General features: G+C 36.4%; 6 protein-coding genes across 18 annotated transcripts; 4 read left to right on the top strand and 2 right to left on the bottom strand.

The window, feature by feature from the left end:
* Positions 1-24,195: 24,195 nt before the first annotated feature.
* On the top strand, positions 24,196-37,905 carry slc6a4b (solute carrier family 6 member 4b). Its single transcript, XM_067406067.1, has 13 exons — positions 24,196-24,562; positions 25,697-25,831; positions 26,015-26,234; positions 28,299-28,437; positions 28,539-28,673; positions 29,390-29,493; positions 30,710-30,837; positions 31,001-31,113; positions 31,754-31,885; positions 32,143-32,242; positions 32,989-33,089; positions 37,442-37,609; positions 37,749-37,905. Exons 1-13 carry the CDS (start codon positions 24,343-24,345, stop codon positions 37,827-37,829), a joined length of 1,776 nt encoding a protein of 591 aa, XP_067262168.1. The 5' UTR covers positions 24,196-24,342; the 3' UTR covers positions 37,830-37,905.
* A 7,705-nt stretch (positions 37,906-45,610) lies between these two features.
* On the bottom strand, positions 45,611-58,774 carry ankrd13a (ankyrin repeat domain 13A). Its single transcript, XM_067406066.1, has 15 exons — positions 58,037-58,774; positions 57,107-57,242; positions 56,633-56,757; positions 55,239-55,284; positions 54,990-55,133; positions 54,582-54,771; positions 53,998-54,064; positions 53,728-53,809; positions 53,025-53,086; positions 51,062-51,192; positions 50,357-50,514; positions 49,511-49,651; positions 48,390-48,565; positions 48,242-48,303; positions 45,611-47,616 (listed from the first exon to the last, which is right to left on the bottom strand). Exons 1-15 carry the CDS (start codon positions 58,142-58,144, stop codon positions 47,421-47,423), a joined length of 1,824 nt encoding a protein of 607 aa, XP_067262167.1. The 5' UTR covers positions 58,145-58,774; the 3' UTR covers positions 45,611-47,420.
* Positions 58,775-59,116: 342 nt separating this feature from the next.
* On the top strand, positions 59,117-85,710 carry git2a (G protein-coupled receptor kinase interacting ArfGAP 2a). 10 transcript variants are annotated; one of them, XM_067405584.1, is made up of 22 exons: positions 59,117-59,519; positions 62,964-63,097; positions 63,589-63,701; positions 64,320-64,425; positions 64,635-64,721; positions 64,807-64,937; positions 66,772-66,866; positions 67,151-67,196; positions 67,572-67,623; positions 70,584-70,656; positions 70,767-70,864; positions 71,888-71,999; positions 72,095-72,237; positions 72,708-72,857; positions 74,997-75,269; positions 75,936-75,950; positions 77,517-77,606; positions 80,262-80,344; positions 80,549-80,740; positions 82,352-82,507; positions 83,296-83,359; positions 85,019-85,710. In XM_067405584.1, the coding sequence occupies exons 1-22, from the start codon at positions 59,438-59,440 to the stop codon at positions 85,229-85,231; spliced, it is 2,508 nt and encodes an 835-aa protein (XP_067261685.1). In that variant the 5' UTR covers positions 59,117-59,437; the 3' UTR covers positions 85,232-85,710. The 10 variants fall into 10 exon arrangements, with proteins under 10 accessions (XP_067261685.1, XP_067261693.1, XP_067261686.1 ...); XM_067405592.1 differs by having other exon boundaries at positions 82,352-82,536; positions 85,019-85,153; XM_067405593.1 differs by lacking the exon at positions 59,117-59,519 and adding an exon at positions 59,526-59,891.
* A 2,169-nt stretch (positions 85,711-87,879) lies between these two features.
* On the bottom strand, positions 87,880-97,241 carry tchp (trichoplein, keratin filament binding). 2 transcript variants are annotated; one of them, XM_067407523.1, is made up of 12 exons: positions 96,649-97,241; positions 92,658-92,868; positions 92,492-92,548; positions 91,894-91,986; positions 91,535-91,708; positions 90,886-90,998; positions 89,740-89,806; positions 89,467-89,639; positions 89,294-89,375; positions 88,536-88,721; positions 88,316-88,459; positions 87,880-88,212 (listed from the first exon to the last, which is right to left on the bottom strand). In XM_067407523.1, exons 1-12 carry the CDS (start codon positions 96,837-96,839, stop codon positions 88,180-88,182), a joined length of 1,524 nt encoding a protein of 507 aa, XP_067263624.1. In that variant the 5' UTR covers positions 96,840-97,241; the 3' UTR covers positions 87,880-88,179. The 2 variants fall into 2 exon arrangements, with proteins under 2 accessions (XP_067263624.1, XP_067263625.1); XM_067407524.1 differs by having other exon boundaries at positions 91,894-91,962.
* Positions 97,242-98,851: 1,610 nt separating this feature from the next.
* gltpa (glycolipid transfer protein a) lies at positions 98,852-106,134 on the top strand. Its single transcript, XM_067406290.1, has 5 exons — positions 98,852-99,119; positions 102,310-102,368; positions 102,463-102,596; positions 104,274-104,424; positions 104,633-106,134. The coding sequence occupies exons 1-5, from the start codon at positions 99,017-99,019 to the stop codon at positions 104,813-104,815; spliced, it is 630 nt and encodes a 209-aa protein (XP_067262391.1). The 5' UTR covers positions 98,852-99,016; the 3' UTR covers positions 104,816-106,134.
* Positions 106,135-107,176: 1,042 nt separating this feature from the next.
* On the top strand, positions 107,177-131,604 carry trpv4 (transient receptor potential cation channel, subfamily V, member 4). 3 transcript variants are annotated; one of them, XM_067405516.1, is made up of 17 exons: positions 107,177-107,383; positions 110,965-111,068; positions 113,814-114,253; positions 116,068-116,243; positions 116,978-117,130; positions 119,034-119,174; positions 123,942-124,240; positions 124,339-124,518; positions 124,812-124,970; positions 126,004-126,096; positions 126,333-126,406; positions 126,869-127,034; positions 128,300-128,366; positions 128,461-128,765; positions 129,268-129,395; positions 129,493-129,605; positions 129,891-131,604. In XM_067405516.1, exons 2-17 carry the CDS (start codon positions 111,060-111,062, stop codon positions 130,001-130,003), a joined length of 2,616 nt encoding a protein of 871 aa, XP_067261617.1. In that variant the 5' UTR covers positions 107,177-107,383; positions 110,965-111,059; the 3' UTR covers positions 130,004-131,604. The 3 variants fall into 3 exon arrangements, with proteins under 3 accessions (XP_067261617.1, XP_067261618.1, XP_067261616.1); XM_067405517.1 differs by having other exon boundaries at positions 107,177-107,389; positions 113,817-114,253; XM_067405515.1 differs by having other exon boundaries at positions 107,177-107,389.
* Positions 131,605-144,179: the final 12,575 nt, after the last annotated feature.

The following is a 144,179-nucleotide window of genomic DNA, read 5'->3' as shown; positions in this document are numbered from 1 at the left end:
TAATCATAGCTTAACGATCAAAGCCTGAGTTGACAGAGAAAGTTGATGATCAGCATCATGGTACCAACAAAGCCGGATTGGAGTGGTTTGGTTTTGTCTACTCGAAACTAATCCTATAACCCTGAGTTTGTTCAACTACCATCATGGTACAGGCCCCAGGAGTCATAGGGATTCATGCATGAAAACAGAAGCCTTAACTATGCGTTAATACATGTTTGATAATTAATGCATTAATTAACATTTAGGGTAAACTAAATCAAACATCTCTATAAGAAGGAGTAATACATATTTGGACTTTGAAATAAATTTAAACAATTTATTATTGTCAGAATTTAAACTACTGACATCAGCAGCTTCATTATAAACATCACTGAAAGGCACAGGATTAGTTTGCCATTATTTTCACTTATCCTCCTTAACAAACATATAAAATACTAAATACACTATTTATCTTAAAAGGTCTTAATCTGTTTTGTGATATTCTTTCCTATCAAACAAAACTACTGTGACTTACATCAGTTCCTGAGGAATCGGTTCCCAAAAAAATAACCAAACAGGAAACATGAACTAAGGTAAGGGAGCGTTTGCTGGTATCAGATTCAGAAGATCACTCTCCATCCAGACGCAGGCCGTGATCATACTGTACCTCCATTCTGACTTTTTGAAAAGTCACACAACATCACTTAACTGGGCTGAATACTGTTAGTACATGTGTGTTTGATAGTAAGTTAATGATAATCATGAGCTGAATTTGGTAAGTAGTTAACAGTGAATTAATTATGATTGTGCCCCCTCAAGTAAAGTCATGACATAAGTATACATTAACCAACCATTAGTTGATGTTAGTATATGCTTAGTTAATAATTAGTTAATTATGATTGTGCCCCCTCAAGTAAAGTCATGACATGATGCACATATCACACATCATTAACTAATATATGAATAAATACTATAGAGTGCCATCCTTATTCCTTTACATCCTAAACAGTTTCTGTTTCTGTACAAAAAAACTAAAATAAAAAGTATTTGTATTTTATTTTTATTTATATAATTAAACATATATGGACTTGAAAGCAAGCCATAAACATACCTGTAAAGACACACATAAGGCACATTTACATGTAAAATAGCACGCGACCACAAGCTAATGCTAATCAAAGCATATACATTTAAATGACAAAAATACAAATACAGTTAATAACTGCACATAACCTCCTGAAAATCCCAATGAAACATACATGTAAATATGTCTTTAATTATTAATTCGGCTTACCAAAGCAGTCAACATTTATTAGTTTAAAATGCCAGCAGCACAACAAACGCGGCAAGAGAACACCTAGTGTGCGCCACTAATGAGTGTCCCGCCAGAAACAAACCCTACATACTTTAGTTCCGGGAATAAACTATGACTATATATCTATGACTAAATATAAATGAACTGTAAAAATCAGGAAACAGTTTAGATCAAATTAAATTTATTAGTGGTAGTTAGTCTATTTTCCACATTTGATTAGACAGATCTATGTAATTAATGGCTAAATAATCATGTGCCATTGCAATTATTTGACACAAAGCTGCAGATGGCAGATTATGATATTACAGTGTAAATTATGACAGTATTAAATCACGTTTAATTCAAATTCAGAGTACTTCTTGTTTACTCTTATGGAGGCTGATTTATTTAGTTTACCCCTAAATGTTAATTAATGCATTAATTATCAAACATGTATTAACGCGTAGTTAAGGATGCTGTTTTCATGCATGAATCCTTATGACTCCTGTCGTAGTTAAGGATCATTTTTCATTAGTTCATGATTAGTTCATATCTTATCTAATCATGAGTTCATGTGGAAGTAACTATTAATTTAGGCATTAGTTCATGGTTATTAATGTACTGTTATTGTAAAGTGTTACCCATTTTTCCCATAGACTTTTGGAAAATCGCAGAAAATAAGCTCTGTGTTTAACAAAGGGTTATGACACTTACACGTTTTGTCTATCAAGATAATCTTTACAAGTGAACACAACATTTATAGATTTTGAAGCCTAAATAAAGTCGTCAGATATAAAAGGCTAACAGTAGGCTATAAACAGACTACAGCACACCATGGTCGCGGATCAACCACCTGACAGCTGTAGATTCATTTAGGCGTTGACAGTGCTGCCATGGAAACGCATAATTCCCAGTTCAAGGACCAAAAGGACGTGAACAGCTCCGAATATAACGTCTGCATTACGTCACCTCGTATTTCCCGGAATCTTGAAATGACAACACTTGACGTTATATTCGGAGCTGTTCAGGTCCTTTTGGTCCTTGGACTGGGAATTATGCGTTTCCATGGCACCACTATCAACGCCTAAATCAATCTACAGTGGTCAGGTGGTACATCTGGGAGCTTTCAGAAAACTCCCAGCTTACAAGCTGTAATTACGAGCTCTACGAGGACGTGAACGCTTTTTACAAGCTAGAATCTTGTAACTACAGGAATTACGAGGCCACGTGAACGCACCTAAAGTGTAACGCGCAATATGGCGGAGTAAGTCCCGCCTTCTAAATAAGAGCCAATCGCTGACTGGTAAAGTCATCGCGTCACCGCAGCAGCAGTTAGAAGCATAGACATATAATTGACCATTTCAACTGCTATTCGTCGAAATAAGGAAGTGACGTCTTTGGTCCTCGGAAGTTTCCGGTTAGTTAGCGCGCACATTCTAAACATTGGCGGGAGGCGCTTCAGTTCGGTGATACTGCGACAATTTACAGAGAATAAAATGTCCAAATTAAAATTAGGACCGTGTTGTTCGGTGGTTGGATGCTCTCTCAGGCCGGGAACTAACTTGCTTTCTGAAATTAAAGCGTTTAGATTTCCGAAAAACAAAACGCAACGCGACGCCTGGATTGCAGCAGTTAAGAGAGAAGGCTGGATACCAACTTGCAACTCTAGGATATGTAGCACACATTTTATCTCTGGTAAGTAAACATTTATTTCACTGAATTATTTGTATTTCTATACGTTCACTATAGACTATAGTATGATGAATCATAATTTGAGTTAGCATTGTGGCTCCGTCATTGTTTTCATATAGCATGTAACTCAACGAGATAGCTAACGTTAGCGTTTTGATACGTTTAGTGAAAAAGCCAGGTTTTTATTTCCATTCCATTTCTAAATGTTCTGTGGGCTGTAATTAGGAAAGTAGCAGTTTACAATCATTGTCTAACTAGCTGTCAGATGCAATGTGTAACACTTAACAATAATGTTTTATTGTGTAAATAACAATAACGGCGTTATTTCACAAAAGAACGATAAACAACATTTTTACAACACTTATTTTGTTAAATGTTAATTACGAAATGCACGACTGTTATTTGTGTTAAACAATAAGTCTTTTTTAATATTGCACATTAACCTGGTTAAGTTAAATATTAATTAAATGAATATTAATGTTGGTTAGTTGTTAATTATTGAACATTTTAATCTTGTCAAACCACAAAAACAGCGTTGTGCTTTATGAACTTGTGAAAAATAGTAATGTTATAAATTAGAATAATTAAACACTGTAAAATGTTAATTGTTCATGATACCTAAAATATTTACTTTTTTTTTTTTTTTTTTTTTTACAGGGTAGTATACAGTGGTCATACTGATAGCTAGCTAGTTTATTTTTAGATTACATAATTAAAAATTCACTGCTAGAATGAAATTGTGTTAACACAATTAATGTTTTGTTCACCATTCTTGGTCTTTGTCATCATCGATCTTCAACCAGTGATGTGTGAAATCTATAGCCTATCCCAATTATGTTGTTCTACTTTTGTCTTTAGGCAAGCCATCAGATGACCCTCTAAGTCCAGACTACATTCCATCAAAACTTCCTCACAGACCTGACAACTCCAGAAAGATGGACCGATATCAGAGGTCTCTAAGACGAGCATCGGAGGTCTCTGAGACAAGCATTAGAGTTCAGCCCACTGAGGAAGTTGAGGACATGGACATAGATGTGACAGAAGTTAAGTCCTACAATGACATGTGTGTTGGAACTGATCTCACTATGAGGGATATAGAAGAAATGCAGAACCTGAATTCATCTTATAAAGACCAAGTGACAAGCCTACAGTCAAAAGTACAAACACTCACCTGTGAAAGAAAACAACTAAAATCTGACGTGGATTTAAAAGATGATCAAACCATTCACTTCTACACTGGCCTTCGCTCATCCAAAGTGTTCTTCGCACTTCTGACTTATCTCACCACTGCTTGGAGTCCGAGAACGCTGAGTCCTCCAACACCTCTCCAGTTTTACTTGGTCTTGATGAAACTGAGACTTGGCCTCACGCATAAAGATCTTGCCTACAGGTTTCATTGCAGTTGTGCAACAATCTCTGCAATATTTCATGACTGGTTAGACGTAATGTCACAGCGTTTCAGCTCTCTAGTACATTGGCCTTCCAGGGAAGAGATTAAAAAGAGTCTTCCTGGCCTGTTCAAAAGCCCCCATTCAGTTCAGTGAGGTGTATCATAGACTGCAGCGAAATTTTTATTGACCGACCAACATCACTAAGTGCAAGAGCGGTGACATACTCCAACTATAAGTCCCACAACACCATCAAATTCCTGGTTGGCATCAGTCCAACAGGGTCAGTCACTTTTCTTTCTAAGTCTTGGGGTGGGAGAGCCAGTGACAAAACGATCACCAAATCATCTGGTTTAATTGATCTTTTGGAAGAGGGAGACATTGTCATGGCTGACCGAGGGTTCAGTTTCCCTGAGTATTTTGCTGCGAAAGGAGTCCAGCTACTTATACCAGCTTCAACCCGTGGAAAGACGCAGCTTTTAGGACAGGAAGTGTCTGTGTCACGTCACATGTCAAGGATGAGAATTCATGTGGAAAGAGCTATCGGCCGCATTAAAAAGTACAGCATTTTGCGACAAACACTCCCCATAAACTTGGTCAAACGAAGACGCAAAGACACGGTGGCAACTGTTGATAAAATACTACTGGTATGTTCTGCATTATCTAATTTGGACAAGTCATTAGTTCAGTAGAAAAAGACACATTAGACACTAACAAGTGATTAGAAACCTTTTATTTTTTATTAATTGAATGATTGTGTACAGTATTAACATTGGTGGCACATTTAAAACATGAAATGTGTCATTGTATATATTGTGTATATAAATTTGTTCTTTAATTCTTTTTTCTAACTATCTGCAATTATTAAACATTTGTTAATTACAACATTTGCTGTACTGCATTTGATTGAATTTTTGATTGCATTTGATATTTCACAACAATTAAATTAACTTTTAACAGATCACTAAGAAGGCTGTGTGTGATTTCACATTTATGTAGATTATGGTGAACATGCTGAACAAAACCATTGCTCACCTGGATGCCTTTTTAAGCCTACACATTTCAGATGAAACACCTTGTGACAGACAGAGCACTGTGTGACAGAGGTTTCAGACCTACATTTACACAAACAGGAAGTCTCTGCGATCAGAAATAGTTTCTTCAATTTGTGTGTGCAAATTTCTGTGAGAATGTGCTGTCTGTAGAAGAGATCCAGTTTTGGCCTGATCTGAGCCCAGTACTCTTCAGAGAACTCTACCTTCTGAGTGTGGCAGTCCTCGGTTGTCCAAATGACAAAGTAAGAAGTTTTGAGTTCACACACTGCCATTTGCCCCTGAACTTGTGCATAGTATGCATGGTTCTTTTTAAGCTCAAAGTTTTTCCCTAGACAGAAATCTTTGCTCTTAATAGCATCAGTTATGGACATATTTGAATATTTTAAGGGGCATTTTATTTCAAGTGTAGAAGGTGGGCAGCATTTGCAATGAACTATTCCATCTGGGCTGGCACCTAAATGAGGAAACTTTGGATTTACTACCAATCCAACTTCTTCCACTGATAAGCTGTCATGACAAGTCATCTGGTTTGAAGTAAAGGCTTCTCTAGCTAGTTTTTCACTGTTCTTACCCCAAGCTAAGGCTGGTGTATTTCTGCTTGATGTGTAACCCATGATTTTAGATGTCACGCTAACATGACTTGTCTTGCATTTTAACACTTCATTAAAGTGACTTGCAGTGATTCGGCCCTGTCTCTGCTCAAACCATTGTTTACAAGAGGACTGACCCAGTGTACTCTTTTGGAGATGGTTACAATTCAGTTCACTAAAGTAAGCAGGGATGGTTTGCATGATTTTATCCAACTCCTTTTGTAATTCAGCTTGTGACAGCAAACTATGCTTCTCATCAAACAGATGTGTAAGGGGTTTTGGCATGTTAGTTGCATCTACAATGCTGTCAGTACAAGGTGTGTCACTCTGAACCATCACTTGTGCTTCCATATTAGAATCTGCCTCAGCTGCAGTCAGACTATCAACCCTGCCTGTGCTCTCCTGCTCTCCCTCAGATGCAGTGTCTGTGTCACTACCAAAAGTTATAGTGGTGAACAGTGCACAGTCTGGGATCTCATTCTGAAATGGGAATAATATTTACGTCATAGTCCATATTTTTTGAGTAGCACATGACACTACAGATATTTTCCAAAAACACAACTTTGCACGTTAAGAGTAAATGTACATATGCTGATGACTATCTAGTTACATATTGTGTTAAACATTGTGTATATATAATAGGGATGTGCGATTTAAACTGCAGTTACAACTGCATAAATCATATTTTAAATAAAACGCTGAATATTTATATTTTGAAACTTAAAAAAAATATATAAAAATACTGAACAGATACTAAAATTAATACCGCCAATAGGTGGCAGCAAGTCACTGTCAATGAGTGAGTCATTGCGTTTCAGCTGATTCATTCAGGAACAAAGCTTAAAGTGCGAGTCATTAAATCATTCATTCAAACGATTCGTTCATTCAACGCCGTGTGTTGCTCAGACAAAAATCAGTCCTGTCTCCTGCTGCTTTCTTTGGCGAAATGGAGCGAAAATAGGGAATACTGTATCTAAAATGTAAGTCACTAAATATTAACTTCTTGTTTTTGAACTTGCATACAATTAATATCACATTTGCAATCATGTTATTTTTTGGAGAAAACGGCATTCATGTGATATTAATTCTATAAATATAAAAGACATACAGATGTACTATTACCCCCTTATCTTGAATATTGGGGTGCATTATAAATGTTTAAATGGACTATATCACACAGTGAAAGCGTGCAGTCTAAAGACAATTTTCAATAAAGATATATACAACAATATACAATAAAAGCGCACTAGTCTAACCTACTAGACTAACGTTACATCACGTAGTGTGTGTGTGTGATTTTTTTTAATACTCGATAATTTCAGATCGCATATGATAAACATCAATTAACGCAGACGGTACTAGTGTCGTGTGTTTTGCACATATTGTAATTTGTCAGGTTTCTGCAAATGTTTCCTTACCTTCAAGGACCTAAAAAGCATGCTTGGTGAGACTGGTGTGACTATGGTAGATGTGACGGGCTCCCTACTCTGAACCGGCCTTTGTCTGACAGGCTTGGAAAAGTCAATGTCTGCCACTGGTTTTGGATCAATCTAAAACAAAGTGGGATTATATTGTTTGCTGTTGTAGTAAAACCATAGTTAATTTTCGCAAAGGATGTGATGAATTAGAATTTAATAAAAAATAGAATAAAAAACACGTTAGCCAGCATTGAATTGCATGCACCTTCTTGTTTATTCGTGACCACATGCAGGGCTCAGATGTCACAGATGGAGCATTGAACCCCTCTCTCACACACTGTTCCACAGCAACGAGAATCGCAGCAACATGGCTACACACTTCACCTAACCTAACCACAAACATTTCGAAACGTATGAAATAATTACGTATGTAATAGGTAATAATGGAACACAACAATTAGTTTACTACTAGAATTCAGTACGTCTTGTTTGCATAGACGTACAAACTTACCCGGCCATGCAAGTGCAATGCCCACTAATAACCTCCCCGGTCACCTTAGCAACGAACCACGCAGAGTATGTTTTAGACAACGTTTGACTTGCCCCGACTTCACCAAACACAAGACAAAAATCGTCCACATTGTAGGAACAAATGTTTCCAACTTTTCCGCTAAGGAAGTAATTGTAAGCATCCAGACTACGATATGCCTTTACTGCTTCTTTCGTGTAGACGCACTCTGTCTCAACTAGATAATGATACACGTCTGGATAAGTTACTTCAGGTAAACGTTTAGCGTTCTGAGTGAAAAGTTGTCGCCTCAGTGTTTGATTTAAAGGGTCCGGTAATTCCACGTTATCATCTATTTTTAGTTTTTGTAAATATCTTAACTGTTCTGTTTTAGCTAGACTTAAAAAATATGCACTAGTCATTTTGTTTTGACAGCTTTGTGATTTAAAAATGGCGCCACCGGAAATGCTTAAGGACCAGACATGCGCAGTAGCATTGCAGCGCGTTTGTTTTTGTTTACTTCCTTGAAATGGTCTATAAACATGTTTATTATATGTCTATGGTTAGAAGCACCTGTTTCTATAGAAACAGTCAGACTCGCGCCTCTGAAACATGGCAGGAGAGACGTGCATTTAGGTCTGCGCATGCGCATTAGCTTGATCCAGCCTAAAAAATAGTTTTTTGACATGATTCGATCGTTTGGATAAAACATTTGACAGCTGTTGTCAGATTTCATTGGTGATTTCAAATATGAAATGTAATCGTAAGGTTGGCGAACAGTTTTGGAGAATTTGATGTTTCCCCATTCAAAGAGATAATGCAGGATGCCCGAGAGGCGTTTCAAAGATGGCCGCCGAGTGAAATGACTTGTCTTAAAGGGACTTTGACCACAGTCATGTTAAAAAACACGAATCCATAACCATTATTTCACCATAAACATTATTAGATCCATCGACATGACGACATGTTCCATGATTCCGCACTCATTCACTGCGTCATCAATCTACGCCTTTGTTATTGTTTTGAAGAGTTTAGCGACCCCTAGCGGCGAAAAAAACACTGGCTGTTTCTCAATTCCAAGAACGCAGAGAACGGAACTTGCGTTCTCGTGGAGTCCGGTCTTGCCAGGCGACCTTGAAAGAACGATCTCGGAAGGACGCGAGGACAGAGAACGCATCATTTGAGAATTGAGATGTGCTGCGATCTTGTTGCTCAACTGACCAACTGACCGTCCCAGCATATTATAAGTGGCTAATGCACAGTAAATACAACATAACATCACAAACAAATGTCATAACCTGTTCAAAAAATATATTTCATATAACTATAGACATTGTTTTCATATAATTATCTTTTTATTTCACCGTGTGTATTTATGAAAATGAGTAGCCTTTGGCTGTTATGCTTTGTCAATGTTAAGATTATTTTTTATATGTCAATAAAAATACTGCAGGCTTTCTTCAGGTTATCATTTTATTAAAATTAAGCAAAACGGTTTACTTTCACGAGCCGTCACGTATTTGCGAGCTTGTAGCTGGAATCTCTCGAGAACTTCAAAGCTTCAAGGCTTCCGTACGTCGACCACCGCAGCGTCTTCTGGGATTTTTAACGGTTCGATTCCCTTAAGTTTGCATTTGATGCATCCTCGATATCAAGAACACATCCGGGTACTTTCATGCGTCCTCCGTTCTTGCGTTCTTGAGTATTGGAATGAACTTCGACGGTTGATGATGACGTAAAGCAAGAACACAAGGACGCAAGATCGCTGAAGAACGCATATTGAGAAACAGCCACTGTGCCTTTAAGTGAATGTTTACTTAGGATCAATTTAAACAAAACCTGCAAATACATTTTATAGTATAGTTTGAGAATGACTCAACAAAGAGTATCAAAACACTAAAAGCACACAAAAGCACGCAGATACTAAAAAACACCAATGACTATAGCCTGATGATTTTCTGCGATTTATATGTGGCTTGCAAAAAAATTTCATAACACGCATTTCGATGGGCTTTTTACGGAAGAGGATTAGGGCCAAGCAATAATAAAAAAATAAAACCATCTCGAGATTAAAGTTGTTAAATTTCGAGAAAAAACTCGTTAAATTTTGAGAAAAAAGTTGAGATAAAAAGTTGAGAATAAAGTCATTAAATTATGAGAAAAAAGTCATTAAATTATGAGAACAAATTTGTTAAATTATGTGAAAAATTTTGTTAAATTTCAAGAAAAAAGTTGAGATAAAATGTTGAGAATAAAGTCATTAAATTATGAGAAAAAAGTCGTTAAATTATGAGAACAAATTCGTTAAATTATGAGAAAAATGTTGTTAAATTTCGAGAAAAAAGTCGAGATAAAATGTTGAGAATAAAGTCATTAAATTATGAGAAAAAAGTTGTTAAATTACGAGAACAAATTAACGACTTTCGGCAAGGTTCCAATCTCCTATTGACATGCTACTGACATTATTGACGAGCAGCAAGCTATTGACATTGGTCTCTACAGCACATGAAAGCTGGAAAAAAAACAAAAGGCATGTTTGCAATTTAAATCCACATTGAAAGTGCATCCTGCTCCCTATAGGTCCGCTGTTTTCTCTCTCCTTCTCTTGCTGCACAAAGACAATGTTCTCACTTTCGAAAGAAATTTAATTGAGAAATAGTTAAGAGAAAAATTTGGAAAAAGCTTACAGGACCAAATCTTCAGCAGCTACATGTGTTGCTAAGCAACACTGTAGGGCCCCATTAACAGCACTAATTGAGTAAAGTCAGGGGAAACTGATCTTTTCACCATCTCTCAGGGGGAAATGCCACCTCATTTTTGAGGTAAGAAGACTGTTTTATAATTACATTTTATCGAGACAACCAATACAGTAAAAAAAAGGGTAAAAACAGAGAAGATGTGTGAAAACAGTTATACTTTTTATATTGATTACAAATATATAGAGACTGTAGTATAAAACAGTGGACACTAAGGTAAAAAGTGGAACCAAACGTGCTTGCATTGAACAGTTAACTAAATACATTGTCCTTTATTATCTTAAAAATAGCAAATTTATCTTTGTTAAATTATGGTTTTAAATTCTGCATGAAACAAAATTTGCGAGTCTTTTCTTCCCTATTGTGATATCCGAGTGAAACGGCTTCTTGAGCAAGAAAAAATTTGCGCCAGTAAACACGTCTTCAAAGAAGAGAAGAGATGTCGAGCCACGAATATATGTTTTCCTAGCTTTAGTCCCGCTCATTTGCAGGGTCTGCTTCATCGGAATTATCCGCACACACAATGGATTTGGCACAGGTTTTATGCCAGATGCCCTTCCTGACGCAACACAGCACTGAAGAGTGCTCACTCATACTCACTCCTACAGCCAATTCGACATATCCAATCCACCAAACCGGAGGAAACTCACAATGACATGGGGAGAACATGCAAACTCCACACAGAAAGGACTCCTGGCTCAAACCATGGACTTTCATGCTGTGAGGCGACAGTGCTACCCACCGAGCCACCATGCCACCATGTCAAGCAAGGAATAACAGCCGCAAAAAAAAAGTCATTCAAAAAAATCATTAAAAAAAAAAGTAATTGAATACATAATTAATTCAAGGCTCTTGTGCGTGACAGCACTTATCCTATTTGTGTGGGCTTTTTGAGGAAAACCTTAGCACATTTTTTTTTTCTTTTCCAACTTTGCTCCACTAGGGGATGGAAGCCATTTTAATAGCAGTAAACAAATACCTGTCCCCAGCTTCTACATGATGACCAGCCTAACAAGAATCTCAGGGTCTTGGCAAATATGAAAGTGACCTGAGGGGGCTTCGGGCAAGAGTGCTGTCTCGACCCCCAAGCTAGTTGGGAGGGGTGTCAACTGGGTATGGCAGGGTGAGGCGACTGCCATACCTTGGCTGCCTGGTCAAGTCAATGCAACTTATATAATTTTATTAATTGCATGCAGGATAAATTGAGTTATATTACTATGTGAAACATACAATTTGTTTTTGTAAAGTGACTTTTAATATCATTTAGTGCTCCCAGCTTTGTAGCCGTAGTAAAAGCTAATTCACCTCAGATCTTGAAATTAAACAAATGAAAGCAAGAACTGTGAACAAACAAGTGTATTCTATTCTAAAGATTGTTTTAGGATGTGTTTTAAATAATGTTTAAATGGTGTAATATTTGTGAATTTGATTATGTACTTATCCATTTCTTTTCAAGTGCCGTGCAAATGCAACAAGAACCCTCCCGCACTCTGTTCTGATTGGCTGTGGTTTTTGATTGACTGGCTTTTAGTTTTACAAATGAGGACAATCTTTTTTTGTTTTGGGTAATCATATAAAAAGTTTTGAGCTTTGGAATCAGCCTTCTGAAACCTCTCAACGACTGAAATGACAGGGTTTGCCGAAAAGGCCAGGAGGAGACAGCAGGGCATCCAGGATAAACAATTTATCTTTTTCTTTAATCCCTGAAAGGTTCAACCATAGATGTCTCTCCATAGCCACCAGAGCTGACATGAAGCGGCCGATGGTGCAAGCCATCTCCTTGGTGGCCCAGTGAGACTGTGACATGCTGTGGCCCAACACAGCTCTTTAAATCATCTCGGGCCCGACCCACTCGCCTTCATCCAGGTCCCTAATCAGGTCAGCCTGGTATGCTTGGGGTATAGCCATAGTGTGCAGGCATGCACCAGCCTGACCCACTACCATATATGCCTTGCCTACTAAAGATGATGTTGTACTACAGGGTTTGGTGGGCAGGGTCGGGGCTTTGAGGGATAGCCATGCCCCTTCATTCTCACAATCGTAGCGTTGTTGGAGATCAAGGGGCATATTCCAGGACCTCAACAAATCGGTGTGGAGGTTGTGTGTTACTGGACAGGAAGTGCATGTCTAGCTTGCTTTTACTACGCGCCTCCTGTTTCTCGGCTGGCCAATCGATATTCAACTTGGCGATGACACAAGTGAAACTCCACCAGTTCCTCATAAGCAGGGGACAGAGGTGGTGAATCCTCAAGATCCTCTGCCTCGATGCTCACTATATCCCCTTCCTCAGAGCTGGATAATGCTAACATCAGACTCTCACTCGGGGCAGAAGGAGCTGCAGAGTGGGCTTCCAGATCCTGTGTGAAAGCACTGGAGCCGGCAGGTGAGAGCTGAGAAAGGGCTGTGACCATCTCAAACTTCTCTGCGAGCTACATCTGTGACCTCCATGATCTGAGCCACCAGAACCACGAGAGGTGCGAACCTGTCCACTCTCATCAAAGGGGCCAGGTGGGAGCAGAGTGTTCTAAGAGGGAGACGCTCACAGTGAGCAGTCAGCCCCCTCGAGATGCAGCTCACATATGATCTGAACTGCTTATACACCATATCTAAAGTATATGAGGCCCTACAGGACAAACAAACGCCAAATAAGATGAACAGTAACACAGAGCGCTCACTGAAAACACAGAAGCTAACACTGGTTTGTTAGCTTCTGCGGTAGGCAGTCACTCGTCACGGGGTGACATTGCACCAATCAGGATTGGAATTAGTGCCCACATGCTTCAGAAGCTACATGCATCAAGCTGAGCCATTCCCCTAGCGTCGTTATTAGATGCTGCGTGGAGTTTTATCAAAAGGGAACTTCAACACGCATAATGCACTGGGCATGTTGCCATCCAAGGTCACTATGGATATGCTCACCAGAGTCGAATACTGCCTTGCTTTAGTAGGAAATACTTAGCAAACTTCAGATGACGCATTTTGCGGCAGACATTTGCTGAAAAATAAACATGAATTTCTCGCTCCAGGTAACATGGAGAATGAGTAAACACTGTTCATTTACATCTACTACCAATATTGTAACAATACAAAGCGGGTTGAAAGTCGACGATTAGGCTAATAACCACACTGAACATTAGCTGCATTGTAAATTTTTTGTACTGAGGTGTTTCAAATGTCATGAAAATCTCTGGATGCTGGAAGGACTTTTCAGAAGGCTTGGTAAAGAGGAATATACATAAGACATCAAAGATATCGACAGTAGAGAGATAAATTGAAGAGATTAATCAGGTATGGATTTGTTGAATAAGCTTTCCTAAATTTGTGGAATCTGAGATCCTGTACTGTACACAAGCTTAAACGGGTATCACCTCATTAGGGATTAACATACGTAGTTCATATTCTAAGGGAATCACTTGTGCCACATACTGATATAGGCCTATATATGATTCAGATGACTGTGCTGAACATTTACTTATCTAAACAATATTGCATTTCAGTATCAAGTGAATAATGATGCATAATATTACATTTTACTAGTGTTTTTGTTGTTGTTGTGAAAATAAAAAGTGTAGTTAATTTACACATCTATCATTATTTTATTTTTGCAATGGCATGAAAAGAAATGGCACATTTTGCTGGACTTATAACCATTTGACCATCTGTGATATTTCTATGAGACCAGAGCATGATTTGATCCTGTAAAAGAGGTATTTATACAGAACAAAAATGAAATAAAATTGAAGTTGTTTAGCACAGAGGACATAAAATAATTTCATGAAATATAATGCAATACAAGGCAGTGTCCACTAGGTGGTGACCTTAAAACACCAATAGGAGAGCAGATGTAACAGTATGTCTTAGTATGCCTCAAAATAGTAAAACCAATGATAAATATTAGACAGAGTAATGTAAATGTAAAAAAAAATGTAAAAAAAAAATGAACATTAAAAAGTTAGGTATATTTCTCCATAATGTAGAAATATACAAAATAAAAGGTAAAACAAACTACTATTTCCATGACAACACAATAAAAGGTTCAAAAAGCAGGAATGAAGATCATGCTGCTGTGTTCCCACAGGCTAATATTGTATATCAGAAAGGTTGATTGACACAGTGATGATGATCAGACAGGTGAGGGCAGACCTAAAGGAGAAAGCTGTCATGTAGATTGAGCTGGCAAGAGGAGATATGGTCGATTTAGGTGGACAGGAGGCCAGACAAATCCTGTTTTCAGTTCGGTGCACATGACTTATGGACTGGAAGAGCAAAATCAACAGGCAAAAAGTTTTAATCCATGTAAAATAAATAAGTAGATAGACGGACGGATAGATGGATAGATGGATGGATAGATAGATAGATAGATAGATAGATAGATAGATAGATAGATAGATAGATAGATAGATAGATAGATAGATAGATAGATAGATAGATAGATAGATAGATAGATAGATAGATAGATAGATAGATAGATAGATAGATAGATAGATAGATAGATAGAGGAGATGCATAGAGCCTCTTTGATATGAAAGTCTGAATGAAGACACCATGCCTCACTTGGCAGCCCAAGATGATCACATGATTCTAACTGGACTGGCTATATGTAGTAGTGTGCATTTCCTTCTCCAGAGGCCTACACAGTCTCCTATTGAAAACACAATTGCATTGTCTGCACTGACAAATGCAATGGGCAGAGAAGAGCTATCATACATATCATAACTCTTATATCTCTTACATAACTCTTATTCCTCATAACAATAAAACCCTTCTGCCTAAGAATGGTCCATTATGATGTTATATAGGCTAGGCAAAATGGACTTTTTTTTTTTTTTTTTTAGAAAAGTGGAAAGTAAGGGTGAGAAAGAGGCCAAGGGATCTATCGGGATATGACCCAGGTCAGACTTAAATCTACCCATGAGCCAGTAGTTTTTGTCCTGAGCGTGTGCACTGCACCAAAGCTCATGAACCTCGTTTCAAAAAGGACAATATTTCAGACGTCAAATAGCTTTTTACAGTACTCCAACTTGTGCTTATTGAGAAAGATGGCAATCAATTACACCTGCATGGTGTATAATTGTAAATGACAATGCTACAATGACTGTTAACTTGGCTTTGTGTATGGACACATGTATTTTCCAAGTGAGTATACCAACCTGATATCACACAATAAATGACAGCTGGCAGCCTGATGCTGCAAAAGAGTCAAATAGAAATGGCACATCACTTATGTCAACAATTCACCTTTCCATGACAAAAAAAGTTTATCAGGAGATTACTTATTCCATTAATGCTGAGCTGCTTCTTTGTTGGCTGATGAAAATCTATCACGCTTTCCTATTCTAGATCCCATGTATAAATGAAAGGATCAACAGACGAGTCATACAATTATTTTACCCGAGTTAGTTAATTAATATCAATTTCATAAAAAAGTATACATGATGCATATACTCATAAGTCACCATGAAATCATAATTGACTATTCTTATTTTTTTATGGAATACTGCAGTATCATGATTTATAATGATTTATCTATGCACATCATTTAAAATAATTTAAATTCAAGTGCCCGCATAAACTTTAATCAAAATAACTTCTCCCTTTTTCAATGATATATCTTCTCTGATGATGTGTTTACTGGCACAAGGGTGGGACAACCTGTCACTCACATGAGATCACAGCAATAACAAAACATAACCATCAACTATCCAGTCAATTTCTGATGGAAATCAAATCCTGTCCTACATTTTTTTTTTTTTCTTGTTCGAGAAGCCATTTCACTTGGATATATGTCACAATAGGGAAGAAAGGGTATCGCAACTTCTGTTTTATGCCAACTTTAAGAAAAACAGTTTAGCTTGTAGCAACAGCAGAACCAAACGCAAAAAGTTCCCACAAAGAACCATGCTTTGAATGTGCTATACAGAACCTAATTGTTATGAAGAACCTTTTTAAGTAAGCAATAAGGTATGAGAGGCTAGTGCTGTATCATGAATAAATCATGCCGTAAATAAGCTAAGACTTATTCACGATACAGCACTTGCCTTGAGTAGCTTATTGCTTTTATATAACAGTTACCACACAATACAAATATTAAAGCCAAAAATACATATCAATGCAACTTTCATGAAGTAAACTTTCAAGTCTTCGTTGCGCCAGAAAAAAATAGTTCCTGACTGTGAACAGCAACAAAACTTACATTATTACGCCATTAGATGGCGGCGTCTTTATGAGTGTGTCAGTCAGTAGTGAAGACTTTTACATTGAAAAGAATGAATTGTTGTGAACACGGAACAAGATGCAACTGACATGCTTTGACTAGTGCTGTCAGTAACGGGAAAACACCTTAACTGTTAAAAGGACAAGATATCGCAGTGGACATTTAAACTTATTTTTTTATTATGAACATAGGACTGACCTGAAGGAAAATGCTAAATCTGAATGCAGGTAAAAAAACTCGATGTCTTTTTCACAGTACTCTTCTACATAATACAGTAAGCTTCGATGAACAATATTAAATGAGAACATACAGTTTACGTAGCTAAGAGTGGTTGTTAAGGTTGTTGTGTAGTGATACACAGAACCGTTGGGTGAAGCAGTCATCGCCATGTTTTATCATGAATAAAACACATCTATTGACCAATCAGAATCAAGGACAGGAATTTACCATTTCATAATAACATATATTATTATATTATTTATTATGATCTTTTTTTCCCTCTATCTGCCTGGTTTTATAATACCTTACAGCCTCTATTAGGGTTTTAAAAAATCTGACAGCAGGTACTGAAATATCTTCACGATCCTCTATTATGTCTTTACTTCCTTCATTATGAGTGCATTGTGATGTAATTTGGTGGCAGTTTCTCTCTGCTGATGATGAGGTTGTGGGGTGTGAAAGCATCTGTCTGGCTAGAAGTACACAAGTTTACAGTTACAATGTGTCTCTTCCATTTATTTATGAAGGTCAAAAGTAGCCATTGTAAATATATGTGTGCTCTTCACAATGTATAAGGAAAAAGTAATAAAAAAAATCATGGGATGGCTTTAATGTTTTTGTGACTGGGCATGTGTATGTATAAACCCAAGTAATAATTGAAAACACTAACAAAATGGATCATAAATTCACTTGCTTAGCGGAGAAGTATCCTCAACTGACCAGAGCTGGTCACACTTCTGTTAAAAAAACTAAAAGAAGAAAAAGGACTGTGTGATTAGGAAACCATTTTACAATTTTAAAGCTTATAAAAATGTATAAACAATTTCATATCATGTTGAAAGTATATTAACAGTCTGTGTGGTTGGATGGTTGAGCTCCAGAAAAACAATAACAAAATGGCTTTGAAAGATTTTTGTTGACAGTTACAGATTTAAAAAACCGAAGGGCGGGAATTAAGAACCCTAAACCCAAACACAAACCATTCTAGCATAAAAGGGTTCTTCAGTGCGATATTGTTCTAAATAGAACTATAAGGGAACCTTTGAAGAACCTTTTTTAATACATTTTGTTCATTTTTATTTTTAAAGAAATCTTATTTTTGAGTTCATCATACATTCACTTCAAAGCAATTACTGTTATGTTACATTATGGATTCAGGCTTATTTTCTAAAGATACTAGGTCACATTATGTCAGAGGTGGCTGTGAATAATCCTCTGTGGGGCAGTGCACAAAATGCAGATGAAAGGGTTGTGCTCTTTTAAATGAATTGATCAGCAGCTCCTGTGTGTGTAAGTGTGCTAAGAATGGATTACTCTCTCACGAAGGGCTTAAAGCAGTGGGAGGAGGGTACTTAAGTAGTGATGATGTTTTTTTGTTATGAGAGCAGTAAAACTATTGACAAGATCCTGGCTGAATGAGTTGACGAGGACTTCGGCATGACTTAGCATCTCACGATCACTTGCTCATTTAATGACTAAGAGAAAGCCTTGTTACTTCATCAAGCAAATCATCATTTGCTTTTAGCAGAAATTATTGGGAGAATAAAAGCATAATTTGTTTGAAGATACTGACCACTGCAGACCGGGAACACCCCACAAGAGCTGCAGTTTTGGAGATGCTCTGACCCAGCCGTCAAGCCATCACAATTTGGCCCTTGTCAAACACGCTCAAATCCTTAAGCTTGCCCATTTTTTCTACTTCTAACACATCAACTTTGAGGACAAAATGTTCACTTGCTGCCTAATATATCCCACCCACTAACAGGTGCTATGATGAAGAGATCATCAGTGTTATTCTCTTCACCTGTCAGTGCTCATAATGTTATGCCTGATCGGTGTGTGTGTGTGTGTATATATATATATATATATATATATATATATATATATATATATATATATATGGTTATGAAAAAAAAAAGAATTCCAATGAATCCCATTATTATCAAAAGCAACAAAGAAATCCATTATGATTATCATCATGCAGGTAGAATATAGTGAAAAAGACATGAACTAATATATAATATGCTGCTACAATAAGCAACAGCTGGTTCTGGACTTCAGCCTTGTATTCACACAATAAAGCAGCTGTCAGTCTGCCGCTCAGCAGCACTCTGCTTACGGCCCTGTGTGATCCAAGTAGACATTCACTGATGGGCAGCAAGGCATGTTGAGGGAGTCCCTGTCAGCCTGATGTTCTTTTAACCGCACACATAAACTCCCCCTGACAGGAGCACCCAGCAACTTGCCTAGGCTTCATTGTAGGGGGTCTGTTGCGCTCCGGGACTAATCTGCCCTTTTAACCTGATCTGATGCCTGTTCTTTCATTTTACCCTTAGTAATCACAGGAGAAACATCTAAACTATTTTCCGATCAGCTCCCTAGAACATATGAAAGGTTGAGTGTTATTATGTCACATTTGACATCGTGTAAATATATATCAGCTTACGCTTCCCAAGAATCAAGGTTCATGTAAGACGTATCAGGATCAGTTCAGGTTCTGGTGATCCATAATACTTTAAATCATTGCTTTGATGTACCTCTGGCACAACAGCAAGAGATCAATTCATGCATTAAACATGACTTCATTATTTGAATGACTCTGGAGTAAGTACTTGTATATTGACTATGAATAAATCTTAGCAAACTGGCAAGCCATCCTAAAGGTTCTGGTTTATTTTAGCTTTCAGAGATGTAGTTTGCACTGTAAAAGCCCTAGTACAGTGCCAAAATAACTTCATATTACACTGGCCTAATGCAGTTAGCTGCCTTTTAGCAGATACTTTTTATCCAAAGCAACTTCAATCACGCAATCCATTACTCGTGTAGAATTGTTTCGTTTTGAACACGACCCAAAAAGAACTCCATTCTTGGTTTATAAGTTATATTTATCCATTAAATAACTAGACCAAGACCTACTCAGCCAAGAAATAAACTCAATTGGCTGGAAAATCTTGCAAGTATTGGTTGGTGTCTCGTGTAAATAATATTTAAAAATGAGTGGTCTTGGTTTAAGGAGGGGCATCAATACCGGGCAGTGACATATTATTCTTTAAATAGCAGTGCAAGGCTGAAAATGAAGTCATTGTCGGATTTTGTTACAGGACTGCAGACAAATAAGGTCTTTTTTCCCATGACAAGTTCAAGTTACAGGTAAATAACCTCTCAGGTGGGAAAAGATATTCAATTGTCAAAGATCACAGGAAATGGTTTCAATATAGTTCCTGTAAGAATTATTCTAGAAGCTAGAAGCTGTAGTTAATTGTGAGTTTGCTTTCATATTAGGTGGTAATGGTGTCTTAATGTAAATTTAAATTTATATAAATATAAAAATTACTGGGTGACTGTACTTCATCCCTCTTATTACAGATACTCATAATTTTTAAACTTTCTCTAAGAAAATATAGTCTGTTACAATGTACAAAACAATCGGGCTAGCAACAAGAAGAGCGCTGCTGCAGTATTACAGTAATATTAATACTGAAGTCATCTGAGGTAATTTTCACTACAATCTGAGATGCAAGATACAGCAGTTGCGTTTGTATGAAAGAAGAGAGCGCAGGTCTGTGGTGTTACTGGCGTTCGCCAGACAAATGTCCTATGATAGCAGATTGTGAGCATCAGCCAAGTTCTTGGTTGTAGTGCGTTACTATACTGATGCCTGCTGTGTTGTACAACAAGTGATCTTTTATAATGTATATACTGAAATTTCATTGCCATTTTATTGGCATGTGCTTAGATTTTCAAAAATAATGTGAGGTTTAACAAGCTAGTGGTACCACACTGAGTGTTAAAGAGTCCAAAATATTCACAATCTATAGCTCCTATGTTTTATTTATCTGTATGATCTGTCTGACTTATACACCGATCAGGCATAACATTATGAGCACTGACAGGTGAAGAGAATAACACTGATGATCTCTTCATCACAACACCTGTTAGTGGGTGGATATTAGGCAGCAAGTCAGCATTTTGTCCTCAAAGTTTATGTGTTAGAAGCAGGAAAAATGAGTTTGACAAGGGCCAAATTGTGATGGCTAGATGACTGGGTCAGAGCATCTCCAAAATTGCAGCTCTTGTGGGGTGTTCCCGGTCTGCAGTGGTCAGTATCTATCAAAAGTGGCCAGGGAATAAACATTGCTGAACCAGCGACAGGGTCATGGGCGGCCAAGGCTCATTGATGCACGTGGGGAGTGAAGGCTGGCTCATGTCGTCCGATCTAACAGACGAGCTACTGTAGCTCAAATTGCTCAAGAAGTTAAAGCTGGTTCTGATAGAAAGGTGTCAGAATACACAGTGCATCGCAGTTTGTTGTGTATGGGGCTACATAGCCGCAGACCAGTCAGGGTGCCCATGCTGACCCCTGTCCACCGCCAACAGTGGGCACGTGAGCATCAGAACTGGACCACAGAACAATGGAAGAAGGTGACCTGATCTGATGAATCACGAAGGCAAGCCGGCGGAGGCTTTTTGACACGTACCACCTACCTAAGCATTGTTGCAGACCATGTACACCCTTTCATGGAAATGGTATTTCCTGGTGGCTGTGGCCTCTTTCAGCAGGATAATGCACCCTGCCACAAAGCAAAAAATGGTTCAGGAATGGTTTGAGGAGCACAACAATGAGTTTGAGGTGTTGACTTGGCCTCCAAATTCCCCAGATCTCAATCCAGTCAAGCATCTGAGGGATGTGCTGAACAAACAAGTCAGATCCATGGAGGCCCCACCTCGCAACTTACTTAAAGGATCTGCTGCTAACATTGACGACTGTGAAGGAAATATTAGACTATTAGGAAACATCTTACCGCTGGATGGCACGATTGACCAATCAGAATATGCAGCGTTCTCCTTCAGGGGTTTTCACTGGGGTCCGGGAACTCCCAGGGGGCCACACAGGAAGTGCTAGGGGATCCATGGAAAAGATTTGAGAAAATCAGTGAAAAAAATTAAAAATAAAACAATTAATAGAAAATATTGAAACAAATTAATTAAATAATAAACAAATTTTTATTAAAAAATAAATAAAAACATTTTGATTTAAATAAAAATAAATAAAAACATTAAAATAATTAGTAAAATATAAAAATAAATACATTTTGATTTAAATAATACAGTACAAAAAAAGAAAAAATAACATAATCGACTTTTCCACAGTATTAATTTGGTCTTTATACTTAAGACCAATATTAAGAACAATATAAATATATAACTGCCTTTTAAATTTTAGAATGGGGGTCCTTCTCATGAGGATGATCATATTTTGGGGGTCCTTGGCATATAAAAAATTGAAAACCTACAAAAATACAGATATGACATGATTATTTCTCCTGCAAGTGTAAATTTCTTAAATCAAGTGATTTCACTATATTTGCAGGATGGGTACGTTAATGAGTTGGACCGAGAAGAATACCGAACCAATTCTAACCCAGAATACCTACAAAGAAGTCAATAATGTATCACTACATTTAAAGTAGGTATTAATCATTTTCCTGCTATTACAACTCATGAAGCTGCAATTAATTGCAGTATATTTTCAGCATATTGTAATCAGAATGAATAGCAATAAATGTGCATATGCAGTCGCACCTGTCTTATGAATCTATGTGGACTTCAGTTATCTTCTCTTTCACTTGGGCATGATCCAGGCCTCACGGAGGCTTCCATTTTGAGACTCTAACTTTATTTGCTGCACTCTCTGGCCACTGGTCTACACGATTACTGCAGTCTCTATATCCAGTTAGGAGTTTTTCGATTAGCCCGTGCTAAAAGCTGTGGATTTGATTCTAACTCTTTTTATTAGGTTTACCTAACGAGGACAGTTAGACCACAGAGCAGATACACTCTCCTGGATCTCCAGTAAATAATATTACATCTGCCTGCTCAGGAAGCCAGAGAAACTCAAAATGTTATTCACACTGCTCTGCTGTCAAAATAACATGGGTCTGAAGCCTCACAATCCATTCTTCATCCAATACAATTGCCAAGGTATACAAAACAGGTGAAGACAATAAACATCTTGAGTAAACAAAAACAATCCTCAATCCCCCAGTTTCGACATTTAAAAAAACCCTGAAATTAGAGTATCTTTTATTACTTTGGTTGTCATTTTATCCCGCTATATAAAAAATAATATTTATTTCCAAAATATTCATGTCTAAATCCCATACATAAATGTATATTGTACTGTGGGTGCTTTAAAATGACTTTTTTGTATTTGTTTCTATAGCTCTGTTGCCATTGTCATCTATATGCCTCATGTAATTTTATTTTTTGACTATTTGATTCGAAGCGGGTGCCAAATGATGATGCAGGTTCAGTCAAAATCAATAAACGGTATGAAGGTTCTGCTGGAAAATTAATCTTTGTTTAACTTGTCACAATCATTACTGTCAGTTCTACTTGATAAGTTATCATAGTTTTCTTCATCAATAATTAAATTCAAATTTATCACTGCAGTTTATAATTTGAGACCAACATGAATTTTGTTTTAGTGTGTTTGGCTATTTACAGTACACTGCTTTCTATAGCTATATAAGGTGATTATTAGCTGGTTTTAGAATTGTGGGCTAACTATCTGATTGACCATCTACTATATTCTAATCATAGATTTATTACATTAAGTATGAACATTACCTGGTTTGTTACTGGTTCAACAAGTTCTATAGCTTTAATTCCAGTTGAGGGAAAATAAGAAAGTATTAAATTTACAAAATTTTATATATATTTATATTTTTATATATGGTATTTCTGAAACAACTGTAATATTTCCATTAAAAGTACACATTGACCATACTTTTATTTCCTCTTCTTCATAATATTGACGTTATTACGCTGACAAATAATTATAAAAAGCAATATTTCTTGAGGACTCAAGCGCGCTCTTGGAAAAGTCTATATTTGAGTGATAGCAGTGTTGGGTGCGCGGGATGTCAGGGGTGAGTGATGGTGTCGCGCGCATCTCCCGCGTGTAATCTTATTCGATCACAGCTCTCGCGCTCAGGTGGGGGACTCGTGGTTAATCCTGAAGCTCTTACTCCCACCAGCAGGGAAATCAACCACAGCAGCATGCTGCGGTCCCCCGCACAGACTCTTTTGACCGCACGTCGAGCATAATACAAAAAACTATTCTTACTACTTTTTACATTTAAAAAAAACTCACAAAAGCCATTTCCTACGTAGTCTGTTAGTACTTCTGCATTTTGCCAAGCCACCGGACCACCGAATCACCGAAGATGCCCCACCAAGAGCAAGTGATCGCTCACGGGAACCTCTGCGCCCCGGGTCCTCCAAACAACGCCGGGTACAACAGCAACCCGGGGCCCGTCATCATTCAGACAGAATCCCGCGATAAATGGAGCAAAAAAATGGATTTTCTTTTATCAGTTATTGGGTTTGCGGTAGACCTCGGTAACGTTTGGAGATTTCCATATATCTGTTATCAAAACGGCGGCGGTAAGAGTTTTTTTTTTTTTTTTTTTTTTTTTTTTACTTTTATGAACAGTTTGTATTACATTACGCAATACTAATCGGTAACAAACACTGTTAAATTGTGTCTTATTACTTTTAGAAGTGAAATTGATTTTAAGTGCAGGTGTCAGTCTTAGGCGGATGAACTGTCCACGGTGCTGAAATTATTAGTTTGTTCATTTTAAGCATTTAACAAACCTCTTAGCTACCAAATAAGCACAGAGCAAAAGTTTTCGGAACATTTTTTACATTAAACATTTTCAGCCTACTAAAATTGAAAAGCTAGGTGTGTAGAATTTAAGCTAAATCAACGTGATCAAAGTGCAGCCACAACCTTTTCATCCATTTTGAAAAAAAAAAAAAAAGATTTGAAACTCATTAAAAACGAGTAGAAATTAAATTTATTGAAAATGTTTCTATCCATCATCATCATAATATTTATTTTACAGTGTATATAATTTCAAATAATTATTTATCAAAGGGGAAAAATATACCCAATCAATGTTTTTATAAGCTAACTGAAAGAAACAATATAAGAATTGAATTCTAATATAAGAATTCTAATATATTTGTAATAATAATAATAAAAAAACTATTGATGTAACAAACCTAAAGTAGAAAGTTACTGAAATATAGGGGGAATGTTTTTGTTGTTGTTGTTGTTGTTGTTTTCATTCTCTTTCACACATGACATGGTTTCCCATGTTTCTACCAGATATCCATTCATACAGTGCATTCTGACCAGAAGTTTTTTTTCTGTTTGTATTCTCAAATGAAATAATGCTTATTATAATTCTGTTTATTTAAACTCCTGCCTCAGAACACCTGTCAAGCAGATGTCATGTGAACGTTATTCATGATTTTTAAACAGGGCAGATATTAAGATCAACAAGTGTCTGACTACAGATGTATAAACATATCTCTTCTCAAGAATCCTATTAATGATATGAATTGGAACATGCTTTATCAACTTACAGAACAACATTTAGTTAATGGAGGATTTAAGTACTTGTTTTTTAATAAACTTATTTAAAGTCTGCAAATTTTTCCTTGTTAATCTAACTTATTTTTGTGAGGGAAAAAAAAAACAGTTTGACCTGTTATAATTCTGTTCTTTAGGTGCATTTCTTATTCCTTATGTCCTGATGGCTGTATTCGGAGGGGTGCCACTTTTCTACATGGAGTTAGCTCTGGGACAGTTTCACAGAACAGGTGCCATATCCATATGGAAACATATTTGCCCTATTTTTAAAGGTAAGATTAATGTCATCTAATTCTGTCTCATAGTGTAATTTTCTGCATTAAATATTTGAAGTCTGGATTGATATAAAAAAGAAAGAAATGAAGAGAGAGATGGAAAAAGACACAAAAAAAGACTATATTAGACTGAGAGATTTCATTAACAAAACACTGACATCATTTCCCCTTCCCTGTCAGGTATTGGTTTCGCCATCTGCATCATTGCACTGTATGTGTCCTTCTACTATAACACCATCATCGCCTGGGCTCTGTTCTACTTCTACTCCTCGTTCAGCAGCACTCTGCCCTGGACCAGCTGTGATAATGAATGGAACACAGAAAACTGCACTAACTACTTTGGGAAAGATAACGTAACCTGGACAAACTATTCACGCTCACCTGCCGAGGAGTTTTACACGTAAGTGCACGTAAGTGTCTGCACTGAAAGGAGGCAAATATGGCAGACAAAGAAAGATGGAAGCAGGAGAGGAAAAGAAAATGAGGGCTAGATGTAGCAAAAAGAAATGATGGGGGTGGGCATTATAGTTGAACGTTGCAAATGTGTACTATATAGTGCTGGATAGTCAATTACTGAATACAGATTACATGATAACTACTAACTTTAGTTAGTGACAATCTATTCAATTACACATTTTAGGTAATGTAATCTGACTATATATAATTAGTGAGAATCAATAAATTATGAATAATTTAATGGCATTTTATGAATGTTAAAGAATGATGTAATCAATAAAAATGTAAAGATAGTCTGATTATGAGCAACATAATATAATCTAATTACAAGTATCTAATATTTGAAATCTGATTAAATAATCCAAAATACATACCCAGCACTGTCACCAGAGTGAATCTGAAAAGAGTTATGTAACATTATTTTCCTCATTTGGTTTAACATATCTGCTGCTCTGCAAACATAGATTTTAGCGAGTCGAGTTTAAAAGGATTGACTTAGCATAGTAAGTATATGCCCAGTTTCACAGACAAGATTTAAAGGGTTAGTTCACCCAAAAATGAAAATTACCCTATAATTTACTCACCCTCAAGCATCCTAGGTGTATATGACTTTCTTCTTTCAGTCAAACACAATCAGAGTTATGTTAAAATATATTCTGGCTTTTAATGGGAGTGAACATTAACCAAGATTTTGAAGCCCAAAAAAAGCACATGCATTCATCATAAAAGCAATCCAATACGGCTCTAGATGGATAATAAAGGCCTTCTGAAGCTAAGCAATCAGTTTTTGTAAAAAAAAAAATCCATATTTATAATTTTATAAACTAGAATCGCTTGCCTCCGAACGCTAGTCGATTCTTGTGAAAGAGTGAACTCTGACCTGACGCATGACATACTGATGAACACGGAAGCGCAGGATAGAGCAAAACAAAACACCGGTCTAAAACGAGTTTAAAAGAGAAATGTGGGAAGAGCTTGAGTTTGTTGCCCAGCTCTATTTGTTTGAAAAGCGAGAGGCGTCTACTACAAGCTTATGCTACTCCTGTGTCATACGCTGGAACTCGAATCTCTCGTGAATGCGCGGACGGATGTTACCGGAAGTTAGTGATTATAATCTATAAAGTTATAGATATGGATCTTTTTCTTAGAAAAATGCATCGCTTCGCTTCAGAAGGCCTTTATTAACCCCCTGAAGCCATATGGATTGTTTTTATGAGGATGGATGTGCTTCAAAATATCTGTTACTATGCACTCCCATTATAAAGCTTTGAAGAGCCAGAATATTTTTTAATATAACTCCGATTGTGTTTGACTGAAAGAAGAAAATCATATACACCTAGGATGGCTTGACGGTGAATAAATTGAAAATAACCCTTTAAGCCTAGTCCTAGACTAAAATGCATGTAACTTGCAACGACAAACCTTAAAATATATCAGTACCATTGTTTTGTCTCAAAATTAACACCAGTAATGGTTTCTCTAAGGCACATTTATGAAAGCTACTAAAGGCTGGTTTCATAGACAGGTATTAGATTAAGTCAGGATTAGGCCTTAATTCAATTAGGGCATTAAAGTAGCTTTTATAAATGTGCCTTAGAAAAAAACATTACTGGTGTTCATCTCGAGACAAAAAAATGGCACTGACATATTTTAAGATACATTTTGTTCTGGGACTAGGCTTAAGCCTTGTCTGTGAAACCGGAGGTAAATTAACTAAGGCCTACTCCTGGCTTAATCTAAGACCTCTCTGTGAAACTGGGCCAATATGGACTAAATTTAATCCAAAATAATTTATAAAACTATTCTATTTGGGGAGAACTGCTTTCATATTTTAAATTGTGCCAACATTTCTTTCTTACGTTTCAGAACCTTTTTTATAGTGCAGTATATATTCCTGTAAACTTGTGTACACTGAAGTATTACATGCATCTGCTTTGTAGTTCAGGTCACTGAGAGCATAATAATGAATATTTTCAGACTGCACCTTTGTAAATCCATCTTAAAACAGGAGGAATGTCTTGGCAGTTCATGAGTCATCTGGGCTTGGGAACGTGGGATACATTCGCTGGCAGCTCATGCTCTGCCTCTTCCTCATCTTCACCATTGTCTACTTCAGCCTGTGGAAAGGAGTCAAGACTTCAGGAAAGGTTACTTAGTCCTTAAAAACTAAACGAAACATGCTTTATTTTTCTGAGAAAAAAAAAAACCCAACCCATTCTAAACCCTCTCATCCTAATGTCTCTCTCAGGTAGTGTGGGTGACTGCCACCCTGCCGTACGTAGTGCTGTTGATTCTTATGATCCGTGGTGCCACTTTGCCAGGAGCGTGGAAAGGAGTGGTGTTCTACCTCAATCCCAAATGGGAAAAACTGCAGGAGACCAGCGTTAGTGCTTTTCTTTTATTGTCTCTCTTTTCCCTTTGACTGTCACTGATTTCTTGTTAAATTAGACATTCTTTACTGATCTGTTTCCCTTTTAAATCTGCTGCTGTAATCTTTTGAATGCAGTAATAAAAAAAGGACCTGAGGCATTTGGACATGAAACTCATGAATCACTAGTAGCTGAACTGACTACATAAAGAGCGTATTTCTTCATAAATTCTGAGATGATAAATGAATATTTTTATAGATATATAAATGGTCAAGGGAGGCAATATGTAAACTGCATATCCATATTTCTAGCCGTGTGATCTTTGCAGTATAAGCCCAGTACTCTTTGCAAGGTGATGCAGCGCTGCAGAGAACCGTGATGAGAAGCAAAAATAAAGCACTGGGGCTAATGAGATGCGTAATTGGTTTAGAATTTTTTTCCATCATGAAAGGCTCTCATACTCATTGACACACACGTTCATGCACACACACAAACGATTCTCTTCACACAAATCTTCAGATGTGAGCAAGCACCGCCTACTCCCTATATACTGTTATGTCAATGTCTTCACCATTTCCTAACTCATCCTAAATTTAAACTGAAATATAGGGAATTTTCAAAATTATTAGTATAAGATGATTCTAAGTTTTACTCATATACTGTTATCAACATTTCTTGTTTTTGTTTCTACAGTAGCAACACCTTATTTACAGTATCTAATGCTTTGTAGGTATGGGTAGACGCAGCTGCGCAGATCTTCTTCTCTCTTGGTCCTGGTTTTGGCGTTCTGCTTGCCCTGTCCAGCTATAATCCCTTCAACAATAACTGCTACAGGTACAGACAAAACCCTCATTTTCATTGCGTTGATCTACTGGAATTTTTTATATATTCTATTCATCAGAATTTGTAATGAGTTCTTCATGTTTGTTTTAAAGATATTAAGAATACTCCTTGTTGGAGTTAATACATGAATCATAAATGAATTTTTTGTCATTTTAACAACACACACTACTGTTCAAAATGTTATGTTTTTGAAAGACTCTAATGCTCACCTAGACTGTTTATTTGATCAAAAATACTGTTTACAAAACTGTTTATTATATTTTAAAATATCGTGTTTTTTTATTTATTTATTTATTTTTTTTAAATATATTTTAAAATGTAATTTGTTCCTGTGATGGCAAAGCTGAATTTTCAGCATCATTACTCCAGTCTTCAGTGTCTCATGATCCTTCAGAAATTATTTTAATATGCTGATTTGGTGCTCAAGAAACATTTCTTATTATTATCAATGCAAACAGTTGCACTGCTTAATATTTTGAGCAGCAAACAGTTTCTTTTTAAAAATTCTTTGATGCATAGAAAGTTCAAAAGAACAGCATTTATTTGAAATAGTAATCTTTTGTAACATTATAAATGTCTTTACTGTTACTTTTGTATCAGTTTAATGCATCCTTGCTGCATAAAGGTATTAATCTCTTCATATTGACCCCAAATGGTGGTGTATGTTGTAACTGAACAACAATGGTTAAGTGATACACTGTGGTGTATTGGTAACAAAACAGACCTGCCAATTCTGGCCAATGTGATTTCCACTCATTCTTAATTCTGATTCTATCTATAGCTGAGCCATTTATTTACATTTGGCTCTGTGTCCACTAACTGAGGAGAAATGCCATCAGAATGAACTGGGATCTGATGAATCATATGTTGAACTGAAACAAATGCCCTGCCCCATGGGTAAATTATATAAAAACAAAATTAGAACTGAGAATTATGGCCAGTTTGAAGAGATGAATGGGCAGCATAGTTGAGTCAGAGGAAATTGAATTGTGTACTACTCTAAGACTGTAGGCAGGCATATGGTCAATCTTAAGGGATCATATCTAAGGGCAAGAATATCACACAGACTTGGGCATGGGCTCTTTTAAATTGGGCGAGTAAGCAGCCACCCAGATCAACTGCATAGCAACTCCCTAGAAACCTACCACCCATGGCGAGTTTTGCATAATCAACTTTGTAAGTTACTTTTTGTTTGTGTTTTGTACAGAGATGCTATTGTAACCAGTCTGGTGAACTGCCTGACAAGTTTTGTGTCAGGATTTGTTATTTTCACTGTCCTGGGATATATGGCTGAACAGAGAAATGTAAACGTTGAGGACGTAGCCAAGGACAAAGGTGAGTTTTCCCTTTTGCTTATCTTAGTACTGTAGTTAAATTTTTTTGAGTTTTACTGTGAGTGTGCTAATTTAAACCTAATATACTGTATACTTACAGTCCTACAAATAAAGTATCACTACTTTTACTTCAAGTTTGTCTTTCGACTCCTCACCTCCTCTAGGTCCGAGTCTGCTCTTCATCACATATCCAGAAGCAATTGCAAACATGGTTGGGTCGACTTTCTTTGCCATCATCTTCTTTGTAATGATGATTACTCTTGGATTGGACAGCACTGTATGTATATACAACTATGCCTGTAAATGTGAATAAACAAACAAAAAAATATTTCTAAATATGCATGTGCAGTCAGCAAAAGTACTGTAATTTATGTGAAAAATGAATGACAGATAAAAATACCAGTGCTTACGAGGTTAAAAAAGAATAGTGTTAAAGTTTTAGGTAAAACCTACATTTTTAAGCTTTGGCTCTGTTTAAATTAAATATAGCATCAGAGCCACCTTAAGATTTGTAGTCATGACAATCAGCACACATCTTGTTTTTTGTTGCATGAGAATCAATACATAACACTGTCTTTGCTATAGATGGTTAAAAGAGACTTAAGAAAGAGAATACCAATTAAATTATGCAAATACATGCAAGAAAACGCTCAATTCAATATGCATTTAATACATTGACATCATTGCTGATGTAAGCCAGTGTGAGACTTTTAACTTGCCTATATTTCAAAAAGCAATAGAAAATGGACATCAAAGTCTGAAATGATGAAATGAATTGTAGAAAATTGTGAAGAAGTAGAATAAAAAAGAAAGAGACATTTCAATACAGTTCTGCCTTGCAAGCTGTAAACATGAATTTAAACATTTGCTCCAGTTTTCATAGGTTTTTTCTGTCTGTATGTGCTTTCCTACCTCAGTTTGGTGGGCTTGAGGCCATAATCACAGCTGTAATGGACGAGTACCCAGATGTCCTGTCCCATCGGAGAGAGCTGTTTGTTCTAGCACTGGTGGTTGTTTGCTTTCTGGGCTCTCTCAGCACCCTTACTAAAGTGAGTTTCAATGAACCTCTGGATTTTAGTTTGTCTATGTTCAATGACGTTTACCAATACAATAAGAATATTTTAGCATCTTAACACAAAATGATAATAGTAGAGTATATAATATAGAATTTTATTACATATCTTGCAGGACAGTTGGGATATAGTGTTTTCACCAAATAAATAATTGAAAATTGCTCCTTGTAATTTCCAATTGGGGTGTTTGAATCAGCACTTTATTTATTATGTAACTTTTTTTTCCTCGCAAGGGTGGTGCATATGTGGTAAAGTTACTTGAAGAATTTGGAGTTGGTTCTTCAATTATAGCTGTAGTATTTCTGGAGGCCACAGCAGTATCCTGGTTTTATGGTAAGAATTAATATTTCAAAAAACTCTCTTTCAAATAAATGCTATCAAAATATATAAAACTATGATATAAAAATGAATCATAGTTTCCACAAAAATATTAAAACATTAAGCTGGCTGTATTTACATTTTAAAATATATTAACATAGAAAACACTATTTTAAATTTGTAATAATATTTCACAACATGTATACTATATACCCAGCAAACAAAGTGTTCAAAATGTTTTAAAAATATTTTTCTTGGTTATGCGAACGTTAAGGGAACATTCTATTTTGGAAACATTATGGGAAAATTCTGTAAAAATATTCTGTGACATTTTGAAATAAGTAGTAACATTTAAAAAATGTAAGATCAACATACAACTAAAACGTTTCTGTGAAACTTTCCATAAATGATGTATAGATGTTTTTGTGCCAACATTATTATGAAGTTTGTTTCCACTACTAAACAATGTACAATGCGACAATGTATCTCGCAATTCTGACTTTTTTCCTCACAATTAGGAGTTTATATCTCACAATTCCGAGAAAAAAAGTCACAAGAATTGCGAAATGTAAACTTGCAATTGCAAGAAAAAAAGTCAGAATTGTGAGATAAAAAGTCGCAATTACTGTGGAAACAAGGTTTTATACATTATTAAAGACCAGATAACTATGGAAGAACATTCATGTTAGCTGGGTATAAACATCATGTCTAAGTGTGCATGAACAAAATTTACTATATAAATTAATTTAATTTTTTTCCAGGTATTAACAGGTTCAGCAATGATATCAAGTCAATGTTGGGATATACTCCAGGATTGTTCTGGAAAGTTTGCTGGGTAGCCATCAGCCCTGCATTTCTTGCTGTAAGTTTACACAAAGATGTTCTGATTTATCATCCCATACAGTATGTGTGAAGTGTCACTGCTGGTTAGAGTGTGACGACCGGTGAAATGTTAAAGTCATCTTTCATGCGCTCAAAACTATTTAAGCACCCACAACCTCCTTTCCACCCTTATTACCTTTATAATCTCATTCACTCACCTGTCCACACGGTCACAATTCCCAGTCTGCAAATGTCAAACTGCATGCACTCTTATAGCCTAATATTCCTCAGATACTTCTGCATGCATTATAGCTAATCCCAACAGGCCTGAGCTGGCACACATGCCTGACATTTCCACAATCATAATTTTCCTGTTCTACTTTTTTCATTCTTTAAAAAACATGATAAATGGCTGCCTGTCTCATCTCCTGAGACAGTGTTTGGGACATTATTTGAAATGCTGGAGAGAAGACATTTGTCACTGTTCCTTCAAGACACAAAGGCCACCACACTAAAATTTTCCAGTCTCCATAGACCCCATAGGGATGTGTAAGGTCTACAGGATAATATGGACCTTTTGAATATAAAATAATCCGATCAGAGCCTCAATTTAAGCATGTTCTCAAACATATCAATCCACATGAACTCACAAAGACTGCAGTGACCTACAGAGTATCCTAATCTGAATTCATTGTTAAAGACTCTCAAAATTATGGGATATTTTGAAGAAATTTTCAATGTTTTAAATTTTTTTCGTCATCAAATGACACACTGTTTTAAACAGGATCTATTATGCAAAATTCACTTTTGAACACAGATGTGTGTCCACAGTGTGTGTAAACAACTAGCCTATAATGGTAAAAGTCCACTTTTTTTTCTTTTTTTTTTTTAATAATCCCAATAAATCATAAACAGTCTCTCCAAACGCAGGGTTTCAGTTTTCCCCCTACTCTTACGTAAGCCCCGCCCATGACTGGTGATGATCTGCCCTATTTGTATACCACCCTGAGTGAGCCACATCAGTCCGCTGTTTCCTCGCTATAGCAGCTGGAGATATACAATGTCTTCGTCAAAAAAAAAAAAAAAAACATTACAAATGTTCTGTTATTTGATGTACGAACATCAGAGTCTCCATTGACTCCAGGCCTCTGAGCCGAGTATGTGGTCTCTGCGGAACAAAACTGGGCGTTTCTGTATTTGTGGGTGTTTATAAACTGGTGGGTGTTTATATATCATGCAATGAAAATTATCCCCTTCACCCGACCCGACCTGACCCCACCCCTAAACCCTACTCACACTCTGACGTGGGCAAATCGGGTAACGCTGTCAAAAACGCACCTCTGTTTATGGCCTCGCCCATCAATCATTAATGTCCTGCAGAGATCTGTACTTGTCTGAGCCACTGAGGACACCATGGTTGAATTTCTTTTTAAGAAGAAAATGTGCCAAAGAAAGTCGGTAAATTGGTGAAGCAAATCGTTTTACACCGGACTCCTTCACTAACAAGGGTCTGGATTTGTACAAAAGATGGTAACATGCTAGTCGATGAGTTGAATCAACTTAACTCCACAACAACTACATACATTTATCCACTAACCCAAAGACTATAGAATAACACAAGATGCGTCACTCATATTGTTTTGAATGGGAGAAAGTGCAATGCGGAATTATGGGGGAATAAGTCCCGCCTTCTAAATAAAAGTTATTGTGTCATAGAGTGCCCCAGGGATGACGCGTTTTTGTAGGCCAACCTGGAAGTTAGCGGTGCACGTGTTCCCTTGACTGAAAGCCTATGCATTTTTCCCATAGACTTTTGGAAAATCGCAGAAAATAAGCTCTGTGTTTAACAAGAGTTATGACACTTACACGTTTTGTCTATCAAGATAATCTTTACAAGTTAACACAACATTTATAGATTTTGAAGCCTAAATAAAGTAGTCAGATATAAAAAGCTAACAGTAGGCTATAAACAGACTACAGCACACCATGGTCGTGGATCAACATTGTCACCACCAAGCGTCCTCAAACTTTCTTTAGAAAACAACTCTATTTAAAAACATGCTTACTGATTATGATCTGTGCTGTTATGAATACTTATCCACTTTTAATGAGAAATGCTGTCCAAATTTCCTGTTTGTCATGATGATGTCTAAAGTCCCCGCCAAAGGAAGTAGTCCCTTTTAGCACTTTGTTAGCAACCGCCAATTTTAAGACAGTTTAAAAAGTTTAAAAAATCACAAGTGGGTTATAACTGGTGTGTTTTATGTCATATATCAAAACGTGAAATACGTGAATACTGTGCGTATTGCCACCTAGTGGTCTCTTCTTTCCTACTTGCGCATGCGCTGTGCACGCACACCGTCCGCGCGGTCTCAAAATTTGAGCCCCGGGTATACTTCAGCAGTCTTCGTGCATACTTCGTGCACCGTCCGCAATTTTACATAATTTACGTCATGCGGAGGGCTCACGGCCAGCCGCACACCCTGTCCGCGCGCAGCCCAAATTTTGAGACCATGCGGACGGTGCGCATGCCACAGCGCATGCGCAAGCAGGAAAGAAGAGTCCACTAGGTGGCAATACGCACAGTACTGAGCACAATGTGCAGTCGTCGAAGAAGAGTGTGTAAAGAACGATTCAAAAATAAGACGAGTAAACTCAAAAGCATGCCTTCTCCATCGTCTTTGATTCCTGTTCTCTTGGTATATCTCCTGAACTATGTTGCAATGGTGGCTGCACTATTTTTCTTCTCCGATCCTGCCAAGCGAATGTCCGGTTGTCTGGTAATAGTATAGAAAAAAACTGTACTGCGTATGTGTCGAACTCTGTCATCCGCGTGCATTCTTGGTTTAGTATACTTTGACGTGACTCGTCCGGACGCGGAAAGTGAAGTATACCCGGGGCTTTGGGCTGTGTGCAGACGTGGTGTGCGGCCAGCCGGAAAATACGTCATGCGGACGGTGCACAAATGCGGACGGCTGAAGTATACCCGGGGCTTTAGAAGCTCTGGTTTCTACAGAAACAGTCAGACGCGCCCCTCCAAAATGAGGCACAAGAGACGCACATTTGGGACTGCGCATGCGCATTAGCTTGATCCAGCCTGAAAAATACAGTTTTTGGTTATGATTCAAGCATTTAGAAACATAATTTATGAGACAGTTGTTGTCAGATTTCAAATATGAAATTTAATCGAAAGCTTGGAAAACAGCTTTGGAGAATTTCCCATTCAAAGAGATAGGAGCTGCACTTGCATGCCCGAGAGGCGTTTCAAAGATGGCCGCCAAGTCTTAAAGGGACTTTAACTAACCTTTCAAAAACGTCCAGTTGCATTCTAAAAGTTGTAACTTCTTCCTAAGTCTCTCCATCAGTGTCTGACTCTGGTTCGAACATGTAAGGCTCAACAGCGCTACTGACAATTTATGACATTTTGGCTGCGTGAGATTCTCCAGTTTTGTTGTTGTTGAGTAACCAAACAAAGCACAAGCTTTCGAAAGGGGGCCGGGAGCAGCAGCTCATTTGCATTTAATAGGGACACACACAAAAACAGTGTGTTTTTGCTCACACCCAAATAGGGAGATGGTCCTCATTGCAGAACACAAGATCCAGGGGGCGAGGTTGGATCCAGATCCAAGTCCTTCCACTTTACATGAGAAGCGTATCGCTGCAGCCTGCGGTGGACATCCAACCCGGCCCACATCCAAGTTTGACGTCAGAAGCAAAGCCAATGCCGCCCTGCAGCCAATTCTTAAGATATTATTGGTCATGTCAATCACAGTTCTGATTGCCTACACCAAACACTGATCCCTAAACCTATCCGTCTCCGCCCCCTGGATCTGGTGTACTGCAGTGAGGAGCTACTGCAAATATGACAAGCTATAATAAACGATCTGTGATGTAGTGATATAGTAAATGATGATGCTGAAACTTCACAGACACATTCTGGGGACACCAGAGACTTATATTACGTCTTGTGAAAAGCGGCATAATAGATCCCCTTTAATATTGTTTGTATGTACAAAATGCTACAGTCTTTTCTTCTCTGTTGTGACATATATGAGTGAAACGGCTTCTCAAACAAGAGAAAATGTAGGGTGGGACTTGATTTTGTCCATCAGGGAAGTAATTGGATGGATGTGGTTTGCTATTGCTGTGATGTCATGTGAGTGACAGGTTATCCCATCCTCGCACCAGTAAACAGAGGATAAGAGATTTCGCTGCAAAAGGGAGGGGAAGTTATTTTGGTTAAAGATAATGAGAGCACGTAAAGTTTTTAAACGATAAATCACTTATAATGAATACTGCAATATAAATATAAATTTCCCCCCAAAAATTAGAATTTGATTTCATGGGGACTTAAAGTCACTAAATATTTTTTCCCCCTGTTCATTTCTTCAGTACATTATTATCAGCTCACTGTTGAACCCTCAACCCCTCACGCTATTCGACTACAAGTTCCCAGACTGGAGCATCACGGTTGGTTTTGTCATTGGAGCTTCCTCCTTCATATGGATCCCCATATACATGGTGTACAAGCTTGTGTGGACCCCAGGCTCTCTTAAACAGGTGAGACATGCATGTGAGTCATTAGAGCTACTCCACTTGGTAGATTCCCCCTTGAAAATAATCCTTATAGATCTCAGGAGGAGTCTACTAAATTATAAAAATGCGTACAGTTCACACATTGTTTTCAATCCGATTTCAGCGCCTTGCTGTATGTCTGCGACCGGAGAGAACACTGCCAGATATCCACGCTGACAGTATGGGGTTAAGTCCGGTACCATAGACCACTGAGAGAAAAACACAACGTGCATAAAAAGGCCACAAATAGTGGGTTACATGTATCCACAGCAAACTAAGAGTTTATTATAAGGGTAAAGAGCAACTTTGGCATAGTTTCAGGGATTTGTCCATTTGAAATTACCAATCAAGAATGATCTATTTGAAAGTGATGTACAATTAGATTTTATATATATATATATATAAAAAAATGAAAACTTAAGTTAAAGTCCCTTATTTAACATGCTGTGCAATTTACAAATGATTGATGCTCTTTTTTTTTAATTTAAGGTGTACGTATAAAATGAAGAGTTCAGTGGTATTTTTTACATTGTAAGTCATATATACATTCCAGGTCACAGAACGCTTTTTGACATACATGCAAGTGAGATTACCTCATTGTGAGAAATTAAGCCAATGAGAAAATGAGAACAGAGAACTTGATACACATTTCTCGCTCATTTTTTATTATTATTATTTTTTAAATAACTATCGTCAAGATTTAATCATTATGGTGTTTTCTGCCTTAACTCTGCCTAAATATTGTAGCTACTTTGTCAAAACTTTGTTAAACCTGTATTGATATTGTGCCTCACCAAGAAATGGGAAAAATTACAAAAATAAGGGTTTCTTCTGTTCCTCAATTGGAACTAACACTATATGACTGTTTGAAATGTTCATTCTCTAACAGAACTTGAGCCCAAATCCTAGCTATGTGTAATGTGTTCATTTTCTTCCCACATTTTTTCCAAATAAAGAACTGAGGATGTTACTGAACTCTGGATGGGACCAAATACTAAATTGCTATGAATGTCTTATTATGGATAGTTGAAAATGTGGTTCTTATATTATGTCTGCGCTGTAGGTTGTGGCAGAGAGTTTTGCTTGTATATATGTCTGAAAAAAATGAATAAAGGTGTACTGAATATTCGTATCTATCCATCCAGTACTATGGATTTGTATGTGATTCCCACCTTCGTTCTCTTAGTGTGAACAGCCTTGCACTGTTGCGCCTTAATTAACATGTTGATTTGCATTGAGCTGCAGTATCCAGCATCTGTAAACACACAAGGGGTAAGAGAACACTATTGTGTCAGGCATTTAAATGAGATGTTTTATTAAAGACTAGATCTTCAATCGCCACCAATCGCAGCTCTGGGAAACGCGGCTCAGTTGTGCCAGTTTCAGGTATGGGGTGAGAGAATAGAGAAAAGATAATGCTATTCCACATTCAGCCACTTCTAGCAGAGGCCGCAGAATGGATCAAAGGCTTCAGTGCAGGCGACTGGAGTAGAGGTGGACCTCAGATTCAACTACAGAGGAGCCTAACAAAAGGGCTGCAGGCTCTGTGCTCCTCTGTTAATTACCAAAATGAAAGACCAAGAGTTGCATGGAAAAGGCTAGTGAGTGACAAACTGTATGTGACCTGCAATAACAGTGTTTCATGAGGTGAAGTTGAGGCCATAGTGAAATCTAACGCAGGATTTACCAAACTAAAGTTCATGAAGAGTTGATGAAAAGCTAATAATTAAATCATTGCAATGTATATATATTCATCAGACCAGGCCACCTTCTTCCATTGCTCTGGGGTCCAGCTCTGATGCTCACGTGCCCACTGTTGGCGCTTTCGGCGGTGGACAGGGGTCAGCATGGGCACCCTGACTGGTCTGCGGCTATGTAGCCCCATATGCAACAAACTGTGATGCACTGTGTATTCTGACACCTTTCTATCAGAACCAGTATTAACTTCTTAGAGCAATTTGAGCTACAGTAGCTCGTCTGTTGGATCGGACCACATAGGCCAGCCTTCGCTTCCCACGTGCATCAATGAGCCTTGGCCGCCCATGACCCTGTCGCCGGTTCACCACTGTTCCTTCCTTGGACCACAGTGTACCCATCTTATGATGGCTACTTACAGCAGGATAATGAGCCATGTCACAAAGCTCAAATAATCTCAATCTGGTTTCTTCGACATGACAATGAGTTCATTATACTCAAATGGCCTCAACAGTCACCATATCTCAATAGAGCAAATTTGGGATGTGGTGGAAAGGAAGATTCGAATCATGAATGTGCAACCGATAAATCTGCAGCAACTGAGTGATGCTATCATGTCAATATGGACCAAAATCTCTGAGGAATGTTTCCAGCACCTTGTTGAATCTACGCTATTAAGAATTAAGCCAGTTCTGAAGGCAAAAGGGGGTCCAACCCAGTACTAGCAATAATATATATATATGGAATTATTTTACTTGTTTTTTTCCCAGCATGTAATGTAATCATTAACTAACATCTGAGAACCATTAACATGCAAATATGTTATTAAATTATTGAAATATTAACTTACATTTCTAAAGTGGTACTTCAAATAAATATTTTAGGTCAATTAAAAGCATGTATGGACTTAGTTAAAGGAATAATGTAGATTAGCATAACAGTTCTTAGTATATATTATAAAAAACAACTAAATTACTATATAGGAAACAATGAATCTATCGACCAGAAAAACATGTAGTGCTTAAGTAAGTCCTCCAAGGCCATTTGACAACATTTTGAATCATAAGATGACAGCAATTAAAGGGTTAGTTTGCCCAAAAATGAAAATTGTGTCATTAATTACTCACTCTCATGCCGTTCCAAACCTGTAAGACCTTCGTTCATCTTCAGAACACAAATTAAGATATTTTTTGATGAAATCCGAGAGCTTTCCGACTCCCCCATACAGCAATTTAACCACCACTTTCAAGGTCCAGAAAGGTAGTAAAGACTAAATAGTCCACGTGACTACAGTGACTAATCTAACCTTAATTTTATTAAGCGACGAGAATACTTTTTGTGTGTAAAAACAAAACAAAAATAATGACTTTATTCAACAATATCTTCTCTTCTGTTCTCCTATTCTCCTATGCTGTTTATGTTCAGCGCTTCCAGGTTCTACGTCAGAATGCTGTATTGCAGATTGGCCAATTCTGTTCACGCCAGCAGCACGACGCATACATGTGATGCTGACGCAGGAGCCGGCCAATAATGAGTCACTTTCTGATGTAGAGCCTGGAACTTGAACAACGTAGGAGAATGACACAGAATAGAAGATATTGTTGAATAAAGTCATTATTTTTGTTTTGTTTTTGCACACAAAAAGTATTCTCGTACCCTTCTGGATCTTGCCAGTGGTGGTTACATTGCTGTCTATGGAGGAGTCAGACACCTCTCGGATTTCATCAAAAATATCTTCATTTGTGTTCCGAAGATGAACGAAAGTCTTACGGGTGTGGAACGACATGAGGGTGAGTAATAAATGACAGAATTTTCATTTTTGGGTGAACTAACCTTTTAAGTTTTTATATAAAAATATGCTGTATGAAAATAGACAGCTTATGAGAGACATAGTAGCTTGTAATTCATAATTATCTTGTAATTATATACAAATACTGACCAAACAAAAACAAAAATTGCAGAGTGACCTGCATTTTGTGCAAAGAAAAAAAAAATTGGATCATCATCATTGGATTTTTTTTTTTTTTAAATCTGCCCCAATAACATATTATTATGGATGGACAAATTATTTGATGCACAATCGTAGTTGAAACCAAAGGGCCTTCACCTGGATGTTGATGTTGGTTTAACCCGACGGCATTAGGACCTTCCAGCAGCGCCGTCGATCTGTGTGGATTGGGTTGCATCTATCTATCTAGCTGTTTTGCGACAATGTCAGCGCGCCTGATCTCTCTCATCGCTTGCTGCATAACGTTTTTTCATTATGGAAATGCACAACTGGGAGAGTCTAAAGTAAATAACAGACCTTATGAAGTCCTGCTGAGGCAAAATTTGGGTAAGAAATGAATACACGCACGCGACTGAACCCGTGTCAGGCCTGTCACATCCACAATGGGTGAACCTGCCAGTGTCGTTATACATGACATCACAGTTTATCATTGATTCAGTTTTATAAAGACTGACATTTGTACAATACTAAATTGGACTCGTAGTTAAAAACTTACATCACGTGGATGTAATCGTAATAGGCACTAGATATCAGCAGATTTATTTAATTTGTTTATTTTATCTCCTGCTGCAGTTCTTCTTTTAAGTGTTCTGTCCACACTGTTGGTGATCATGATTGGGATGGCAGTTTGTGTCTATAAACCTCTTCGACGCAGGTGAGGAGCCCTGTGGATGAAAGACACCAGGAACTCAACACTACTATGGCAAAGGCTTGCTTCTGAATATTAATGAGCCAATACTTAGCCATTGGACAAGAACTGCGCAACGTCAGCACGAACTACTTAATAGTCGGAATCCAACACTTCGCTATTGGAAGATTACAAATCAACGTCAGTATGACCTAATTAATATTAAACACTCCATATCAGTGCAATCGAGGCTAAATCTCCACGAGGATCGTTTAAGACAAAACCTTATAATTTACGTTGTTAAAACTGAACACTATGCCAAACATACATACTACAGCATATGTTTTTTTTTTCTTAACTTGAACAGTTTGTAAGCTGCTAAATTGTTTACTGTCTGAAATTATACGTATTTATTTTTTATTTAATTTTATTTTGGTGTATTTATTGTAAGATGTTTATTTGACAGTTTTTTGGCATGTCGGACCTCTTGAACAGGCCTACTGAATAAATTTCAAAACCCAAATCTGTATAAATGTGTTCAAAATAAAAGACTGAATGCCACAATGCCTAATCAACATGTTATTCATTTTTATTATGTTTTATTGCACTTATGTAAAGTTAATTAACATTTAAAAGTACTATGGATGTATTTGGTACCATGGTATTGTATATTATGGTACTGAATAATTAGCATATTTGCATCACATTTGCTCTAAACATCAGCATTTCTCTCTCTATCCTGCCTGCTTAAAGGTGCCCTAGAATTAAAAATTGAATTTACCTTGGCATAGTTGAATAACAAGAGACAAGAGTTCAGTACATGGAAATGACATACAAACTCATCTCAAACACCATTGTTTCCTCCTTATATAAATCTCATTTGTTTAAAAGACCTCCAGAAACTAAATGTGGTTAAAGTTACCATCGTTTATTACTGTATTCACAGAGACAAGAGCCGTCACTATTTTCATTTTTAAACACTTGTAGTCTGTATAATTCATAAACACAACTTCAACTACAAATTTTTTATAAATCTCTCCAACAGTGTGTAATGTTAGCTTTAGCCACGAAGCACAGCCTCAAACTCATTCAGAATCAAATGTAAACATCCAAATAAATACTGTACTTACATGATTAGACATGTTGCATGACGAACACTTTGTAAAGATCCATTTTGAGGGTTATATTAGCTGTGTGAACTTTGTTGATGCTGTTTAAGGCAGTCGTGAGCTCGGGGCGGGGAGCACGAGAATTTAAAGGGGCCGCAGCCTGAATCGGCGCATAATTAATGATGCCCCAAAACAGGCAGTTAAAAAAATGAATAAAAAAAAAATCTATGGGGTATTTTGAGCTGAAACTTCACAGACACATTCAGGGGACACCTTAGACTTATATTACATCTTTTGAAAACACGTTCTACGGCACCTTTAAGTGTTGTCTCCTCAATCCCACCAGTCCCTATGTGAATTTCTTCTTCTCATTAGGGAAGAGAGACAACTCATGCTCCTAATCCTGTCACATGCAACAAGATCAGCATCTGCTGAGCAGGTTATCTCTCCCTCACACAGATTAAATAGAGGAAAGATGGATACTTATTTGCATAATAGTTTTTCAACACATTTTTAGTGGGTGGCCCACAAGCCAAACACCTGCTGAGCTGAAGTCACGAGAATAGATAATAAAAAGTTGCTTCAGTTAATTTGCCAACATAGCAGCAAGACACTTGAGCTGATTAAGTCAAACTAAATGAGTGAAGAAAACAATTTCCTGTATAAATAATGAAAGGCTTTTAAAGCCAAAAATGAATACAAGCTGTAGCATTCAGGAGCCTTCTTTTGCATCAGATAACACAAGATTTATCTTTGTAGTAAACACGACTGATATGAATTCTTTACTCAGCAGACTGAAATTGTTACATTGTGTTTAGGAGGTACACAAATTGATCAACTTGCACCTACACTTAAGGATAATTTGTTTATAATTTATATAAAATTACATGATGGCCAACTAAGCTGCTGGTATACATTCACTTTGTACTAAATCAATCCCATTTTCCATATTTAAAAGGATAGTTCACCCAAAAATTAAAATTCTGTCATTTACTTGCCCTCAAGTTGTTCCAAACCTGAATCAATCTCTTTCTTCTGCTGAACACATAAAAAGATATTTGGGTGACCAAACAGTTGATGGGCCTCATTGACTTCCATAGTAGGAAAAAAATACTATGGAAGTCAATGGGACCCATCAACTGTCTGGTTTCTTCAAAATATCTTCTTTTGTGTTCAGCAGAAGAAAGAAATTCATACAGGTTTGGAACAACTTGAGGGTGAGTAAATGATGACATTTTTTTTTTTTTTTGGTTGGTTGAACTGTCCCTTTAAGAAAATATTTGCTTTGTCATAACTGTACAAACAGCCTTTCAGTTTATATTATGTAAAACCCTATCATCTTTCAGTAATCAGCCTTAAAGGGATAGTTCATCCCAAAATTGTGTCATCATTTACTCACCCTCAAGTTATCCCAAACCTGTAAGAGTTTCTTTCTTCTGCTGAACACAAAAGAAGATATTTTAAAGAATGTCAGTAACCAAACAGTTGATGGTAGTCATTGACTTCCATAGTAGGAAAAATATATAATTGAAATCAATAGCTACAATCAGCTCTTTTTCTTTAAAATGTCTTCTTTTGTGTTCAAGAAAGAAACTCATACAGGTATGGAACAACATGAGGGTGAGTAAATGATGACAAAAGTTTAATTTTTGGGTGAACTGTCACTTTAATGTAAAGTGTGATGCATTTGACACTACATAAATTCCTTTAAGTCAGCTTCTTTAAAACTGTTATTTCCTTCACTTTCACATGTGATCTCATTGAAATCATGATTTCATTCCCCGAGACAGTCAAGACTGACTGCACACTGCCTCAAACCACTGCTGACATACAGCTTTAATCTGCCAACACATGGCACTCGAAGCTCTGTTGAGATGCGAGTGCAAATGAGGTGCCAAGACAACCGTTCACATCTAAAGGAGGGACCTATTCAGAAAATGTCACATTACACAAGATTTCTCAATGCCAAACTCTCAAATTTGTATGAATAAACAACCTTCTTCATGCACTTTCCTCACAAAACCTGAGTGATGTACCCAAGTGTGCAAGGCTAATAAACTATCAAACCTCATTGTGCTACAAGGAAAATGCTTGTGATCTCAAATGCACTCTTTTTATAATAGTATTACTGTAATTGGGTACTCTAAATCGGTTGACTGTGGGAAGGAAAACAGAACCAGAAATACCATTAACACATTTTCCTTTAAGAATACTCCTTACATTTTTTTTGAAAAAGATATTATAATAAGCATTCAAGACAAATATTGGTACGCATCAGAACAGTGCCACCTGTTGGTTTGTTTAATAAAATTCATGAGGGACAGGAGAGATTATATATTATCAGATCCGTTGGGTAATGTGACAATGAATGGATAGACGTTCCTCAAATAAATGTTAAATAGATTTAAAATATTGTATTAAAAAACAAAAACAAAAAAAACAGCATGAATTTAAAGATGAATGAAAAAAAAAAGAAAAAAAAAGTATAAGAATATATCTTGCTATCAAATCCATAACTTCAAAGTTTCAGATATTTGTCACTAGTAAAAATAAATGTTTATATTTTGATTTTCATGATGAAATTGATCTGATCAACTTAATTGTTTTTATGCCTTTATTTGATTTGCCATGTCCATGCAGCTGTCATATAGTTAATGAAGCGCCATAAAGTCAATAAAGTGCTTTTATTAAAGTAAAAACATCTTTTTTTGTTTGTGTCAATCATACATCACAGTTTACAAATGCCTTCACGATTTCTTCAACATGCTCAAACAGGATACTTTAAACTCGCATTTTGCAGCAATGACAATTAACCGAGAATCAAACCAACACTAACCCTGATCCGGTAAAGACCATGAAACATTTTGGCAATTAGTTAAGACTTACACCCAAATACCAAAAGTTAAATTAGGTTTTAAATAAAGAATGAAACTAACTTCTGTGTCCAGGAATAATTGTGTGTGAATAATCGTAGTCAGAACATTTGATTTATTTCAATGCAGCATAAACTAAAATCAATGTCTTGTTATTACAACATCCCTATTATAAACGCAAACTCGTGGCCTCAGATCCTTGTTCGCTACAAGAAGAATAAAGCAATATAAATGTCTAAAAATTATGAGGTGACAGATACAGTTAAAATCGGTTCAAGCACACACTGGTTCATACAAAAAAAAAAAAGTAGTGAGAGAGATACTGCAAGCTGTAAGTCACTAGTCAACACTCAGACGTCTTTCGAGCCTCACAAGGCTATAAAAACACTTACAGGAAGAAGTCAACAAAAGAACATTCAAGACATCAAGAAAAAACAATTATGACAAAATAAATTAGCGCTGTCAGCTACAAGAGGAAGGAACAGCATGAGATTCCCAAACAGAGCAGGGCAGGTTCTTCCACATTTGCCACATCAGAACCTCAATCAGCAAACAATGCTGTCCATCCACAATTCAACGTCACCTTCCGAAACAAAAAAAGCTGGTTTTCTTGTCACACGTTCCCCTAGTCCTTTAGTGTAGCATGAGGTTTGGTTGGTGCCAGAAAAAGTGACCCAGTACTGCCACATTCTCGCCTTGCATTACGACATACTTATGGCGATCCAAGCGGTTTTATTGTATCATTTTACAAATTAGGCAGACTAAAAGCTTGAGGCGTATTGGCTTACATTGGACAGCCATTTTCAGAAATATTCCGGTCTGTATGAGTGCCTCTCACTCCAGCGAGGCACAGCGGTGTGTGGTTTATTGCCTTTATACCAGAGATGCTTCAGTCAGAAATTGTGTAATGACAAAAGCACACGGGTACTGTCCTACTGCTTTGTGTAAAACATTCATTTCTTTCACTTTCCTTGGCTGTGTATAAAATGGTTTTAAAAGGAACCGATAACCGGTGATCAGTTTAACCCTGAGATATATTATTAATATAAACCTAAAGCTAATGTTAATGCAAAAAACCTTCCTTTCTATCAAAAAAAAAAAAAAAAAAAAAAAAAAAATGTATCTAGTCACTACTGTCAAGATGTATAAACTTGCACAGGTTCATGTTTGGACTGTCAAGGACATCACAACCTGTCTACCACATAATCTTAAAAAAGCAGCACTGGATTTCTTATAAAATACATGCGTGATCACCTCTTTAAAGGAGGGAAAATGAAAAGCAGTAAAAATCAAGAAAACATTTTTTTTTGCTCATTTTTTTGGATAAGGAAGAACCTTTCAGATGTTGACTCCAAACTTAATAAGTAACTAAGTGTAGTCGTATGTCAGTGGCAACAGAGAGCTGTGTGAATCTGAAGAAAGTTTTAATGGTTATGGCAATAACAGGAGCTCCCTTTGTCTTTCCTTCCCTCATCTTACTCCGTCACTTTTCCAGTAAGGAGAGTTGTAAAATCCTCTCTAATTCCTCCTCTTCTTCTTTTCTTCTCCTTTCTTCCTCCTCCTGTGCCCGGGCCGAGAGCTCCATAGCCAATCGCAGGTCAGTGTCGGGGCTGGAGGTGGAACCAGAGCTTGAGGGTGTGGTGTCACTGAGGTCTACTAAAACTCCCTCAGACTCAGACCTGTGGTTATATAACAGAACATAATTTAAGAACACGTACACAGAAATGGACACTGGAAATGGCACTTTGAAAAATCATCCTACCCATACTTTGCTTCTGTTAACTAGACAACTGCTTAAAAGTTTGGGGTCGGTTAAATGTTTTTTTTTTTTGTTTGTTTTTTAAGTCTCTTATTCTCACCAAGGCTGCATTTGTTTAATTAAAAATACAGTAAAACAGCTATATTGTGAAATATCATTACAATTCAAAACTGTTTTCCCTTTTTAATATATTTTAAAATGTAATTTATTCCTGTGATGGCAAAGCTGCATTTTCAGCAGCCATTACTCCAGTCTTCAGTGTCACATGATCCTTCAGAAATCATTCTAATATGCTGATTTGGTGCAAGAAACATTTCTTATGTCTTATGTCGTGCTGCTTAACATTTTTGTGGAAACTGACACGTTTTAGGAAAAAGAACAGCAATTCTTTGAAATTAGAAATAAAATTCCAACATTATAAAAATGTAAATTTCTTTTCTTAAACAAACATACAAAAAAACCCTTAAAACTCTTGATAAGTATGTGTAACCATTTTCTCCAGAACAAAAAGCCTGGACAAATAATTATGGAAATGTAAAAATTACCCATCACTCAACCGGTTCGTCATGGACTGTGTCACCTGCCCATCAAAATCACTCAAAGTGTCCTACAAAAAAGACCCACCAGACTGCATATAAGACACAGACAACATCAAGAACTGCACAAAATACAGGTTACAGGATGCTTTCTGACCTGTGAATTAAGTGCACTGGACTCAAGCAGGCTCTGGTGAATGGCATACTGGAGCAGCTCTTCATCATGATGCACTGGGTTGTAATGGCGTGTGTTGGAGTGGCGGTAGCCTCCTCGGTGGTGATAGTGTGCGGGTGCCATGAACACAGACGGACACACTTGGAATTGAGCAGGTCCTGCAGAAGCCAGAAAACAACATTTAGTGAAAAACAGAAAATTTCCCTGCTGGATCAATCCAAATAACTAATTTCCAATATGAGTTGAAGTGCTTTGAGAAGGTTTGTCAGAGTTTGTGACTGGTATTGTTAAAGGGTTAGTTCACCCAAAAATGAAAATTCTGTCATTAATTACTCACCCTCATGTCGTTCCACACCTGTAAGACCTTGGTTCATCTTTGGAACACAAATTAAGATATTTTGATGAAATCTGAGAAGTATATGATTCGTCCATAGACAGCAATATAATCAACACTTTCAAGGTCCAGAAAGGTACTAAAGACATCATTAAAACAGTCCACACTGCAGTGGTTTGACCTTAATTTTATGAAGCGACAAGAATACTTTTTGTGCATGAAAAACAAAACAAAAATAACAAAAATAATAACTTTATTCAACAATATCTTCTCTTCTGTGTCATTTTCATATGCTTTTACGCCCAGCACCTCCAGGTTCTATGTCAAAACAAAGACTCATTATTGGCTGGCTCCTGCGTCAGCATCACACAAATACACGGGAAAGAAACAAAACAAAACAAAACAAAAAAAAACACAGAAGCCTTCACTGTGCTTACTGTGGCAATTACGCAAGGATAATAACAGGGAAGAGAAGAGATTTTTGAATAACATTATTTTTTTTTGTTTTTGCGCACAAAAAGTATTCTCGTCGCTTCATAAAGTTAAGGTTGAATCACTGTAGTCGGATGGAGGAGTCTATGGAGGACTCATATACCTCTCAGATTTCATAAAAAAGATCTTAATTTGTGTTCTGAAGATGAACAAAGTTCTTACAGGTGTAGAACGACATGAGGGTGAGTAATTAATGACAGAATTTTAATTTTGGGGTGAACTAACCCTATAAAAAGATATTCAAACAGATGAGGAATAAATTAATCTATTTCCAAACCTGAAGCCTGGTTGTCACACTTCTCTTCTGTAGGTGTGGGTGTAGAAGCTGATTGGTTGGGGTCCAGAGGCTCATCTGTACTGCACTTGTTGACGTTTCCAAATGTGATGCGGGCATTCAAGACATGGAACAACGGGATTTCTGTAGAAACACAAATGAAAAAGAATCAAATCTGTAAGAGCGTTAATTCTTTGTTATTTCTTATTGGTCATTCACAGCCACGTGGGCACAGGTGATCACTTCCGTTTCCGTTATTATTTCCCTTGTCGGATTGTTTGTTAGTGTTGGAAGGGGTGAGTAGCGGGAGCCAACTTTCTGTTGACCATATTGTGCTGGTCTAATCATGTTTTCATGTGCTTTAATAAGATCGAAAGCAAGTTAAATCGTCAGTCTTCCTTTGACGTCAAGATGACCGAGTGCGAACCAGTCACGAGCCCACTACCTAGCCTCTATGTGGCTATTGGATGCTGCTAATAAAATCCAGGATCTAGTTATATTAAAGCCATTCACAGATATATACAGAATTGATATACATACATCTACCTGAACAACATTTAAGCAGAAATGTTTTACAAAGTTTTCTTTAAAGACAACACCTAAGTTCAGGCTTGAAACATTAAAGCAGTCTTGAAGAACAGGAAAGTTAGATTAGTTAATACTAAACCATCTTCCATACATAATTTGCAAATGTTTAGTTGAATTTCATCAGTGTACTTGTGCCAGTTAGATGAGTTAATATTCAAGCTGATGCATAACATTACAAATGCAAATTTTATGTCGGACAGGGTTTGATTTAAGAACTGAGTAGTAGGCTGTTTGTTTCTCTCTTTTTATGCTTTCACTCACCAATCTTCACAGGAAAGCCAGGGGGAAACCTGAGGTTGATGAAGTCCTTGAGTCGGGCAAAATGAGTGCTGGTGCGAGCCATCAGATCAATGATGGGAGTGACCTGCTCCACCAGAGACAGAGGATGCTCCTCGCTCATCCACAGGGTGCCTTTAAACCTGAGAAGAGGTCACAAAATTTCAAACATTTCATCAATTCTTCAACACACACACACTTTTTTAAATGGTTTACGGGGACTCTAATTAATGGTTTTTATACTGTACAAACCATATATTCTATCCTCCTACACTAGCCCTACCCCTAAACATACCCATCACAGAAAACTTTAGGCATTTTTTTTATTAAAAAAATAATAAAATAAAATAAAACAGTTTAGCATGTTTTTTTTTTTTAAGTCATTTGTTTGTTTTTTTAGCCATGTTTACGTTGTAATACCCATGTCATTATACACGTGTCCTCATAAACGATGTATACCTGTACACACACACACACTCAAAAGTCTGAGGTCAAGATTCTAATAATACTTCACAACGTAACTTTTTTCTGTATTTTTCATCAAATAAATGCAGCCTTGGTGAGCATAAGAGACTTTTTTCTAAAACAAATTAACATATATGCTGAAATGTATACACAGAATTATATATATATATTTATTTATTTGTTTGAAAATAATTTTTGAGAGGCTGAGTGAATGTCCGGTCTTACTTCTGTGTTCTGATGGTGAGCTCAATGGGTCGACCGATATCTCTACCCTGCAGGTCGAAGTTGGGGTTAAAGTACTCCTCTGGAGTAATAGCTGTGGGGTTTGTGGCAGTGGCAAACTCCATAGTCATGTCCTGTAATTATACATGGAAACAATCAATACAGAATCCTTTCAGCTTTTTTAAAATACAGTGGTCCCAAAAAGCACTGGGACACTTAAAGTCACCACAAAATCCAAATCTAATTTCTTAATGGAATATTACAGTACTTTTAAATAATTTTGAAAATCATGTATCCACGTAATCTTTAATCAAAAGAACTTTTCTTCTTCACTTGCCGCATTATCTCTTCTCTGATGACGTTTAATGTCACGAGGGGCAGGATAACCTGTCACTCACATGAGATCTCCGCAAAAGCAAACCACAACCATCCAATCAATTCCTGATTGACAAGTCCTGCCCTACTATTTTTTTGTTCATACATCACAATAGGGAAGAAAAGACTACTGTGCAACTTCTGTTTCATGTTGACTTTAAGCCACATGTACAAATGTCACTGAATTAGATAAAGTATCAAACCAAGATTTTTTTTTTTTAAAGAAAGATGGCACAAGCACACTTTAAGCATAACAATCCACAAAAGGAAGTGTGTTAGGTTTCAAATTACAAACCAATAGATATACTATTTAAAATATACAAGTATTTGGTCACTTTATGGTTGTCAGACATTAACGGAACACGTTCATAATTAATGTGATGAACTACACCTGTGGTTACTCTGCTAGGACATCTGTGTGAACCTGAGGAGAAATGATTCACACACCCACTAAAAAAATTTTTGCTGTAAGACTTGTTGGTTGAAACTCATTTCTAAAATGGCTTATAAATATTAAAAGGTTAGTTCACCCAAAAATTCAGTCATTAATTACTCACCCTCATGTCGTTCCAAACCCGTTAGACTTTCGTTCATCTTTGGAACACAAAATAAGATCTTTTTTTGATGGAATCTGAGAGCTCTCTGTCCCTCCATAGACGGATACATAAATACCACTAACACTTCAAAAAGTTTCATAAGAGATTGTAAAACTAATCCATATGAATTGAGTGGTTTAGTCCAAATTTTCTGAAGAGACTCGATTGCTTTATATGATGAACAGTTTGAAATTTATTTTTGGCTTTTATTCACATATGAACATTCATTAACGCACACATCAGTGTTGGAAAACAGAAGCTCAAGCATGTTTGCTTAACACGTGCGAGAACCAATGAAGTTCATTCTTGTGTGTCACGCATCACTTTTGAATTTAGGTTTTTATTCACATATAAACATTGATCAGCGAACATAAACAGAAGCTCAACCAAAACTGCTCGAAGCGCGAGAACAAACCTTTTCCGGAAGCTCAAAAGTGATGTGTGACACACAAGTATGAACTTCATTGGTTCTCGCACGTGTTAAGCAAACATGCTTGAGCTTCTGTTTTCCAACACTGATGTGTGCGTTAATGAATGTTTATATGTGAATAAAAGCCAAAAATAAATTTCAATCTGTTCATCATATAAAGCAATAGAGTCTCTTCAGAAAATTTGGACTAACCCGCTCAATACATATGAATTAGTTTTACAATCTATTAATGAACTTTTTGAAGCGTCAAAGTGGTAGTTATGTTGCTGTCTATGGAGGGACAGAAAGCTCTCAGATTTCATCAAAAAGATCTTCATTTGTGTTCCGAAGATGAACGAAAGTCTTACGGGTTTGGAACAACATGAGGGTGAGTAATTAAAGTTAGAATTTTCATTTTTGGTTGAACTAACCCTCTAAGTTATTTCTGTGAAAAGATCTTTTTTTTTTTTTTGAGATGCCACTTGGTTTGATCCAATTTAATTACATTCATGCATTCTTAAGTGTGGCTGAAACAAACAGTTAATAAGTAAATAAATTGAGTGTCTGTTTCATGTGCTCATCTTACCCCTTGAGCACCGATCTGTTGTTCTACTGTGCCGAGCAAAGATTCCAGAACATTCCTTTCACCTGTGGAGATCAAAAGCATCAGTAATTGATATTAAACTGTTAACACAACAGAGAGCTGCAGGGAACAGCCTATTGACTCTTTACCACCGACAGGGTGCTGGAGCCCAATCTGGAACATTTCCATATGCTTTCATTGGCGGAAAAGCAATTATGGGCTTCAAACTTATCCCTACAACCTGAAACCGATAACATCAGAAGCCAGGGGACAACATAACATCTGCACTAAATAAAGTTTTCAAAACAACAACTTAATCTGGCAATCATGTTCAAATGACAGACATTTTGTTTGTCTCTATGCACAGCTGCTCCACTTAATTTTCTCTGTCCATCTATTCAATATATGTGAATTGATTGTTATAACTTTAGCCCATTCCATCAAAAGCAGCTTGTGATGGCATAAAGACACTAAATCAAAATACTTTGGATCTTAAACTGTTAAACAAAGACTGCGGTGTGCTAGATTGTTTGTGTGCAGGTTATGTACTGAAATAACATCAATTAAGTCACAATTCATCCCTCAAGTAAGTGGAAACATACGTCAGTTTTGAGAGAGATTCGCAGTTTCCCGGTTGAGCATCAGTACCATTTTGGTGGAAAAGGGGTATGATATATATAGTGTAATCGTAAAGTGGGTTAATTACTTTTTATCCTGGCCTTCTCCTCGTCTGTGAGGTGCTCCGTCCTGGTGCGAATCACAACGTTCACATTGTTCACTGAAAAAACCTGCCAAAAGCAGCATCATCACCCACAGGACAAAGACTGCCTTATTCTGAAGCTCACTGCTCTAAAAAGAAAGTCTGATGTTTCTGAAGATTAACTTTTCACTTTGGAGAATATAACTCTAAAAGAGCAAATTTCTCCTTCCAATGATTGTTAATGGAGTTATAGTTCATAAACGGTTGATGGCTCACCTTGGCTTCAAATCCATTTACTACTTCTGTTCTGTCTGACCTCCAACCCCAGATACCGGATTTAGACCTGAGCACAGAATGAATGTTTTAATAGCATCTCTGATTTAAACTTCAGCAGCAAAAATGGTGTTAAGAGTCTGTTTCAATTAATCAATTCAATTTGAGTCGATGTTCAAAAATCCATGAATCCATGTGTGACATTTTTCATATACAATATTGTTCAAAGGCTTGGGGTCAGTAAGATTTTTATTGAATGAATTTAATACTTTTTTTTTTTTAACAAGTAAGCATTCAATTGATCAGTGACAGTAAAGACATTAACAATGTTACAAAAAAAAAAAATGTATATTTCAAATAAAAACTGTTCTTCTGAACATTTTATTCACCCAAGTATCTTGAAAAACATGTACCAGGGCTTCACAAAAATATTAAGCAGCACAACGGTTTTCAACATTGATAATAATAAGAAATGTTTCTTGAGCATATTAGAATGATTTCTGAAGGATCATGTGACATCTAATTGACCCTAATCTTTTGAACTGTAGTATATTTATTAGAAATAAATCTTATATAGGTGGCCATACCTCTCAAACGCAATGTCCTTTGTGTCCAGATATGTGTTGACAATGGGTGTTGTCAGCCTCTTGGCAACTTCCTGTTCAGCGGGCTGCATGGAGTCCAGAGTGACATCCTCCATCTCGCGGGAGAGATCAAAGCGCTCAGTGTCCACCACCTCGTCCTCGTGATTAACTTCCATCAGCTCAGTGCAGTTGTCTGCGAGAACCCACATGATACTGATCAATCACAAATAAACTTCAGGCAATTCATTCATCCTCATGCAAAGTGCACTAGTAAACATACAAATGTGAACTTCGTGTAGGCTTCAGAAGAATTCGCAGCACATTTGCTAGAACCCCACCACCAAGTGAATGTGTAAACTACAGATGGGCGGAATGGTCGACTAGACTATACAGGCAGAGAGAATAACTAACTCTCTTCTCTGAAGATATAGCTTCTTCTTCCTCTGATCCAGGTCATGTTTTCAAAGCCCAGAAGGGTGGTGTCCACTCTCAGACAGGCCCCACTCTTCCAGATTCTGCACACGTCGCTGGGACACACGCGGGATACGAGTGGAACTGGAGTGAGAAAAGAAGAGGATCATCCTATGTCCTAAAAAAGTCATAAGAATTCATGCGCAGAAAATGTGAGAAAAAAAAAAAAAAAAAAAAAAGAGCACTTACTCCAGCTAGTAAACTCCCACTTCATCTCCATGTAGAAATCTGGAGACTGGGATAAAAGAGGTTTATTACACTTCAGGCCCTTTCACATGACTCACATCAAGGCTTCTAACAGTAGAGGCTCCTGACTGTAAATTTAGGTAGGGCAGATTCTGGGACTTAGCGCTAGTTTATGATAAACATTTTGTAAGCTTTATATTCTAATCGCTGAACACATGCAGCTCACTTTTGGCATTATTCAGCCTGAGGGTGGCACTCTAATGTTGATTGACAGGTGATTGACACGCATATAGCGCTACCTTAGAACTGCCTTAATGTAGCATTTATTGCTTCCAAATGATGTTTTAAAATATTACAAGTTGTGGAGGAATTCCAGTGAGGAATTTTGACCCAATCGCTCGTAATTAGATTGCAATGCAGTTCCATATTTCACCATGGATTTATATTGGAAAATTGTGGGACGCTGTAGAGCTGGGGAGGTCTCAGGCAATCTCTGCCCACTCATAATACCTGCCTGCCAAAGCCATGCATTAAATTTTAATATATCCTGCTCACTATATAACTTAATGTGGTCTAGAAAATCCAAAAATATTTGTTGCAGAATGCTAAACACATTTACAATCTATTATTAAGTCAATGTATATAGAGGTCTATGTTTTGAATGAATATTTTGACAAGCCTTCAACACAAGCGGCATGTGCCAAATTAACGTCCATATAAAACGTGTTGCAAGTAGCAACACAGAAGGGCAATTTTACGAGGTTGTTTGGTAGCAAGAAAGCAAATGCAGTAAACAGCGAATAGTGAAAGCAAAAGTAAAAAAAAAAAAAAAAACACATAATATCTAAACATTTACACACTACCATTCTACCAAACTTTGGGTCAGTGAGATTTTATTTTTAGGAAATGAATAATATTATTCAGCAAGAATGCATTAAATTGATCAAACATGACAGTTTATATTGTTAACATAACATTTATACTGTTATAACAGATTTCAAATAAATGCTGTTCTTTTGAACTTTATTCCTCACAGAATCCTGAAAAACATGTATCAGCTTCCATAAAAATATTAAGCAGCAGCACAGCTGTTTTCAACATTGATCATAAATAAGAAATGTTTCTTGAGCACCAAATCAGCATATTAGAATGATTCCTGAAGTAACAAATTACACTAATATTGTGAAATATTATTACAGTTTAATTAGTCCATTTTTTAATGTTTCCACTGTATTTTTAATCAAATAATTGCAGCCTGGGTGAGCATAAGAGACTTCTTCCAAAAACATTAACAAATCTTACCGCCCCACACTTTTGAACAGTAATGTATATTACACAACATAAACTCAAAATTCACAAAAATAAAATAAATAAACAGGATCAAATGACAGACGCACCTCTCGGATCTTGCACAGTAGCTCTGGGACGCCACCCAGCGCAGTGGAGGCTTTGATGTAATCTCGCCGCTGGAGCACCAGCTGCACCATCTCTGGATCTCCCGTGCTGACCGCTTCCTGCAGCACTGTACAGACAAGAAGATATATTAGATATTTATCCTTATCTAAGAATATGGACTTGTAATGGAAAGGCAAACATACTAGTCTAGCGCTATACTATATAGTGCACTATAAATCACATATGACCAAAAAAAAAAGACTAAGTGTCTTTGAGGAGGTGATTATTAGAGCATATGTAATGCTCGCTGCTTCTGGGAAAAGCTGAAACAGACGTACTAAACACTCACTGCTGGAAAAACCACTGATGACACAAGCCGAGGAAGTGGTGGTAATAGTTCTAATGGTATTCTTGTGAGAGCCAATGCGGTTTACTTTGAAGACTGCTATGGCGATATTGCACAGCTTCATTCTCACCTGTCCAATGTTTGTCATTTTCTTTGGAAACGTCCGCGCCGTGTCTGAGCAGCACCCTCACCGACTCCAAGTGTCCAAGTGAGACGGCCAGATGCAGAGGGGTCCGGCCCCTGGGATCCACCTCTTCGACGTTACTCTGAAAGGAGTGTAAACACAGACAGTATCTTATGGATGAAACTGAAAAGAGGCAAAAAATCAAGCATTGCTGCATGGCTTGTGGGTGGGGAGATGAAAATGTGGAATGCAACTGTAATTATCCAGAATATTAGATCCTCTTCCTGTGAAACGGTCATAATATCTGATTTATTTGTCGCCTACAGTAGGGGCTTTTAATCTTTTAGATGCCACATACATACCCACAAATATGATCATCCTTATGTGAGGGACCCCACATCCTAAAATTTATAAGGCAGCAAATGTTTAAATATATAAAGACTGCATTTATACTGTGAAATATTAATGTAATGAAGATTATTTGGCAAATATTTAGTTGTGTTTACATTTTGTTCCTACTAACTACAGTACTGCACTGTTAGAGTTACTATTTATTATCATTCTTTTAATCTTATTTTTAATAAATGTATTTTTACATTGCTATTTTTCCATGGAACCCAGTTTGAAAAGCCCTGGTCTATAGCATGGTGCAGTAAAATGAATCTCTTCTGTTATTAAGATGAGCTCACCAGCTCTCCAGTGCAATGCAATACAGCAGGGCTGTGGCTAACAAGTGGATGGCAAGCTGATGAAGCATTTGCAGTAAGATCCGATAATGCACCAAATCCAATTTCATTAAATTACTAACGTAAATACATGACAAGCATGTCATGACATCCACAGGAGGCAGAAATCTCTCAGCAGTCAAATCAATGATTCTACCATTAGCTTCATAGAGTCTGCATACATCAGCATTTGCGGATATCTCACACATACCGTCTGTAGCTCTCTTTCCAGCTTCCTGTAATCATTCTCCCACACCAGGACATGCAGTGGAAACCTGAGGCTGAAATCCTCGTCGCTGGCAGCGGTGGCGGATAACATTCTGGCTCGATCAAACTCTCCGTGTCTCACCCTCCAAAATCAAGAGCCAGCCTTCGAGCTAGCTACTGTCATGAACCATCAAATCTCTTCACGCGTTTAATTCATTTCTGATAAATATACAGCGACTCTTGCTATTTGTGGAGACGCTTTTATAAATGAGACGCCGAAAACGCAACCAACTTTTTTCAAAATAAACTTTTGAAAAACAAGGAAGTGGCAGGTTGAAACTATTTGGGTAGGGGTGTATCCAGTCATTTGAAAAACTATTCCCCCAAACCTTTTTGCATTTAGTTATATTTATAAACAATGGTCTCAGCATAAAATAGTCGATAAGAGCCTAATTAGCTATATATGATCTGTCAAAAAAATCGTAAAGGATAAACTATTATTTGTTCTAATTAAAATTGACAAGCCCAACGCCAGACTGAACCATTCCATATGAAGGAGGGGCGGTCGTGCTATAAAATATCGATAAATTCTGTTAAATCAACGAGTGATTTTTGTGTAATCCTAATTAGAGGTGTTTAAAACAAATAGGCATAAAACAAAAACGCTTTCAAATGAAACATCAGTAAATAATCGTAATAATTAATCTCACTGGCACTGGCTGATATTCGTTCGCCCGCGGCCAAGCGCGACACCGCCTCTGTGGTTTTAAATGATCTTAAGCTCATCAGGAGCGGCGCGCGACTGGAATCGCGCTTGCGCATGCGCGGGCACGACTGCAGTATGTTATGAAGATCGTGTCCTACATGCCTTGAATCTCATTTCCGACAGTGTGTGGCTCATTTGAGTTCATGAATATATTCCAAACATGAAGAGGATTTGTTTCTTCACAAGTATTTACTCAATATTATCGTCTCACGGCCTGTAATAAATGGATAAATTAATAAAATATCTCGCGTTGCAGTGACGCGTCTGTCCACTGTGTGTCAGGCAGCGCTAGAAAGCTGATTTACCCTCACTTTAAACTCAAATGTGTGGTCTGGGAGGGCAGATGGCACGCTACTGCGATCTGATGGGTTGCTGGCAAGCATTTCCGTAGTGTAGTTTTTAATGCATCATGACAGAGGCTTCGTCTGTCCTAATTTCAAGCTAGACAGTACGACATACATTATTTCACGTACAGCAGCCCATGCAGATGCACGCACACGTTTATCTCCTCCGTATGCGCGTCCTCTTCGGGTATGAGATCCTCTTTCAGTGATACAATACTTTTAAACGGATCCCGTCATTATGTCAAAGCGGTGCGCGCTTTAAATTTATCCGTGGACGATTCTAGGTCGATAATACATGGTAATACCCGCGTTACCGGAGACAAGGATGTCGAAACGGCTGCGAAATAGCGAAGTTTGTGCGGACTGCAGCAGTTCGGGTGAGTGTATATATATATATATATATATATATTTCGCTACAGATTTTTTTAGCAAATACTCAACTTGCACTGGACAACCAGGTGATATTACTGAATTAAGTGACCGAATGATAACATTTAACTATACAAATAACGTTATACGATTTAGATTTTTTAAAGAAACCCTCCATAATAAATGTATGCGTTTTTTAACGATGTAAAGCCATTGGCTGTTGTTCAAAACCTAGTGAGGTGTCTACCTAGGCAGCATTTTAGGCATCATTAGCGCGTGCCCAAGCGTTCTGCTTTTTGGCAGCTCAGTCGGTTTTGAGACAGAGCCAGTGTTGACTCAGTTCTACGGGGTTTTCTTCAGCTGCCAGTGATGCTGTGGAGGTTTGTATTTTACTTGGGTAAAAATGTACTTTATTAATCCATAAGAGGAATTCCAGGTGAAAACGTTTAGGTTTGCTTGATGTGGCCTTATAATAAGTGACCCTAACCAACACATGCAGTGCCCTGACTTTTGAGGGGATATTAGAAATAAATAAAATGTCACATAGCATTGTCATCATTACACAGTGTTCATATGTAATAATTTAGCTACTGTCTTAATAAATGTATTGACCATGAAAAACTACAATTCATGAGCGATTTGACCTCCAAAGACTATAAATGACACGAACAACACTTTGATAAATAGAGAACAGTTTCATAGGCCTTCATTTATGAATTGTACTGTTTTTATTATAGACCCATTTTAGTGTTTGAACTATAAAACACGGTTAACTTTCTGTCCTGTTATTTGTTTGGTCATGTTCTGTGGTTCAGTTTTTCTCCTCATTCCCCCATATTGATTCCTCTTGATTAGTTACGCCTCAGTCACCAGCTGGCCTGGGCTGCCCCAACATGTCAGGATCATTGGGCAGTTGTTGTTAGGGTGAATATTTTTAGTCATTCAGCACTGGGTTTTATTTTAGCCGCTGCAGCACTTGATTGGAAAGAGAGCAGCACTTGGCTCAGAGAGAAAGAAAAGGAGAGGGAGGGAGAATGAGGGTGAGAGGGGAATGATGCTTGTGCCAGGTGCTTGATTCTGGCCCTTGGCCTCTTTGCAGCTGTTGTTTGATGCTTCCTGTGTATGAAGGGAAGTGCTTCTAGGCTGCTCTCTGCTTATCAGTGGATCAGTTTTTAATTTAGATAGCTCATGTTTCTGTCAAACTGTTGCAATTGTGGTATCATATCCCTTCACACTGGTTGTAAAACCCCAATTGGTCACTAACTTCATAAGTGACGCTCTTTAATGACCTGCTCACTTGACGCAGTAAAAGGGTTGCGTATTCGTCCAGATTTACCTCTATGGTTTTCCTTATTTAGGGGCCACACTTGTAATCCTCTGTGGGCAAAATAGACGTAAGACAATAAGTGTGACTTTTTAAAAAATTAAATGTACTGTATTTTGTTTCAATAATATTTATTCTTTAATATTTTGTATTTTGAGGGGATTTCATTTCATGGTACTAAACAATATTCACCTCTAAATGATGCACCATTTATTTCTATATAAAATAATACAAATAATAATAATGTATATGGGGCTGTTTATTCCCTAGTTTCTTATAATAGTATTTTCAGACATAAAAAATTGCCCTGTATTTTCATATTTCCTATTCAAGTTGTGCTTGTCTTTTTTGACCACAAAGTTCACAAATGTAACTATTTAAGACAATTTAGCCTTTTATATTCATAAAGCATGTGCTACAAAAGTTCCCTAGTTAAAATAAAGTAAAAAAAAAAAAATTGCAAATGTTCATAACATAAATTTGTTTCAGTCTAAAATGACTAAAGACCCCCACAGGCTGTTGATTTCTATTTCCTTTCAAAATGTAATCGTCCATAAGAACGGAACAATTAATTCATATTTGCATTTAATTAATATTTATTTAGAAAAAAATAATTTGCCTGCTATCAGTCTGAAAATGAAATCCTGAAAACTCTCTGTTCTTGGGAAATTCTGACACTCTGAAGCGCTGACTCAAATCGTTATTTCTGAAGGAAGTGAAATGGCATGTCGGCCCGAATCTGTCCTTAGGAAAAGTTGTTGCGGTGTGTGGGGGGGGGGTTACGATGCTGAAGGGTACGGGCTGTTCAGACACATTAGTCATAGGTCCAGAGTGGTTGGCCCCACTTTCACTGATTTGGCATCATGACTCAGTGAAGGAGTGAGACTATGTATGACATATTCTATTAAAAACTGCCTTGGTATGTGACGTCCATGAAGGACGAGTGCCAGTAACGTATGTGCCAAGTGTTAATGTATGAGCAGTGATTCTGTCTCAGTCTAGGTCATTGAGTTTGTCTAGTGTAGTCGGGTCTCAGCTGGTGGGTTGTTGTGACCCAAAAATCGTTTCCCGGTTGCAACTAAACATTATTTGTGCTTAGTAGTGCTTATCAAAATGGTTAATCAACTTTAAAGATAGGTATAATGCTTTCCATATCTTCTGTTGTTGACTTTCGAGGTTGTGCACCCAATCAAACTTGTTTCACTGGTGGTTATCCGGTAAATCACTCTTCTGCTGGTGGTTGTGTATTTACATATGCTATAAAAAATCAGCTTATTATATTTTATGCAAAAATCATTGTATTTATGCAGTTCATGGTAGTTTGATACATTTGTTTAATACTGTATGATTTTTTGGAGACATCATTGTTTAAATTTCTTTGTACGATTAAACAGTTTTGTTTAACAGTGTATTCGGTTGCCACTATGCGCTCAGTGTCTGAATCTGAAGTGAAAGCGGTTTAGAATCACGCTGCAGCAGACGACCCTCTCGAAGGTAGTGAAACTAAAAAGCCGCACAGTGTTTCCCAGTTCACCTGCTCGTACCCTGGAAGTAAAGCTCAGCTGCTTAGCATTTGTTGTGGTTTGAGGCATGTGTATGTAAGAGGAAGTTAGCGCATTTACAGCCGTAAATTTTCAACCCTTGCTACTGTGGCCTTATAAGGAAGAACTGAGCACCACATTTTGGTGTCATCATATATTGCATCACATAAATATATTAGACCTCTGTGCTACTAGTAATGCTTTATCAGACTATTAAAGTGGAACATAAGCAAATGAATACACATAATATGTATACACCTAGTGTATTTTTAAAGTAAACATGTTTGTTTTTAATGTAAATTAATACATTTTAAGTCAAAAGGTTTGCTTTTTTTGCTTTATTAATGCTCATTTGTGATGATATGATTCATTTGTGCATATTAAGTTCATTTTCTTCAGTGCATTCTTCTAAGAAGCATCTCCCTTCCATCAGGCTTTAAAAAGTATTGTGTTTCTGATTCCATTCTCATGCACCAGCCAAAAAGCTCCATTAGCGTTATTGTGTATTGATCAATGATCACCACACTGCTGAGACACGTTGTTGTTTACCTCCTGTTAATCTGTTGATTTTCTTTGGGGTCCCTTAGATCCTCGCTGGGCGTCTGTGAATAGAGGAGTTCTGATATGTGACGAGTGCTGCGGCGTTCACCGCAGTCTGGGCCGACACAACTCGCAAGTGCGGCATTTGTCACACACCTCCTGGCCGCCTACCCAGCTACAGGTGAGCCCACTCAGACAAATAGGCATCCTATTGGGTTCCTTTTGATATGTCTTGTCTTTAACTGAAGCCACCTTGCTTCAGTTAAAGTCTTAGGCACATTTGAAAGTAGTGGTTAACTGATATGGGTTTTTTTTAATGGCCGATGTTTGTAATCAGCCAATTCAGATTATCTTAAAATGTCAAATAAATGCAGATTAATCGATATATTTAATATATCAACATGCCTAATAACTTGTTTACAAAATGAATACATAATGTTTCTTTTCATTTAATGTTTAGTACATTTTTCCACATCCTTATTTCCAGACCTGCATTTTTTAATCCATCAATAGAGTCTTTTGAATGGCTTTAAGAAAATGGTTTATTGATGTGCGACCTCACTGGAGGGCTTTCCAACAGAGTGTGACTCATAAAGCATATTTAAAGGAGCATGTTGTCATCATGGATTTTTGTCTTGTGATGTATGCCCTCAATTTCTTTCTCATTCACAGATGGTTCAGACATTATATAACAATGGTGCTAATGCAATATGGGAGCACACTCTGCTGGACCCGTCATCCATCATGAGCGGGAAACGCAAAGCTAATCCTCAGGATAAAATCCAGTGAGTATTTTTTTTTCTTTTCTAACATACAACATTGCAGAATGATGTATGTTTGATATACACTATTGTTTAAAAGTTTGGGGTCAATATTGTGCATATTCTTTAAAGAAATTAATACTTTTATCAAACAATGATGCTTTAATTGATTAAAAGTGACAGTTAAGGCATTTAAATTGTTAAAAACAGTTTTCTAGTTCAAACTGTTCTTTTGAATATTCTATTCATCAAAGAATCCTGGAACAAAAATATTAAGCTTTTTTCAATATTGGTAATAATAAATGTTTCTTGAGCACCAAAACCAGCATATTGATTTCAGAAGGATCATGTGACACTGAAGTCTGGAGTAATGGTTGCTGAAAATTCTCTAATGATATTATTATTTTGAAATATAAAACAGTTATTTAAAAAATATATTTCACAGTATTACTGTTTTTACTGTATTTTGGATCAAATAAATGCAGCCTTGGTGAGCATGAGACTTCTTTCAAAAACATTAAAACCTCACAGACCCCAAAATTTTGAACAGTTTTATATAAAAAAAGATAGTGACTGAGATACAGCAACTCCCCCAACTGTTGACTGGCTTTAATAGCGCCATTGTTTCTCTCACCAAAAAAGCCCCAGCAAGGCAGAGTTCATAAAAGCAAAATATCAAATGCTGGCTTACGTCCATCGTTTACCATGTCGAGATGACGACAGTACAGCAGCCGCTGATCTAAGCAAGGTGAGGAAAGAGTTTCCTGTTTTTGGTTGATGTTCTTCTCGATATTCAAATATGTGATGCATCCATCATGATAAATTTTTTTCAGGTTTGACTTGCTTTATTGTTGAATAATAAATTTAAACAGTTCCTCTAGCACATCTAAGGTTTTTTTGTCTGCTATCGGCTTGTTGAAATGTCTCTATTGATGCGCTTTGTCTTTGATTCTTTAGCAACTTCACTCCAGCGTTAGAACTGGCAATCTTGAAACTTGTTTGCGGTTACTGTCACTTGGGGCTCAAGCCAACTACTTCCACCCGGTAAAAACGTCTGTTCTCACCTTAATTTATCATATTCAGTTACATACTAAATGCATTTTTAACTGTTCTGCACTGGTTTAAACAGGAGAAAGGGAACACCCCCCTGCACATTGCAGCTAAAGCAGGGCAAGTGTGTCAGGCCGAGCTCCTCTGTGTTTATGGGGCAGACCCTGGGGCTCCAGACTCCAACGGCAAAACGCCCATCAACTATGCAAGGTAATCAATAGCTACTGCACTGATGGTCCCAATCTGGCCACAGACCTCTGCATTTGATTATTTATTTATTTATTTTTCTTTATTTGAAAGGGGACAATGTACATTAATAAACATTAAAACAATGTAAATGTACCCGAGTTAGCTCAAAAGTGCTAATTTTCATCGGTAGTCCCCCAGCCAGATTTAAACAAGGCAACCTTTAAAAACAATCACAAGTACAAAAACACACAAAAAAAAATTATATTACAACACATTATAGTTAATAAATACAATTCATATAAAAATGATATAGTATTTAAATACACACATAAAAACATTAGTGCCCACAAGTTTGGCTCTCTACAAGCCATTGTTTTGCATTCTTTTTGAATGAAAAGAATGACACATGATTACTTCCTATATATTTTTTGTCAGTGCGGTGATTTTGCAAAAGAGCATTTGTCATCGAGTGACAAGTACTCACCAAAGAGTACTTGTGACTTGGCTGGTTGCTTTCACTAACAAATATCCATGTTAAAAATTTGATGTTTATCTGCTTACCCCCAGCGCATCCAAGGTGAAGGTGACTTTGTTTCTTCAGTAGAACACACATGATGATTTTTAACTGCAACCGTTGCCGTCTGTCAGTCAAATAATGGGAGTGAATGGGAACTCAAAAAATAAGTGTCGAAAAAACTTGCATAGACAAATCCAATTTAAACCCTGCGGCTCATGATGACACATTGATGTCCTAAGACACTAAATGATCGGTCTGTGCGAGAAAACGAACAGTATTTATATAATTTTTTTTACCTTTAAAACACCACTATGTCCAACTGCATTCAGCACTCGCTTAGTAAGGTCTGATCGCGCTCTGACAGCGGCAGTGATGTCTCGCGCATATACTTCAATGAGTGCTAGACATAGCTTTTATTTTTCTTTATTTTCATTTTATTTTTAGCACGTTTATGTGCTTTTGTGATTGTTTTTTTTTATCAGTTTTTGATTATTAATTTTTTTTTATATTTCTGTTCCATACATTTTTATTTTTATTTCAGTTTTAGTAATTTTACATGGTGTCCGTGGATTCTTAAGAAGTCTTAAAATCGTTAATGTAAAAATAAGGCCTTAATCAGCATTCAAATGTCTTAAAGGGATAGTTCACCTAAAAATGAAAATTTGCCGTTAATTTACTCACCCTCAGGCCATCCATGATGTGAGTTTCTTTTTTTTTTTTTTCTCCGGTAGAAATGTAAAGAAGATTTTTAGCTGAAACCGTGGTCCTTGATGATCCATATAATGCAAGTCAATGGCTTTGAATGAACTATAACTTTAAATCCACTTTCAAATGTCTTAAAAAATGCAATCAAACTGACATAGCAGATTTAGATTTTTTCACTTTTTAACGCTTTTTGAAATCGTAAAATCTGTCTAACGCATAAAAGTGAATTAAAACAGAAATATATTACTTTTCTTATATTACTATTTGTATCCCCAAATAACAATGTATTATTATTATTATTACTGTTATGCATTTTCATTCCAGTATTAATATAATAAAAAATATATTTTTTTCTCCTTTAAAAAAGTCAGTTGTTCATTTGTACTGTATATCTTTGCTGAGCATTTTTATATTTCTATATAATTAATAAAAACACTGGTCCACGGGTCTGTATCCTGTCCTGTTTGTTATTTTATGATTCATAAGGCCTGCTGTGCGCCCTATTATTTGTGTAGATTTCATAAGAGACTCCGAGAAAGACCACAAGGGCTGAGGACAACATTTGGCACAGGACCTAAAAGTTCAAAAATAAAAAGCCATGTGTCATAACATCATTGTGTTGTTTGTAATCAGGCAGGCTGGCCATCAGGACCTGGCAGACAGACTGGTGGAAATACAGTATGAGCTCACAGACAGGCTGGCCTTCTACCTCTGTGGGCGGAAGCCTGGTGAGTCAGTGCGCTGACTTGTGTTATCATGATGAGAACTGATGTTTTGATATCCAGCTGTAGGGCTGGTTACGCTGATGAAGCCATTTTACAGCATCCTTTTACTTGAGTCAGATCGGGTTATGGTCTTGAAAGCGCCAGATGCCTCAATAAAATACCACAGTGATGTTACAGTCAGTTTGATGTTTTTAATGCTTTAGTCTGCGTCTTTATCAGCGAATTGCCAGTTGTATATGATAAACCATGGCAATATGTCAGTACTGTCAATACATTCTGTGTTTCAGATCACAAGAATGGACAGCATTTCATTATACCACAGATGGCGGACAGGTAATTATAATCTGATATATTCTGATATATGTTCTCCTGTTAATGATACTGGTGCCATTTTTATAAAGTTTCTTCTGTAGTAGAAGAGTATTCTGGTCTTTGCTAGGTCATGTTTTTGATCTTCTGATATCATCCCAGAATACTTCCCTGAACACCTGAGATAGTGTTCTGAGCTAGTTAATAGTATTTTATGTTAATATCTTGCTATTTTTTTTTTTTTTTTTTTGCTGTCTTTGATGAAAAAGAAATGTGTAAGTATTTTACTTGGCAGTTAATTAAATATCACCTTATCTTACCAGATTTTATTTTAGCAATTTGAATTAAAAACAAAACAAAAACTAATATTTTTATTTTATTTTTTATTTCTTTTTATAGCAGCCTGGAGTTATCAGAGTTTGCAAAAGCTGCAAAAAGAAAACTGCAGTCTGTGAGTCCTCTATTTTACTTTTATTTTTTAAAAACTTTAAGCATTATATCAGCATATATTCCAATATATAAGCATAGCGTACAAAAAGAACAAGACTAAGCACCAGTGTTGGGCAGTAACTATCTAAAAGATTAGATTTATAGATCTAGATTTATTTAAAGGGATAGTTCACCCAAAAACGAAAATTGTCATCATTTGCACACCCTCAAGTTGAAACCTCTATGAGTTTCTTTCTTCTGTTGAACACAAAAGAAGATATTTTCAAGAATGTTGGTAATCAAACCGTTGACTGTAACCACTGACTCCATAGTTGGAAAAAATGCTATGGAAGTCAATGGCTACCCTAGTGAAAAATAAATATACTAAAATGTATTTTTATATTTTATGCTAAGTATACTACAAAAGCATTTACATATTTATGTACTTAATATAAATACCCTGCAATTGTACATTTAGTATACTAAATTGGTATACTTAGTCTGCTAAATTGGAAGTATTTTTGTGTTGAGGTCCAACTAAAGATATACTTAAGTATATTTGATTTTGCAGAAGTGAAACTTTTGCAAGTATACTTTACTTTAAGTACACTTTAAATATCTTGCATTCAAATTATACAGTGATCATACTATCCTTACTAATATTGATATTAAACACATTTTAGGCTTAATATTAAGAAATATGCATTGTGCAATAAAGAACTCCAAATAAAGTTTAATTAGAACATTTATGTCCGTAAATATATTAATGGGTTAGTATGAAACTAATGTAGGCCTATTTTAAATAAATTTTGGTTGTTTTTTTTCACTAGGGCAGACTTTGCATCCATTGACTCTGACATGTTTTCTCACTGTCACGCACCTAACTCGGAAACTCTTAAGAAAATCCATAGTTGCCAAAACTCATAATTATGAGTTCATGTGCATTTTATCTCATAAATACATTCTTTCTGACATGACTTGAAAACTGCTGAAGCTAAACCTTGAACCCCATTGGTCTGCCCTAACATCCTACCATTAGTTGAACCAGAAGTTGACACATACAGTATATACCACAATGCTTGATCTATGTTTCGAACGCGTCATAAAGCCAATGACATCACACTCACCAACAATCGGTTTTGCTGTACTTTTGCTAAACACCGAGTGCACACAATAGGGAATCTGTGGTGCAGATTTTGGCACATTTGCCAGAAGGAAACCTTTAGAGTCTAGAAGCGAATTGTAGCTAAAGACACAAGTCTCACCATGTATTTCAAATCTGAGAATCATGAAATTATTTATAGATGATGCTATATAATTTGATGAGACTTTCTTTTTGTGCAAACCAAAGAAAATGTGAGATAGGAACTGAAACATCTAGTTTGGTGCTGTAAAGGCAGAATTTTCAAACGTGATGTAACTGAGCAATTTGCAAATAAAATGATTTAATTTGTTAAATATTTAAGTACTACTTTAGTCATTTATTTTTGTTGAATCCTATGTTGACCTGTTATGAATAAATGTACAATTCAATTAACTGTATTTGAGTTTTACTTTTTGAGTGTAAAAATAGTATTGGCCTAGATAAAAGTTTACAGGAAATGTGTTTTGAGTTGCAAAAAAGTAATCATGAAGTACGTTTTATAATTATGACCTTTACCTTTTCCTAATTTACCGTTACCTAATTTGCCCACACTTTAAATATCAGGTAGGCTATTATTTAATTCAGATGATTTTATTGCATCTGCACACACTGTTCCCATTGTCTCACTGATAATTAAGTTACTGGTAAAAGGCAAATTCTTAAGTTGTTTATATATTTATTTATAAAGATTACTTTATTGTAGCCTATTTGAAGCACACTCTAATGATGCCATTGGCATATATTGGCAGTATAATATCTATGTATGCACAACACTATTACAGTGTAATTGAATTGCAATTCTAATGTCACCAAAATACATTTGAAGTTCATGCTGAGTGAATTCTGCATTTCAAAACTTAAATACAAGAGTATATTTAAAGTGTACTTAAGTATACTCTGAATAGTTCCACTTTACTGAACTTCAGCACTGCTTTTGGATAGCTAAAATGTGTTTAGTACAAAATTAGTTGCTCCAATTTAGCAGACTTTAAGTCATTTCACTCGGTGGCCATCTTTGAAATGCCTCTCGGGCATCCTGGGAATCATGCCCTATCTCTTTGAATGGGGAAACATCAAATTCTCCAAAACTGTTCGCCAACCTTACGATTACATTTCATATTTGAAATCACCAATGAAATCTGACAACAACTATCTTATAAATATTTTATCCAAATGCTTGAATCATGACAAAAAACTGTATTTTGTAGGCTGGATCAAGCTAATGCGCATGCGCAGACCTAAATGCACATCTCTTCTGCCATGTTTCAGAGGCACGCGTCTGACTGTTTCTATAGAAACCGGTGCTACTAACGGCCACTGCAGTGACGCGATGTCTATTTAGAAGGCGGGACTTATTCCGCCATATTGCACGTTACACTTTCTCCCATTCAAAACAATATGGGTGACACGTCTTGTGTTATTCTATAGTCTTTGCTTTAAGTAAACCAATTTATAGTGTGCCACAAATACATTTAGTTATACTAAATACGAATAAATTGTGCTTAAGTAACTGTCAACTGTCTGGTTACTCATATTTTTCAAGAATCTTCTGTTGTGTTTTTTGCAAGTAGATTGTAGTATAGATAATTGCTTTTTAAGGGTAGTTTAACTGTAGTTCAACTACTGTAGCTTGTTACTTAGAAAGCTTATTTTAAAGCAGCTTCCCCAATACTGCTGAGCACAGAGGAAACGGTTGGGCTTCTCTGAAGCAGATGGCTGTTAAGTGCCCCAACCCCCCAAAAACATTATCTGCAAGTCATTGATCTTTAAGACAGCATCTTTATTTGCTATTTAACCTGTCTCTAAACAGATGACTTATGTAACTAATATAATTGCAGCTCAGTGATCATTTGTTTGAGGAACTAGCAATGGATGTGTACGATGAAGTGGATCGAAGAGAGACAGATGCAGGTGAGATGATCAACATGTGATAAACAATGGAAAGAAAAAGCTCATGAAATGTACATTATACAAGTTCAAAGCGTGACACTGTTATGAGCACTCTCTTTGTATTAATGTAGTTTGGCTGGCCACTCAGAACCACAGCACCTTGGTGACAGAGACAACAGTTGTGCCTTTCCTTCCTGTAAACCCAGAGTACTCATCAACACGAAACCAGGCAAGTACTTAACAGAAAGTTTTGACGCTTTCACTAAAGCCATGTTAACAGGAAATAAAGATATTGCACTTTGACAAGTGACATTTTATGCAGTGTTTGCAGCTAAAAGTGCACCATGCAGAAATGTGTCAGACGAACATGCAAATAAAGATGCCACAAAATTAATAAAAAAAGGAAATTGCATCAAAACTGTTAGTTTGCTTAGACAACCCAAATCACAAAGATGCATATTATAGATTTTTTTTTTTTGAGAAGTTGTACTGCCAACTAGTCAGGAAAGCAGTGGTTTTCTTTTTTTTTTTTACAAATTGTACACTTTCAACAATAAATTTAAAAAAAAAAAAATCAGTTTCAGGTTTTTTTGTTTGTTTGGTTTTTTTTTTTTAAATGCTGATCTATATACACATGCAAATGGTCATTGCTATTTTAAGATATGCTAAGTTGACAACTGCAAAAAATTTTTTTTATGCTCTTGCACTCTAACTCAGTGGTTCTCAGCCTTTTTGATTCGTAGGCCCCCAGTTGTTCAACATAATATTCAGAGCCCCCCATCCCCATATTCGCTAAGAAAGTTCAAGTATTTTTGCTGTGATTATGACAAAGCTGCTTGTTTTTAATCTTTTTATTTATACAGTATATTAAATTAATTAATTAACATAGTTAATTTAACGTATAAAATGAATAAGCAACAGTTATTGAGAGAAAATGGAAAGAAATATAACTTTCAGTATACATCTTGATTTTGTGTATTTTTAGCATTTTTATTTAAAGTTAGATTATGTTAATATATTAATAATCATTTATTGATTTAAATACTTTTATGTCATCCCAAGGCTTTTTTGCAAGTTTGCTGAGTCCCCCTATTGGGCCCCAGCCCCCTGGTTGAGCCGTTTATGAATACAAGAATGTGTCCTGAAAAAAAATACGCCTAATCGAGCTCTAATTATAGATAGTCTTCCATAAGACCAGCTATTTATTCAAATGGTGATTATGCAATAAAATCATGATTTAACTTCTTTCCAGGGAAGACAAAAACTGGCGAGATTCAACGCCCATGAATTTGCCACACTTGTGATTGATATCCTTAGTGATGCAAAGCGACGCCAGCTAGGGAATTCAGTCTCAAGTCCTAAAGGTACAGCCTGCATTCAGACACATCAGCCACTAGTCATTGATTTCTTTTAAAGTTCTCTGTGATGTTTCACAATTGTTTTGTCTACTTCTTCATAGAAAATGTTGAGGTGTTCTTCAAAAGTATGGGTAGTCGTCATGGAAGTGAAAGCCAGGAAATCGACCAGCCAGACTATGACAGCGTGGCATCCGATGAGGACACAGACACTGATTTACGAATAGGCAAAGCAGACAGAGCTAAGGTGAACTGCCACTTTTAAGGAAGTTACAGTTTCAGCCTGTTTCCTGTTACATTTATCAATGATTGAAAGTGGTGATTAGTGTACTACTTTAAATGTAATGGAAGGTTTTGACTGTTTAAAACTACTTTGTCCTCTCATAAAAGAACATGAAACTAGTTTAGTTGTGTTGCTAAAGGTCTAACTTCTTGCTTAAAATGTAGGATGATTTGAGTGATTTTAAATTATGTGTATTTAAATTCCCATACAAAAGTTGTGTATTATGTTTCTCAGATACTTTTATAAATGTTAGAATAATTAGACCATTGTGACATTTGTGTGATAAAACAGATACTGATTTACGAATAGGCAAAGCAGACAGAGCTAAGGTAAGCTGGTGGAGCTTTAGGAATTTTGTCTTGTGCCGTTCTTGCCATCCCAGTGTACATGTGTACATGTTGGCCATCTTTCCATCTTTCTTCTTTTCTCCTCAGAGTCTGGACTCTGATCTGTCCGATGGACCGATTTCAGTGCAGGAGTTTCTGGAGGTGAAAAACGCACTTTCAGCCTCCGAGGCCAAAATTCAGCAGCTGATGAAGGCCAACAGTAATCTGAGTGAAGAGCTGAGATTGATGCAGAAAAAGGTACCAGAGATTCAGCAGTGAGTGCTGAACACCCTGGTCAGAGCAGCATTTCTGCTCCTAAACAAAGCAAGACTGTCTAACCCCTATCCCTGCACCTCTTCTTGCACGTGAGGGGGCGAAATTGCAGGTGACCCAAAAACTGACTGGATGATTATGATTCTTACAATCCTCTGGAATGCTGATGACAAAATAATCCTGTAATAACTGCTCTAGTGTTCAGATAACCAGCATGACTTTGACCTCTAAACCACTGGAAAAGATGCTCTAACAATGACATAAAACCCAAACATAATGACTGTTTGGCATTTGACTGCAGATGATTAGTTGGCATGCTAACCTCCCTAACTGCAAACCTGATTCAGCAGTTGGCTGTTGCATCAGCATGACTCGTTTTAATTATGACTGTTTCTTTATGTATGTACATTAGACAAGGGTTTCCAGGATACAAATCAGCTCTTAGATAAAATTAAATAACGCTGAGCCTTTCAAGCCTTTACTGTCATTTCTATGTGAAGATAGTTAGAAATATCTTTTTTTTTTTTGCTCTTTTGCATTGACATTGAAACCCATTCAAGGATTATTCTGTAAAGGCAAAAAATTATAATGTAGTTGGGGAGAATTCGCTCACACTCACTGAAGTGTGTTTAATATAGTCTTGAATAAATCAAACAGTATTTTCTCAGTGATTAAATAAGGGCAGTCCCTCAGAGGCACAGCTTTTAAAGAGATAGTTCACCCAAAACTGAAAACCGTGTACGGGAGCCTTTGACTTCTAGAGTACGGAGAAAAAAAAAATACTATGAAAGTCAATGGTTACCGTCAACTGTTTGTTTATCTATATTCTTCAAAATTATCTTCTTCTGTGTTCAGCAGAAGATACAAGGTCATACAGGTTTGGATTGACTTGAGGGTAAGTAAATGATGACAGAATTTTCATTTTTGGGTGAACTATCCCTTTAAGGAAGTTACAGTTTCAGCCTGTTTCCTGTTACATTCATGATTATAATAGATGGTGATTAGTGTACTACTTTAAATGTAATGGAAGGTTTTGACTGTTTATGACCGAAACTACTTTGTCCTCTCGTATAAGAACATGTAACTAGTTTAGTTGTGTTGCTAAAGGTCTGACTTCTTGCCTAAAATGTATGATTTGAAAGTTGCTTTTAATTATATGTATTTTTACAAAAGTTGTGTTATATTTTTCAGATAGTTTTATAAATGTTCATAATTAGAATAATTAGACCATTGTGATATTTGTGTGATAAAACTGTGTGGCTTTGCATTGGATGAACATCTGAAAATCGAGATGGCCAAAATCATGTTATCATGAGTGAAGTCCTTAGGCTCTTTTGTTGCGCTCTGCATTTCCTTTCTGATCCTGGCCAAAGTGTCTAGCTTGAGCTATTTGGCTTCTCTGTGAGCTGCAGAGTTAATCTCTCTCTTTCCCTGTAGATTCTTAAGCGCGTCTAACTTGCGCTTGTTCTGTGAACATGTCTAGACATTGCATATGCCAGTGCCTGCATGCTAACTTGGATTTATTGAGCAACTCCATTTAATGGTTTTCTATCCCTTTTTCCTCATTCAAAGTTTCCCTAAGATTTCAACTTAATTTAAAGTAATATTTCATTATTTATCTCGAATAATTAAAACAGTTGGTCATTTTTATAAGATCTAAGTAAATTACCTATTTTTATAGAAGAGTTTAATTTTGTTTCAATGTAAAAATATTAAGTTACTTTATTGTTCAAATTTGATAATTATTTTAATTTATCATTAGCTATTTTTATCATAATCTCACAAACTCTCTGCAGTTTCATGGAGCAGAAATGCTCTAAAAAGATGGATATATTATTTAATTTAATATTTATAATATTGGCAATCTCATACGCCAAATTTTAAAACAATTTCAGCCAACTAAATTGTAGAAAATAGGATATGATTCATTTTTACTATTTAATTTATTTTTTTCTAATTAATGATAAAGACTAATTTTGTTGGTAATGTAAAAATTCAGTAGGCCTGAAAGAGGCAAAACTGAACATTTATTTATCTATTGATAGACAATTTCCCGTACGCTCAGCTTTGCTACAGTTTCTGCTTTTCTATGCATTTCTCTCGCTTACTCGTGTTTCTCTTCAGCTGCAGTCTCTGCAAAGCGAGAACAGCTCTCTCAGGCGGCAGGTCTCCGCTCAACAACCCTATCAGGCCCCCGGCGGCCCAGACCACCCCAATCCCTCCAGTCCCTCCTCCTCTTCCTCCTCCTCCTCTGCCCTGAAACGCCACCTGTCAGCACGGGCGAGCCGCCCCATGTCTATGTATGAGACTGGCTCTGGTCTGAAGCCCTTTCTCCCCAAGGGAGAGACCCCTTACCCTGAGGAGACCTTCCCCACCCTGCAACCCTTCCCAACCTATGTAAGTAAAGACCTGCCTCTCGCCTTCTTTTCCTTCTTTACCTTCCTTTTCTAATGTTGCAGCATGCTAGTAGTATCCTGATGGTATGTTTCCAATTCTCAGCGCTTCATGAGAGTTTCCAAAATACACATTACTCAACGTATTACTTCACTTTGTATTCTCTTGGCTCACATATCAGCTATTTCACCATATTTCTGTTTCCTGTTTTAATTTCATGTCAGTTGGGACTTGCAAAGCATGTTTTTATTGCCAACTCAATGCACAAGTCACACAGTCCCATTATAATTGCTTTATGTAACTTTGTACATATAATTTCAAATCACAGTTTTAAGTGCACTAAGCAATTTTTGTCTTTCTATTTTGCTGGCCAATACGACCAGAGATGTTGTATCGGTGTTTAATAATTTAGGGTTTACTAAGATAAAGTGAGTTGAATTTGGATGGAAATGTGATCTCAAAATGACCGACATGCTCAAGTTAGTGTACATAATTTTTTTCAAATGTATTAAGCATTTATTTAGGGGTAGATCTTTTCACAGTGGAAACATTTTTAAATGTTGTTGATATTGTTTTAAACAACAGAAATATTTTTTGTATATGTCAGCTACTCTAGCTGACAAATTTCAGTATCATCTTGATGTAAAATGTCCAGTGTTTTATTTTCAGTTGCGTTTATACAATGTAAGTTCCTGTTCCATTTCCTTTTTTTGAGTGTTGTTGATATTAAAAAATTACCCTAATTTTAACCCTATGTTTTTTCATCGCAATTACTGCATATTAATGCTCCTGATTATTTTCAACTGCATCCAAATGTTAGAGCTGTTCATACTTCATTCTCCAGTCATTATTATTTAACATTTGCACCTGGTTCTATAAAACACTTGCTAAAAAAAAAATTTACAATAAGGTTTGCTGCAAATTTTTTTTTACAGCATTTATTAATCTAGGTTCATGTTAATGGATTAGTTCACTTTATAATGAAAATTACCCCATGATTTACTCACCCTCAAGCCATCCTAGGTATATATGACTTTCTTTTTTCAGGTGAATACAGTGTTATATTAATAATCACCCTGATGCTTCTAAGCTTTATAATGGCAGTGCATGGAAACCACCTGTTTAAAAGTGCATCCAATCATCATAAATGTACTCCAGATGGCTCCGGGGGGTTAATAAAGGCCTTCTGGAGTGAAGTGATGCATTTGTGTAAGAAAAATATCCATATTTAACACGTTTTAAATATTCACCTTATATGAAACAAATTTTTTTGTAAGTTGAATACAGAAGGCGGTCTGGCAGAAGCTAGTTATTTTACTTTATAACGTGTTAAATATGGATATTTTTCTTACACAAACACTTCACTTCACTTCAGAAGGCCTTTATTAACCCCACGGAGCCGTGTAGAGTACGTTTATGATGGATGGATGCACTTTTATTTTCTTTTTTTTTTTTGCCATTGTAAAGCTTAGGAGCATCAGGTTGATTATTAACATCAGAAAGAAGGAAGTCATCTACACCTAGAATGGCTTGAGGGTGAGTAAATCATGGGGTAATTATCATTTTAAAAAGACATAATCCTTTAATTTTAAAATATAACATTGTTCATTGTGAATTAATGTTTGTTCGTAATACATTACCTAATATTAATTTATACAACTAAATAACTTGAAATGTTAGAAATGTATTGGTAAACACTACCGTTCAGAAGTTTGGGGTGAGTACGATTTTTTTTTTTTTTTAAGTACAAACTTTTAAACTGTTTTAAAATGCTTTTAGAAAGAGTTCATTAAATTGATCAAAAATGACAGTAAAGACATTTATAATGTTAGATATTTATATTTCAAATAAATACTGTTATTTTAAAACATATTTATCAAATAATCCTGGAAACAAATGTATCATGGTTTCCACAATATATTATGTAGCGCAACATTGATCATAAGAAATGTTTCTTGAGCAGAAAATCGGCATAATAGAATGATTTCTAAAAGATCATGTATGTATTAAAAATAAAAAAATTTAAATAGTAATAATATTTCACAATTACTATTTTTTACTATTATTTTGAATCAAATAAATGCAGCTTTGGTGAGCCTCTTTCAACCGGTCTCTTTTTAAAAAATCTTGCCCACCCCAAACTTTTAAACTACTATATTGTCAAAAAGTTTCTACTGACATCATGCAGTTGTACAAAAGTCAAAATTACTCTATAAACTTGTCATAAATCTTATTTGCACCCCTTTTTAGACCGGAAAGGGTGTGTTTGCGGCCACCTCCTCATCCCTCCCCTTCCTCCCCTCCTCCCCATCCTGTTTGCAGTATGAGAGTGCGCAAAGGGTTAAGTACATCCTCACATGCTCCGTTCCTCGTGGGACCGGCCGAAAGCTCCCAGAACCCTTTCCCCCCTCTCCACCATCCTTCACAAACTCGTCTTCTACCTCTTCTACTCCCATCCATCCCCTTTCCTCCTACTCCTGTTGTGCTCCACGCATCACCATGCATGAACGGTCCCTCCAACAACCTTCCGGGGGCTGCTGTTTTCAACTGATACGTATTTCTGCCTCATCCTCATAAATAGCACATACATTTCATGGCTTGTCTTCATTCCCAGGGTGCACTGCACTGCTCAGGGCTTGTCCACTGCTGCTACTGCTGCTGCTCACACATCTGTTCAGGATGCCTTGGAATGCTACTGCACATGCTCTGGGCTGACAGTAAAAAGATGATAATACACACTTGTGAAACATGTAGATGAGCTGGATGAGCTGCAGATTGCAGCCACATTTAGATTCATGTTGCTATTGTCACAGAGTCTGATAATAATGTAAATTAATTTAAATATAATAGATTATTAAATTCTGTATTGAATTTTAGAAAAAATGTCATACCAATATATCACAATGCATTGATGCATTTTATACAAGGAGATATGTGTAGAGCATAAGAGTAAACAAGTGATTGTGTGTTCAACGGAACATTAGTTTGATTATTTCGACATGTGGCGGTTCTCCAAGCATCATGACCGGTGCTGCCCTGCCAAGAAGTTGCCACAATATTCTGTTACACTAATTTAGTAATGTCCCAACTCAGAGTGCTGCTGGCATCTGACCCCATTACCTCATATCCTTGAGCACAGTAAATCATGCTCCAGTGAGACTGTCAAATATCTTTACTGTAAATGCTTTACGGAACTGTGAAGGAATACTCAATCAGAGCCATGACCTAGATTCAGTTGTAACCCTGAGTTTTACCCCTGAGGACACACTAGTTGATTAATAGTTAGATTACTTTAACTTTTGCATCCGCTGGTCTGTGCTGGTCCACCCCACTGGACTTTTAAGTGCATTCAAGATACCGTTTAAATGTAATTTATTCCTGTGATGGCAAAGCTGAATTTTCAGCCGCCATTACTTTAGTCTCCACATGATCCTTCTGAAATCATACTAATATGCTCATTTAGTGCCTAAGAAACATTTCTTATTATTATCAATGTTGAAAATGGTTAATATTTTTATTGAAACCGTGATACATGTTTCTTTTCACAATTCTTTGATGAATAGAAAATTCAGAAAAGAACAGCATTTATTTGAAATGGAAAGTCTTTGCTGTCTGTCACTTAAGATCATTTGAATGAATTCTTGCTAAACAAAACATATGGAGACTGGCACTCAGTTGAATGTGGTAGATTTTAGCTTGGCTAGAAGTGCAGTACTGATTAACAAATGTAAGACAGCGCTCTTAACCTCATTTAATGACTTAAAGGTGCCGTAGAAAGTCTTTTTAAAAGATGTAATATAAGTCTGTGAAGTTTCAGCTCAAAATACCCCATCGATTTTATTTTTTATTTTATTTTTTTTTAATACATTTTTTTAACTGCCCATTTTGGGGCATCATTAAATATGAGCTGATTTAGGCTGCAGCCCTTTAAATTCTCACACTCCCCACCCACGGAGCTCGAGCTTGCCTTAAACAGTGCATAAACAAAGTTCACACAGCTAATATAACCCTCAAAATGGATCTTTACAAAGTGTTCATCATGCAGCATGTCTAATCGCATAAGTACAGTGTTTATTTGGATGTTTACATTTGATTCTGAATGAGTTTGATAGTGCTCTGTGGCTAAAGCTAACATTACACACTGTTGGAGAGATTTATAAAGAATGAAGTTGTTTATGAATTATACAGACTGCAAGTGTTTAAAAAATGAAAATAACGACAGTCTTGTCTCCGTGAATACAGTAAGAAACGATGGTAACTTTAACCACATTTAACAGTACATTAGCAACATGCTAATGAAACATTTAGAAAGACAATTTACAAATATCACTAAAAATATCATGCTATCATGGATCATGTCAGTTATTATTGCTCCATCTGCCATTTTTCGCTATTCTTGCTTGCTTACCTAGTCTGTTGATTCAGCTGTGCACAGATCCAGACGTTAATATTGGCTGCCCTTGTCTAATGCCTTGAACATGAGCTGGCATATGCAAATATTGGGGGCGTACATATTAATGATCCCGACTGTTACGTAACAGTCGGTGTTATGTTGAGATTCGCCTGTTCTTCGGAGGTCTTTTAAACAAATGAGATTTATATAAGAAGGAGGAAACAATGGAGTTTGAGACTCACTGTATGTCATTTCCATGTACAGAACTCTTGTTATTTAACTATGCCAAGATATATTCAATTTTTAATTCTAGGGCACCTTTAACTAACCTGATTGCTCACCTCAGTTTTTAACACCTTGTGATGCTTGTCAGATTTTAGTGCTTGAAAGATCTGATGAATCTAATGCTTGCTTCTAAAAACTTGCTTCTTCCCTACTGACCATTCCATTAATGTAGATAGTTGAATTTAATTAGTTTTATTTCATATGAACTACCAAACATGTTAATATTTCCAATTCCATCACCGCAGTTTGATTGCTCGCCACCTTTGCCATTTAGTGACGTCACGTTTTTCTTGCCGTGTCCTTTCCTGTCTCTTTAGGCCTCCAAATTTGACAAGCAGAGCAGTGTGTCTGATGGTGACTATGATAACACGGTCAATGAATCTGATCTGGATGACTCCGGGTATGTGTCCACTTTCCTTTTTATGACCTGAAATAACTCTGGTCTCAAATCCTATCATAAAAAAAACAGCCTTTTTCCTCTGAAAATAAGAACGGTCTGTCCTCAACTTTTAGCCAAGTAAAGTGAGGAAACACACAAATGATGCTATAAAGGCATCAGGCATTACTCATCCCTTGGTTTATATTACCTCTTTACTCCCTGCAGCTTTGGCCGTAGATGTCGTCTGCGCAGCAGTGGCTGGATGGGAGAGAGCAGCTCTATACCCGAGCTGGATGATCACGAGTGTGAGCCTGACTCCAGTCTGCCCACCACAGAAGACGTCATCCGTAAAACTGAGCAGATCACCAAGAACATCCAGGAACTGCTGAGGGCTGCACAGGAGAACAAGCATGAGAGGTGAGGGGACATTCAATGTCAACATCTCTATTTCTTCCTTTATTTTATATGGCAGCAAAAAATCTGAGGTCATTTAATTTCCTTCTTTCTTTTGTTAACTGCCACATATTTAACAATTTCACATGTACATTTTTGTGACTTTCCATAAGTAGGGTACAAATCGTTTCCCCATTACTTGCATTTACTCCCGCTCACATCGTTTCAAAACTGTGACTTACTTTCTAATGTGGAACATAAAAGAAGATATTTTGAAGAATAGTGACCAAAAAGTTTTCTTTTTAAAGCATTAGAGACACAAATCAATGTTTTTAGTTGTGAGAACTTTTAGATTTTTCAGATGAAATTTCATCTGAATTAATACAAGCATGAGAAGTGTATAATTTTAAGTGCATCGAGTTTTTTTTGGCCTGTCAAAATTTTGACAATGTGCTGAATTAATATCTATTTCACTGTAGTAAAAAATATTTTTTAAAATGAAAAAAATATTTACATCATTTCTACATCATGAAGGGAGGGCAAATAAATACCTTCATAACATTTTAATTTTTTTTTTATTTATTTTTTTAATTGTTGAAAGTTGCTGTAAGAGAAAAAGCCAGTATATCCAGCATTAATTCTTTAACTGGCTAGTCTGTACTGAGTGATAGTTTAATTTAGTCTAAATTTGCCATAATTAGTTATTTGCAATAATTTAGTTATTTACAGATCTATTTTTTCTATTAGAGATATATATATATATATATATATATCTATATATATATATATATATATATATATATATATATATATATATATATATATATATATATATATATATATATATATATATATATATATATATATATATATTACAAATCCCAATTAATCGATTAATCACATCTAAAAACGTAACTTTTTTTGTTAATGCGATTAATGGCAATTAATCAATTTAACAGCATGCATATATATATTACACACACACTACTGTTTAAATGATTTAGGTCAGTACAATTAAAAAAAAAAAATACACTAAAATCAGTACTGTTGTGAAATATTAATAACATTTAAAATAACTGTTTTGCATTTGAATATATTTTAAAATGCAGTTTATAAATAAGCTGAGTTTTCTGATGAATAAAAATAATTTTTATTAGCATTTTTATTATTCAATTTTGATCCATTTAATATGTCCTTTTTTTTTTTAAAGAATCTTACTGTACCCAAACTTTTGAACGATAGTGTATATATTTAATATTGATTTTTTTTAAAAAAACAAATCAAATCAAAGTAAAGTAATTGTGTTGCAAAAATGACAAACCGCTTATAAAATGAATAGAAAATGTATTTAGTTTGACCTCCAGAGGTTGACATTGAACATTTTCTGAAGGTTAAGCACTGCCCTTTGTATATAGACGTTTTATTAAAAATAAAAGAACGTACAAATTGTTGTACCCTATTCATGGAAAGTGCCTGTTTTTGTAATTCACTTGTTCCCCAACCAAAGAATCAGTTCCTCCATTCATACCTTCTCCATTTTCCATCTGTTCTCAATTGTCTGTGTTCATCATTTGGGGTCTGTCCCATCGGGGGCCATGCTCTGTTTGGGTCCCGATCTGTTTCTTTCCCACCCAGTGGACCATGTGAGCAGAGGGAGAGTGTCCGCAGACTTAGACACAGTCTGGGTTGTTTCAGCACACTGGTGCCTTGGGCAGACAAGCCCCCGTCTCCCATGCAGTCCCTCGGCCTCAGAGCTCCCCACCCAGCCAACCCCAACAACCCTGCCTCCTGGTACTCTGGCCTCTGTCCCTGCCTCACAGGCACAGTGTCTACCTCTACCTCTCTCTTCATAACTTACCCACTAATTTGAACATGAATGTAATATGCATGATTACTGTTATGTCTACGGCAATGCCAAAGGCCTGTATCGGTTTGCATTGTCTTCTAAACTTCACCTTTATTTGCAGGAACTCATGTTGGTGCACTTGGTTTCTCTTTTAGGAAAAGGCTTTGTACTGACATCCATCTAACTTTTGATCTTTCTGTTTTGCACTGGTTTGAATTTGCAAAATAAGCTGTGTGGTTTTCAAGATATTTCTCAATTTGCTGAAGAAAAACAAACCTAGTTATTTTAAAAAAAAAAAAAATTAGTTGGGGGGGAAAGAAGAAAAAAAGGTTTTATCCACTTAATGTCTGCATCATGTCTATTGCACAACTAACATTTAAAAAAAAAGTCTGCATGTTTTTTCTTTTTTTGGTGGATTAATGCACAGAAATGCACTTATAAAGCCAAATATATTCCATTTATTTTTTAAATATATCTGTGAATGGATTAAAAAAAAACTATTCATCAAAAAAATATATTTTTAAAAGACAGAAAAAAAATCTGTATACAGTAAAATATTATGGACAAATTGTATTTTCCATGGCAGTATAAATGTCCAGTTTTAAAGCTTTATCCACCGATGGCTCTCTGGTTAGCTTTTTTTTTTTTTTTTTTTTTTTTTTTAACACCCCAAACTCTGATGGTTTTTATTTTGAGATTTTAATACAGTATCTATCATTTTTTCCTCCAATAGCTTTATACCCTGCGCAGAAAGAATACATGTGGCTGTGAACGAGATGGCTGCCCTCTTCCCCAAGGTGTGCAGTTTCTCCCTATACTTCATAAATGCAATAAAAAAAATCTATAGGACAATTCAAATCAAATTGTATAGCACTTTTCATAGTACATATTGTTTCAAAGCATATTTTCAGAAAATCATGATGTTAATGTTTATAGTATGATTATAATATTCATAATGTTTATTATATTTATATATATATTAATATTATTAATTATTTAAGTAATGTTTATTTTAATGACATTATTCACTCAAATATGTTTATACATTTAAGTATCTTTATGCTCTACAGTTGCATTCAGCAGATTAGAGCTGGGTGATAATATAGTAACATTTTGTGAGGATATAGTATATATCGCCCTATGCGAGTATACTGTATTTATGTAAATAAAGTTGGACATACTTATATATTCAACTTTATATAAAGAGCTGGTCAATAATATAGTTACATTTTGTGACAAAATAAAAATCAGGCAGTTTGGGACAATATAAACAGTCATGTAGCTGAGATTTTGTTATATAGTATATATTATTTAGTATACTGTATGTATGCAGGTAAAGTAGGATGTACTTTGTATCCAACCATTAATATATTGCTGGTCAATAATATAGTTCACATTTTGAATGTACAGTGGCCACAAAAAGTATTTGGACACTTACTGTAGGTCAAACTTTTGATAATGTTATTTATATAAAAATGTATATTATGGTAAGGTCTCGTTAGTTAATGCATTAATTACATAGTAATTTGCACAAAACTCTAGATGGCACAGGCCGGTAGGTCTGATTGGTTGTTGTTACATCAGCGGTAAATGAGCTGCGGCCCAACATTCAAACAAATACGGGTAGTGTTTGCGTATACAGCGTGTTTTCAGAATCCCTCCACCATCCCCAGCTCCACCTGTATAGATCTGCTACGGGGGTTAAACCATGTATATTACATGTGCAGCAGCAGCATGGCTTGCATGCTCACAGCAATGTCTGTGAAATGTATTGGCAGGAGCAAGTCTCGGACCAAATACATAAATATTGCAATATCCATTACCATACCAATCTCCCAAGAGTTGTCATGACAGAACTAACAATTAGCAATACATTTGTTATTGTTGACCTTAGTTAATAAACATACAACTGTTTATTACAACTGTTAGCTCAAGTTCATTAAATATTAACAGATCTGATTTTAATAATGTATTAGAGAATGTTGAAATTAACATTAAGATTAATAAATGCTAGTATTTTTCATTGTTAGTTCATGTTAACTATTGCAGTTAAATAATGTTAACGAATGGAACCTTATTGTAAAGTGTTACCAGTATTATTAATATTATATAAATAATGTTTATTCTAATTTTATATATTATTCACTATATAATGCCTCACACACCCAAATCTTAATGTGTGTGCATCAGATAGATGTTCAATTCAACCAGAAAAATTGTAGAAATCCCACACACCGCTCAGACTTGCTTGATAACTAATTACTTTTTTATTTTTTGCTGTTTTTTTTTCTAGTTCTATATTATTCATTAAAATATTTGTATACATTTAAATGTGGCTTAAGTGTCCAAATGCTTTCTCTGGGTCATCTGGACATATATTTAGCAGTTAACCGAATCTTGAACTGCTATAAAATGGTCTGTATGTATTTTATGTGTATTTTCACCTTTGTCCACAGAGACCACGCTCTGAGACAGTAAGGAGCTCTTTGCGATTATTAACGTCCAGTGCAAACCGCCTGCAGAATGAGTGTAAGAAAGCGTCTCCTCTGGAGAGCAGCCCCGGAGCGGACATGCAGTTGGTCACCCAGCAGGTCATCCAATGTGCGTATGACATCGCCAAGGCTGCTAAGCAACTTGTTACCATAACCACCAAAGAGAACAACAACTGATCCTGCTTCCACCCATTTCCAACTGTAATGCAACCCTGATGTTATTTTATTAGTAATTTTGTCTGTTTAGATTTTTTTTTAAATTTTTTTTTTAATCCAAGCTGTATTTGCATGTTTTTATTTCTAATTTAAAGTGTCTGTCTGGCTTGAAGCCATAAGATGAAGACTGAAATGTTCTCAAGGGTTGTGTAAGGATGTGTGTATGTGTTGATCTGTGAAAGTGTATTTGACTAGATGTTGTGAGCAGAAATGGAGCAGCCAGTCACTAAATATTCAGTAAATGCCTGACTCTTTGCACTATTCTGAAAACTTTATCTGCTTTTACCTCTTCATAATCAAACACTTAGTCCATAATTTGTGGAATATTTGAAGACTTCAGATGCAAAAGCCTCAAAGTGCCATCTGAAATTCTTCTAAAATGAGCATTTTTATCAAGCTTGTATGTTTATGTTCAGTTATTTCACTTTAAAGGCAATGAAAATGACCTATTAATTGCCATTAAAGTGAAATAACTGAACCTAAACATGTGAGCTTGATAAAAATGCTTTCCGACGGCACTTAGAGGCTTTTGCATCTGAAGTCTTCATTTGTGTTTTTTAATTGTTAAAATTAAGCTTTTTTTCCCCCCAATGATAATCTTAATGAAATCTAAAATGTGTTACAAAATATTATTATAATCTATTTGTACAAAACATTCAGGTAGTGTGGTCAGATATAGGCCAAGTTTAGGTACAGATACAATAAACTTGTAAGTATAAAGATGTCACATTAAGTAGGATCAGATTTAATTTCTTGTCTGAGGTTAAATGGACTTTTTGGATACGCCAGGTGGCTATAATTCAGATTTATAGGGTATATTGAAAAAAATATATAAGAAAATGAGGAAATGTTATTTAACCCTAGTTTAATCATATTTTATCAACAATTTGGAGATCATGGTACAGTATTTAATTAAACTTTTTTTTCGATACATTCACTGCAGATGAGTATATGAGGATGAAACAATCTCCACCAGCAGATTGATGCTGTTTTTGTTATGCTTTAGATGTGTTTTAGTTTTCTATAGTTCTTCATATTGTACATTCACTTCAATGTTCAGGCAGCTCTTTGCATATCTTTTTTTTTATTTCCTCTCTACTAAGTGTTTTGATCTAACCTGATCAGGTTAGACCTAGCCAACAGTTGTGCAGTGGACCGGTTGCTCAGTGTTATTAGAGCTAAGAGTCAGTGACTTGCAGCTCAGTGTTAAAGTCCCCTTGTTTGAGTGTTTGTAGTTATTCAGATGAACTGGTCTTCCACTCATTAATTAATATTATTGCTATGCTTGTGGTTAAAAAAACAAAAATGTGTTCTTTATTTTTTAAATAAACATAATTTATAATTTTGAGCTTTAATTGTTGCTCCAGAGTTTTTGTTCATATCAGAAAGTGAGCCATTTAATTAAATGAAAAATAAGAGATAAACCTTACCCCAGATTATTTCTACCAACAAAACCTCTTCTCCTGTTTTACTTGTTCTTATTCTGCTCATAATTTACTATGATTTAATAAGCACAAAATGATTTAATTTAACACTAAACAATGTTTTTAAATTTCAGAACAATGAGCCAGCACAAATGTAAACCGTTCATTTAAAACTCACTTATCAGCGTTAATTATAATCAGTGTTGGGGTAACGCATTACAAGTAACATGAATTACGTAATCAGATTAGTTTTTTCAAGTTTTCACTTCTTTTTAAATTTACAACAAAATATCCGAGTTACTCTTTCATATGAGTAACCAGTTCCTTTGTTTTCCCATTTACTGAATGGGAAAACAAAGAAAATAAAGTGAAATCGGAAATAAGTGCAGAGGCGTTGCGTGCACTGTGTGAACATGATGGTTACTGTAGTGCAAGACTAAATGCGAGCAGACATTTACTCAACACTTGCAGAAAAACAGATTCAGTATTCCTCAAAATGAATAAAATCAGTCAAATGCAAACTCAGAATATTACAAGAAGCTGCAGTAATGACATGTTAAATTGCACAAATGTAATTTATGTATTTAATCTCATTTTATTAACACAAATGTCTTACTGCTCACTCTCGATGATCCAATTCAACCATGGCAATAAGCAAACATGATTTGTTAAACATCACATTTGTTTCTTTTTCTTTTTTTTTAATTGCTTAATTTATTTTTTAATAATTTTCTTCTGCGATCTGGAATGGCAGCACATCTGAAAGTTTTGTTTGAGCTGTGCCCTTTACTGTATAATAGATGTGAATTTGCATTTCCTTCAGCCTGAGGCATATTCATTTCACTTTTGTTTTGAAAGGGCCTTTACATTTGCCAAAAATATATAACTTTTTTTGTCATTAAAAAACAAGCAAGCCCAGACCAGGTGAGAAAAAGTAATGCAAAAGTAATTTAACACATTAAAAAGTAATATAATTAAGTTATTTTTAATATAATAACATAATATTGTAACACTTCACTTTTAAAACTTAATAAACTTTTTTGCAGTGTTGACTGTGTGTTACTTTTTGCATATTTTTTTTTATATTACTGCTTGCACACATTGCCGTCCAGTTAAAATTCTTCCTTATATATGAATGAATTAGAAAATAGATAACATTTTTTATTTTTTTTATTACATCTTTATTGAAAACCTTGTCAGCATTGAAATTGGTCTATACAAAACAATCTACGTATAAAAACAGCCCTACATGCAAACCTCAGGACTAGTGCAATTGAAATTTAAAATTGAGAACTTACCTAAACAACTATTTATGGAAAATGTAAATCATAAACAATATATGGGCCATATATTAAAATAATCTCTAAACTGGCTCTCATTAAAGCACAAAGTGGCCGAGATCAGCATGGACATAGATATCCCCGATAATGCATCCTAGCATCTGATAAGGGATGTGGCACAAAAATTCTTCCTGTAAAAGCGCCCTCATGTCCATGCTGACCGGGGTCTGCTGTGAATCTGCCATGATGGAAAAAATAAATCAGTTATTACATGTCAAAGCACATGAAATCTATTTTCACATAAACACTGGGTCTTCATTAACACTTTAATCTTCACTCACTCTTGCCTGGTAGCCCTGTCGATTCATTCTCTCTGTCTCAAGACGAAGCTCCTCCTCCTGCAGCCTAAGCTCCTCCCTCTCTTGTACTTCTTCCTGCTCTTGTCTTTGCTGCTCCTCCCACTGTTCCTTGCGCCTCTGCGCCACCTGTTGGACGAACACATCTATTGAAGACATCTATAACTCGTATACTAGAGCAAGTGTAGTGCTACTATACACACACCTGTGCATTGATCTCCTGCATGCGAGCTGTGCGGGATCCCTCCTGCTGCTCTCTCTCCTGGCGTAGAGTGAGTCTCTCTTGCTCCAGCTGTTGGATGAGCTCTTCTCTCCTCTGCAGAGACTCCTCCCTCGCCAGCCTGTTCTCCTGCATTCGTTCCTCCAACTGCTGCTGACGTCCTGCCAGGACCTGTCAAACATAGTTTAAAAATATTTAACTTCCAACACAAAAACTGTCAGCTATTTAACTACAGTTCTACAGTATACATTATCATTGTATAATTCTACTTCAAAATCCAATTTAAAGGTCAAGTGAGTCATTTCAAAAATAATTATTCTATTCTATATATATATATATATATAGTATATATATATATATATATATATATATATATATATATATATATATATATGTAAACACCTTCTTTACATATGAAATGAGATCCAGCACTTACTTGCTAGCTGAGGGTTTTAAGGTCATATTAATGTATTCATCTTTTTGACATTGGCAAATTCAGAATGAGTCTGGGGAAGATGTTTCTCAATTTCTATACTACTTTTACGCTCAAAAGATTGAGGATGGTTTAATTCCTCATTATATGAACACATTTTAAAAAATTAAAAACATCACAAAATCATTCATATAAAGTATGCAAGCAAAGAGCTCTGCTGAAGGGGGTTTAATAAAAGAAAACCAAAGTTTGAGCATGTGACTGCTGATTTGTTGGCCGTCAGCCTCAGGCATGCTGTGCACTGTCTCACCTCTCGCATCAGTCTTTCTCTGGCTCTCCTCTCTTTCTCCCACTCTGCCTCTCTCTTCTCCCAAACACGCTGAGCTTCCTCCCTGCAGGCGGCAAACAAAAACAGAGTATGAGTTTGACTTCTAGGTACAAACGCATTTTTAAGTTCTTAAAACACATCCTGACTGTGCTTACCGATATAAAATATCAAACTCTGCCTCCCTCTCCCTCTCCAGCTGGAGCTGCTCCTCTATGACTCTCTTCATCCATGCGGCGTCAGCGACAGCTCTCTCTTTTCTGGCTTTCTCCAGTCTCTGCTCCTCCACCTCTCCCTCCAGCAGTGCCGCCAGGATCTTGCGGTCTGCCTCCTGGTGGACAGGAAAGTTATTGCAGTTACTCAGTCAGGACCAACTATATTGAGTTCTGGGGCTAAAAGAGGTAAAAACTTCAGTTTTCACTATAACATACCAGCTCCTCCTGGACCTGCTGTGCTCTCCTTTTCAGCTGAGCACGATACTGACGAGTCAGGAAATGCCTTTGGAAGCAGAGTACAATGGCTTTAGGCTACTAATTTAGTATTATTTATATACTATACTAGTGCAATAGTCAGGTTTCGGAAATAAAAACTCCATTCATTCAGACCTGTTGTAAGCTACAAGATTGTTAATCCATGGTATTTGTGTTTAACAGAGGAGTTTCTGGTGAAAAACTACAATACCCATGATGCTGTACAGAAAATTACACCAATGAGAGGGTCGAAAAAAGTAATATGTGTGTGTGTGTATATTATATATATATATATATATATATATATATATATATATATATATATATATATATATAAAATCAACATTTGTAAATAAGTAGTTATACATTTCTTCATTGTTTTTAATTTGATTATGCTTTTTGCAATGCACAATGGGATTGTAGTTCTTTCTCTCACTAAAGCAGTTAAGTACACAGTCTTTTACATTTTTTACATTTACATTTATGCATTTGGCAGACGCTTTTATCCAAAGCGACTTACATTGCCTTATACTATACATTTGTATCTATGTGCAATCCCTGGGATCAAACCCATGACCTTGGCATTGTTAGTGCCATGCTCTAACCACTGAGCTACAGGTACAGTCTTGTACCTGTACCTGTCTTTTTGTTGATTGGCTTGGTTTATGGTTTATAATTCTTATAAGACTTTTTTAAAATACTAATGGAAAAAAATAAATGGAAAAAATAATCCCAGAACCAACACCTCTTAAAAAGGGGACAGGCATTGTTGCACTCTATTACAGCTTTTATTAGCTTTTATTTTTATATATTCAATTTTCATCTCGATTTTAGTTTTGTGCTTTTGTCATTTTTATTAGTTTTTTATATTTCTAAATAATTTTGCATATGCTGTTTTACTTCAGTTAGTAGCCAATGCAACATCTGATTTTCATTTAGTTTAATTTTTTCATCTAATATTTAGTTACTTATTTATTTATTTGATTTTTTTTATTTCATATTTATTTCAATTATCAAACATTTTTATAATAGTTTGATATTTAGTTTACGATAACAACATAACAGTTGCAGAAGAAATAAATCTGCCAACTTGTCTAAATATTTTACCCAAATTCAGTTTTCCTCCTGCTTTCCTCCATCCTCTTCCTCTCATCCTCAAGCTTCTCAAGCTCCCAGCGTTGAGACATCAGAGCTTCCTGTTCCTGCTTAAGACGCTCAGCCTGGAACAAATAAAAGAAATGGAATGTATAAAAACTCACTTACTAAACCTTAAATTCATGGCTTCTAGTGGCTTTTATTTTTTTATTTAGGAAATGTTTTTATTTAGTTTTTTATTTTAATAAAAACTTAACTAACTAAAAATATCACAGATTAATAAAAGAGTAACACTTTACAGTAAGGACCCATTTGTTAACATGAACTAACAATGAAAAATACTTCCAAAGGCCTGTTCACAACAACAACAACGATAACTATAAAGATAACTATAATAATAACTATATTAGCATCCACACCAGCGGACATTATCACTCTGTTTATTCTAAGCACACTGCAGTTTTGTCGTCTGTCGCTTTAAATGCTCGAGCTCTTTAAGCAGGATGGATTCTGATTGGTTGTCAATGTTTTTATCCTTCATCAGCTTGCTTAATCTTTATGGCCTTTGTTTTATGTAACATGGTTGTTGTTGTTGTTGTTGTGACAGACACAACTTAACAATGCATTAGAAGTATAAGTCTGTTCTATGATAAATCTGTACTTCTTGGTCTCGTAGTTTGAGCTCCTCCATCTGTTTGCGGAGGTCTTCAGCTCGCTTCTTTTCCTCCTGTCTTCTCTTCTCCTCTTCTTCCTTCATTCTTTCCAGAGCCTCCCGTCTGGTTCTCTCATACTCGTTCTCAAAACGCCGTTTCTCCTCCTGAGTTCTATCATCAGCCTGAGTGTTACAGAACAGAGTTACAATAACATAACAGAAACATTGTAATTTTCTTAGAACCGTCTAAAAGACACGACTAATATTATTTGTTCACATATGTCAAGATGGCAATCAAGATGGTTAATGTTATGTGATGCTCAACTGGTCAGCATTCATGCATTTAACACTTCCTGTGAATGTCTTACCTGTTTTTTCTCCTGCTGTTGAAACTGCCACTGGCTCACAACGTGATCTTTGTGCAACTCTGACTCTACCTGTACACACAAACATTTGAGACACTGAGATGTCTGATTAAATAATGCTCCAGAAGTGGTTGCATGTTTGGAACCAAATCCCGAGGTCAGAGTTACAGATCAGTCATGGAAGAAACACATCACATGGCCTATTAACTTACAGTCATGTCTGGTTCATGATAAAATAAATAAATAAATAAAATAACACAGTAGTGTATATAAATTCATACTTTAAAAAATGTGTTTCCTTACAAATTGTCACTTTGGAATTATAAGGTTCTGACATTTTTGTCAAAATTGAGTTGTTCTTACTAATTTTTACTATGTGATTTTTTTTTTTTTTTGAGTTGTGTAAATTTTGGGTCTTTTTTAAGAACATAAATAGTTTCTATCTACAAAGGAGTATGGAATGCAAAAGCTCAATATCTCAAAACCTTATAATTCCAAAACCTGCAGATAGAACCTTATAATTCCATGGTGGCGAAATGACCTCATAGTAATACTAATAACTAACTTTCTTCATATACATTATTACTGATATATGACTGACCTTCCGCAGATCTGAGTTGTTTTGCTTCCAATGTTCCCTCAGCAGCTCCTGTGCAAGCTGAAGAAAATAAAAATAACAAATCAGATCAGGCACTTTTTAACTGATGTTATTCATATCTTCATTCATTATTAACATCATTTTATGACAAAAAAATTAGTGTCCATACATTTTTCCTCCTCTCTTCCCTTGCAGATCGGAGAGCATCTGTTTTTTCCACCAGCTGTCTAGGCAGTGTGGCTCTGTCTGGGCGAACATTTCTGAGCTCTGCCTCCAACTGGTCTCTCTCCTCCTGGAGCATCATCCTCAGACGCTCCCTGCGTTCCTCTAGTTTCCGCTGCTTCTCCTCCTTCATGCGCTCCCGCTGAAACGCTGACATACTAAAAGGCCAAGAAAAGAAGTTTGTAACTTTGCAATAGAAACATAACTTGTTTTCATCATTACTGTGGATACAAAAGCCATATATATATATATATATATGTGTGTGTGTGTGTGTGTGTGTGTGTGTGTGTTTTAAATCTTTTAAGTGGATTTAAATAAATTGTTAAAATGTGTGTGTGATTTTTTTATATTCTATCATTCACTATATAAGTGAAACCAGCCAATCATAGTAATATGAGAACTATTCAATAACAAATTAAAAGTAATAATAAAATAGTAAAATTAAAGGTGCCCTAGAACCAGTTTTAACAAGATGTAATATAAGTCTAAGGTGTCTGTGAAGCTTCAGCTCAAAATACCCCATAGATTGTTTTTTATTAATATTTTTAACTGCCTATTTTGAGCCATAATTATATATGCACCAATTCAGTGTGCAGTCCCTTTAAATCTTGCGCTCCCCCACCCCCGAGCTCTTGACTGCCTTAACCAGCAAAGTTCACACCGCTAATATAACCCTAAAAATGGATCTTTACAAAGTGTTCGTCATTCATGCTGCATGCATGCATCGATTCCTATGAGTATAGTATTTATTTGGATGTTTAGATTTGATTCTGAATGAGTTTGATAGTGCTCCGTGGCTAACAGGCTAACATTACACACTGTTGGAGAGATTTATAAAGAATGAAGTTGTGTTTATGAATTATACAGACTGCAAGTGTTTAAAAATGAAAATAACGACGGCTCTTGTCTCCGCGAATACAGTAAGAAATGATGGTTACTTTTAACAGTACATTAGCAACATGCTAACGAAACATTTAGAAAGACAATTTAAAAATATCACTAAAAATATCATGGATCATGTCAGTTATTATTACTCCATCTGCCATTTTTCACTATTGTCCTTTCTTGCTTACCTAGTCTGTTGATTCAGCTGTGCACAGATCCAGACATTAATACTGGCTTGTGTAATGTCTTGAACATGGGCTGGCATATGCAAATATTGGGGGCGTACATATTAATGATCCCGACTATTATGTAACAGTTGGTGTTATGTTGAGATTCGCCTGTTCGTCTGAGGTCTTTTAAACAAATGAGATTTACATTGTCACATTTAACAATTTAAATGAATTATGTTACTGAGTGCATTAAAACTAAATATTTATATTTTAGAAAGTTTCTTAAAGCACACTAGTGTGATAAACACTATGCAACTGTTTTCATATGTTATTGAACACTGACAAAATGATCAAAAAATACTGCTTTTTTCACACACAAAAAACTGAGGTGCATAAGAAATATAAAACCTGTCCTATTTGAAAAAAAAAAAACAAGTTAACAAAAAGATTGAATCCAATATTCTGTGAAAATAAAGGATGAGAAGATATTTATAAGCTATGTTTTGTAGGCCGGTCATTTTTGACTGGGAACGCCACAAGTACAAGGTGGAAAAAATTCCCAAAATTTTTGTGAAGTAGTTATATGCTGTGTGAGCAAAGTAAGTTCTAGTCTAATGTAATAACATTAACATTTTCAGGAAAAGGGAAATCCTCTCCCAGTCAAAATGACCCGAACACAACATAAGGTTAAGGCAGTTTAGAATAAGTCTGCAACATAACAAAATGTGAAAAAATGAAGGGGTAAGAATATTTCCGCAAGGCACTGTATATGGCATTTTGTTCATTATTCTCTTATCTACTGTATATTTATGTAACGTTATTTTATTGTATGTTACTTATATGCTTATTATATGTCCGGGGTGGAGAACATCGGTCCTGGAGAGCCACAGTCCTGCAGAGTTTAGCTCCAACCCTAGCAAACACACCTGAACAAGCTAATCAAGGTCTGAAGGGTTACTAGAAAGCTTCAGGCAGGTGAGTTTTTATCAGGGTTGGAGCTGAACTCTGCAGGACTGTAGCTCTCCAGGACCGGAGTTCATCATCACCCCTGTTATATGTCTTCTTAGTCACACTTGATATTGGGGGTACTACTATGTACTTACATTAAAAAATAATTGTTAGGTGCAATGTACTTATTGTGTTCATGTATTGCAAAACACTTGCTGCTATTGATGTGGGAAACTGGTATGGTTTGGGACAGGTTTGTTGGTTTAAGGGTGGATTAAAGTGCAAGGGAAGGGTCATTGTAATTACAGAAATTAATTACATGCAGGTATTTCTTAAATATAGTACAATATAACAACATGTACATACACAATAAGTGCATTGTGTCATTAATTTAAAGGTGCTGCAGAACCTGTTTTCAAAAGATGTAATATGAGTCTAAGGTGTCTCCTGAATGTGTCTGTGAAGTTTCAGCTCAAAATACCACATATTTTTTTTTATTCATTTTTTTTAACTGCCTATTTTGGGGCATCATTAAATATGCGCCGATTCATGCTGCTGCCCCTTTAAATTCTCGTGCTTCCCACCCCCCGAGCTTGCGACTGCCTTAAACAGCATAAATAAAGTTCACAAAGCTAATATAACCCTCAAAATGGATCTTTACAAAGTGTTCATCATGCAGCATGTGTAAGTACAGTATTTATTTGGATGTTTACATTTGATTCTGAATGAGTCTGATGGTGCTCCGCATAGGGCTGGGCGATATGTCGCATGCGATTGTCACGCGCATTTCGTCAGTTAAGCCGGTTCCCTGATTAACGCTAAATCGCCATCACCTGCTTTCAAATGGAGCGGCATTTAATAGACAGAGCCGTAGATCACTGATAAGCCACACAATATCGCGTTCATATCGCAGATGAATCGCCTTTGATAATGAACGTGATATTGCGTGGCTTATCAGTGATCTACGGCTCTGTTTATTAAATGCCGCTCCATTTGAAAGCAGGTGATGGCGATTTAGCGGTAATCAGGGAACTGGCTTTACTGACGAAATGCGCGTGACAATCGCATACGATATATCGCCCAGCCCTAGCTCCGCGGCTAAAGCTAACATTACACACAGTTGGAGAGATTTATAAAGAATGAAGTTGTGTTTATGAATTATACAGACTGCAAGTGTTTAAAAATGAAAATAGCGACGACTCATGTCTCCGTGAACACAGTAATTAACGATGGTAACTTTAACCACATTTAACAGTACATTAGCAACATGCTAACGAAACATTTAGAAAGACAATTTACAAATATAACTAAAAATATCATGTTATCATGGATCATGTCAGTTATTATTGCTCCATCTGCCATTTTTCGCTATTGTCCTTGCTTGCTTACCTAGTCTGATGATTCAGCTGTGCACAGATCCAGACGTTAATATTGGCTGCCCTTGTGTAATGTCTTGATCATGAGCTGGCATATGCAAATATTGGGGTGTACATATTAATGATCCCGACTGTTACGTAACAGTCGGTGTTATGTTGAGATTCGCCTGTTCTTCTGAGGTCTTTTAAACAAATGAGATTTATATAAGAAGGAGGAAGCAATGGAGTTTGAGAATCACTGTATGTCATTTCCATGTACTGAACTCTTGTTATTCAACTATGCCAAGGTAAATTCATTTTTTAATTCTAGGGCACCTTTAAATGTTTAGTATATAAACACTTAATATAAAGTGGATCTGTTTTCATTGCTTTTGCTGTAGTTATTCAAGTCTCTATAATTAACTAAATCTTTGGTGCTTTGAAAACCTTGGCATCAAAACTGTGGCATACACTTATCCCAGAACAAACCATGATGCGGGCTGAAGTGTTCTCAATTATATACTTTACCCATAAACTCACACAAGCTAAAGGAATAATGAAACTAATTCACCATCACTACCTGCGCTGGAAGGACTGCCGTGAGCTCCACTGCGCCTGTTTGCTGCTGCGGACCTCCTGCTCTCTGAAGTACTGAGAGTGCAGCTCCCACTGCTGCCTCCAGCGAGCCTCCTGCTCCCGCTGCCGCACCAGCTGCCTCTCCAGAGTCCGCACGCGACCCGGCCAGTGCGCTGAAAGCGTCGGTAAAGCCATGGATCTGCTGCTCAACCGAGTTTCGTTCTGAAGCTTTATTTCTAACCGGACCTTTATGATAGACCTTGACCTACAATCATTGGAGCACTCAATTTGAATTCACATTAATTATAAAAACATGCTTATTGCATTTGACATGTGCTAATGCTGTAGTTGAAGCTTAGTATAATCGCTCGCACTGCAATTAACGCTAAGTATATTAGGCTCTGGTTGCTAAATCAGTTTGACACTTCACGTTGAAAGCTTTGGGTTTACCGCACTGAAGCGTGTATTTTTTGGAGCTCTCCTGATTTAAATGAATAATATGTAAACAAAAATGTAGTAAAGAGGAAAGCCGTTAACGACAGCGGACGCGTAAACAAATAACCAAAAGGGAAGCGTTCTACTTGGTTACAGCGCTACTTCCTGGTTACCTACGGCGAGTAGCGAGGAACAAACAGGGTTGACAGAGCGAAGCGATGTTGTTATGGGGGTTGTGGATTTTTTTAATACTTGACCTACTTTATTTTATAGCTGACAAATATGGGAATATGATATAAAATGTTACAGTAACAGATGTGGTAAATCAAAGAATTTCTGTAATTTTAAAAAAGGGAATATTTGTTTATGATTTTTTTTTTGTTTTTTTTGTTTTTTGATGAAACTGAAAAATAAGCTTAAAATTAAAAGCCCACACTTTTTATATGGTCTTTGCAGAACAGGAATATCATTGATTAATTACATATTTTTAAAATTGCTTTTAGTTTACAAAGCCCCAAATTAGCATTGCATAAAATTCAAATAGTTCAAAGACACTTACAATCCTATAAACAATTGAACTCTTCTAGGCTGTTTAATGTAAAATATCTATTAAATGATACCAAATGTTTGTATCCTTACCATTTTATCACCTCATTGGCCATAAAATGTTTCAAATAGAATCAAAAACTATTACAAGACCTATAGTTCAGGCATGCTGCCCCTTCAATAACATTCATACGTCTGATTTTATTTGATTTTCAGGGGTATTTCAAACATGAACAAGACCTGCAGTGAAGGTGACAGCAGTGTCTAACACTCTACTTTGGAAGATTAAATATTGATTAAAAATGAGCAGTCAGCTGAGGTGTGAGATAGAGGCAAATCTGATGGCAGTATTAATAAAGAGACAATGACATGACTTTCTGGGTCATTGTAGGTTAAGCCTACTGGAGGATGAATTAAACATTGCATGAATGTTTAATGGTGACCAGATAATCGTGTCTAATTGTCGTCAGAAAGACTCCCCGCTTAAACCTCTAATGTCAGTAACAGGGTAAAGAACATTTTAATTATTAACAATATGAGGCCCCTAAACTTTCAACAAAGATTCAAACCTGAGCTGCTCTTTGAACATTGTATTTCCTTTAAATAATCCACAAATAAGCAATTGTGAAATTAAGGGACATATTCACATTACTTTCTTTGTGAAGAAAAACACTTCTCATAATCAGTCGTGTATTAAATCAAGCCAAAATGGAATCTGCCTAAAGCTAAGCCTCAATAAGGGAAGTAACATCTACAGAGAGCTTGTTCATATTTTTTTTTTTTTTTACTTCTCTAATAATCAGCATTTTTACAGAGACCATAAATTATAAATGGATCTGGGAAGACCAAACTTAGTGTTTTCATGCCTATAACTTGCTTTTTACAAATTAATTCTTTTGTAATAAGATTTTATCTGATAAATCTGTACACTATATATAACATTTGTTACATATCTGCATAATATCAATGTACTGGACATTGAATAGCTATTACATATTTCCATAACAGAAAAAAATATTTTTCTATTTAATGTGCAGTAACATTTTTCATGACTGTATATTGTAAAGCGTGGGCACTGAGGAGAATATATTAAAAACTTGAATAGTTTAATAGTAATAGTTTTGTCCCCGCACCCGTGACACGATTGGTTCCTCTGCAAATCCCCGCCCACTTGTTGAACGTTTCCGCGATGAGGCTCCACATATTTGCATAAAGGGGCGGAGCAGGTGGCCGCCCAGCTGTGCTGTGCAGCGCTACTAGAAGAACTGGAATAATGAACGCTGTGTCTGTTCTGTCCGGCGGTAGTTCCGGGTTCTGTCTTCATTTCTTCTGTGTTGTCCTCGTCTTATGTTGTAGGCAAAAAAAGTCACTTTCGCCCACTTTAGGCAATCATGGCTCTTCTAATGGAGCACCAGTTCCGGCAACTTCCAGCTGACAAACAAGTGGAAACCCGGCCGTTTCTCGAGGCGGTGTCTCACCTTCCTCCTTTCTTCGGTAGGTTCTTCCGTCATCTCTCCTAGTTTGAGCTCAGATTTGAGCATGAACTCTGTGCTGTCATGAAACGGCCTGATGCAAATTTTCAGATTTTAAAGTTTTCAGTTTTCTCTGTAACTTGTTCAGGTAGTCAAAAAGTTTTTTTAAGTAGCTATTTCAATGTGTTCAAATAGCTATTACAAAATGCCTAAAGTTTGTTAGTTTCCACATTCCTCCATTCCTCAGTCATCGCTTCAAAGTGGAAACAAAGTAACAAATAAATACACGACTTTTACCGTAATGCCTTTACAGAATAAGAGTTTTAAAGTGATTAAATTACATAATTATACACGCGTTGTTACAGAAATCAGTAGTCTGATGTCATCTGATTTTCTGGGAAATTCCAGCTCCTTTATCAGGGGTGAGATTTTCCACTCCTGATCAAGATCTTCAGTGTCCTTCAGAAGTTGTTTGTAAAGCCAGACAAAGCCTAGCTGTCAAGCAGAAGCCATTGTTTGCTATTGAGGACTAATCTTTTTTTTGGTTCAAATTTCTTTTCACAAAGAAGGCCACAAACCTATTGCATGCATAATTTAATCTGCTGCCCTCGATTTTGGAAGTTGAGAAAATTGATTAGCATGGTGTTGAGTTGCCCTGCTCTATTCATTGGTGGATCGGAAATTCAGAACATCTTTGTTCAAAGCCTCATTTGGTATTAATATGAAAAATGCATTTGAAATGAATTTGCCACTTGAAACGCCAAGCCTGAAGTGTTCACATTAGAGCTCAATGTACCTTTTTATTTTTTTTAGCCATCACTAAAAGGGTCATTTTCTTGATGTAATTGGGTATGATGGAGAGAGAATAAACTAAAATTCGACAGCAAAGAATTACAGTGGAGCCCATAAGTCTGATTTAAAATCTCATTGAAAATTGAAAAATAGTTTTAGGATTTTCAAAAAAATGTAAATCTTAAATGGATGTGAAATATTTTCTGGTTTATTTCTAGGACACTAAACTCTAGGTGGAGTCCACAGTTATACTGACCTGTGCACTATACGAATGAATGATACAGGCACTTAACCTCAGTTGGTGGACTTTGTATGGCAGGCAGTGATTGGGGACATATTTATGTTTGTGTGATGTCATAATGTGATTGGGGACACTGGTTGTTGTGGATGTCACTAACTCCCACAGAAAGACAATTAAGCTTCCCTGCTCTTGTTTAAAGTTCACACTTCATCACAAAAAGCCTTTTCTGGAGTACAAACACAGAAAGAACAGGAGGGAGGGCTGGCATTGTTAGGCGTGAGTGAATGTTTGTTTTTTCCCCCCTATAATTAAAGGCATTCATTCACAGAGAAAAAGCTGGATTGTAAGCAGTATTTGAGCTTGTTTGGAGTTCTCTGTAACCAGAGATGCTTCTTTTGCTATCAGTACAAAATGCTGATGATTATTCCGGTCTTTCCAATGGGCTATGTTGGTCTGATCCCTACACTGTTGAACATATCACTACTATGATGGGAGATAGTACTTAGATGGTACTCTCACTCAGCGCCCTAGCTGGGGTATTCGGGGCAAGTTGTTGCTGTGGACCACCTCTGAATTCGGTTGAAATCCTCTGTTGAAATCGCATTCCAGGGGGCCAGGGGAGGCTTATGGGGTTGGGCTCCCCTTGGTTGAGAATTGTCACCACCTTTCGCCCCACTTGAGGAACACATGCTTCGATCTTTGACCTGTCATACATCTGTTTTTATGAGGGGGCACCAGTGGCAGTCCTGAATTTCTTGGTGCCTTTTTTAATTCATTGCTATGGGTCAATATTTTAATATATATTGACCGATTAGATACATGTATTTAAATGTGCATGTTCATTTCCACTATTTTTACATTTGGTTTACCTTTGTTGTTATTTGACATTCAATAAAAGTTAATCTCTAAAAATTATAATAATTTACTAATAACACTGTTAAGTGTAATCTTTGGCAAATCTTGAAATAAATATATATTTGTTTATACATTACAATTTTGTGATGTCTAAATTCACTTGTAGCATTTAAAATGATTTATTTTAGTTTTTAGTGTTTTATTTATAGTAAAGTATAGACACCTTGAACATTTCATTCATTAACACAGTTTATTCACTATAGTTAAAAAAAAAGGTAATTAAATATGACAAGATCTCAGAGTTAAACTGTCAGAAAAATGTATCTTAACTTTTTATCAATTTTACTGTTAGTCCACTGTATGAAGAATTTTTGGGTATAATATGTCACAGTTCACTTTATTTTGCTATCCTCAATTACATAAATGAACTATAGTGTCCTGCAACCACTAAATGTCTGAATAATGTTTTGGTTTGACTGTATATATATATATATATATATATATATATATATATATATATATATATATATATATATATATATATATATATATATATATATATATATATATATATATATATATATATATATATATATATCAAACTAACTATACAGTAACTATACAACTATATGTAACTTCTTTATGCAGTTTTTTTCTACTTTGCTCATTTTGAATGACACTTCTGTTGGTATGTGTAGCCCAGCCAAAGAGGTGTAAATTTGAGGGGGCATGCTATGTTTGCAGAATTAGGCAGTGAATGCATGCAAACAACCCACAGTAAATCATAATCAAACATTTATTTTAAACAAGAACTGTAATACAAAAATGGTCAAAGCATGTACAGTATTTATTGGTTGCAGTAATGGAAACATCCGTGATTCAGTGTGTTTCCAATTCCACAGGTGTTTATATCAGTCTTGCAATGCATTTGGTCTCAATGTGATAATGGGTGGTACTGAAACTTTAATGAACCGCATGGGTGCTTTTAGAAATCTGTCATGCTCTCTAAGCACGGTTAATTATTCAGTGCTCTTTGTTTAAGGCAGTAATGTCAGAGTTCACTCTGAGTTCTTGGGATCAGAAGTGGCAATACTTTAACGGTGTATCTGACACTTTCCTGTAAAAAAACTAGTATATTAAAGAGGATTATCTCACAGCTCTGTGAAAGAATGTTGGGTTCTCACATGCGTATAACAATTCATATAGGTTGCATGGCAACCCTTTCAGGGGAGATTTCAAATGCATGCAAATTGCTTAAGTGTTAGTAAAGTTTGTACTGTATCTATGCAAATAATACTCACCTGTTCTCCTTATTTCCTATTAGATTGTCTCGGCTCTGCTGTTTTTTCCCCCATCAAGGCTGATATTGCGGGTAACATCACTGTAAGTTCACTTGGTAACATACACTGTTGATAAGCATTAAACATTATAAATTTCACAACCTGGTCTTCATCCACCCCTCTGCTTTTTCTCACAGAAAATCAAGGCTGTGTATGACAGCAACCCCTCCAGGTATAAAACCCTGCAGCACATTTTGGAAGCAGAGAAAGAGATGCATGGATCTGAGTGGCCAAAAGTAGGAGCAACACTTGCCCTCATGTGGCTTAAAAGGCAAGGCTGTGTCTGAAACGCTTGTTTCGTTTTGTGATTTTGGAGAAGTGAAAGTGAAAAACAGTTATTGATTTTAAAACTAAAAGTTGCATAAAGATAACATGGACTTTTAAACGTCCTATTTCTTCTGTTAAACTTGGCATGAAACTGAAGCTGCGATAGTTGAACGGGACTTGATTTTGTCCATGGGGAATTGATTGGATGGTTGTGCTTTGCTATTGTTGCTATCTAACATGATTGACAGGTTGTCCCTCTCTTGCACCAGTAAACACATCATCAGAGAAGAGATGTCGCTGCAAGAGGAAGGGGAAGTTATTTTGATGAAAGATTAAATGAGGGCACATTAATTACAAAAAAAAAATCATGTGCGCAGATAAATCATTTAGAATAAATACTGCAATATTCCATAAAAAATGGAATTGTCACTTTTAAATTTAATTGTCATCATTTAAATTGTCATCCCATTTTATCTTGGGACATGTGGTCTTCATCTCACAGCCGGTGGAAAATAATGAGGATAGGACTCGGGAAGAAATCATGTTCATGGTTGCGATTATTAATGTTACTGTAGTATGAAGCAGAGCAGGACCGAGTGTTGTGGGAGCTGAACAAGGAGCTGGAGCGATTGTGCAACACACGCCTCACGAGCAGCAGAACGTTTATTATGTCTCCAGTGCTGCTTCCGCTTTTCCGGTCATGAGTATGAGGTAACGCAGCTCTGTTTATCATATTAGATACATGTGAGTGTGTTGAAAATGATGTTATAACGTTACTCTGTGCGTTCGCTCGGCGGCTGCTGTGAGGCACTTGTTGCACACTGCAGTAAGATAGATCGATTATAGAATATCATATTAAATGCTGGATGGCTTGTGTTGATAAATGGCATGGAATTAATTTTAAAACATATTGTATGATGGCAAAAATTATGTACTACTGTTACTAAAACACAACAAAATATATAAAACTAGCCTAGTGGTTTCTGGATATTTTACTGCAAATTTTTTTACATATTACACCTTTAAGACATTTTTGTTGCTTGACAACACTTGTCCACATTCAGTTGCATTCTGATAAAAAAAGTCACCTTAAAGGTGATAGAGAGGATTTTTTCGTCGACTGATAATCCAAAGATTGTTACTGAGTTTTTGAAATGAGAGAATGTGTTCAAAGGAATGCCTCCCAAAACTCGTGCACAAATATTGGAACACGAGTGTTTACCACCGGCATTCACTGTGTCATGTTAGTGGATTCATTATGTCGGACTCACCGCAGGTAACTCATAATCTGCAGTTGTTACTCCTGTCTCCTGACAAAAACATTGCATGCAGCGGCTGTGGAGTGTGGAAAGTTACTGGAGTGCAGCCGCGCTCATCTCTCACAAGGAACGTCACGGCAGTGATTGACAAGCCAGAGGGCCAATCGTTTATGCGATGATCACGTAACCGATTGGCTGATGTTTTTAAGGCCCTACCTCGTGCACAGATGATGTATATTAATATTATTCCTTTCAGTGCACCTAATAAATAGTCTTTTATCAGTTAGTAAAGACAGTTTCAAGTAATATTGCAAAATGTATAATACAAAACATCCTCTTTAGCACCTTTAAACTTCTCCTTTTGTGTTTTTTCATTTTTAGGTGAATTAACCCTTTAAATGACCCTTGTGTTTTTCTGTTAGGGGGCTACGCTTTATCCAGGTTATGCTCCAGAGTCTAGTGGATGGGGATAAGGATGAAAACAACCCTAACCTCATCAGAGTCAATATCACCAAAGCTTATGAGATGGCATTGAAGAAGTATCATGGCTGGTTTGTCCAGAAACTCTTTAAAGTAAGCTTCTTTAAAAATAATTAAATAAACAATGGATACATTTGTCAGTTGAAATATTAAATCAAATATTTTATTATATTAAAAAGTTGTTTTTAAAAATGCTTTCCTTTTTCCCAAGAGTGAAATGTGTATATATATATATATTATTTCTGATGACTGTAAACGCTTGGACAAACCTTTTGACGTTCCCTTGTCTCCATTCTTTCAGGCAGCACTATATGCCGCTCCATACAGATCAGATTTTCTCAAAGCTCTTTCTAAGGGGCGAGAGGTCAAGGACGAAGAATGCTTAGACAAAGTGCGGCAGTTCCTAGTAAACTTCACAGCTACTATTGATGCCATCTATGAAATGTACACCAAGATGAATGCAGAGCTGGACTACACTGTGTGATCTCTCATTGACAAACGAGCAGACTTCAGATCTCATCTTCCTCCCTCCCAGTGGATGACTGTTGCCTCCCATTAGACGTCTCCTCAGTCTCCTCATTGGGCCGTTCCTCTCTCCTACTGGATCCTCTGCAGTATACGGTTTTGTTTTCTCTTGAGGGACAATTAGGGTCCGTGCTGCGGAAGACTCTGACGGTTTTGGAAGGGAGGATGTCTGTTATTGTTGGTTCTGCTCATGCTGAAGGTTTAAACGCTTTGGCTTTTCTTTAGAAAAGTAGTATTCTAAAAAAAAAAAAAAAAAAAAAAAAGAGGTGTTTTATAACTTTAACTACTAATAATTTCTGTTTGATTCTTAATACACTTCAAGTATGGAATGCTTCTGTGTACGTGTTCCTTTAAGCAAACAACAATGGATGGCAAATGAGGGTTTTAATTATGCTTATAAAATTATACCAAAACAAGAGTCTGCAGACTCTGTAACCAAATATCTGACATTGACTACTGTTTTTTTTTTTTTATTATTATTATTTGTTTGTTTGTTTTTTTTTACCTTGGATACTGTTTTATGAGAAAAAAATACTTGAATATGACATAAAGTATAAAGAAACGACTTCTTCAGAAGTGACTATGAAGCCACTCTATTGAGTGCTTAAATATATTCAGTAAAAAGTAAAAAGTCTATATTAATTTCTTAGATTCTTAAATTCTATGAAATTCTGTTATGATATGGGTGACTGAGAATCTTTGTAGACTTAATTGGTGTTTTATTTATATAATTTAATGGATAGGTGTATTGTTGGTTTGTAGTTTTCAACTTGTCATTCCCAAATTATCAAATCTTAAATGCATTCAGGCTGCTTTTTAGATGTAAATGTTCATTATTTAAATGATTTGATCTTTATTCCAGTTGCCTTGTGATTCATTTTCTGACATTACAGACTTTTTTCCCCCCACTTTGGTCAGTAAGCAAACACTCATCAACATTTCAGTTTTGTCCACAGCAGCCACACAGTACATGCTAGAGATGTTATTTTAACCAATGGACTTTTCCTGTTCTTCTTGTTGTCAACTGACTTAATGTAAAAAAAAAAGCTAATTTATTTGGAAAAATTATTTTTGAATAAATATCTCTCTGGCATAGAGGACAGACAAAACTGAAGCAGTACATCATGATGTCCTCATGTGATTGATGCATTCTGGTGCTGTTTTGCTCTTCCACTGCAATTTATTATCTTAAAGTGTCTTACATTGATCATAGTTGTGTTGTCTCTTTAAAATCTCATTAAAACCATGACCTTGCATAAGTCGTTTTGTTGTGTATTTTTGGCTATACTAAAAATGGCCTTACTGTTTTGTTTTATTTTTTTGTTTATTCTAGTATAGCCATACTTTTCCCCACACATGTAAATTCATATTAAATCATCATATGTGATCCTGGAAATGCAGATTTGAATTTACAAAACATGTACATAAAAAAGAGCCACTAATGAATAAATAAAAATCACCAACAGCAGGGGTTTTCAAATTAGGGGCTACAAGGGAGTCTGTGAAGAATTAGATTTTATGAAAGAGAAATATATTATGAGGCTAAATTAAAGTGTTAATTTCAGATATTTATTAAATGTTTAAAACAATATTAAATACATTTAACCTGCTTTGTAACTCTCTCTCTCTCTCTCTCTCTCTATATATATATATATATATATATATATATATATATATATATATATATATATATATATATATATATATATATATAGGAGATTGTAACTCATTACCATAATATAGGCCTGCTCATTATATTTATTGATTATGAGTTGCAGTTTCCTGTACGCTGTCCCTTCAGGAGATGAACACCAGATGGCGCCGTTTCCAACATTTTGCATGTAGACTCCCAACAACAAAATGCTTAGCGGTGACATGTAAATTAGCCAACCAACCGGTCATACCTGTTATGAAAGACCTTATTCTTCACAGTATGTGTTGTTGCAGGTTTCCTCAGTATATTTAAATAGTTTTTACATCATAAACTGTATGACAGCACAACATTTCCATTATATTTATTTTATCCACTTTACAATCACGCACACAAACAGATAAAAACACAATTAGTTTAGGCGCAATTAATTTAGGCGCGTAGTACTGAATGCAAGGCAAATAAGGGGAATATTTAGTATGCTCTCAAGGCTTTAAAAGTTTTTTTTTTTTTTTTTTTTTTTAGACTATATTAATTAATATGGCTCGAGTTCTTCAGAAGTAAAAAAAAAAAAAAAAAAAAAAAAAAAGAAAGAAAGAAAGAAAAAAAAAGATCCTAGTCTCCACGTCTGAATGAAGAGGTCCACACCCCTGACGCTCATTTCTACAGGTTTTCATTCAGTGGGCGGTGGGAAATCAAAACACTACTTCTCCAGTCCGTTTGAAACACTCGAGTAGAAAGATGTTGCCTTTTATAAAGTTTCCCAAAGGAGATATACAGATCCCACCCGAAGAATGAATGTCCGAATCTGACCTCATAAGCGGAATAACTACTGATTCTACGTGTAAGAAGAAACGTCTAGCAGTACTTTTGTCTGTACGGGTGAGCAACTTTTTCTCTTCTGATTCTGTTTTTTTTTTTAACTGTGTTTTATGTGTGAGAGATTGCAAATCCATTTAAAATGGTAATAGAAGTTTATGAACCGTTTAGAATAATTTAAATAGTTTTTTAGTAACATTAAAAAAGTCGAGAACTTCCTCTCCCCACTGTACCTGATTATCTTTCAATCACAGTGTTGTTTATATCCACACAGACATGCATACTGTATGTTTGGCATGTACAGATCTGTTGATCAAGTTTTTATTTATTTAAGTTAAAAGTTTTATAGTCATGTCATGCTTGGACTGTCAGCAGAACCAGCAATGGACACTCTTTGAATCACATTCATTTTTCCCACAACCTCATCTATCACAGCTGTTTGGCTCTTTGGATACCTTATGACATGGAAAAGGAAGTCTAGATCTTCCTCTGAGGCCATGGAGATGGAGTTTGTCATTTCCAGCTGTTATCTAATGCTATTCTGTAGCATGTAGATAGACTTGACATTTTCTCCCAGTTACGTGGTCGGATGCACCATCAGCGCTCACTCCACTTCCCAAAACCCAGTAAGATGACTTAGGCCATCACGCTGTCATGTTATCAGAGCTTATCAAAACCTTTCCACTGTTCTGCTTTCACTCTCTGTAGTGATAATGGACTGTATTGGAGTTGGGTCAGAGCAGAGGTACTGCTATAGACAGTATTTGGATAGCGCTGGCCAGGCCAGAGGCAGTAAATGTGGGGGTTTGTGTTAGATTTTCCACCACCCGCTTAAGCAAACATGAGGGGCAGATGAAAACGTACATACTGAACAGCTTGGGGAACAGCACAGTGGTGCAGTCTCTCTTGTTAAGCCTGGAAATACACTACACGACTTTAAATTCTGAACAGATTGTAAAACACTAGGCATCATACTCTTGTCAACTGAGGATTACACACAGTACCAGACTTTAAATTCATTCCAAACACAACAAAATCATTCAGAAACTTGCACCTTGTTGCTAAGAGATGCATGAGAAATGAAAATAATGTGTTCCAAAATCAGTTCAAAATATCAAACATGTTTGATATCCTCCAGCTGGGTGGAATCATACATGAAGCTAAACAAAGAAAAAAGAAAAAGCCCATCATACACTCCAACTGCTCAAAATCTGCAGACTGACTTTGGCAACTAATGTTGACTCGTCTAGACTTTAGCTAAAATTTGAGAATTTGTTATGTGGCCGCAGTAATTGTTACATTTAGTCATTTGTAAGTGATTACTCTTAAACATGATTAGACTTCCTTCTCAGAGCAGTTGTGGAGAATCTCAGACATGTCCGAACAGGACCAGTGGTTATTCTTGTGATGATCTCACAGACAATCAGAAAAACAGAAACCTGGAAGCTGACACTGTCCCAGATTGCCAAATTATGTGCTGTGGACTTGTGTCTACTATAAATTAAAACTCTTCCCCTCTGCCATAGCTCTTAAAGGGTTAGTTCACCCAAAAATGAAAATTTTGTCATTAATTACTCGCCCTCATGTCGTTCCACACCCGTAAGACCTTCGTTCATCTTCAGAACACAAATTAAGATATTTTTGATCAAATCCGATGGCTCAGTGAGGGTTCATGAAGCTTTACGAATATTTTGTTTCGAATCAGTGGTTCAGAGAGTTTATCAAACTGCCAAAGTCACGTGAACTATTGAAATTTCGTAATGTTTCTAAACATTTATCACGTAACGAAGCCTCGTTTACTAAAATCACGTGACTTTGGCAGTTTGATGCACCCTCTGAACCACTGATCAGAAACAAAAGGTTTGTAAAGCTTCGAAGCTTCATGAAGCAGTTTTGAAATCATCCATCACTCGATATTGTTGAATAAAGTCGTTATTTAGTTTTTTCGGCGCACAAAAAGTATTCTCTTCGCTTCATAAAATTAAGGCGGAACCACTGTAGTCACATGAACAGTTTTAAATATGTCTTTAGTAGCTTTCTGGGCAATAGAAAGTGTTAATTATCTTGCTGGCAATGGAGGCCTCACTGAGCCATTGGATTTTATCAAAAATATCTTCATTTGTGTTCCGAAGATTAACGAAGGTCTTATGGATGTGGAATGACATGAGGGGGAGTAATTAATGACAGAATTTTCATTTTTGGGTGAACTAACCCTTTAAATCTTACTCTGATTTTTTTCTTGGTTTAACATCAACGGCCGTCTTTTTGTCATGGCCCACAACAAATTTTGGTGCACGACAGCCCCTTGTTTCTTTATATTTTAGTTGAATGGGAAAGAGCAGCCTGAATGTTTTGTAAAATTTCTTCATTTGTATTCCAAAAAAGCAAGAAACTCTGTACTGAAAAAATTGAAAAAACGCAACATCAGCAATAGTGGTTCTTTGATGTCGTCATTGTTCATTGCATCCGGAGTTCGGACTTAATTGGATCCAACAGGGGAATTTCCCCTTGAACTGGGAAGAGAATAGGAATTAGGGTGTGTGAGTCATGAGTTTTCTGGGAAATGAGAGAAGGGCTGAGATGAATCCCACAATAGACTGTGACATGAGGACAAAAGTGTTGGAGTGGAGTGTGTGTAGGTGTGTACGGAAGGGATATAAGGGATGAATAAAGGCATGTTTTTTTTTCAGCTGTGAGGAAGTGTCTTGGTTCAAAACGCACTACCGCACTACCTTTTTTAAAGGAATTTATAATTTTATTCATCAAAGATATATTAAATTCATCATGACAGTAAAGAGTTTTACTTTTACAACAAATTCTGTTTAAAATGAATGCTGTACAATTGCTTTTAGCGCAACTATTTTCAATTTTGATAATAATAAAAAATGTTTCATGAACACCAAATCAACGTCATATTATGTGTTTAAAATTTTATTTGAAGGATCATGTGACACTGAAGACTGGAGTAATGGCTGCTAAAAAATAATCTTTGCCATCACAGGAATAGATTACATTTTAAAATAAATTTTATAATTTTAAATTGTAATAAAATTCCACAATATTTTTCTGCATTTGTGATCTCTCTCTCTCTGTATATATACATATATAATAGCTAGCATTGTGTTTGCACATTTAGCACTTGTTCAACTCTCTGGTCAGTTCAGTATATACAACAAGCGAAAAGATGTGGAACATCATATGGTGTCGAATTACATCACGTATGTTGATTTAAGTACTGGAGTAGGATAAAGATTAAAAACAAATACAATCCAAAGCACAACGTAGGTTCACACCAATAGGACCAAACGGTCAAAATCCCAAAGGCCATTCAGAACAACTCTAAATCAAAATCCAAAACTACAAGAGGGTGGGGCAGAAAACGAGGACAGACAAAACCACAGCAGACAAATGAACTCCGAGACCTGCATGTGGGCTTAACAAGATTTCACAATGTGTTTATGTGCTAACTGAATATTTATAAATAAACAGGAAATATCAACCAGGTGTAAACGATTGAATGATTTCAGAAGCCTGGGGAATATTGTGGGAATGTGGGACAGTAGACATGGAGCTTGGAGCATGTTTCTTGTTGAGCTCCAGTTTGACAGTGTTCTGACATTGTGTTTTTTTTTTCTCAGCTTTGTTTGGGCCTCTGCAGATCCCTGACACTTTCCAGCTCCCCTGAAGAATAATTTGACATTTGGGAAGTACACATATACATTGTATAAAAGCCATGACTGAAGTAAGTAGCATATGTATTTCTACATTGTAGTTATGTCAATAGATTCACATTATTGAAGCTACTGGACACTTCCAGTACCAGTACATTCATGTTGTTTTTCTTGTCAAAAGAATGATTATTATATCATTGTTAAAGAAAGAAAGAATAGAATGTATAAACAAATGGTTTATATAACAAACCTCACTTACAGCTTTCTTCAAGCCATCTTTACAATGCAATAGTGTCTTGCTAAATTGTTTAAGGCTTTCATAAGGTCAGAAATGCTTTTGATTAACAGCGCAAAGTTACAGCAGATGTTTGGTAAGAGGTCTCAACAGCAATGGCAACACTTACATACAAAGAACGTAAGAAAGACGGAAAAGAAAAAGTTTGCAACCAATGTTATAAAAATGTCTTTAAGCTGTTTTTGCACTTACATCCATTAAAAAAAAATGCTCACAATTGAAAAGAGGGGTCATATACAAAATGTATTAAAGTGCCCCTATTATGGTAATTTAAAGGTTCATAAATTAGTTTTTTGGGGGTCTCTTACAATGGGTTTACATACATGCAAGGTCAAAAAGCACTTTAATTTTCTCATAATATACAGTACATTGCACATCACCCATTTCTCAAAGAGTGAAAACAGTTTGTTCAAAGATTCAGTCTCTCTAAACCCCTCCTTTCTACAAGCTTTGATTGGTCAGATTATTGGTCTGTTGTGATTGGTCTACAGCTTACATCTTACCATATCTGAAAATCAGCTCTGGAGGCTTTCTCAGCACTTGATACATAGTGATACGAACAGTAACGATGGCATCAGTTTTTCAGTATCAGTTTGAGCCTCAGTCCTCATCCTTATGTAGGGCACACAAAGTGGATTTGCAGTGCTGATAATTGTCTTCTTGACATGTCGACAACACGAATAAAACTCTTCCAGGCCTCAGCTACAACTAGAGTGTTTGAGGGTGGTTCAAAGTAGACGTTGTTCGCTGGCAGCCAATAATGACCATAGGCTGTATGGCATTATGCAAATTTGTAACATTGTTTTACATTCACAAACAGCGATATATACAGACTGCATGAAAGGTAATATTTGAAAAGGCATGATGGGGCACTTTAATAAAATAGAAGCTTTTATTAAAACAATTCTATCAAGCTACAGAGAGAAAAACAGATGTCTAGAGGTTAAAGGTGCTAAAGAGGATATTTTGTTTTATACATTTTTGCAATATTACTTGAAACTGTCTTTACCAACTGATAAAAGACTATTTATTAGGTGCACTGAAAGGAATAATATTAATATACATCATCTGTGCACGAGGTAGGGCCTTAAAAACATTAGCCCTCCGGCTTGTCAATCACTGCCGTGACGTTTCTTGTGAGAGATGAGCGCGGCTGCACTCCAGTAACTTTCCACACTCCACAGGCGCCGCATGCAATGTTTTTGTCAGGAGACAGGAGTAACAACTGCAGATCATGAGTTACCTGCGGTGAGTCCGACATAATGAATCCACTAACATGACACAGCGAATGCCGGTGGTAAACACTCGTGTTCCAATATTTGTGCACGAGTTTTGGGAGGTGTTCCCTCGAAATGAGCTGTGAAGGAGGGGGGTTGTTGTTAAGCATGCGCTCATTTCAAAAACTCACTAACAGTCTTTGGTTTCTCAGTCGACGAAAAGATCCTCTTTATCACCTTTAACTAGCAAAACACAACATACAGTCAAAACAAAAATTAATCCGACATTGTTGATATTTTTGATGTTTTTTTACTAGTGGGTGCAGGACACTATAGTTAATTTATGTAAGTGAGGATCTCAAAATAAAGTAAACCCCAATTTTTTTTCATACAGTGGACTACCAGTAAAATTGATAAAAATTTGGAACCAAACATTATTCAAACACTTTGACCTGACCATGTTTTGCTTAAGTGTTATCTGACATAATTAAGATTATTTTTTTCTGACACAGTTTAACTCTGAGATCTTGTAATATTTTATTACCATTTTTAAACTATAGTGAATAAACTGTATTAATGATTGAAATGTTCAAGGTGTCCGAATAAAATTTCAGTTGAACTAATTAAACAATTACTTCCCCAGCCAACATACCACACTATTAGGGGAGAGAGAGAGAGAGAGAGAGAGAAAGGAATACTCATAAGGTTGTCTTGCAGTACCAAAAGTGTACAATTATTCCAGGAGCATTATTTCTGGAATGCATCTTCATAGTTCTTGTGCATTCAGGAATGAAATATCTTCTTGATTTTACAGTCTAGTGCAGATTGATTCCAGGAATGTTTTTTTTTTCTAAGCATCTCTCCTGCAGAGTTTTTAATGTTTGGTTCTGTTCAAGCTGAAGTGGATTTGCTCAAGGTGAACCGAGATATCAAAGCTGTATCCCATCTCCTTACGTTTGGAGTTTTCTAACACTTATACTGTATGTTACTTATAAATGTTATAATCAACATTTAATGGAACAAACACTTCTTGGAAGCTGATTAAACCAGGACAACAAATTATCAAGTTGACCACTTTAAGTAATGGTATAATTTTAGATTGTTTCCAAAGCCCTAGACAAGTTCCATTAAGTAAGCATCTATTAAAATACTGGTTGAGAGGGTTGCCTAGCTGCAATTTGAATTATTTTCCATTTAAAATGATCAACTTCCGGAGGTTCTGATGTAGAGAACATGCACTAGCCCACATTCCAGAGTAACTGTTTTGTGTTTAAAGTCTACTCTCTCCTTTTTTGACTTTACAGCAGGGATTCTCCGCTTCCACTCTACTAAAGCGCTATCGCCTGGCCACGACGGAGTTAAACTCTATCTCCTCACCTTCCGGGACTGCTGCTCAGGACTCGTCAGAGGGTAAGGACCTTTTGGCAGATGGGGATCCCAACTTCCCCATGTCTTCACTGGCAGAACTACTGGACAATGATGATGGATCACAGCCAACCCAAGATTCGCCCCAGGATTCAGCACGACCTGGACAACAGACTGACAACAAGCAGAACATGCGGATAAGGTTCCCAGGGGCCTTTAAAAAGGGAGTTCCTAACCCCATGGACCTTCTTGAGTCCACAATGTCTGAATATCCAGTGGCACCTGGGCCTAAGAAAGCACCTATGGACTCCCTGTTTGACTACGGCACATGTAGGGAGATCAACAACCAGAAAAAACGCAGGAAGAAGCTTCCACGGGGGTGAGAGACAGTAGCTTTTACCTATTTTTTATTTATGGACTTTTTTGCCACTTTTATTGATGCAATAATGTAGAGGGTAAAGGAAATTATTGGAGGATAGGGGAAAAGAGATGAGGAAAATAGCGCATGCACAAACCGTTAAGCCACAACAAAAATGCTTATTGGGTGGTACACAACCTCTTGCCCATTCAGATTTTTTTCTATCTATCTATCTGTATACAGTATCTTTTTATATATATATATATATATATATATATATATATATATATATATATAAACTGAATTTTCAGCATCATTACTCCAGTCTTCAGTGTCACATGATCCTTCAGAAATCATTCTAATATGATGATTTGCTGCTTAAGAAATATTTGTTATTATCAATCTTGAAAACTGTTTTTTTTTTTTTTTTTTTTTTTTTACAGGATTCCTTGATGAATAGAAACTATAGATACTACTAGATACTAATAGATACTACTTTTCAAAAGTTTGGGGTCAGTAAGAATTTTTATTTTTATTTTTTTGAAAAGAAATGAAAGAAATGAATACTTTTATTCAGCAAGGATGCATTAAATCAATCAAAAGTGACAGTAAAGACATTTATAATATTACAAAAGATTATATTTCAAATAAACACTGTTCTTTTGAACTTTCTATTCATCAAAGAATCCTGAAAAAAAAAATGCTGTACACAAATATTTTGTACAATTGTACACAATAAATGTTTCTTGAGCAGCAGATCAGCATATTAGAATGATTTCTGAAGGATCACGTGACACTGAAGACTGGAGTAATGATGCTGAAAATTCAGCTTTGATCACAGGAATAAATTACACTTTACTATATATTCACATAGAAAACAGATATTTTAAATTGTAATAATATTTCACAATATCACTGTTTTTACTGTATTATTAATTAAATAAATGCAGCCTTGGTGAGCAGACGAAACTTCTTTTAAAAACAATAAAAATCTTACCGTGTCTAAACTTTTGACTGGTAGTGTATATATATTAAAGTAACATTATATTTATATAAAGAACTAAATTGTGAAGTAAAGTGTTTATTAGTTGTACATGTGTTGTCACAACACATGGACAGCAAGTGAGCCAGGACTGCCATAAACAGAGGACACATTGTTTACTGGGTGACAGAGTGCAGACTGGCGATTGAGTTCCACAGTGACAATGTTTTGAGGTTGAATGAGAATATGAAGAACATAAAACATTGTTGACTTAAATCTTTAATTAAGAGATGCCATAGGGGAATCATTTTCTTGAGACTATGGACTATTTGAATGCTCTACAGATTGAGATTTTATATATATTATGCCCCATGCCGAGGACAGTCTACTCATGATTTGACTCTCTTGATCATGTACAGTGGGGCAACTGAATGTCTGTTGGCATTTCCATTAATTCTTATGGAGTAATGTTTATGTTGAGGTCAGTTAGGTAGTCAGTTTTTCCTGAGTTCAGGGACTTATTTATGGAAGTTTTTCGTAGTCCACTGTGACTTGGAAGTTCAAGCCAGGTTGGGTGGTACTGCAAGTTGTAATGCCCCTGTGCAATTTTATATTTGTAATATACATTGCATATTCAAAGGTGCACTAAGTAAGTGTTTTTTACAGATGATCATACCCATGAGATGAAGCAAGCCATATTACATCACGACCGGCCATGTCTTGAAATCCAGTAAATGTTAAATTGGTTTAGGCTACAAAAAAAGAGACGTAGCATACTTTTGACTGGAGCATCTTTAACTGGAGTCATAATTTTCCTTAATTTTCCTTTAAAAGCATATATTTCCCCCTGCAGGAAGGCCGAGATTGAGATGTCATGTGATGAGGGATCCCCAGAGCCCCCTGTTCTTAAAGTCTTCAACCGCTGGCTGTTGTTTGAAGCTGTATCTCGAGCAGATCCAAGAGCTCTGGATGGTCTCCTGCAGTATCTTCAGTCAAATGAAAAGAGGCTGACAGATGAGGACTTCAAAGGTGCATTCTGGGAATGGATTTGTCTATAAGTGAAGAGCAGTGGGTGTATGTTGAGGTTTGCTGTCCAGAATACAAAGTGAAAAATTATTAAAATATTGTACACTGTTCTTAACCGTTTTATGCGAGTAAGAATCTATTATTAGGACTTGCATTAATAATGATTTCACTTTTTTATTAAAAAGACAAAGCCCTGATTTATTACACATGAGAAACAACAGGGTTGTGTCTCTAAATTGTAAAGTGTTGTCACAACCCTTTTCCTTCAAGGTCCATTTGTTAGGCTTTTGTTGTTGTACCTTTTTAATGTAGTAATGGAAATTCTATTATATAAGCTGATGTGATGGCTTTACTTCCTGCCTCAAAGGGTCAAGCAAATTTAACAGAAAGTAGTGAGAAATCACAGCAAACTGTCACAAATGAAACCAAGGATTCTGTTTGAGGGGATCAAAAAATATAACTCTGGCTAAATTTAAACTGACCCATGAGTGGTGCATATCAGGTTTAGAAACTAGAGAAAGATTTGATGCCTCGATGAAAGAAAGGAAAACATTGATATTACTTTCATATCTTCGATTTGCGTTTTAAAAAGATGTTAAAAAAGGCAGAAAAATACCATAGATGTAGGACACAGGCCATATGTAGGAGCCAGAATATCATACAGACTTGGGGCCGACTCAAATATTCTTAATAAAATGTAAAACTCTAGTTGATAACAGGTGTTCTTTTCTCTGTAGAACCTTCTACAGGGAAGACGTGTCTACCAAAAGCACTACTGAACCTGCAAAATGGGCACAATGACACAATCCCTGTGTTGGTGGACATTGCTGAACAGACTGGAAACCTCAGAGAGTTCATCAACACGCCCTTCAGAGATGTGTATTATAGGGGTGAGTCCTCTAACCACTAAAGGCTTCAACACTCGTACAAAAAAAAAAGGAAAATCAGCCGTTAGGACCAGTTTTCAAGCACCATTTGTCTTAAGAGTTTCCAAAAACCTTTAGTGTGGCATGAGCTAACATTTACTCTGAGCAGCTTCCTGCACCACCCTGAGCAGGTTAATGAAATATGAGCATGAAGGTGGAGTTTCACATGCACTTCTGACTAAGCTCAATGTTAGAGAAGTTACCCCAGAGTTAGTGTTGGATTTCATGCATTCTCCACCCTGTTCAGTACAAAGAGTCCTCACAAACACTGCTGAATTTTATGCTGTTCCTCTGGCCTGTCTGTGTTTAGGGCATTTGAATTTGCCAGTGCCACACCCGATATAGTACATAACTTTACTTTCCCTGTGATACAGAAAAGATTAATATTTAATTTTTTATTTACATTTTCAACACTGGTCTATCAGCTTTTTTTTTTTTCTTCTATATAAAAAAAGTGGCAAAAGGCCATGAGGTAAAAAATATATATATTTATTTATTTATTTAAATGTTTATATACACTACCGTTCAAAAGGTTGTGGTTCATCAAGGACACATTAAATAGATTACAAATGATTAAAATGTATTTAAAGACTTTTGTTGTTACAAAATATTTTCTATATCAAATAAATGCTGTTCTTTTGAATTTTCTATTCATCAAAGAATCCCAAAAATTTCTGCAAAAAATTAAGCAGCACAGCTGTTTTCAACATTGATGATAATTTCTTGAGCAGCAAATTAGAATGATTTCTGAAGGATCAGGCGACACTGCGATATATATCAGGCGATATATATTAAAACCATTTCATTTCCATTTGTATCTTATGTTCTAGACCTATATTTAAACCTGATTTCAATTTTTATTAATTTTCATCTTTCAAATGCTGTACAAGGCAGGTGTGTGATGGTGGCATTATTAATACTGGGAAGTTATAGTTCTCAAAATACACAATAATATACTTACAGCAGATTTGTGTAGTCTGCCTCTCATTTCCTCAGGAAACAACCACTCACACATTGTTTCAGTTTGTTTGCCAGTTTTGATTCCAGTCCTCGAGGCAGTAAAGTGAATATGTCAGATTCTATGTCAACAGATTTCCTTTTGTAGACTCACTGCCAAAACGCATACAAATGCACTGAACTACTAAAATCAAGTCATTTAAGATTATTTCTTTCTTACTTCAGCCACGTATACAGTATGATAAAACACTTCTTTAAGCTTAGGCATCCTTTATTAGTTGATTAAATCTGAGGACAATAAAAAGAAATATAGTTCAATCTAGTCTCCATTGGAAATATCAGAGTTTTATTTGCAGTCGCTAGGACAAACGTTACCACTGTGATCAGCATTTGCTGTTGTTCATACACACATGAAGATACTAAATGTGATTATTTTGTTAATATGGACACAGGGTGGCAGTCTGTTCAAGCAGATAACACACAGGTCACTTTTAAATTTGAATGTTAATAGCCGAGGCAAACAGATCTATGTAAAAATCAGAAGTTGAACAATACAGGCAAACTTACTATTCTAGTCAAAAAAGCAGATGACCTTTAGTAGTGAGGTTTTTCTTAGTTTTGTTCTTTAGAGCTCTCACACAAAATACAGGCTCTAGACACAACATGGGGCTGTATTGCCTTATTTTCATATTGCAGTACTTCCTCTTGTGTAAGATAAGTTGACGGTATCTAATAATATCATGCTGTTTCCCGCTGCTCTGTCTGATAAGATGTATCATAGATATAAGTTTTCCTGTAATGTTACAGAGCGTTTTGGTTTTGGACTTTATGGTCAATTCATTATAATATGATGAACTTCTGATTCATTACTGGCATCATAATTTATAATAAATATGTGGCATGTCTGTAGGTCAGATGGCACTTCATATCGCCATAGAGCGACGATGCAAGCAGTATGTGGAGCTTCTGGTGGAGAAGGGGGCTGATGTTCACGCCCAAGCCAGGGGCAGATTCTTCCAGCCCAGAGAGGAGGGTGGATACTTCTACTTTGGTGAGTTTGTTGATGCTGGTTTTGTTCTGTAGCTTTAAACAGTCTTTAAAGTATTAGTTCACTTTAAAATGAAAATTACCCCCAGATTTACTCACCCTCAAGTCATCCTAGGTGTATTTGACTTTCTTCTTTCTGATGAACACAATCAGAAATATATTAATAAATATCCTGATGCGTCAAAGCTTTATAATACAGTAAATGGGACCAACGAGTATGAAGCTCAAGAAAGCGTATCCATCCATCATAAACGTACTCCACACGGCTCCGGGGGGTTAATAAAGGCCTTCTGAAGCGAAGCATTGCATTTGTGTAAGAAAAATACCCATATTTAACAAGTTATAAAGTAAAATATCTAGCTTCCGCCAGACCGCCTTCTGTATCCTTTAATACTGTTAAATATATTTGGAATATAAGTGTATTTTCTGTGTATTGTGCAGGATATATCAACAGCATATTTAGTCCACTCTGTTCTTTCATACTCTATTTTACATGCTTTTAATGCTCTGTTCTGAAACATCTGGTCCAATGATTACCTCATTCTGGAGCCTTTACTCCCAACGTCATGTGTGGGAAGCTGCATTTCCTGTTTTATCAGTCACTCGCTCACTAGTTACACTGTTCAAAAGTTGTTGATTTTTTTTTTAAGAAATTAGTACTTTTATTGAGCAAGCATTTAAAAAAACATTTAATGTTTTATAATTTTTTTTTTTAAAATAAAAGCTGTTCTTTTTTACGGAACAGGATTAGGGCCAAGCAATAATAAAAAAATAAAACCATCTCGAGATAAAAGTTGTTAAATTTCGAGAAAAAACTCATTAAATTTCGAGAAAAAAGTAGAAATAAAATGTTGAGAATAAAGTCATTAAATTACGAGAAAAAACTCGTTAAATTACGAGAACAAATTCGTTAAATTATGAGAAAAATGTCATTAAATTTCGAGAAAAAAGTCGTTAAATTACGAGAACAAATTCGTTAAATTATTACTTTTTTCTCGTAATTTAATGACTTTAATCTCGAGATGGTTTTATTTTTTTATTATTGCTTGGCCCTAATCTTCTTCCGTACTTTTGAACTTTTTATTTATCAAAAAAAATCTGATAAAAATTGATCACGGTTGCTACAAAACTATAAAGCAGTAACTGTTTTCAACATTGATAATAATACATATTTTATTTTTCCTAAGTTGCATCATGTGACAGCATCATGTGGCTGCTGAAAATGTATCTTTGCCATCACAGGAATAAATTGCAATTTTAAAATTGTATTAAAATGGTAATAGTAATTATTGTAATAGTATTTCACAGTTGTACTGTTTTTACTGTATTTTTGTTCAAATAAATGGAGCATTGTTAAGTAAAAGGGACTTCTTTCAAAATCTTGGGGAAAAAAAAGTGTACAGTATGTCCACATTGTTGAAGAAATTGAAGAGATATTAAAGGGATTTCCTGGAGGTCTAACCTTCATGACTTTGCTGATGAATAACCAATACATTTGGCAACCCAGTGGTTCCCATAGACACATCAGGTGATTTTCTTTCCTTTTTCCTAAAAGCCTCCCTTTTGTGCTATGGTTGGCAAATGTTAGGAGTATTACAGTTTATGCATTCATTAAATGTTTAGCTGTGAACAAGACAGTTTCTGGATCTTAGAAGAAATCCAACAAGACATTATGTCACAAATAAAACAAGTGCTAAATGTACGAAGGACATAAAAGAGTGAAAGGAGCCTCTGTGTTTGCAATGGAAAAAACAGTATAAGGGTCTTGCATTTAGGAGGCCTGTTTATGGTCTGAAGTATTTCAGAAAAGGTTGCCTGAACACACTCTGCCCCCTATTGAGCAGAGTGTGATAATACAGGTCTGTTAAATTTGACCCTATTTACTTTAATACATGTTCCGGGCCTTACTGTGTTTGTCTTTGTAAACTTCGTCATGACCGCCATTTCTTTTGTCACGATAAATATTTTAATCTAAACTATTCTAGTTTATCCTCCCAGGACGTCAGTGGTAACAAAACTGTGATTTCAAATCAAGCTGAGAATTTGAATTCCCTATTCATGAACCTCATTTACAGCTCACAATTTTTAAACCACAAAACAAGACGTCTGCTTTGAAACTGATTGAAAGGTGCAAAACTATTTTAAAATAATCCAAGGATGACAGAATAGGATTATCTTTTCTGGTGCCCTGCCAGGAGTCTCCATCTCTCTTTTATTCACCTGTAAATTATTTTCATTTGTATTAGACACGGCTGTCAGTGTTTAATCCCTGCTGATCTGAGCACGAAGGGAGTCATTCGCCGCGGAGCTTCCCGGTGACGTGAGCGCGAACCTGAGAGCACTGACAGCTAATGTGATTTAGCAGTCACGCTAACCGCTCTCTGAGCGCGTGCAAATCAATGAGAGGGAAGCGCTTCTATAAGAAGTGACATGAAAATAATCTGTCACCCCTGGCAACAGCTCTCTCTCAAGTCTCTGTTTGGTTTCCCTATTTGAGATGGGTTCTCATGAGACGAGCACTAATTGAGCACTGGATACCAATGGTGACATTTAGATCAAAGCACATTTGTTATGTGAGCCCTGCAAAGGACTGATTGACTTTACTGATTGACTGATTTTCTTCATTGTGGTGTTTAATGAAGGAAAATGATAGATTAAAGGAACATCTGGAAGTTGGAGTCTTAATAGCTGGGCAGGCGGGACATATCCCTGGCTCCATAGGACCTTGGTCAACAGTGTTTTTTGTGTTGTGGATACTGCCAGTATCATTATTATCATATCATTTTTAGTGTTTTCCCTGAAAAACTAAAAAGACCAGTTTTATGCAGGCTTTATAAACCAGAATACCAGTATCATACTGGTATTCTGGTTTATAAAGCCTGCATAAAACTGGTCTTTTTAGTTTTTCAGGGAAAACACTAAAAATGCATTGGATAATAGTGTCTAAATTACCATTCAAAAAGTTGACGTCTTTAAGATTACTTTAAATGTCTGTAATGCTCACCGAGGCTGCATTTATTTGATCAAAAAACTGTAAAAACAGTAATATATTATTAATATATTAAGATTATTACAATTCAAAATAACTATTTTCTATTTGAATATATTTTAAAATGCAATTTATTCCTTTGACAGCAAAGCTCATTGTCACATGTTTCTTCAGAAATTCTTCAGCTGATTTGGTGCTCAAGAAATATGTTTTATTATCATCAGTTGTGTCAAATTGTGAAGGATTTTTTTTCAGGATTCTTTGATGAATAGAAAGTTCAAAGTAACGGAATTTATTTAAAATGTACATTTTTAAAACAATGTAAAAGTCTTTTAACCAATTTAATGTGTCTTTGTTGAATAAAAGCATTAATTTTAATTATAAAACAGCATTATTGTGAAATAGAAATCTTTGTAAACATTATAATGTCTTCACTGTCACTGTTGATCAATTTAATGTCCTTGATGACAGTATTAAAATCTTACTGACCCCAAACCTTTGAAAGGTAGTATATGTACACCAATCAGGCATAACATTATGAGCACTGACAGGTGAAGAGAATAACACTGATGATCTCTTCATCACAGCACCTGTTAGTGGGTGGGATATATTAGGCAGCAAGTCAGCATTTTGTCCTCAAAGTCGATGTGTTAGAAGCAGGAAAAATGGGCAAGCGTAAGGATTTGAGCGAGTTTGACAAGGGCCAAATTGTGATGGCTAGACGACTGGGTCATCTCCGAAACTGCAGCTCTTGTGGGGTGTTCCCGGTCTGCAGTGGTCAGTATCTATCAAAAGTGGTCCAGGGAATAAACATTGCTGAACCAGCGACAGGGTCATGGGCGGCCAAGACTCATTGATGCAAGTAGGGAGCGAAGGCTGGCCCATGTCGTCCGATCTAACAGACGAGCTACTGTAGCTCAAATTGCTCAAGAAGTTACTGCTGGTTCTGATAGAAAGGTGTCAGAATACACAGTGCATCGCAGTTTGTTGCATATGGGGCTCATCATAGTCGCAGACCAGTCAGGGTGTCCATGCTGACCCCTGTCCACCACCGAAAACACCAACAGTGGGCACGTGAGCATCAGAACTGGACCACGAAGCAATGAAAGAAGATGGCCTGGTCTGATGAATCACGTTTTCTTTTACATCACGTGGATGGCCGGGTGTGTGTGCGTCGTTTACCTGGGGAACACATGACACCAGGATGCACTATGGGAAGAAGGCAAGCCAGCGGAGGCAGTGCGATGCTTTGGACAATGTTCTGCTAGGAAACCTTCTTGGATCCTGCCATCCATGTGGATGTTACTTTGACACGTACCTCCTACCTAAGCATTGTTGCAGACCATGTACACCCTTTCATGGAAACGGTATTCCCTGGAGGCTGTGGCCTGTTTCAGCAGGATAATGCACCCTGCCACAAAGCAAAAATGGTTCAGGAATGGTTTGAGGAGCACAACAATGAATTTAAGGTGTTGACTTGGCCTCCAAATTTCCCAGATCTTAATCCAATTGATCATCTGTGGGATGTGCTGAACAAACAAGTCTGATCCATGGAGGCCCCACCTCGCAACTTACAGGACTTAAAGGATCTGCTGCTAACATCTTGGTGCAGATACCACAGCACACCTTCAGGGGTCTAGTGGAGTCCATGACGCGATGGGGCAGGGCTGTTTTAGCAGCAAAAGGGGACCAACACAATATTAAGAAGGTGGTCATAATGTTATGCCTGATCAGTGTAAAAATGTATTTATTTAAGTTTTTATGTTGTCCTTTTTCATACAGGTGAGCTGCCTCTCTCACTCGCAGCTTGTACCAATCAACCAGACATGGTGCGTTACCTGACCGAGAATAGCCATAAGACGGCAGATATGCGGAGACAGGACTCGAGGGGAAACACAGTCCTGCACGCCCTGGTCCACATCGCTGACAACACTCGGGACAACACACGCTTCGTCACTAAGATGTACGACTTGCTGCTCATTAAATGTGCCAAACTCTACCCAGACTGCAACCTGGAGAATGTGCTCAACAACGATGGCATGTCCCCTCTCATGATGGCCGCCAAGCTGGGAAAAATTGGGGTAGGAGGCCACTTTATATGGCAATTCAACTTTAGAGACTTGCATTAGGAAAACATGGTAGGAAATGGCAAAGAAAACTAAAAGTTTTTCCTCCACAGGTGTTCCAGCACATCATCCGGAGAGAGATCAAAGATGAGGAGGCTCGGCATTTCTCACGGAAATTTAAGGATTGGGCTTATGGACCTGTCTACTCCAACCTGTATGATCTGTCTTCCCTGGATACCTGCGGAGAGGAAGTCTCTGTTCTGGAGATACTCGTCTATAACAGCAAGATTGAGGTGAACATGGATAGACAAAAGAAAGTGAGAAAGATAGATTGTGTACTTTATGGCACTCCATATTTTGTGATGTTATCACGTGAGATTTAGAGGCCTCGCAGGTAAACCGCAGAAGTTGAATGATGAGACAAATTTGTGCAAGTTATTATGATTGTAGAGAAGAGCATTTATGGAAATTGTAAAAAAAAAAAATGTACAGCCAAATAACAATCACTGAGAAACTGTCCTCCTCATGATGTTGGTGGATGTTTCAGTGTTTAGGTTTCTGACATGTTTTATGGTTGTACCCTCAGAATCGCCATGAGATGTTGGCGGTGGAACCGATAAATGAGCTGCTAAGGGCCAAGTGGCAGAAGTTTGCTGCTGTGACCTTCTATATTAGTGTGTTTTCCTACCTTGTCACCATGATCATCTTCACTCTTGTGGCCTACTATCGCCCATCAGTGGGAAAAGTGAGTACCGTCTAAAAAGGTCAATGCACTCAGTGGCCATCATGGCCATTTCCCCCTAAATTCCACTTATATTAGTACTTCTTCCATTTGCTTAAATAGGGAGAAACAGTTGGTCAAGATGTTTTGGTAACATTTTGGTGCCCGTCAAATCACAAAAACAATGGTATTATAAATTCAGCTTCCTAAGCTCAAAACAGGCTAAAAACCTAATTTGTCCAGACTATATTGATCTTTCTTCCATTAATTTTTCTATAGATAGTGCATCTTCTCCTTATATTATTTCTGGTACGAATGTACACCACTGTTCAAAGGTTTGGTGTTAGATTTTTTTTTTTAAAGAAATTAATACTTTTATTCAGCAAGGATGCATTAAATTGATCAAAAGCGACAGTAAAGACATTTATAATGTTACAAAAGAATAATATATCAAATAAATGCTGTTATTTTGTACTTTCTATCCATCAAAGAATCCTGGAAAAAACATGGTTTCCACAAAAATATTAAGCATCACAGCTGTTTCCAACATTAATAATAATTAGAAATGTATTGTATGATTTTTGAAGGGTTAGGGTCATATAACACTTTTTTGGTTACACTTTATTTTAAGGTGTCCGTGTTACAGTGTAATTATATATTTAAGTACTGAGTAATAATAATTAACTATATGTACTTATTATAGGGTTAGAGTTAAGATTAGGGTGTGGTTAAGGTTAGTTGCATGAAATTATGCACAATTTAAAGTAATTACTATAGTAACTAAATGTAACGTAACAAGGGCACTAAAATAAAGTGTTACCCTTTTTTGATCAAATTAATGCAGCATTTGAGACTTTCAAAAGAGTAGAAAAAATCTTACCAACACCAAACTTTTGAACAACATGTACATGTGGGTGTTCATGGTTTTTGTCTGAATAGAGAGGGATTGCTTTTTTACCACATGGCACCTCCTGTGTGAAAGAAAGTCCATGTGGTGGAAATGCATTCTGGGAATGAACAGGTCTGTAGTTGATACCTAAATCTTATACCTCCACAGCCCCCTTACGCCTACGATACTACTGCAGACAAGGTGCGTTTGGCAGGAGAGATCATAACAGTGGCTTCTGGAGTCTTTTTCTTCGTAACAAATGTAAGTTTTACATACGCAATAACCTACTACTTGTAATACAGTTTTCCTTCATTTTTAAGATCACACTTCCATTTTAGCTTGCTGAAGGAACACCTTGTGTATGTTTCTTACTGTATGTTGTGGTACCCAAATTCACTCTTACGTTCTCTCTGTTTTCTTTTGGTTGCCCTATCTTTCAACTTTAGCTAGCACTAAATATCTTTAGCAGCATTTCTTGGTTTTCTCCCCTGATTTAGATTAAGGACCTTTTCCTGAAGAAGTGCCCGGGGGTGAATTCTTTATTTATTGATGGATCCTTTCAACTTCTCTAGTAAGACACTCGATGCTGTTCTTTGTGTCTTCCTTTACTCTCGATGTCTTTCCCTAAGGCGATTTTCTCCCTCTTTTTAATTGAGCTGTCTAATTAATTCCAAAACCCCTTTCTTGGCATGTTTTAATAGTTAATCTCCTTGCATAAAAACAGCACAATCTCAGCAAAGATGACTGCAGTTCAACGATATGTTTATGTTAATTATAATTAATATGTGGCATTGCTAAACCAGTGAGGCATTTTACATTTGAAAAGCAAATCTTACATTTTGAAACTCAGCAAGAAGCAAATAAGAATTCAAAGATGTTCTGTAACCTTCAATGTAACAAAATTTGAAAGTAGCCAGAGGCCACATCATGTTTAGTTATCAGTTTTGAGCTGATAATTTGTCGCCACTAAACTCAAAGCAAATGGTTACTTTGCACTCCTTTTTGACCAATCCTTTGTGTTTCCTTGTGTTAGCTTCATCTACTCCGTGTTGGTGCTGGTGAGCGCGGCGCTGTACCTGTCAGGGATTGAAGCCTACGTGTCTGTGATGGTGTTTGCTCTAGCACTAGGTTGGATGAACACCCTCTATTTTACCAGAGGCCTTAAACTCACTGGAACTTACAGTATCATGATTCAGAAGGTATGAAAAGAGCACGTTAAGCACCACGTACATTTAATTTAATGATTGTAAACGGTGAAATCAGTTTGATTAGTGATTCATCTCTCTTCTTTTCAAATATCTTTGAATTATGTCAAGTCTTGTTTATATTTAAATATACAATATATATATATATATATATATATATATATATATATATATATATATATATATATATATATATATATATATATATATATATATTATTCAAAAGTTTAAGATTTTTTGTTTTTTAAAATAAATTTCTTGTACTCACCAAGGCTGCATTTATTTAATCAAAAATACAGTAAAAACAGTAATTTATTCTGTGATGACGAAGCTGATTTTTCAGCATCATTACTCCAGTCTTCAGTGTCACATGATCATTCAGAAATCATTCTAATATGCTGATTTGATAATCAAGAAACATTTATTATTATTATCAATGTTGAAAACAGTTGCATAATATTTTTGTGGAAACAATGATACATTTATTTGAAATGGAATTTCTTTTACTGTCACTTTTGATCAATTTAATGCATCTTTTCTGAAGAAGAAAAAAAACTCTTTAAAAAAGTATGCAAAAAAAGTATTTTAAAAATGTATTTTAATCCTTAGTAAGGTCCAATGGAAATGTGAAAATGGCACCATATGTGGGATGTGTGAATCTTTTTCTGATGTAAATATAGTGAAAGTTACCAATAGTGTGCTATACTGATGAAACACATTCATATATCTGTATATAGTTAATGTGTAACACTTTATTTTAGGTCTTTTAACTCATTGCTTATTATCATGCATATTACTAGGATATTGGCTGTTTATTAGTAATTATTAAGTGCATATTAATGCATTATTCCACATGACCATATTCTACATTCTTAATCCTACCCAATACCTAAACTACCTTACTAAATATTAAATCAGGAGTTTATTGAGGGAAAAGTCATACTTTAGTATAGGGAACATGTGTTCACTATTAACTGTTACCAGTTGATGTTATATTATCCCCCAACAATCAATTTTTAGGCTAAGACGTTATTTGTAAATCCTGTTCTCTTGAATGAGACAACATTGTCCTGCTTGTTAAGTTCAGCAGCAAGTCTCCGTATTTAAGCATATAATACAAGCTGTTGTTTCTAGTAATGACTACATCGCTGCTGGGAACTACATAAAACCCTTGGAATAATTAGCATGCTTGCCGGTCTATTTTCCTCTCATATTGTCAGTGTAATTATGCTTACTCATCATGTTTTTAATTTCTTCAGATTCTCATCAAGGATTTGTTCCGGTTCCTGCTGGTCTATGTGCTCTTCATGATCGGCTATGCATCAGGTATTCTAGTAATAATAGTTCAATTATTGGTGTTATTGTAACATTCCTTGTAATAATTACTCTATTTTATTTTTTTTTTTGTATTCTTTACCAGCATTAGTCTCACTTCTGACCATCTGCCCTGATGAGGAGACATGTAAGGATAACTGCCCCAAATACCCAGATTGCCGAGATACAAACACCTTCAGCGAATTCCTGTTGGACCTGTTTAAGCTGACCATAGGTATCGGAGAGCTGGACGACATGCTAAAAGGCGCGCAGTACCCCGCTGTCTTCCTCATTCTGCTGGTCACCTACATAATTCTCACTTTCGTCCTGTTACTCAACATGTTAATCGCTTTGATGGGGGAGACAGTGGGACAGGTGTCCAAAGAGAGCAAGAAGATCTGGAAACTGCAGGTGAGACTTATACAAGAGGTCAAATGCGGCAGTTCGTTGTATTTTGGTCATTTGACCCAAAATGGAAATCAATTACTCACCTTCATGTCTTTCCAATCCCGTATAATTTCAATGCATCTTAGGAACAAAGGAAATGTAAGACAAAATGTCTGAGATTTTAAAGGGTAAAGGACATAAAAAAGTATAATAAAAGCTCTGTACGTATTTGTATTTTGTATCCTTTTTGTCAGTAATCATACACTTTAGCTATGGAAAACAAACCTCCTTTTGTTGTTGTTTTTTCTAGGAAGGAAAAATAATACTGGCTTAGAATGACATAGGAAAGAGTGTGAATTATGACAGCTTTTGGGTGATGTTGTTGCAATGATTTATTTTGATCCACATATGACAGGAAGTCACATAATTTTTTTTGTTAACTTCAGTCTAAGTACTTTTACCTCAGTATTCAGTGGTTATAAATGCCTTTCATCTCCAACATGTAATTTCCTTCTGTTTGCATCAGTGGGCCACTACTATCCTGGACATTGAGCGGTCCTTTCCAGTGTGTCTGCGGAGGTCTTTCCGGGTTGGAGAGATGGTTACTGTTGGCAAGGGCTTGGATGGATCACCAGACAAACGCTGGTGCTTCAGGTACAGCTACAAGATATCCACCACTTATTCATTAAATTACAGCCTAACCCTTCAAGTCATTTACCAGAGCTATGGGACTTCATTTTCCATGCTATAGGGTGGACGAGGTCAAGTGGTCCCATTGGAATCAAAATCTGGGGATCATAAATGAGGATCCAGGCCAGAAAGACCATTACGAACAAACACAGGGTGGACGGGGCCTTCGAAGAGGTCGGTAAACGAACAGGCAGGATTTTTCACAGTCGCAATAATGCACACATAAACCCTTAGCAAAACATCATGCTTTTTTTTATGACTTCTGGACACGCATTTTTCCTAAATTAGTAAATAAAAAATCAAATAAACACAATTTCTCTCCACTGTACCAACAGATTGCTGGTCCACTGTGAATTCTGGGCACAATTTTTCCCAATTTAGTAAAAAAAAAAAGAAATACAGAGAAAATTGTTTCAAGAATCAACTAACAAACACAATTTCTCTCCACTGCACCAACAGATCGCTGGTCCACGGTCGTCCCAAGAGTGGTCGAACTGAACCGGGGCTCCAGAGATCATACTGTAGAGATGGAGCCTCTCACAGGCAGACACAGACACAAGTCTGAAGGTTAACGATGAACCCTATGAAGGACTTCAAAGGGCCACAATCCATTGAAACTTTTTTTACTGGCCAGACAATTATATATTTTATTAGAGCCTACATTAATTCTATAGTTTTTAATCCCTAATGGGAGAACAGCTCTATATATTATGAGTTTTGAAAATATTGTTTTTTTGTTTTGTTTTTCAATGATGATGATCATATTTTACATGTATATGTGGACCCATGAGACACTCAGGAACACTTTTGATTTGTAGGTCATTCCATATTGTGGCAAGAGAGATATGTTAAAAGATAGTTATTAATAGTGTTTTTCATGGTGTGTGCAATAGATTCTCTAAACATTTTTTTATATATATTTTGATCCAGAAAAACCAACAACACTCCACTTGGATGTCTTTGTTGGTTCCTGCCAACATTTTGGATTATATGGAAAAGGTTATATTTTAATCAATAAGATTACCTCAGTGTTAAATGTGCCTTGTGATAAAGTACGGTCTTTTTAATGAAAAATCGTTGTTATTCTTTTGTATATTGCCCAAACATAATGCAAAGAAAAAAAAATGCTGCTCTGATTTGGCCTTTGGCTTTGTTTTGTAATAAAGGTCAGGCAGAAAACAGATGTGGCACCCACACCAGGAGTGTGCACAATGCCAGACAGCAGCAGTTTGCTATTTTCACCTCAGTATGCTGGCAATAGTGTGACTTAATTGGTGTGATACTGGTAATGATTTAAAATGACCAGTTCACTTTAGAGGTTTCTTATTTCACTGATAAATCAGAAAGGTAATCCCATGCCAAGAGACAAAATGGCAAATTTTGTAGAGGACCTTTATGGTCTGTTTTGTTGCCATGTATTTTTTTAATGTATTGTGTATATATAAGTTTTTACAGAAAATAAAAGGCATTGTCTGTATGTTGTAGTTTAATGATAAATAATGTTTTAAAATGGACCATTTTAATGCTTTTAAGTCTTTTTGTATTATTTTTGAAGTCCATGGACTGGAACAGGATTCTGTCTTGTTTTTGTTTACAGGCCTGATTTCCAAACTCTGGTCATTTAAAATGTTCTTTATTTATACATTAGACACCAAGTATAGATTAGGTATCAGAAGAATGTACAGAAATAGATGGTAATATATTCTTGATAGTTGGTATTATCATGCCCGTATGTTGTATGTTATATGCTTGATGCTGCTGTTGAACACATTATTTTATGTCCTGGATTGGATGTGCTAACAATTCCAATAATCAGAGTTTTTTTTTTTTCATCAACAATAAAGAGATTTTGATTCGCCCCCAAAATTACTCTCTGGAAATAAGAAAAAGCTGCACTTTCAGATGGTTATTTTATTTTGTGGGCAACTTACTGTAAATTTAACTCATTTCATAATCATTTTTTCTTATCTAAGACAAATTAATCTACTGATCTCAACTATGTAATAAAAAACAGAAATTCATTACTTGACACCAGTCTTGTATTAATCTGAAGAATGTGTCATACTTGGCTTGACATTAGAAAAAGAAACCTAGTTCTGCCTAGTCTGATTCAAAAAAGGTTTGTTTCAGCAGTTTTTTTGCATCATGTCGTAATAACTAAAATGTTTCAATAAAACTAATTAAATAAATTGGCCTTTTCTTAATGTGTTTGTAATTTCATGTGTCCCAATTAAGCTTCAGCTCATAAAAAGCTGATTTAAAATCTAAATATAATTTGCATTTAGAGTAGAATACTAACATTTATTTATAATAAAAATGTTTTTTCTTGAATAAATAAGAATTTTAACTCGTTTGTACGTGCGTTTTCAGAAAACTGCACATATAAGTCATAAACATTTCCAGTTCATGTTTTAGCTTATTAGCATTTCTGCCTTTTGACTTTTACACTTTTTTCACTGAATCGGCAAATCCTTGATTCTACTTCTTGGTTAATTAAAGGATTAGTTCTCCCAAAAATGAAAATTCTGTCATTTATTACTCACCCTCATGTCGTTCCACACCCGTAAGACCTTCGTTAATCTTCGGAACACAAATTAAGATATTTTTGTTGAAATCCGATGGCTCCTTGAGGCCTTCATAGGGAGCACTGACATTTCCTCTCTCAAGATCCAGTAATAAAAACATATTTAAATCAGTTCATGTGAGTACAGTGGCTCAATATTATTATTATAAAGCGGTGAGAATATTTTTGGTGCGCCAAAAACAAAATAACGACTTATATATAGTGATGGCCGATTTCAAAACTGCTTCATGAAGCTTCGGAGCGTTATGAATCTTTTGTGTCGAATTAGCGCCAAAGTCAAAGTCGTGATTTCAACAGTTTGGCGGTTTGACACGCGATCCAAATCATGATTTGCGTTCTGAAGATTAACAAACGGGTGTGGAACAACATGAGGGTGAGTAATAAAATACATTATTTTCATTTTTGGGTGAACTAACCCTTTAACATGTCCAAATGAAACGGTTCTCGGTTCAGTGAATCAGTGAGGTGTTGACTTCAAGAGCCGTTTGGACCGATTACATCGAAGGGATTTGTTGAAGAGACAAAAAAACGATTCGTTCACCAATTTTAGAACATGAATTAATGTTTAATCATGATTTGTTGAAAAAATAAATAAATAAATCATCATCCAGTTTAATAGTTAGGTAATACTCACCGTCTTACCTCTGAAGAATGAGACCATTCATGTGTAAAACATGTTCTGTGGTCAAAGTATGCAAAAGTCAAGTCTAGCTTCTAGATGTTGGTTAGTGTTTTTATGACCACTAGATGGCCATAGAGTGCCATATTTTCACTGTGTCCTAACACACGTCAACTGAAACTACACGTTTCTCCTGTGCACACAGATGACAGTTATTGTAGTTTTACACTTGTTTTTTGTTTTGTTTTTTAAATTTGTGTTATGACTATTAATTGGTCATGTTCGGCTAATGAAATTAATCAAAGGTTGTAATATATATTTACATGGTTCCCCAATATGATGCATTATGATGCCAAAAATTTTACTTTACTTTTTTGTTAGTGTAAACAGAATGAAAATCACACATCTTCAGACAAGACCAGTATTGTACTTCAGAATGTATAACCTTCATGCACAAATATCCACTCATACATGATCAGCCACGACTCCAGGAGACCTGCTGAAGATGGTCCAGTGCACCGTCCACTGCAAATCAAATCACTGTTGGAGTCACGATTCGCAAGAACACCTGCTACACTCCCTTTGTCTTTGCTGTCATTTTCCAACACCTTGGTGACAGGCGACATTTTGACCAACCTGCAAGATACAATTGTTATTTTGCATGCTCAGTAGCAACCTGCGAACTCCCCCCCCTCTCCCCCTTCATCCTTCTCCTCTTCTGCCTCCACCGCTGAAGGACATGCTGGATCTATTGCCACCTCTCCGAGGAGGCTAATCCTCTTTAGCTCCAACTTTAACTAGGCCATTAATCCCACAGGAGTTTATCTAAGCACTGAGCACCTCGCACTGCTGACACTTTAGCCTACCCACCCTCCTTCTTTCCCTTCTCTCTCTCTCACTCTCTGTAAGTAGGGCACGGTCTGGGCCGGCAAGTGTCACCGTCAGCACCTCTGTAACCACAGCAGAACCTAAGCGGCTCAGCACCCGACCGACAGCGAGAACGACAGACCACAGGTGAGAGCTGCAGGAAAGAGAAAATGCGATAGAAAGACGCAGGAAGGAAATGAATTAGAAAAGAGATGGATGAGACGAAGAAAGATGAATGTTTGGCCTCAGAATTATGAAGCAATAGCTGTGCGTTGTTTGCCAGCGCTGGACTAACGTTGATTTAACTCTGCCCCCCAGGCCCGAGCAGATGGCTTATTTGCCAGTGCACTGATACTGTGAATATAAGTGTGAGATTGTCCTCAGAACCCAAAGAAAATTGCTCTTTTTCATCTGTGTGGGATAATGAGCACTGCAAAAGATAAATCCTCTTTTTAACCAATATCTTTGTCTCGGTTTCCAGTAAAAACATACAAGCCATACTTTTAGGCTAGTGAGGTTTATGCTAATGTCATTTCTTATTCTATTTTAAGTGAAGAAATAAAATGAAATCTTAAAATACATATACATAAAGTACATTTACATTCAACAAAATCTCTAAAAAGTTCTAAATATTATTATGCAGTTTTTCCTCAGGTAAACTGATTTTGTAAACTGCTGGGGTCATTGATACGGCGCCCCCTAAAGGGACATGGTGATGGTTAAAAAAAAAAAAAAATGACATGGGGAAAAAACTTTGTTTGTCTGCAAAACTTTTGAGATTGAAATAATTTGAAGTGGGAGATAAAACTATATTTCAGTGCTTTTGCAAGCAGACAAAATTTCTCGGGGGAATGCAATAGTTTTGCAAGAGAATGCAAATTTTCTTGAGGAACACAATACTTTTGTGTGTGAACGCAAAAGCATTTAAATATAATTTTTCCTCATATCTTAATTTTTTTCTATCACCATGTCCCAGGGGCTCCATACTCAGAAACTCCAATTATATAAGTGAAAAAATATGAATTCGTAATTTCAAATTCTTATTTTCCCTTCAAATTCAAAGTTCATTTGACTAATTAGACTAATCAGTAGACAGATATTATTGAAGCTTTAAAGTTTTACCATAAGCTCGATACGTTTTTCAGTATTAGGAAGAACACTAATGTAATAAAAGAAACCAAAAGAAACAACTGGCACAATGTGTAATTTTGCAATGTATATATTCCAGCCAGAGAATGATAGGATCTGGAAATTCATTGTATTTAATGAGGTTTTATAGCTCCAAACCAATGTAACAATGTTTTTTTAACTGAAAAAAAAAAACAATCATACTGATTAAGAACAGAATAATCTTTTTACAGTGAATGTGTGGGATGCATTATAAACACCGCACACTGGGATGTTTTTCCATCAGAATGAACCATACAGTGTCAGTCCTATTTAAAAGTCAAATCTAACTGCCCATGGGTGTATTATTGGATTCATGACTTATCTGAGCACTCATTTGCTCCAGCATATGGGCAAATGGCTCGGCTAATGGCTAACATCGGCTGACGTTGGCCCTGCTGACCTAAAGGCGGCAGATAAAGAAGGTTATGGTATTGACACCGTTTAACCCCTCTCTGTTCTTTATTGGTTCAGACATTCCTCTTCTCCCAAGTAAATGTGTCCTGTCTTTGAAGAAGGAGGACGGCAGAGATTTCAGACAGCAGTGAGATTCGTCGCCAAAGTGAGACATTTCTGAATGAATGAGATTTGCAATATGTGACAACAGAGATGGGGGAGAAGTGGGAGTTTCCTTGTTTGGAAACAGATTTTTGTGTTCTTGCATCATCTCATTGAATACACAGATGCTTCAAGTCTTAATCTGCTTAATGGGGGAAAAAAGCCTTTGTATTTACTGATACAAAATCAGCAGTGAAGTTCACAAAGCAATATCCATCATTTTGGCATATTATTATCATTTACATATTCAAGATGACAACTGGGTTTCATGTGACAATCATAGTGAAGTCATGTGTCAGTATGGTAAAAAAAATAGGCAAAAAGATCGCTGGATGACCTAATGCCATCTGATGGGCACTTGAATATTCCATGAGGACATGGAGGAAGCATTGTGATATTTGTCAATGGCGAGCAACAGCAACATGGCTGACGTCATAGGTAACATCAACATGGCAGATTAGTATGTCCAAACAGTATTTATACCACACACTTTTGATGTTTACTTTACTTTATTAATGCTCAAATGCAGTACATACTCTGACAGTATGTGATTTCAGGGCTGAATTTGGAAACTACTTATGTAATGTCTTTATATGCAGAAGTAGTAACCCAGAAAGCAACATAGTGTGGCCCAGATCTGGCCCACATCTGGTACATGTGGTTTACACGCGGACCAGATGTGGCCGGATCTGGCCCGACACTATGCTGCTGTCAGGGAAATATGTTATTCCAAATTTAACCATTATCTTTTGTCTACTGAGGAAGAAGTTAAGTTATAAACGTTACAAGTAGACTATTGAAAAAGGTTAAAACAACTAATATACTAATCCGCCACATGTGACCAAGAAGAGTTTAGTTTAGTTCAAGTAGTAAATCAAGTAGCAAATACAAAAATTGTATTTAGTACACTAACCTAGACTTCATCTTGTAAATGTAGTTCAATTATTCATTTTTGACAGCAGTCGGTTTGCTAATTTGCTGCTGGCTAAAAGGCAGGAAGATGTGCAGGTGAGTGAGTCTGGCTGATAAAAGGCTTCCTGCTCACTGAATTTGTTCTTCTGACTGATTAAGTCAGAAATCATTGCAGAGTTAATCAAACACACTCATGTGCAGCTGCACCTTCGCTCACGAGCCTTAATGAAGTCAGACAGTGCTCAGCTTATGGGTGGAGTGCTGATGGCACAATTTTGGGTGCTTGAAGTTTGATTTGTGAGAAATTTCTGCACAGTTGAATTTTCACGCTGTTATTTTTCCACGTTCATGGTATTTGCATTTCTCCCTCCAAACCATAAACACGTACCCTCCTCCATCCCCCCCAACAGCTTTCTCGCTCTCTCTCTTTTTTAATAGTCTTCTCACACACAGAATGATAAACCATTTATTTTTGCACCCACCAGCACCAGGAAAACTACTTTAAAACTGTAGCTTCTCTTTATTAGTATCTTTTTAAGTACATTGCTATCTGATAATGTTTTTTCTTTTGCATTTGAACTTTTTTTTTTTTCATGAACAACCATCCCTAGGGTTTACAGAAAAAAAGAGACAATATCTAGTAAGTGGCAGTTCTGTGTGTGAAAGTATCTTGATTATGCCAGTGGTCAGAGGAGATTGGTCAGACTGGTTTGAGCAGATAGAAAGGCAACAGTAACTCAAATAACCACTCGTTACACCTGAGGTCTGCAGAAGAGCATCTCTGAATTAAGATGGGCTACAGCTGTAGAAGACCGCACCGGTGTCATGAGAAATCGCAGGAATCGGTTCTCCTTTAGGACCCAGGCAGTAATGTCTGTTCAAAAGTTGTTATCGTTATGTCTTGATTAATTAACCTATTTTACTATTGTATGATGTTTATTACATTAAGTGCACAAACAACATGCTTGAAATATAAAATGAATATATGTATTGCATAATAAAAACAATTGGAAACAGAAGCAAAAACATACCTAATATAATATAAGCTAAGCTAGCAGGCTAATCGGGTAGATGTATGCTATGCTAGTACATAAGCTATCTAAAAAACAGTAAGAATGAGAAATGCTTGATTTCACAACCTATAGCTTCAGTTATAGACGAGTATATGAACCATGTAATTTAAAAGTCATTATAACGCATTTTAAATTACATAAATCATAACGTGATTTTGCAGGAATTATAATCAGGTGCTAAAAATACTACCCATTAAAAGTCTGTTGAACCAAAGGGATCACTCGGGGTCCTGAAGGAGACGTGATTCCTAGGGGGGACTCTATGGCTGCGTCCGAAAACCTAGGTAGATGTCTTGCTGTCTTATAAGAGAATGACTTTATGGCGTTTGTGCAAGAAGGCATCTCACGAAACTGATTCCAGACAGACTTCTGAGGCAGCGTAAGAGTTTAATGATCTACAGCAATATAGCGCAAGCTTTGGTGAGGACTAAACAATTATTTAATTATTATAATAGTATTTTCTCGATAGAAATAATATCAAAATTGAAATACAGTATGTTGGTCAAAATCGTACATTTACACACAAACTGAGCAGCAAACGCAACTTTCGGACGCCATCTTTATTTTTCTAGCTCAACTGTCACAGAATGGAAAGCACAGGATTGTGGGATGTCAAAGGCAGCTAAGGATACATCCATGGTTCCTTCAAAAATTGATCTGAGGAAGGTATCTCATGAGACAGGAAGTGAAGCTAACATTGGATTCGGACGTGCCTTGATGCCTTACTACCTTGAAATGTGTCCTCAGAAGGCAGCATTTTCCAGTTTTCGGACGCAGCCTATTTCTCACCGCACCAGGTACCACTCCTGTCAGCTAAGAACAGGAAACTGAGGCTACATTTTGCACTGGCTCACCAAAATTGGACAATATGAGATTGGAAAAACGTTGGCTTGTCTGATGAGTCTCGATTTGTGCTGCGACATTCAGATGGCAGGGTCATAATTTGGTGTTAACAACAAGAAAGGATGTATCTATCTTGCCTTGTATCAACGGTTGACCCTTCGCTGGGAGTTTGATTGACAGGTGATCTAACCAATCATAACACCGAATCCGCCGTTATGCCTGACAATGCAGTCAGGGGAGTTGGTAGACTAACGTCGGTGGACTGCGTACTGATGTCTTTCCGCAGTTGAAGCAACATTCCTTATGATGTTCATTCATGTTTATTTGAGGCTATAAATTAACAGATGATCGGTTCACGAGCCACTTGAACTGAGGCGATACAGCGATCTGTCACGACACATTAAAGAGCCACAAAACGGTATTTATTGTTTACATTTCTTTAAAAAAAAATTACAAAATTTGAAATTTGAGACTTTGTTTTATATCAAAAGTAACCTGCTCTGTCTTGTCTGTCGACACGTTGTCAGTGTCCTCTTTGCTCCGCGATGTTTTTCACTGCGCGAGAACACGATGTGTGGCGTGGCGGCATGGCTTGTCGGACATAGCAACAGTAACTAAAGGGGGAGGGTCTTTGTAAACAGTCAATTGAGCATTGCTTTGTTTAAACGCCACAGCCTACCTGAGTTTTGTTGTTGTCCATCCCAGTGTACCCATCTTCTGATGGCTACTTCCAGCAGGAAACAAAGCTCAGATAATCTCAGACTGGTTTCTTGAACATAAGTTGAACATGACACACGGAGAGCTTAATAAAGGTGAAAGCAAGCAAGAAAGCTTGTTTTTTATTTATTTGTTTCTTTCTTGGAATATTTCACCTATTTCAAAGAAGTAAAGAGTTCAGAAGGTGAACTGGTTTGACCTCCAGCTGATCAGAGCTAAAACTGGGTCAGACTAGTCTGGAGTGAGTCTGGAAAGATCTTTGCTGTTACCGTGACTGCATTACTGAATTAAATTGGATCAATCATGCCCTTTTACAAGCATACAAAATATAAAGGCTATCTCCATCTATATTCATCTCTTCCACCCTGTCCCTTCTGAAAGTCCTTCAATATGATGCTAAATATGATGTTGAATCATATCTGATGTTAAAGCCCTGAGCAGCTTTTTTTCTGTTTGGCTCTTTCTGTCCTCGTTTGACTATATTACACAGAGAAAACCAACTAAAAGCTTACAAAGATTTATCCACAAGACCAATATAATTCAAATAAAACAAATGAAAACAATTAACCTGAAATATAACAGAAAAACAGACATTTACAATTTATGCATTAGCCAGACGCTTTCAGAGGAGAGAAGTTATCAGCATATCGTTCATGTCCTCTTTGTCTTCATCTTTCAGAAGGTCTAACTAACAAGGTACATCTCTTTCAAAAGATAAACCGTGTCTTTGTCAAGCATGAAACTGCATGTATGACAAGCAAAGCCAATCCTCTGAATGTCTAAATTCATTGTCTAAAGCTTTTGATTAGTTCTCTCTCGCTTTTATCCACACATTCTTCATTTATGCGTACTAAAAACATCGCGGAACTGCTTCTGCTCAATCACAGATGTATTCTCAGTGTGAGCCCAACAAAACAATACAGCAATTAATGGGAAATAAAACTGCTGAACTAATCTCCAGACTGTCTAGTGCTCTTCTTACATTAGACAGTGAGAGAAACAGCGGCGTTTTGAAAATTTTTCAAAGGGTGGGAAATTTGCCAAAAGTGCAGTGAAGTGTAGTTATGGTAACATTAAAAGGAAACTGCTCATCCCGTGGAGATTGTGTTCAGCTCAGCTGAATGCACTTTGTTCGGTTTCAGTATTAAAGCTCTTTGAGTGAGAGAGGCTTCTGAGCAGCGTTTAACTCTGCATACATTACTACAAATGATGCCAGCTAAATCTTTAATCCAATTTAGCGACAAATACAAAGCTCTTTCACCCTCCCTCTCGCTCTCTTTTCAGTGTCTCTTTCATCTGTGGCTCAGCTATCTTCAGTTTCACTGCAATTCCTCAGAGGAAAGGCCAGTGAAGTCCACGCTGAAATCTTCTGGCTTGCAACTTAGCAAACAATGCAATTGTTCTTTTTGTCTTTTAGTTTTGCTGACTGTCTGACTAAAAAGAGTCTGCGACTTTCAGTTGCCTTTCGTTAAAGATATCAGTACAAGAAGTGAAAAAACAAGACTTTTTTAGAGCATGTACTGAATTCAATGAACTTCTCATCCATTTATGAAGCATGTCTGTAGGTGTAAATACTGCATGTACTATATCTGCCATGTTGACACTGTACTTAGATCCGTGCGTCTTTCTTGATACGTAAGGAGCTTAAAATGAGTCGCTTGGCTCACAGTTCACCTCTTTTTTCTGTCTTTTTGATGCATCTGATGGTTCCTCAGCCCCTGTGGCCTTAAGAGTAAAAAGTGTTCTCTGGTTGCACACTTCAGTATGACTATTTATTCATACGACACTCATTTTGTAACAGTGAAGGAGGCATATTTGGATGCAGAAAGAGGATACAAATAACAGATATAATTCTCATTAAAATGTGTCACAAATGTGTCCTAAATAGTGTGCAAGATTAAAGGATTAATTTACTTTAAAATGAAAATTGCCCCATGATTTACTCACCCTCAAGCCATCTTAGGTGTATATGCCTTTCTTCTTTCTGATGAACACAATCTGAGTTATATTAATAAATATCCTGATGCGTCCAAGTTTTATAATGGCAGTGAACGGGGGCAGCGAGTTTGAAACTCAAAAAAGTGCATCCATCCATCATAAACGTACTCCACACGACTCCGGTGGGTTAATAAAGGCCTTCTGAAGTGAAGCGATGCGTTTGTGTAAGAAAAATATCCATATTTAACAAGTTATTAAGTAAAATATAGCTTCCGCCAGACCGCCTTCCGTATTCAACTTGAAGACGTAGGAAGTAGCGTAAGAATTTTGAACTGCAAGAGGCATTACACTTTCTTCGTAAGTTGAATACGGAAGGTGGTTCTCAAACTAGTAACATTTACAAAACGTTAGACAAACTTCCAACTAAAACGTTTCAGAAATAAGACATTTTTTTAACTTATAATGTTTTTGTGCTAACATTTTAAGAAAAAGCTAGATAACTCTGAACAATCATTCTAATAAAATTACTAGAAGAATGTTTGTTCAAAACTTTGAGTAAACTGTGCCAGAACTTTGACCAAAGTTCTAGTCAGCTTGGATGCATGATTTTTTCTATATTTATTCAGTTGGGTCCAGTATTGTTTTGTTCTTCAAAATATATCCGTTTGTGTTCCACATAAGACAGAAAGTCAGGTTTGGAACAACACGAGGGTAGGTAAACAATACTGGCAAACTCTTTTGCAGTACATACTTCCACGTACCAGTGAAGTGCATACTTTCAGTACATACTATAAGTAGGCGTATTGGGATCCAGCCCAGTGAACTCCTGACAGAACATTAAAACATCTAAAAATGTTATACCATCAAAAGAGCATTAGGTTTGTATGGGCCGAGTTACCCAGGATGCATTGAGGCCCCTGGCATCGATCGGTTGGATGAACGTTGGGCCTGTATCTCTTGTTTATATGCGTAGTATGTGTGCTGGAGTGCAGCCAGATCACAAGCAAAGCTCTCCATCAGAGTACATATATTCTGCACTAGAGGCAACGCTCTTTTAAAAGCATTGTGTTGGTTTACATGCACCTCTCTGAGTTCGAGCCACAATGAGGGCAAGACCTACAGTTTGTGTTTTTATGTGTTTGTGTACATGCCACGCTCGAAACGCAATGCCAGAGATCTGCGGTGAGAGCAGCTGCCCTTATTTTTATTTCTGTTTTCTGAGCGAGATGGATAAGGAGGAAGGCAGAGGGATGCTTTTATCAGCACGCCTTGTTTTTGGCCTTGTATGCACACGCACACTGAAGGTTTAGACCCTGCCATCAAGCACACAGGGGAAAGAGTCTCTTGTGGTTTGAACCAGAGGGATTATGGGCTTTAGCTCTCTATCAAGCTCACTGTGTTGCCATATCTCTCCCCCTGTTACTGGCTCCTGTCTCTCTCCCACAGGGCCTGTGCCCTTCAAATACTTGGCTGTGTAACAATGGCCTGCTGTGCACAACGCCACCAGTGTTGCCTAGACGTAGACGTGAATCTAGATCTAGATAACGCCGTTATATACAGGCGGGGCAGAAATGCCACTCAATTCATTCCACTGGAAAAAAAAAAGAATTATTTTGACGCATAGTTGTTTGCTGTGCACGTATGATTTCAACCGAGTCACATTCACTGATAATATAAAGCAGAGGCATTTGATTAAATTTCCAAGAGGTCCAATCTCTACATCTCCTTCCCAGCAGGGACAGTCCAAGCAATCATAGCTTACACTGTAAAAGGAGCCAATATGTAGGCTGGCTATGAGACCAAACAAGCAATGCAAACCATTATAACTTAAAAAAAAGTCTGTAAAGTCATTTATAATATTACAAAAGATTTCTGTTTCAAATAAATGCTGATTTGAACTTTCTATTCATCAAAGATTCACCTAAAAATAAAAAAGCGCAGAAAATATTAAGCAGCACAACTGTTTCAAGCTTGATAATAATAGAAATGTTTCTTGAGCACCAAATAAGCATATTAGAATGATTTCTGAAGGATCATGTGAAAGATTGGAGGAATGATGCTGAAAATTCAGCTTTACCATGACAGAAATAAATTACAATTTAAAATATATTGAAAATTAAATCAGTTATTTTAAATTGTAATAATATTCAAAGTATTAAAAATTTTACTGTACAATAAAGGGTTAGTTCATCCAAAAATGAAAATTCTTTCATTAATCACTTTCATGTTGTTCCAAACCTGTAAGACATTTGCTCATCTTCGGAAAACAAATAAAATCTGAGAACTTTCTGTCCCTCCATTGACAGCCTAAGCAACTACCACTTTCAAGGTCCAGAAAGATAGTAAAGATCATTAAAGTAATCCACTCCAGTGGCGTAACCTCAATTTTATGAAGCGAAAAACATAATTTACCACTTTATTTACAAAGAAATTAATCTCCAACGGCCGTTCACGAGAGCACCAAGACGCATGTGTGTTGTGTTGTTGCAAAAGCAGACATTGCATGAACATGTTGGAGATATATTTTGTAAATAAAGTGGTAAATTATGTTTTTTTTTGCACAAACAAAGCACTCGTATGGAGCCTCGCACATGACATGCAAGAAAAAAATTAAATCGTGCGCACGATTTACTAATTCGTTCCCTCGATTTGCTAATTCGTGCGCACGATTTACTAATGCATTCCCTCTATTTACTAAATTGGTTTATTTATAAATCGAGGGAACAAAATAGTAAATCGCACGCACATTTTAGTAAATCGAATGAGTAAATCATGCATACGATTTAGCCTACTGTTTTTTTTCCCTACATGTCATGTTCGGGGCTCCATACACTCGCATCATAAAATTTAAATTAAACCAATGGAGTCACATGGATTAATGATGTCTTCACTACCTTTCTGGGTCTTGAAAGTGGTAGTTGTGTAGGCTTTCGCTGGAGGGACAGAAATCTCTCAGATTTCATTAAAAATATCTTCATTTGTGTTCCAAAGATAAACAAATGTCTTATAGGTTTGGATAGAATGACATGAGGGTGAGTAATTAATGACCTAATTTTCATTTTTGGGTGAAATAACCCTTTAAATGAATGGAGCTTTGTTGAGAAACCGATTTTTTTTTTTTTTTTTGGTGAAATGCATATTTCATCATTATGTAATAGGATTCAGAATTGTGGTAAATAAGATGGTTCACTGTAGCACTGAGTCTCTGTATGGTGTTTGGGGGTTACTAATCTCTAAGTTTACCTAAAATTGTCTTAAATCAACTGTCTTCACCGGGACACCATGCATGACAGGCAAGGTCGTGGAAAAAAATGATGCCGTCCATGACCAGGATGCAAGGGCACACCAATCATCACATGCAGGAAGTATTAAGGCAACTTCCTTTTTTTCTGCTGCCAGTAATGGATTTGAAATATTTTGCACAGTGTGGAAGGATGACAGATGTGCTAATAAGGCAAAAAATATAAAGG

Source organism: Chanodichthys erythropterus, chromosome 13, assembly GCF_024489055.1.
Source record: "Chanodichthys erythropterus isolate Z2021 chromosome 13, ASM2448905v1, whole genome shotgun sequence".
NCBI classification, from domain to species: domain Eukaryota; kingdom Metazoa; phylum Chordata; class Actinopteri; order Cypriniformes; family Xenocyprididae; genus Chanodichthys; species Chanodichthys erythropterus.
The sequence above is the reverse complement of the archived record's forward strand: the minus strand, read 5'-3'. Positions and strand labels throughout refer to the sequence as shown.

What these genes read in the sequence shown, in the direction of transcription:
- slc6a4b (XM_067406067.1), top strand. Translation starts at nt 24,343, where the DNA reads ATGCCCCACCAAGAGCAAGTGATCGCTCACGGGAACCTCTGCGCCCCG. An exon ending in GGACGTAGCCAAGGACAAAG is followed by an intron (nt 30,838 to 31,000) that starts GTGAGTTTTCCC and finishes CACCTCCTCTAG; the next exon opens with GTCCGAGTCTGCTCTTCATC. An exon ending in CCCCAGGCTCTCTTAAACAG is followed by an intron (nt 37,610 to 37,748) that starts GTGAGACATGCA and finishes ATCCGATTTCAG; the next exon opens with CGCCTTGCTGTATGTCTGCG.
- gltpa (XM_067406290.1), top strand. Translation starts at nt 99,017, where the DNA reads ATGGCTCTTCTAATGGAGCACCAGTTCCGGCAACTTCCAGCTGACAAA. An exon ending in TCACCTTCCTCCTTTCTTCG is followed by an intron (nt 99,120 to 102,309) that starts GTAGGTTCTTCC and finishes ATTTCCTATTAG; the next exon opens with ATTGTCTCGGCTCTGCTGTT. An exon ending in ATATTGCGGGTAACATCACT is followed by an intron (nt 102,369 to 102,462) that starts GTAAGTTCACTT and finishes TTTTTCTCACAG; the next exon opens with AAAATCAAGGCTGTGTATGA.
- tchp (XM_067407523.1), bottom strand. Translation starts at nt 96,839, where the DNA reads ATGGCTTTACCGACGCTTTCAGCGCACTGGCCGGGTCGCGTGCGGACT. An exon ending in CGGCAGTCCTTCCAGCGCAG is followed by an intron (nt 92,869 to 96,648) that starts GTAGTGATGGTG and finishes TTGGCCTTTTAG; the next exon opens with TATGTCAGCGTTTCAGCGGG. An exon ending in GGGAAGAGAGGAGGAAAAAT is followed by an intron (nt 92,549 to 92,657) that starts GTATGGACACTA and finishes TATTTTCTTCAG; the next exon opens with CTTGCACAGGAGCTGCTGAG.
- trpv4 (XM_067405516.1), top strand. An exon ending in TCTATAACAGCAAGATTGAG is followed by an intron (nt 124,519 to 124,811) that starts GTGAACATGGAT and finishes TTGTACCCTCAG; the next exon opens with AATCGCCATGAGATGTTGGC. An exon ending in TGGACGGGGCCTTCGAAGAG is followed by an intron (nt 129,606 to 129,890) that starts GTCGGTAAACGA and finishes CTGCACCAACAG; the next exon opens with ATCGCTGGTCCACGGTCGTC.
- git2a (XM_067405584.1), top strand. Translation starts at nt 59,438, where the DNA reads ATGGTAATACCCGCGTTACCGGAGACAAGGATGTCGAAACGGCTGCGA. An exon ending in CAGCCGCTGATCTAAGCAAG is followed by an intron (nt 64,426 to 64,634) that starts GTGAGGAAAGAG and finishes TTGATTCTTTAG; the next exon opens with CAACTTCACTCCAGCGTTAG. An exon ending in TCTGATCTGGATGACTCCGG is followed by an intron (nt 80,345 to 80,548) that starts GTATGTGTCCAC and finishes TACTCCCTGCAG; the next exon opens with CTTTGGCCGTAGATGTCGTC.
- ankrd13a (XM_067406066.1), bottom strand. Translation starts at nt 58,144, where the DNA reads ATGTTATCCGCCACCGCTGCCAGCGACGAGGATTTCAGCCTCAGGTTT. An exon ending in AAATGACAAACATTGGACAG is followed by an intron (nt 56,758 to 57,106) that starts GTGAGAATGAAG and finishes TTGTCTGTACAG; the next exon opens with TGCTGCAGGAAGCGGTCAGC. An exon ending in TACTGTGCAAGATCCGAGAG is followed by an intron (nt 55,285 to 56,632) that starts GTGCGTCTGTCA and finishes CTTTTATCCCAG; the next exon opens with TCTCCAGATTTCTACATGGA.